Below are 144,179 nucleotides of genomic sequence, written 5' to 3' on the forward strand. Positions count from 1 at the left end.
ATTGGTAACATTGTTATTGCATCACTACTCTGTGGTCTTTTCTCCTTATGCTCTGGGACACTGTCTTTCCTCTTTTCCTTTTTCTTTGCCCATCTGCTTTCCCATTTGTCTAAGCACCTCCACACTTGTGCACTCTGCAGCAATTCTCTAAGGTGCGTTTTCATGCCTGCTGACCTCATGTGTTCAAAGTCTGTGGTCCCGAAATCCAATCTATAGCTCCTTCTCAAGTGTTTTGTCTTGTCTATCTCAACCCCGTTTTTGTCAGCTATCTCTTGCAACCTTCTATGTACCTTGTTCACTTCTCTCGTAATCCTGGGACATAGATACCCCAGCTCCTCTTCCGAGTAGGACTCTAACCTATTCAAACCCATAGTCCCTTCCACCAATTCTTCTGCTTCCATGTTCAACCTGACCCTATTCAGATAGTCCTCTCCCTTCCCACTGGCTGAGCTTTGTGTGGAATTCAGACTGTTGAACCACTGTGTCAGCTGTTGCGCATTCAACCCCATCAGTGTAGCATTCACATCGACTGCCATTGATGGTTGCGGCAACTTTTCAGTGTTCGATGATAGCGGTATCATCAGTGGGGGACTCGACCTCACCACTGTAGACTGAGCACATATGGGACTAAACTCCATCAAGGACCCAGATCCAGTTGGCTGAGCCGCTATCGGAGTTGTCTCTGGAGTGTTTTCTATGCACCTCCTTTCCGTCCCATTCTGCACCACTAATCCTTGACCGCTCATACCCAAGTTAGGCTGGGTGTACAAAGGTACCGGCGGACCTACAGTAATGGGTAGGGATATCGCATCTGGGTTCTGTCCATTCCCCATATTCTGAGGCATGTTCATTCCCACACTATGGGTCATCATTGCTGGCATACCCGCCTGACTCCCCGTCATCTGAGCATGTGCGGTTCCCCCCTGCATCTGCTTTTGAGGCATCAAAAGCTGGGTTGACTCAGCTTGTGCCAATGTTGGGTTGCGACCATTCTGTACTCCCATTACGGTTGGATCTAGAATCATTCCTGTACTGTTGTCACTGCTGTAGTACCTTGGGACCTGCGGCTGATAATTTTCTGCTGGTTTCAATATAGGCACATCTGGGTATATTCTCCTAACCTGCGGTATCTGCGGGGTGAACAGTAAACTCGGGTCCTTAGATCCCGATAGCGTTTCTGAATTCGGAGTTTCATTATTCTGTACCGGTGCCGGAGGGGCAGAACTGGTACTTGGACCCTGTTCTCTATCCACATAAGGTGGTGGACGGTCGTTCAGCAATTGCATGATGAACTCCTCATCATCTGACTCGTCTTCTCTATCTTTGGAACACCTCCTGTTTGTCTTACAGGTAGCTTTCTTGCCTGTCGCCTCTTCTTCCTTAGCAATTGCGGGAAACAATTTTATCCCCTGCAATATATCTGACCTCCACACCTTCTGTGCATTATCCCACCTAGCGTCCGCTAGTGTCTTTTCTACCTTTCTTATCCTAGTCTCGAACTTCTTTTGCTGTTGCTGTCTAGCCATTAGTTCCCAAATCGCTAGAGCCTCAAACTGTGCTGGCCTTGGAGGTACCTTCATGTCGTACATCGCGAATCTCAAATTCTCTAGGATCCTTATATTGAATGTCCCGTGGATCGGAAACGCTACGCTCCCATGTTTCTCTGTCAGCTTGTGCCATTGCTTTAGCCAAAGGCACGGAGCTACCCCCTTTTCCTCCATTACAATGTAAGCTGGTGTACCTTCGGGTGGCGTCTCCTCTCCTACGCTCGCTTTAATGTAAGACTCCCCCTTCATCGCACTCTTTAATGCTTTGAAAAATTTCATTTTCTCGTCTTTTATTTCACAAAGTTTGTAATCAATAAGTGACTTTAATTCCCGGAATACTCTTCGCTTGCCTTTCCCCTTCCAATCGAGCCCCACGGACTGCGTCCAATCCGTGTGCGACCCGTCTCTGCACCCAACCTATCCCAGCGCGGCTCCTAGTGACGTCACACTCACACACACTGCGGCTGACAAAGCCTCGCGGTTTGTCCTCCTTCACTCAGCTCCTCTCGTAACAACTTCTAGCGTGTATCGCGAGCAACCAAATGATAATAAAACAGATCTGTCGGTTTACTACAGGAAGGGTAACACAATCGCTTCAGGACCTTAGGGATTTTTCACTAGCCTCTGCAGTTATTCCATCTTTCTCGGTCCCCACTTTCGCAAGCAAATCTGACCCGCAGACTCTGCTCTCAACTTGTCAATGATCTATTCTAGTGCACTTAGAATTTGTCAAAGCCCGAAGTCATTCATTCGTTTAAAAGCGCTTGTACAGACTGACTTTACTAATCAACTCAGCTATCCACATAAAATATAGTTCTGTTCTTTGCAGCAGGCATATTAACCTTCTACACTACTTTATGGCCAGTCAAAGCTACCTCTAAACAATGCTTTCATCTCTCGCCCTAGCAGGAACATTAATCACAAGAGGTATCTTGACATTTTAATTGCTTCCTGTAGGCTAGACGCACAAGAAACTTTTCAGCAGGTGCTTTTAAATCGTAAGATTCATAAGTTATTGCTAAACACGGCACCCCCCTGAGGTCAGTGCCCCCTATTCCACGTCAGCACCCGGTGCAGCAGCACCGCCCTAAAGCCGGTCGTGGTTACTAATGAGGTCTTCCACCTCACGAGACAGAAAAGAGAACAGGAAATGCTTGAAAAGTGTCCCTTCCTCTCAGGAAATATGCTAAAAGGGTCATTTCACTCAGCATTCCTTCTGTTCCTTCTGTCTCTCATGAGAAAGGGACAGAGGACATCCGGCTTCTGAAAGGCAGGGGTCAGCCAGGAATCTTGCCTGATTGGTGCTCCTTCCTGGATTGGGTGCATTGTGTGGCATTCACTTGGTTTTCTCCCGGTGAGCTTTACTTGGTGACTTTGAGGAGCCGGGCTTCTTCCAGGTTACCTTCTGATGCCTTCTGCTTGTATGGGACCCCGGGGTGAGCATGCATGAGCCATCCAGTGCAGCTGCACTTTGAGATGCTGATGGAGGAAGAGTATTCAGCAGTGGGCTGCAGTTAAGTCCACATAGTGGATTATGTTTTTTTTCTGGTGATATTCACTATCCCTGAGGACTATGGGGAAACATTCTTGCAAGAGGAGGCACGTGGAGTCGTCCTCTTTTCCAAGGAATCTGTAGCCTTCCATCCTTCTAAAAAGACAGCAAAGAAGCAGAAGGATGATAAGATCAGGAGTCTTATTTGGAAGACTTTACTAGAATTGAATATGATTAAAGTTCCTGCAATACTTGTACTAGGGAAGATTTATGTTAATGTTTCTTCCCTTTCAGAAGAAGAGTTTAATCATAAGGGGGAGGATCAGAAGAAGAATTATATTGGGAAGAAGTTACTCCCTGAACTTCTGGCTCATGTCAAGAAGAACATGGTGTTTCAAACAGAAGAGACCCCTGAGCCTTCTATTTCTGGTAGTGGTTTATTACACAGTTCAAGCAGTCTACTCAATTGGGGTTTTCTTTTCATTCATACATCATGGGGGATCTGCACAGAGAATGGAGAGACTCTGACAGTATTATTCTGCCATGCTTTATAACCAAGCTGTATCCTATCTCTGATATGCAGAATGTTTGCCTGATTCCATCCACATTGACTCATCTGTAGCCAGTTTGGCAGGGTGTACTTAGCTTAGGAATCTATTATTCAGGACCGAGCAAATAAGAAGAGTGATTCCACTCTGTAGAAAGTGTATTCAGGTGCCCATCCAACTCTTAGGACTGTCATTTATGGTATCTATGTGTTGCAGTCCTTGATTTCTGATTTCAAGCAGCTCTTTAAAGCAGTAGAGGATGGAACAGAATGACCTGCCTTGCTGGAGGGTATTGAGAGTGTTGGACTTTTTTGCTTATGCAGGGTCATCCCCAATCTTTTTGCCTCCTGCCTCCTATTTTATCTGACCTGTTGCTGTTGGTTTTTGAACTCTGAGCACTTTACCACTGCTAACCAGTGCTAACGTGCATATACTCTCTGTGTAAAATTGTATGTAATTGGCTTATCCATGATTGGCATATTTTATTTACTATTAAGTCCCTAGTAAAGTGCACTAGAGGTGCCAGGGCCTGTAAATGAAATACTACTAGTGGGCCTGCAGCACTGGTTGTGCCACCCACATAAGTAGCTCTGTAATCATGTCTCAGACCTGCCATTGCAGTGTCTGTGTGTGCAGTTTTAACTGTAAATTCGACTTGGCAAATGTACCCACTTGCCAGGCTTAAACCTTCCCTTTTCATACATGCCAGACACCCCTAAGGTAGGCCCTAGGTAGCCCCAAGGGCAGGGTGCAGTGTATGGTTAAGGTAGGACATATAGGCGGTCATTCTGACCCTGGCGGTCAAAGACCGCCAGGGCGGAGGACCGCGGGAGCATCGCCGACAGGCCGGCGGTGCTCCAATGGGGATTCCGACCGCGGCGGAAAAGCCGCGGTCGGACCGGCACCACTGGCGGGCTCCCGCCAGTGTACCGCCGCCCCATTGAATCCTCCAAGGCGGTGCAGCTTGCTGCGCCGCCGAGGGGATTCCGACCCCCCCTACCGCCATCCAGATCCCGGCGGTCCGACCGCCGGGATCCGGATGGCGGTAGGGGGGGTTGCGGGGCCCCTGGGGGCCCCTGCAGTGCCCATGCCATTGGCATGGGCATTGCAGGGGCCCCCGTAAGAGGGCCCCTACATGTATTTCACTGTCTGCTGCGCAGACAGTGAAATACGCGACGGGTGCAACTGCACCCGTCGCACAGCTTCCACTCCGCCGGCTCGATTCCGAGCCGGCTTCATCGTGGAAGCCTCTTTGAAGGCGACCGCCCGCCAGCCCAGCGGGAAAGTCAGAATTACCGCCGCGGTCTTTCGACCGCGGAACGGTAACCTGACGGCGGGACTTTGGCGGGCGGCCTCCGCCGCCCGCCAAGGTCAGAATGAGGGCCATAGTGATGTGTTTTATATGTCCTGACAGTGAAATAGTACTAAATCATTTTTTCACTGTTGCAAGGCCTGTCCCTCTCATAGGTTAACATGGGGGCTACCTTTAAATCTAATTAAAGAGTAGATTCCCTTTGGAAGTGGATGGACATGTGGAGTTCGGGGTCTCTGAGCTCACAATTTAAAAATACATCTTTTAGTGAAGTTGATTTAAAGATTGTGTTTGAAAATGCCACTTTTAGAAAGTGAGCATTTTCTTGCTTATACCATTTCTGTGACTTTGCCTGTTTGTGTATTTAGTGTCTGGATCACTTTAACGGTTGGGCTGGTTGGTTGCACCTCACACTTGACAGTGACACAAAGGGAGCTGGGGTGTAGTCTGCATTTCCTGATGGGCCATCTGTGCTAAGAGGTTGGGGAGGAGTGGTCACTTACACCTGAAAGGGCTGTGCCTGCCCTCACACAATGCAGTCTCCAACCCCCTGGTGAGTGTCTGGGGCCTGGCCTGGGCAAGGCAGGAGTTCACATTCAAAAGAGACTTTACTTTGAAGTAGGCCTACTTCAAAGGAGAAATTGGGTATAAGAAGGGCACCCAAAACCACAGACTTTAGAACACTTCTGGAAACAAGAGGAACCTCTGCCAGGAGGAGAGCTGAAGAGCTGAGGAAGAAGAACTGCCCTGCCTGTGACTGTGCTTTGTGGAGCTATCCTGCAGTCTGCCAGAGTAAGAGGGCAAAGACTGGACTTTGTGTGCCTTCCATCTTATGAAGAAATCTCCAAGGGCTTAATGTAGAGCTTGCCTCCTGTTGTTTGAAGTCTCAGGGACAGCAAAGAGTTCTCTCTGCCAGCACCTGGAGTCTCTGGAGAGACCCCTGCTCTGAAAAGTGGTGCCCTATCCAGTCCCTAGGCCCTTGAAAGGGAAGCTGGTGGAAATTCAAGAAAATCGACTTCAGACCGACGCCACTGCTGAATCCGGTTACGCTGCCTGCACCCGACTCCGTGATCTTCGCTGGAACGCGACGACCTTTGCAGGCCCGACATCGCTCCAGCCCCGCTGAAGTCCACGACTCCGTGGAAGTCACTGCACTACGTCGTGACCGACGCCACTCGAAGTGCAGAGGATTCAACGTTTCGCACAGACACCGTGATCCCCGACTTCGCGCATCGGCTCATTTTCATTTCTTCACCAAGGTACTGTACCTGGGGGTCTACGTGACTCCGTGTCCGGCACCTCTGGTGTGAGATTGTTGGGAACGACTCCGTCACAACGCTGTGTTAACACCTCATCGAAGCATTTTGTGTTTCTAAGCGCTATTTTTTAATTTAATCTTTAAAAATTCATACCTTGACTTGTGTATGTTGGATTGTTGGCATTTTGGTCTTGTTTTGTTTAGATACATATTTCCGATTTTTTTAAACCTGCGTTGTGTCATTTTCCAGTGTTTTCATTAAGTTACTGTGTGTGTTGGTACAAATACTTTAACCTAGCACTCTGAAGTTAAGCCTACTGCTCTCCCAAGCTAGCAAGCGGGTAAGTAGGGGTTAGCTGAGGGTTATTCTCTTTTACCCTGGCTAGAGTGAGGGTCCTTGCTTGAACAGGGGGTAACCTGACTGTCAACCAAAGACCCAATTGCTAACATTGGTGATAAGCTGTTGGGATTTGGACTTGACATACAGTGATTAAGTGTACACTACTGTTTTGAGTTCAGACCACTACTTAACCACATACTACTTGTCTTGTGATTCTGCTTTTTGTTCTCTGATGTCCTCCTGGAAATATTGCTAATATTTTTGGACTCTGGTTTTTGATTGTGAAGCCTCTGCAGAGTGGAAGTCAATTTCTGGCACCTATTTATGTGTAAAAAGTGGCAGCTTAAAGCATTCTGCATGGAAAGGGGACTGGCTGTGAACAAGAAATCCAGAAGGGAGCATCTTGAGTCAGCCCTGTTTCAGTATGAGTTGAAACATTGTCAGGCAACACCACCAAATGAGTCTGAGGAGGAGAACTACTCTGATGAGGAGGACTACTCTGAGGATGAGGGCAGTGGCCCTGAGGAGGGAACAGAAAAAGATGATTGGCTCCTAGCTCGAATCCAGAGCCTGGAAGAGCTAGATGCAGAGCTTGAGAGGGCTGAGGAGAAGAGAGCCTTAGCCCTGGAAAAAGAAAGGTTGGCAGCTCAAGAGCTGAGCTGTGAAGAGCTGAAACTGGAAGCCATGAGGGCTGAGTCCAGTTCAGATGGTGGCAGCAAATATTATATCCAGTGCTGCTGAAGAAGTGCACATGCCCAGAGACATGGTGCCCTACTTGAAGGAGGGAGTTGACACACATCAGGAGGTTCAGGGGGATGAGGTAGCTCCAGTGATGCGCAGAGTTCCTGAGGTGGATTTGGGAACTGGCATGGGGAGTCATATTCCTACTGGTGGGAAGGACACTCTACTGACTCTAGGTGAGAGTGACAGGGAGAGGGGTTCCCCCGCAGGTAGAAGTCCTGGTTATGGAGTGACAAGACATCCCAGAATGGTGTGGGTTGAGTGTCAGGGACAGTCAGGTACTGTCTCACCAGTCTCAGGAGGGTGATGTGAGGTACTTTTTCAAGGCTGAGTCACTGGATGTTTGGGTGAAGGATATTTTGGTTAATTCATGCGAGGGGCTGTGTGATGTAGTTGCTGGAGAGCATATGTCTAGTCCTTATTTTTCAGAGCTACACGGAGCTTACAATGGAGACAGACATCTGGGTGAGTACTAGAGAGTCTGAAGAGGCATTTGGGGGTGCTCCTGAGAGGAGTGGTCTAGGTATTTCCCAACCAGGTGCTCTCAGGTGAAGTAGGGAAGGATTGTAGTGTCCCAGGTAGGTCCCAGTGCAGTGGGATTGGTGAGGGACCCCATGTCCAGTCTCAGAGGAGAGGGAATGGGGATGGGCTGAGGCCCAAAGTGTCCGAGATCCGGTCCCAGATCCTGGTGGGTTCCATGAGGGAACACCAGGAGGGGATCCTAGCCTGTACCGTAGGGCCATCTGTTGAGGGAGACCCCACAGTGTCAGGAGAACGTGGGGGGCAGCTGTAGCCAGGGTCCCACCAGTTCTGGTGTGTGGCAGTACCACTCCTAGTGAGGGGATGCAGAAGTCCAGACAGAGGGTTGAGAGGATGTTGCGGACCCCAGTGGAAAACCTGGAGGGTCAGGGGTCGCTCTGAGAGCAGAGCCCCCCAGGAATGACCTTGGTGAGACCATTTCTGGGTTGGGTGGAATCCAGACTGTCAGATGGGCAGAGGTCAGGATACCTGCGCCAGCCAGTCTCTTGTGTGGCCCTTGGGGACCGTATGCCCCTTGAGGGGGGTAAGTGTGCCCCCCTGGAAGTCCTGGTGTGCCAGGCAATGGTTAAACTGCAGGGGTGACTCTGGGTTGAATGATCAGGTTCCGGGGGTAAACTCTGATCTGATGGGGGGTAAGTGTGCTCCCAATGAAGTCCTGGTGCGCCAGGCAGTGGTTAAACCACAGGGTGGTGACTCTGGGTTGGATGACCAGGTTCAGAGGGTAAACTCTGACCTGGTGGGGGGTAGGTATGCCCCCCAGGAAGTCCTGGGTTGCCAGGCAGTGGTCCAGTCTGAGGGTACAGACCCTGGACTGGAGGATCAGGTGCAGGAGGTAAACCCTGACCTGAAGGGAGGGGCGGTTTGCCCAATCACCTCCCCTGGTGTGATTTCAAGGGGTACTCTCCCTGAGGGGGGGTGCAGAACCCTGAGAGTCGGGCAGGGGAGAGAGAGACTCACCCCTAACCCCAGTGCAATCTATGGGTACAGACCCTGGATTGGAAGGCCAGGTTCAGGGTATCCCCCCTGACCCGGAGGAAGGGGCTACTGCTAAGAGTGCCCCTACCATGTTGTCTTCTGGGGGGGCACTCCTAGTTGGGGGGTGCAGGACCCCAGAAGGGAGGGAAGGGAGAGGGAAGCCTCACCCCTGGCCCTGGTCCAACCTGAAGGTACAGACCCCAGGTTGGAGCATCAGTTGAGGTTAACATCCCTGCACTGATGAAAGAATTGTGCAGGACTGCTTCTACAAGCACCCTGACAATTTTAGACTCCGGGGGTGCTGCTCCTGCAGGGAGGGTACAGAGCCGCAGAGGGGAGGACCAGGGTCTGGTTGTCATCCCTGACCTGGTGGAAGAGAGAGTGGTCAAAGGGTGCCAGGCACTTGGGGCTAACGCTGCCCACTCTCTACAGTCCCAGTGGTTGGAGAGGCCTGAGGTTGGGCTCTCATCCCTGACAGTTGTCAGGGGTCACTGTGGCTGGCTGTCCTGGTGGACAGAGTTGCCCCTGGGGGGGGGACGAGAGTCACACCCCGGGGGTGGAGTGGAACACCACTGTGTTGGCCCTGGTGGTACTATCTGCCCATTGGGATACATCTGTGAGCTAAGTAAAGTTAGGTACTGCACAGATAGTATCTGCAGATCTGGAGAAGGGTTCCCCATGGGTTAGCTTAGTGGGCCCTGAGAGTATGGCTAGAGGGATCCAACTGGAGTCAGGAAGGCGTAGAACTGGAACATGCCCCTGCTGTTGTGGGCAGGGTCCTTGTTGTATCGCCCCAATCAGGGAAGTACATCAAGGTATTGATTGTTCTCCCCTGGCTTTAGGCTGGTAGGGGGTCGTGTTGGACTTTTTTGCTTATGCAGGGTCATCCCCAATCTTTTTGCCTCCTGCCTCCTATTTTATCTGACCTGTTGCTGTTGGTTTTTGAACTCTGAGCACTTTACCACTGCTAACCAGTGCTAAAGTGCATATTATCTCTGTGTAAAACTGTATGTAATTGGCTTATCCATGATTGGCATATTTTGTTTACTAGTAAGTCCCTAGTAAAGTGCACTAGAGGTGCAAGAGCCGGTAAATCAAATGCTACTAGAGGACCTGCAGCACTGGTTGTGCCACCCACATAAGTAGCTCTGTAATCATGTCTCAGACCTGCCATTGTAGTGTCTGTGTGTGCAGTTTTCACTGTAAATTCGACTTAGCAAGTGTACCCACTTGCCAGGCCTAAACCTTCCCTTTTCTTACATGTCAGACACCCCTAAGGTAGGCCCTAGTTAGCCCCAAGGGCAGGGTGCAGTGTATGGTTAAGGTAGGTCATATAGTGATGTGTTTTATATGTCCTGACAGTGAAATATTACTAAATTTGTTTTTCAATGTTGCAAGGCCTGTCCCTCTCATAGGTTAACATGAGGGCTACCTTTAAATCTGACTAAAGAGTAGATTCCCTTTGGGAGCGGATGGACATCTGGAGTTTGGTGTCTCTGAGCTCACAATTGATAATTACATCTTTTAGCAAAGTTGATTTAAAGATTGTGTGTTTGAAAATGCCACTTTTAGAAAGTGAGCATTTTCTTGCTTATACCATTTCTGTGACTTTGCCTGTTTGTGGATTCCCTGTCTGGGTCAGTTTGACAGTTTGGCTGGTTGCACCTCACACTAGACAGTGACACAAAGGGAGCTGGGTTGTAGTCTGCATTTCCTGATGAGCCATCTGTGCTAGGAGGGAGGGGAGGAGTGGTCACTTACACCTGAAAGGGCTGTACCTGTCTTCACACAATGCAGTCTCCGACCCCCTGGTGAGTGTCTGGGGCCTGGTCTGGGCAAGACAGGATTTCACATTCAAAAGAGACTTTACTTTGAAGTAGGCCTACTTCAAAGGAGAAATTGGGTATAAGAAGGGCACCCAAAACCACAGACTTTAGAACACTTCTGGAAACAAGAGGAACATCTGCCAGGAGGAGAGCTGAAGAGCTGAGGAAGAATAGCTGCCCTGCCTGTGACTGTGTTTTATGGAGCTATCCTGCAGTTGCTGCTTCTGCCAGAGTAAGAGGGCAAAGACTGGACTTTGTGTGCCTTCCATCTTGTGAGGAAATCTCCAAGGGCTTGATGTAGAGCTTGCCTCCTGTTGTTTGAAGTCTTAGGGATAGCAAATACTTCTCTCTGCCAGCACCTGGAGTCTCTGGAGAGACCCCTGCTCTGACAAGTGGTGCCCTATCCAGTCCCTGGGCCCTTGAAAGGGAAGCAGGTGGAAATTCAAGGAAATCTGTTCAGACGACTTCAGACCGACGCCACTGCTGAATCTGGTTATGCTGCCTGCACCTGACTCCGTGATCTCTGCTGGAACGCGCGACCTTCGCAGGCCCGACATCGCTGCAGCCCCGCTCAAGTCCGCGACTCCGTGGAAGTTGCCGCACTACGTCGTGACCGATACCGCTCAAAGCGCACAGATTCAACGTTTCACCCAGACGCTGCAATCCCCGACTTCGCGCATCGGATCGTTTTAATTTCTTCACCAAGGTACTGTACCTGGGGGTCTACGTGACTCCGTGTCCGGCGCCGCTGGTGTCGGATTGTTGGGAACGACTCCGTCACAATGCCGTGTTAACACCTCCTTTGAAGCATTTTGTGTTTCTAAGCAGTATTTTTTAATTTAATCTTTAAAAATTCATCACTTGACTTGTGTATGTTGGATTTTTGTCGTTTTGGTCTTGTTTTGTTTAGATAAACATTTCCTATTTTTCTAAACCTGTGTTATGTCATTTTGTAGTGTTTCTATTAAGTTACTGTGTGTGTTGGTACAAATACTTTACACCTAGCACTCTGAAGTTAAGCCTACTGCTCTTCCAAGCTACCAAGGGGGTAAGCAGGGGTTAGCTGAGGGTGATTCTCTTTTTCCCTGACTAGAGTGAGGGTCCTTGCTTGAACAGGGGGTAACCTGACTGTCAACCAAAGACCCAATTTCTAACAGAGAGGCAAACCATATGTTTAAGATTTCTTTTGACATAGTTCATGCCACGGCTCTGTCTGCTGGAGACTCTATTGTGGCTCATTGTAACTTAGGCGGTCATTCTGACCGCGGTGGGCGGCGGTCGCTGCCCGCCATGCGGTTACCACCGAATGACCGCTCCGCGGTCAGGAGACCGCGGCGGCCATTCTGGCTTTCACGCTGGGCCGGCGGGCGACCGCCAAAAGCCCGCCCGCCGGCCCAGCGGGAAAGCCCCTGCAACAAGGATGCCGGCTCCGAATGGAGCCAGCGGAGTTGCAGGGGTGCGACGGGTGCAGTGGCACCCGTCGCGATTTTCACTGTCTGCTAATCAGACAGTGAAAATCTTTGTGGGGCCCTGTTAGGGGGCCCCTGCACTGCCCATGCCAGTGGCATGGGCAGTGCAGGGGCCCCCAGGGGCCCCACGACACCCGTTCCCGCCATCCTGTTCCTGGCGGTAAGAACCACCAGAAACAGGGTGGCGGGAAGGGGGTCGGAATCCCCATGGCGGCGCTGCAAGCAGCACCGCCATGGCGGATTCCCTGGGCCAGGGGAAAACCGGCGGGAAACCGCTGGTTCCCCTTTTCTGACCGCGGCTTTACCGCTGCGGTCAGAATAGCCCAGGAAGCACCGCCAGCCTGTTGGCGGTGCTTCCGCGGTCCCCGGCCCTGGTGGTCATGGACCACCAGGGTCGGAATGACCCCCTTAGTTCTCAAGGACTGGTGAATGGATACGCCCCAGGAAGCCTCCACACTATGGGCCTGATTCTAACTTTGGAGGACGGTGTTAAACCGTCCCAAAAGTGGCGGATATACCACCTACCGTATTACGAGTCCATTATATCCTATGGAACTCGTAATACGGTAGGTGGTATATCTGCCACTTTTGGGACGGTTTAACACCGTCCTCCAAAGTTAGAATCAGGCCCCCTGTCTGCCATTTGAGGACACCCACCTGTTTGGAGCATTCTCTTAAGCAGTCATCTTTTTCAGCTCCTGCTGAGAGCTTTTCAGATATTCAGCCTTCTCGTCACTAGCATTAAGGCCCTCAGAGGAAGTTTTGATTCCAGAGTGCACCAGTGAAGAAATCTAAGTCCCCTAAAAAGCAGTGGTCCTGACTATTACAGGCTTGGCAGTCCCTGTGTGGTTGGAGAAAGGCTGTGTGTTGTTTCTGGGAGTCTGGCAAAAATCTATTCAGAATTTGGGGACAGTTCTAAATCAAATGCGGGAGCATGAGTTCCCCTCAATTGGGACAAGTTTCAACTCTAACCTGTGTAGTATTGAAGTTTTGTTGGGGCACATTTCAGGACAGACTTGAAAAGTCTTTCTTCCTGATTCCTGTGCCATGACTCTAAGGGGTCTACTGTCTCAAGCTCTCCAGAGTCAGTCCCTGACAGTAAGGCATTGGCTAAGAATTCAGTAGCACATGGCAACCTCAGTTTTTATAGTGCCCTAGGCCAGATGGCACCTTTCCCCGCTTTGGAGTCATCATCATGCCTTCTGGAACCTCTCCTCTGTAGAGTTAATGAAGCGGATCCCAGTAACTACAAAAATCAAGGAGGTTCTGCCCAGGTGGCTTGTCCCGGATTCCTTGTACACGGGATGGAACTCCAGCCAAACCCACTAAGGGTATTAATTACGGATGCACTCGCTTTTGGATGAGGATACACCCTGGAAGCTGCTTTCACTCAGACACATTGGTCCCTTCAGGGGACTAAGATGAACTCCAATTAGAGAGAGCTGATGGCAGCGTGAGGGTACACATTCATTTTCAGGTGGTTCTTTAGGGGCAGCAGGTGTTGGTCAGAACGAACAATATGGTTACAATATCAAATAGAAATACCCAAGGGGGGCACCAGGTAGAAATCACTGAGCTTGGTCGTACATCAACTGATGTTTTGGGTAGGCAACATCTCCTCTCCATTTCAGTGCTTCACATAAAGGATGTGGACAATGTAGTGGTGGACTCACTCAGCCAGATGTTCCCATTGTCTCAGGAATTGTCAGTTTTATTTAGCCAGGTCAGGGCCTTTTTGTAAATCCCACTCTCTTTTTCTTACGTTTGGTTCCTCTAATAGAGGTGAAAAGGCATCAGTAAATTCCATTAGCAGGTGGATCATACGGGCTATTTTCCTTGCTTATTCGGCCTCTAGGGGGGTATCCCAACTCCCGGTGGGATTCAGGGATGTTCTACTAGAAGGCTTTCCTCCTATTGAGCTAAGGCAAAAGGGGTGTCCATTGCTGAGGTATGCCAGGTCTCTACATGGGCAAATAAGCTTGTGTGGCATTATCAACTTCAGAATGTATTGCATGCACATTAACATTTTTGGCTTGGGGTCTTGGATTCAGCTCTGTCCTAGATTTCTGTTACTTTGTTGTTCATTAAAACCTGTGTAGATTTTGGTAGCATTTCTTGTTTTAATGTGTTTTCTTTGTAATTATGATCTGAAGGTCTTGGGGAGGACACCTCTGGTACTCCTCATTAGAAATTAATGGGCCTGGGACATAAAGGGCATGGAGGTAATGCTTCAATTACTTACTGTTAAACCTGACAGCCTTAGGGTGGTCACCCCTAACTTTTTGCCTGCCTTCCTCCACTTTTTAGATACTGTTTTTGCTGGTTTTTAGACTCTGCAGACTTTACCACTGCTAACCAGTGCTAAAGTGCATATGCTCTCTCCCTTTAAACATGGTAACATTGGATCATACCCAATTGGACTATTTAATTTACTTATAAGTCCCTAGTAGAGTGCACTATATGTTCCCAGGACCTTTAAATGAAATGCTACTCGTGGGCTTGCAGCACTGGTTGTGCCACCCACTTAAGTAGCCCCTTAACCTTGTCTCAGGTCTGCCACTACAAGGCCTGTGTGTGCAGTTTTACTGCCAATTGGACTTGGCAGTTAAAAGTTCTTGCCGAGCCTAAAACTCCCCTTTTTCTACTTTTAAGTCACCCCTACGGTGTGCCCTGGGTAACCCCTAGGGCAGGGTGCTGTGTAGGCAAAAGGCAGGACATGTACCTATGTAGTTTACATGTCCTGGCAGTGTAAAACTCCTAAATTCGTTTTTACAATGCTGTGAGGCCTGCTCCCTTCATAGGCTAACATTGGGACTTCCCTCATACCTTGTTTGAGTGGTAGCTGCTGATCTGAAAGTAGTAGGATGGTCAGATTTAGTATGGCCAGAATGGTGATACAAAATCCTGCTGACTGATGAAGTTGGATTTAATATTATTATTTTAGAAATGCCACTTTTAGAAAGTGAGCATTTCTCTGCACTTAAATCCTTCTGTCCTTTACAATCTACATCTGGCTGGGTTTAGTTGACAGCTTTCTTGTGCATTCTCTCAGACACACCCCAAACACAGGATACTCAGCCTCACTTGCATACATCTGCATTTTGAATGTGCCTTCCTGGGCTGAGAGGGTGGAGGGCCTGACACGTACATGGCTCCAGACCTTTCTACTTTGTCTATAACTTTTGTACATTGTTCTTATATATCGTATTTGTAATCATGGACCGGGATAGATTAGCAGCTGACATCTTCGGCAACTTAGAGCAGACAGGGACCTTACCCAAATCACACTCATCTGGTGCCCAACATAACAAACTGGGGCTTCGAGACAAATTCTTCAGATTAGAAAAATTGAAGAAACAGGAGGTGTCGAAATGGTGGGATGGGGCCACCTTAAAACAATATGTTAAACTGAATAGAATACCAAGGGGACTAAGATCACATATTTTCCCGACGTTTGATGATCTTGATCCAGACCTCTTGGACAGTTGGGAGCGTGAACTGGTCTCAAGCTCACTCAGACTAATGAATATACTGATAGAAAACTCTGAGAGGAAAGTGACTAGACTTCAAACAGAAATCTTGGAACTAGAAACAGAAATTAAGAATATGGGTCTGGAGGAACCAACTGCAAAAAACTTCAAAATTCTTAATGAAATCATAGAACAACATCAAAACGAGATCACACAGAGAAAAGCTCATAAACTTAGACGTGATGAGTTGGACTACAAAAATGGCAGAATCTTTACGTTTTCACGTAAATACGATCATTTAATTACAAGAAACGAACCCCCACATACTTTTGATATGGGCTCTTCATCCTCATTGAATAGTATCTCCACCAACAATAGTGACATAAGTGCTTCCTCAAGCGCTTCCAGACAGGATAGGGCAGCACAACAAGGTACTCCCTCTTTTTTAACAGAGGTCCAGAGGATAAGACAGGGACAATGGGAGACAAGTCGACGTACAGTAGATCCAGGAAAACCAGGAGGGGTGGGAGAAGCAGAACACACAGATGGAAAGAAAGGAATGAAAACAAGATCTTGGAACAAACCAAAATAGACATTTCTGACAGTGGGTCTATTAACATTATCAATCTCTCCAAACTGGAACTCACTAGTCACGATATTTCACTTCTCAGTAAAGGTCTGGGGTTCTGCCCCGGTGATTTTGGAGATTTTCAGAGAACTAAAATTGATTTTTTTAAATTCATTAGACGCCTGAAAATAAAGAAACATTTTATGAACCAACCTAACACTAGTGATTCTGATATCTTTCTTAATGCTCACGATGGGGAACATCCTTTGTCCATCAAGGACATCCAGGATACAGCCACTTTACTGTCAATTGCTGACTGCGAGCAAGATCCGACTACTATATCACATATCCTATCAGATCTTGATATTCCATCTGACACACTCCCTAGTGGTTTAAGAAATAAATCAAGCTGGATACCAACTCTGGTGAGAGATAACTGTATTGATACTTTCTTTAAAGTAGTCTGGCGTGATCTTAATAGACTGGAACTGAAAAACGCTACTCAACAGCATGTTTGGCATCAGAACTTGAGCCAAGCAGAAAGCATTATTTTGAAACAACTACGTACTAATGGGGATATCACCATAAAAGAAGCAGACAAGGGAGGTAACATTGTGATTATGAATACGGCAGATTACGATCAGGAGTTATATAGACAACTAGGTGATGTTGCCTGTTATGAAAAGATCTCTTCAGATCCTATCCCTGCACTCACGAATAAAATCAACAAATTCTTGCATGAATGTTTGGGACGTTCACTTTTGAAAAAAGAAGAATTTTTGTACCTTCGTGTGCACAGACCCAGAAACCCTTGTATTTACATTTTACCTAAAATACATAAGAATCCTACCTCCCCACCGGGTAGACCTATTGTTTCAGGCATAGGTGGGCCTACTGAGAGACTTTCTGAATATGTTGACATTTTCCTACAGCCATTTGTTGGGAACTTACCATCTTATATTAAGGATACTAAACATATTCTTAGCATATTAACTGACATTACTTGGGAACCAGGTATGATACTTGTTACACTAGATGTTACCTCCTTATACACTAGTATTAACCATGAACAAGGAAAGGAGGCCCTACGTCACTTCCTTTACAGGAGACCAGCTAACCTTTATGGCCATACCAATATGCTGATTGATATGGTGGATGTGATTCTGAATAACAATGTTTTCTTGTTTAAAAATGACTGGTATTGCCAAAGACAAGGGGTTGCTATGGGTTCTAAATTTTCACCATCTTATGCTAATCTTTTTATGGGTCTGTTCGAACACAACAAAATCTGGAGCAGTGAGGGAGGAGAATGGATTTCGGACATACTCTATTGGGGCAGATATATTGACGATTGTTTGATGATTTGGACTGGTGATTTACAGAAACTTAATGGATTTATAAACTATCTTAACATCAATGATTTTAATATCCATTTCACCTCAGAACATAGTGTGACAAACATTGCTTTCCTTGATGTGGAACTTATTATTTGCAACAACAAAATAGAGAGTCGACTGTACAGGAAAAGTACTTCCTGCAATTCTATTTTACATGCAAAGAGTGCGCATCCCACTCATCAAATCAATTCGATCCCATATGGTGAGATGGTGAGGGCCAGACGTAATTGTAGCCTTGATACAGACTTTGTACCATGCGTTGATGATATGAGCATTAGATTTAAGACACGGGGTTATTCGGCAAATGTTATTAACAAGGCTCGGACTAGGGTCATGCGACTTAAAAGATCAGATACATTGGTTCATAAAGCCAGACCTAGAGATAATGCCATTCGCTGTGTGGTCAACTACACGAAAACAGCTACTCTATTACGACAATGTATGAACAGATATTGGTATATCCTAACAGCTGATTCTAACTTGGCAAAGATACTCTCAAATACTCCAATCTTTACCTTTAGAAGAGGGAGAACTCTAAAGAACATTCTATGTACTAATTTTGACAATAGACAGACACATGACAACTGGCTTACGGTCCGCAGTAAGGGTTTCTTTAAATGTGGACACTGTGGCATGTGTAAATGGGCCAAATCGGGTATTTCTACATATATGAGCTCTACTGGGCTGCAGTTTAACATAAATCACAATATCACATGTGATAGTAAATTTGTCATCTACATGATCTTATGTGACTGTGGTTTGTACTATATTGGAAGCACTATCAGACCACTCAAAACTAGGGTAAGTGAGCATTTCAGAGCCCTGAGACAGGGGGATGACAGATACCCCATAGTAAACCATATGCGATACTGTCCAAAACGTATAAACTCGGTTGGATTTGAGTTCTTTGGATTTGACCTGGTTAATAGAGATCCTAGAGGGGGCAATAGAGAGCTAGCCCTCAGGAAAAAAGAATGCTACTGGATCCTCAAACTCAGAGGGGTTGAGGATGGTCTGAATACCAACTTTGAGATGGAGTATTACTTGGGAGATTGAGTTACATGTTGGTAACCGTTCTTAAATGTATGAAGTTTGACTCTCTATACAAATTCTGACTAATTAACTGCATTAACACAACTGATGGTAACTAATCACAATGTAAAAGTTGAATTTCTCATTACTCAGTCCCCTTTTTACTGTGACCAAAGTTGCTATATGTATTAGATCTGGTTCTCTGACTAGGGATCTAGTCATTTCTCTAATATTACTTTGGTTGTTGTGCTATTTCCTATGAAATTTTATATCCCATCACTCAGTTAAGTGATTATGATATCATTGCAGGTTTGGTTGTCTCTATAGACATTACATGTCGTTCTGTCACTTGAATTGTGAAAATATAATTTTTGCTTAACTACCACTGTCACAAACGCAACTTTATTATACTCAAAGGGTGGTATTTCCATCATATTATATATACTTTATCATCACGTATAAGCACACCAAAAAAACATGGGTTATAAACTATCAGACTAAGGCCCTCATTCTGACCTTGGCGGGCGGCGGAGGCCGCCCGCCAAAGTCCCGCCGTCAGGTTACCGTTCCGCGGTCGAAAGACCGCGGCGGTAATTCTGACTTTCCCGCTGGGCTGGCGGGCGGTCGCCTTCAGACCGCCAGCCAGCCCAGCGGGAAAGAGGCTTCCACGATGAAGCCGGCTCGGAATCGAGCCGGCGGAGTGGAAGCTGTGCGACGGGTGCAGTTGCACCCGTCGCGTATTTCACTGTCTGCGCAGCAGACAGTGAAATACATGTAGGGGCCCTCTTACGGGGGCCCCTGCAATGCCCATGCCAGTGGCATGGGCACTGCAGGGGCCCCCAGGGGCCCCGCGACCCCCCCTACCGCCATCCGGATCTCGGCGGTCCGACCGCCGGGATCTGGATGGCGGTAGGGGGGGTCGGAATCCCCGCGGCGGTGCAGCAAGCTGCGCCGCCGCGGAGGATTCAATGGGGCCGCGGTACACTGGCGGGACCCCGCCAGTGGTGCCGGTCCGACCGCGGCTTTTCCGCCGCGGTCGGAATCCCCATTGGAGCACCGCCGGCCTGTCGGCGGTGCTCCCGCGGTCCTCCGCCCTGGCGGTCAAAGACCGCCAGGGTCAGAATGACCACCTAAGTGGTTATAATATTCACACAGATGGCATGATCTACAATCGTGACACGCCTCATTTACTCTGTCTTTTCTATTCTCAATTTTATTTATTTTTTCTCTCGCTAATCCTTGGCTATATATTTATTTGCAATCGGGCTAGTGGAGTTGGTCAATGATGGGTTTTTTCACGGTCGTTTGATGTTTTATTATTATCATGCTGGACTCGGTTCACTATTACTATCTAGCCCATTTCCCTGTGGATGGCTCTTGGGGATTTCCGTTTATGAGGGGCCTGACATCCCATAGTTAAGGCTCGCATTTTGAATATACTCCTCTTTGCAACCTACATTATTATCCCTCTAAGATGGCGCCCACAGTCCTTAATCCAGTCCTCTTTCCATGGGTGTGACTTACGCGTACGCGCTGATGGTTTAAATAACATTTTCTCCAGCCGGTAGTTTCCGACGTTGAATCCTAGACTGGGAACGCCGCGTGACGATCGGTCCGCGTTCTCTCCCACTACTAATATTTGCAGCATCAGTTAGGTGAGTGAGCGTGTGTGCAAACCGGGTTTTAACTTTTCTTCTTGATTCTACTCTGACATATTATTTAGTTCCCTCGGGAAAGATTGAATTACCTTTTGTCACTTACCATACGCTCGATTTACTTTATCATAGATAAGGAATTGTGATCACTTCAATCACACTTCGATGAGGTTGGACTAATATATGGTTTTGAAGGTCAGTGGAGGCTTACTGTCCTAAGCTTTACTTTACTGGGTGTTTTTCTTTTTGAATACGGATATTTAGTGATAGTTTTAATTATAGTTGTTGCTCTTTTGTTATTCCCGTAGACACTGCAGCTTTTCGCGCAAAGACTTTCCCTATTCAATGTATTTTATTATAAGCTAAGGTATGTCCTAACGAACTTGTTGACTTACCAGGGGCTTTCTCCCCCTCTTCCCCTTTCTGTTTATGTTTTTCTGCGGATTATCGTGACACTCCTTTCGACTCTCCTTATCACGTTGACACTCTGTACGGTTTGGTGCCGGTATTTGCCAACTTTATAGAGACGTGCACATCGGGTGTTGCATTGACCTTGGGCACTTTATAGCTGAATTTTGATATTTTAGTGGAGGGCTCTATTGCCCAAACTGACTTGGGCTTCCTCTATAATACATGTTGGCTTCTCATCTGTGTATGAGACTTTGAATTATTTCAATCTGATTGTAATTTTTTGGGCACAGAAGTCACATTTGACATGTTCGCCTATGCTCACCAATGTCACGTTTGGAAATTGGTCGTGTTCTGCTCTGACATATTCTGATTGACATACTTAATGTATAGTCATTGCTTTCATTTATTTTCAGCCCTGACGAAGTCCTTATGAGAACAAATTTTCTCGCAGGATGAAACACGTGTTGGCTGTGTTTGCTGCATGAACAGTTGCTGTACTTCTACATATTATGTATTTTCAATATGTTCAAGATTTGCTGCTTCAAGTATATAGGCTTTGATTGCCATATAAACTGTAAATACAAGAAGGACTATTGAACGGACTTGTTTTTCATATGTAACAACTGGCATTGTTCAAATGAAGATTATACACAATACCATGGATTCATGAGTGCCCTGACTTCTTTTCTCTAGCATTGCGAGTTTCCTTGGAAACATTGGAGGATTTGGGAAGATCCTTCTGCCAGGAGCACCGTGCCGCATACTAGTAGCAATGTTACTTTGGGACACACTGTGAGCGCCCTGATCCTATGACTTTCTTCCTAAGTTCTTTTGCTTATGTCAAAGGACTGTAGCCTGGCCTCACACAAAGGACTGCAACACTCCCTAATGGGACCTGGCAGACAGGATCGAACTGGAAAGGGACCTTGTGCACTTCTAAGCCACTCTTTGAAGTCTCCCCCACTTCAAATGCACATTTGGGTATTTAAAAAGGGCCTCTGCCACTACCAACTCACATACTCCCTGGAGAAGAAACCTGAACCAGAACCTACATCCTGCCAAGAAGAACTGCCTGGCTGCCCAAAGAACTCAGCTGTCTGATTTCTGTGAAGGACTGCTGCCTTGTTGTTGACCTGTTGCCTTGCTGCTCTCTGGCTGTGGTAAAGAAGTGCTCTCCAAGGGCTTGGATAGAACTTGCCTCCTGTTCCCTGAAGTCTCAGGACCAAAAAGACTTCATCTCTACAAGAAGGACTCCTTGTGCGGCGAAATTGGACGCACCACCTGCCAGAAACGATGCACAGCCTGCACCGCAGTGAAAACTTCACCGCACACCGAACCGGAACAACGTAGCCTGATTTTGCATCCAGAAGATCAATGCAGCGCCAGCGTAGCAACCAGAAATTCGATGCACGGCCCACCAGATTGACACACAGCTGAGCCAGAACGACGCAGTCCGACTTCCAGAGAGGAATCGACACAGCACCTGCCGTGCGGTAGAAAATTTGACGCAACGCCCACAGAATCGACGCAGCCCCTTTGACTTCGTCCTGCCAGCACAGGATATCCACGCATTGTCCCCAGGGCTTCCAGAAACCCTGCAACCCAAAGAGGATCCAAGATCGAGCACCGGAAATCGACACACAGCCGTCCCTGCATGAAAACTAAACAACGCATCGATGTGTGCGGCCTGAGAAATCGACCGACACCCCTTTGTTTCCACCTTTCTCTTCCTCTGCGGTTCTTTGCGGGGATTTTGCACACAAACCAGGTACTTTCTGCTTGAAAGAGACTTTGATTGCTTTTAAAAGACTTAAGGCACTTTATATCACTTTTACAGTGATATCTCATCATATACTTATTGCATTTTAATCGTTTTTACCTGCATTTATCCAGATAAATATTATAAATATTTCTAAACACTGTGTGGTGTATTTTTGTGATGCTATACTGTGTTGTTGTATGATTTATTCCACAAATACTTTACACATTGCCTTCTAAGTTAAGCCTGACTGCTCAGTGGCAAGCTACCAGAGGTTGGGAACAGGATAATGTGGATTGTGTGTGACTTACGCTGAGTAGAGTGAGGGTCCTTGCTTGGACAGGGGGCAAACTGACTGCCAACCAAAGACCCCATTTCTAACACTTACCAGTAATTTTCATTACTCCTAGCCCTGTTTGTCTCCATCCCATTCTTTACATCCTTCCCTTGCTCCCGGAATTCAAGATCTTCAGGAATTTTGGTGGGAGCTTGGTATTCCAGGAGATATCATATACAAAAAAAGGGGGCAGAGAGTGCATAAAGGTCCAGCATAAGTGCTCCAAATAACTCTAACATGACAAAAGGGAGTATGCAGTTCCTTTTTGCATACCCCTTTTTGTTACTTTAGTCCAGGAGGTCTGTTGTGTAAAGTGTACCCTTATAGGATATTTCCTGTGAGGGAAGGATGCTTTTTCAAGCATTCTTTGTTCTCTTTTCTGTCTCATGAGGTGAAACACCTTATTAGTAATGAATGAGAGAGGGACAAACCGGACTAGGATTAATGAAGATTACTGGTAAGTAATTGAAACATTTACAAACCACCAGGCTAAAGGCCAAGTGGTTCATCCATGTCACCTGAACCTAAAGATGGCAATACAGGAGCATATTACACATATTACTTGTTATGTATTTTTTTTATAATACATGATGTATTAAGTGGATTTATTACGCTTTTGAAAGATTTACAGCATCATCTGTTTTTGATTCATTCTTTTTCTGAGACTGCAGATATGTCATTCAATGTTTTGAGAAAAGTATGTTTTTGTTGGGAATGAGACTTAAAATATGTTTTATGGAACAATGAGTATTATTCTAAATCAAATTTTACATTCATGGCAAATTGTAGGCAAAGTGAAAACATGCATTCCCAAATGTGCATTTCTTTTGCAGCACATTGATACTGTAGGAGTAGGGTTAAGTAGACACATTTGAAGAAATAAAATAATGTGCAGTGTGGGACAGGGTAACCTTTTGTAAGAGGATATGCACTTAGAATGTTTATTTTCACACACTGGGAAGAATTCAATGGGAGATGCTTCCCTCAAGGGTCGTTCGGAAAGGTGAACTTTTCAGATGTTTTAATTAATGGTCAAAAAGTAGCACTGTCATTGTGAAAGCTGTAGAGCTATACATAATAAAGTACTAGATTTTAACTTAATTAAAAAAAAATGGCATTCACTGAATAAACACTACCATTTTCAAACTAAAAAGCTGTGAAATTCACCAGTTATACATAATTGACATAAGAACTTGCACCTCTGTAGATTTGAGGTGCCATCAGTGATGTGTTATTTAAAGTCATAAGCAATGCATCAAAGCCAGATCTTTACTCAAAAACTGTGTTTTTGTGATTTTCGTGATTTGGCCCAAATCCATTCAGCATTTTTTTAGAAAATAAGGTTAAAAAGTTAGTGATATTTTGAAAGTTGGTCTCCAGAAATTCTTTGATCGGCCACTTTAAAGGGGACTAGTCAACCCTGATTGGTTGGTCACAGCCTCAACAAAATGTTATTGAATCCATTACAATACAGAGGGGCATGGTTTCTAGTCCTGAAAATGAATTTAAAAATATTTATGAGGGGGCATGGTTAGCACACCCTCACCCCAAAGGACATGTGGAGGGATCCCTGAGTGACATCCTTTGATTGGCTGGCCACAACATTGATTGCATGCTGTGGTAGTCATTGCAGGAACCTGAGACATGGTCTCTATTAAGTACATCATAGTGAAAGACTGTTTTTGAAGGTCACAAAAAAAACATGATAACAGATTTTTGTCACAATATAAATAATTTGTTTGTGGCATCATAATAATTTTAGGAATTTTGGTGTAATCAAAGGTGATTTTCCCCTATTTGAAATGACAATACTGTGATGGGATTTCAAGATTAGAAGTTCGTGACTCTGCCTCTTCCCTCCCCACAGTGCTCTCATGAACATCTAGGCCCTGATTTAAGAGGGCCTAGCTCCACTTTAGTGCCACCTTAGCGTAATTTTTTTTACGCTAAGTTGGCCTTTACCCCACACCATATTTACAAAGTGGTGTAAACATTTGCACTACATTATGCCTACGCCAGGCATAATGTATGCAACGGGGGCGTTCCCCCGTTGGGGGCGGTGGTGAAAAAGTGGCGTGAAGAAATCTAAGAGATTTCTTTGCATTATTTTTTTTCGACACTTTTAACGCCTATAAGGAGGCACACCATTGTTTACATTGGGCCTCAATGGGCTTTGCACGATTAGCATAAAAAAAAATTACGCTAATCATGCAAAGCTCCATACTAGCGTCACAAATTTTGATGCTAGTTCCGTAACTACTGCCATGGTGCACTGTATCTTAGATATGGCGCACACATGGTGATGTTAGGGGGCGCTATAGGGCACAAGAAAAGTGGCACTGCACTGGGTGGAGCACCACTTTTCTTAAATCTGGCCCCTAAAGCGTTAACATTCTATATTTCTGACAAAAGTGTGGCACACCTGAAATCATCTTGTTTAGTCAAAAGTGTAAAACTTAAAGCATGGCATCAAGTAAACCACACAGTTATTTTAAATTAAAATGTTAGAGATCGGGATGTTTATTACATCAACTGACAGGCTGTTAATTTTGTTGGAAGTATGTTTTACTCAGTATGTCAGACTTTTTCTCACAAGGCTGGCTATCCATGTTGTGGCAAGCCAATCATGCCCTTTGTGGTCAGTGTGTGCTCATGCTGCCCACTTATATTTTTTAATTCATTTCCAGGATGCAGGGTACATTAACGTGAGTCCTGTATTGGCTGCCACAACATAGTGTTCAGATTTTGACCAACCAATCATGACTGACTGGTCCCCTTTAAAGTAGCCAATCAGAGCTCACCTGGACACCTCTGGATATCTCTATTTTTTAAACCTTAATTTTTCAAAAACTGCTGAGGAGATTTACACCAAATTAGCATTAAAAGCATACTTTCTGAATACAGATTAAGTTTTCTACCAAATTTGGCATGATTCTTTCCGCTTTTTATCTGTATCATTGCCTAAATATTCCTATGGAAATGGCTTGTGGAAAAAGCATTTTGGGGCCCTGGTTTTTGCACCCCCTGCTTGATAGATTGCCCTGAAACTTTCCAGTAAAGAGCTGAGCTGTCAAACTAAAACAAAGTAATTAGTGAAACAAGAAACCCTCTTCCTATGGAAATTATGACCTAACTACAACTACACAGAGGTGACTGACTCTGTGTAAAATATATATATAGCTCAAAGTTCCTTTTTACATAATGTAATTAATAAAATAATGGATTGAAGCAACTTTCTGAAGTCTCAGGTCATGCATATTTCAGTATCTTGGTCCCAATGAAGCCATCTTGGAACATATATCACAGAGTGTCAGTCATCTCTGGGTAACTATAGTTAGGACCGGGTTTCAGAAGGAAATTGATTTTTTTATGTAGCTAATAACTTTGGGGCGGATTAATAAATCTTCACAAAAAATTATGTATCCACCTCCATTTCTTCCTGGAATGTTTAGTGGGATCTGTCAAGTGGCAGCTGAGAAAAAGAAAGGGGGGTCCCAAAGCACATTTCCCCCATGCAATTTCCCAAAGTCTTAGGAAAAGCCATTCAATAGTTTCTGAAACTTACATTAAAAAATATATGTATATATAGCAACACAGTACCTTCACTATACTACCACATAGTACTGCAGTACCGCAAGCTCAAAACACACGATTTGTATAAAATGTTGTTGGCACCATTTTGTCACTCCAGGACTCCCTGTGTCATCCGAAAAAAAAGAATAAGGGGACAGCGTAGAGGTTCCCCGACCTCCTGGGCCATGTAAGCCGGGGATCAAATAAAAAAAATGTTTGCTTTTGCAGTGCTGCGGTACTTTAATGCCCAGCGTGGATCCCCCCTTGAAATTTCATGAACATACAGCGGTACCGCAGTGCAACAGATAAAAAGAAAATAGTGGAAGCTTAGTGTGCTGCAAGACTGCAGGTTGACCCAAAAACGGGGAGGTGGGGTACCTGTGGTGGGTGGACACACACTGTGCCCCAGGCCAGGCCCTGTTCCCAACCTCCTGCTGCACATGGCCATGCATTGGTTACCCACAGGGCTTGGGTGCAGGCCCTTTGCCCAACCTCATGCTGAACACAGACTGTGCAGTGCGAGGTTGGTATAGTAAGTTTAGATAATAAAATATTACTTTACCTTAAAAGAAGAAACTAGACATTTACTGAAACAAACAAAGATTAAAGCAACGTTATAGTTAGGTGAAAATGTCAGTTAAAATGTAACTTTTTAAACTAAAAAAACACTGAAATCCATCAGTAATACTTAATTGAAGGAACTATAACCTGCACCTTCACCATGCACTGCTTATGATCTCTCATATTACAACACTCATGAAATGTTCTATAACATCATTGATAACATCACTATCTACATCTGCACATGGGGGGCGGGGTATATTTTTTCAGTTAACTATAACTGGTACATTTCAGTGTGTTTTTTAGTTTAAGATGTCATGTTTTTCCTGACATTTTTACCTCACTATAATGTCACTTTAAACTTTAATTTTTTTAGTGAATATATGTAAGGCTCTGTGTCCTTCCATGGGTGACCATGGGCAAATGCTGTGCAATTGCTGTCCTGCAAAAGTGGCTATGGTACCCCCTGGAGATTTTACCCCACTGGTTAGGCAGGAGTGCCAGCCATGCATGTAGCATCCACAGTACCCTCCTGAGAACACTTTCTGGACCTGAGGAAGAATCGAAGAGGGCTAGACCTACTCTCTTCGAACTAAGACGAGCCCAGAAGACTGAACCTGCTCTCTCTCATACCAAAGACAAATAAGTTAATTCAGTTGCAACTGCACCTGCCATGGATGCTGGTGCTGGAGTGAGTCTTGACCCTCAAGTGTTCACTCCCAGGTACTGGACCCTTGGCTGGTGCCAAAGTGTACTCCTTCTTAAATATCTTGAAGCCTGGGACTTATAAACATTTTGGCTTCAAGAACCACCAGAGGATCAGGATCAACCTGCCAAGCCAATCCAATTAATGTGCGCTGCTTCTGGAGCAATAATTCAGTTTGCTCCTTCCTGCTCAGAGTTTTTCCAGAGCAGCAAATTTGATTCAGCATGGCCTCATGGAGAAGGTATCTGGCCTCATGGAGCGCTCTTGGACTACAGCCTGCAGCCTTGCCCTGCTGGAAGAATCCGAGATCCAAAAAAGTGATGAAATCCGAACATAGAAATCTTCACCAAGAGAAAGCACCAAAAGTATCTGGTGAGGAACCCTTCACTGGGCACGAATTCAAATTTCTCCCGTTCTGAAATTTCTCATCAAAAGTCAACAATTTCACTGAGACCTCCCCCAAAGGCTAACTGATGATGTGCAGCCTTCTTCGCCCAAAGCCTGCTGCCATGCCCCGCTGAGGGTATTTGACTTTCATTCCAGAGGTAAAACTTCCAACTGGGTGGAGCCTGGTTCTGTATCTAACCTGTACTCCATCATGGTCAGGCTTAACCTGAACCTAGTTGCCCGTCTAGTACAACTAGATGACTGTTTTGGTGCTGTCTTGAACCTTAAACTTAAAAAATGTAAATCTTGGGTTCCCCTTATTTGGTGTTTTGGTGTCATTTCATTCAGGAAAAGTTACTCTATTTTCATAAATTAGATTGGGATTGCTCTTGTGCTGTGTTTTTACCTTATTGCTATTTAGTACTGTATAAATAGTTTACACTTTGTCTCTATGTTTACCCTGTCAGCTCTGCGCCACAGCTAGCAGGGTGCTGACCTGGTAGTTTTGGCACAGATGTTAATTTAGTGATTTTAGTGACTCACCCTAACAAGAATTGTGGTAATTATTTGAGGGAGGCACTTAACCCTTCAACTAATACCCCAATTTCTTACAGGCTATACATTTCATCCCACGACAGACACTACGCCCACATCATCCTGCCTTTTCCCCTGCAAGACATTTTTCATATTCTTCACAATTGACTACAAGAGATAAAGTATGCCTGATATTATTTGGCAAAAGTATGCTTGATACTGGCTGAAAGTGTCCTGATTTGCCCAGATCTACATGAACTTCATATAACTTACACTGGGTTTGCATGTCTAAATACAAGCCTCATCCGTTATTATGATGGGTCATTGCCACTTCTTGAAAGCTGGTTGTGACAAGAGGAGGGGACGGGGACTGCTTCAAGCCACTCCAGCATCTGTAAAAATGTTGTAGTTCAGTATCGATTAAGTGCAAATGGTTGTCAAAGACCAAGACACTGCTGTGGCAAGTCATCTTTCTTATCATAGACATGCATCTACTTCTCTGGAACAGGGGTCTGTCACACATTTTTAACTGATCTCCCTGGTAAAATCCAATTAGAAATGTAGATTAAAAAGGCTGGAAAATATACTGAAGCCGGTAGAGCGACACAAAAAAGGTCAAGGCTCAGGAAATAAAAAGATATACTTTAGCTAAAGTGCACAAAACTGGATACAATTAAGACCTGTCATAAAACTCACATCCAGTTTGTGCAAATGGAAATATTCGTAACTAATAAGTGTTGCGTTTTTGTGGAATTTCGATATAAGGCCTGTTGTAAGGAACACTGCTTATGGTCATTTTGCCCACAGAAACATTTCACTAAATTAGTTTGTTTCCTTTCTCACAGAAATTTCTGTGAGCTAGCTTTTACCATTAGCCTACCTTGAATGCCTGATCAAGATGAATTATTAAATAAATACCTATATTGAAGTGCTCTAATGCAAAAGCTTCCAATTGGAACATATGTCTTCTTCCGGATTCATGCTCTTTTCTCCTTGTATGTTCTGAAGCCCACTTGAAGTTGTAAGAAACGTTACAAACGTTGGCCCAAATTTAAGAAAAGTTAGTGCCACCTTTGCGCCATTTTTTCCTACACAAAAGCAGCGCTAATCCAGCGCCAAATTTAGATAATGTCGCTAGAGCAGTCCAGTGACAAATTTCCTGACTTTGCTTAATTTTTTAGGTGCGCCTCCTCACCTTGACACCATATTGGTGGCATCACCAACTACATATCATCAAAATATACCTGATATACTCATTGTTTTCACCTTTCCTTTGTGTAGTGCATAGTGCAGCACACATTGAAATAGAACATCACCATCATTGACAGATCATGTGTAGGAATGAACACCTCACAGCACACCAACAATCATACCAGTAAATCCTTATTTCTCTAACATGATACAAGGGTGCCAACAGAGGACTGTGGCAGCTGAACTACTGCCAGTGCACTGGTAAAGGCCAGAAATGCACAATAATGAGACATGGGACTTTGCAAGGCCAAGCTCGGGGAATCACATGCAACACACAGGGCTCAACACCTGTCTCATGGCACACATCACACAAAATAGGTACACATTACGCAAACATCACTTTTCTGCAGGTCTAAAGTAATGGGACTAAGGGACAAAAATAGACATCATCAGACATATTCTGCACTGTCAGACCAGATATTAATCAACAATCACCAGGTCCCTGAGGCACAACCCATGACTGGAAAATGCACCACCACACACCAGCACAACCATGCATTCAAACAGGAACACACTAGATGCAGGACTCAATCACCACTCTACTGAAAACAAATATGTACCATGGCACATAGCAATTAACAAATATGCATTTCTGACACATTTTCTCACATTCCATTGCAGCGGACCAAGGTTACGGCATCCAGCAATGGTGAGCGGGCTTACAATGAAGCACACAAAAGGGCCAGGAATGTGGTGGAGAGGACATTTGGCCTGCTGAAATCCAGGTTCAGGTGCCTAAGTCTAGCAGCAGGAAGCCTGTTATATGCACCACCCCTTGTGTGCAAATTAATACTTGTCTGTGCAATTTTGCACAGCATCTGTGTATGCATCTATATTTCCTAGGATGAACAGGTATTTGTCCCCAGCGAGGTGGATGAGGACAATGATGCACAACAGGAGGATGGGGAATAACCAAACACTGCTGAGTCAGTCAGTGTTCCAGGCTTTCGTGCTGTCTATTTGCGTATGGACAAAAGAGAACAATTTACATATGAAAATGTGTATGTGTCACATATTTACTTACAAACCCATTATGAACAGTACATATGTTTCTAAATAGAGAAACATAGTAAACGCAGATATGAGTACACAGTCTTGAGACAATGAGCTACATATATCCATGCTGGCATAGAGAATTGGTAGTTGTCACATACCTAAACACACTGCTTTAGTGTGCATTACTTATCATCCATGAGAAATATGTTTTCCACACAAACATGTCACATATATACCAACAATGACACGTCAGCACGCCATTTCCAAATTTTGTATGCATGGGGAATTATACGTTACACATTTTGCATTGCATCATGAAGTCTGGCCCTTAGAACACAGCAGAGTGTGACACACACTTGCACTTACATTGTCATGGGTTACCAGATCATAACCCAGCCTTAGTCACCAGCATCCATTGCTAAACATTTGTCAAGGGTATCATATGCATGAACATGTTTTGCACATGGCCCATCCTATCTTATGATGTGTTGTGAAACGAACAGTGGGAATTCTGACATAACAATGTGGTAGACCTACAATATGAGTTCCATCACGTATCTACGGTACAATCATTGTACACATGTGTAAACATGTATGTGGAAAAGAGTCTTCATACACATGCACATATGAAAACAGTATCAGTCCTCCCATGCATCACACACACCGAAAAACATATGGAAACACATTCCTATGTTACTGGTACACAGTGAAATACTCATGCATACATATGTTGCCCTGCCATACAAACAACAAAGATGCAAATCTGGGTGCCCTGTCAGCCTTCCCTCTAAAATACACGCATGCGCGACATGAGTAAAAAAAATGAGGCATACAGTAGTTCTACATACATCGCAAATACCAAAAATGACTCCTCGCACTTTCACATCTAATCTAAATATTCATGCCTTGTCAGACTTCATACAAAAATTCACATAAGGCAGTCATGTGTAAAAAACATTACACATCCGGTAGTCCTTCAAACATGGAAAATACCAACAATCATGTCTCTCACCTGTGGGTCTAAACTGAATCATTATGCCTTGTCAACCTTCATACAAAATTTCACGCCTGGCCATCATGTGTCAAAAATAAATGACGCATATCAGAAAACGTGACACATAAACTCAGAAAGTGATGTAATAGGACTTCCTTGGTGCACGCAAGGAAAGTGAACTTACTTTCACTTTTACTTTACAGTCTCAAAGTCTGTGCTTGGGAGAGGTTGTGTGGTACTTGTGCTGGTGTGAGGAGTGGTAGACTTTGAATCTTTTGCGCGGTGTGCTGTCTGTTTTTTTTACATATAGCTTTTTTTGTCATTTTTTTGTAAATTTGTGTCCTGTTATTGTGTCAGAATTGTCGGGTGTCTGTCTTGGGGTAGTTAAGTTTGTAAGGGAAGTTGGGGTTAGTTGGGTAATAGTATTTTGCTTATTTTTTGGGGGTATGTAGGGTGCAGTGGAGGGAAATTGAAACATGTCAGGGAAGGGAAGGGTGCACAGAATCACTGGAGATAAATTGGGACGGTTCATTTGGTTGGTGGGCCACTACCTCCCTAACATGGTGGCTATGGGTGGATGTGTGATTATGGGGTACCCAACAGAGTCATGGAAGCTGTGCTGGGCCAAGGAGCTGTACTAACTCAGATGCATCTTCTCGGTCGAGTGCATGGGCCACCAGTTGAAGCACCAGTGGGCAGACCTCATCGCCCGTGAAAGGGATCTCCTGGATCACCTGGTTATTCGGTTCGGCTAAACTGTTGGTAAGTACCCCTTATACCTAGCTACATCCTTATTTGCATTTGCTTGACAGTAGGACATAAGGATTACTTCAGCATGTCATGAAGAAGGTGAGGACAGCAAGTTCTGTGTCTCAGCCAACCTGCATTCATGAGAGGTCAGCAAGGCACTGGTTGCTGACAATTTGCACATTCCTTTATTTGTACCTTGTGTATTGCATATACATATTAAAGTGTTGAAAACAAACACACACATGTGTAATGGTGCAAGGGTTCATGTTTCCCAAGGCACAACTGTCCATGTCCATCATGGGCTTGACAACTGTGGAAATCTGCAAAGTAATGTTTAAGTGAAGACAAACATGACACCGGAGTATAGATAGTCATGGATGTGTGCGTTCCTTGAGTCATGTATGTGCAGAGTGACACAACAAGGACACAAATGTAAGAAGGACTTAGCGGCTCCTACTGCAACATTAGTGTCATAGGTTTTTGAAGGTAATGTGGCTCATAGAGGCAAGTATTGCCACACAATATGACAAAAGTTGCGCAATGCAAGCATTGTGGCACTGTTAAACCCTGGTGCCACATAATGCCTGATCCAGGCATGATAAATGCAAGGTGTGTGTTACGGGGGTAGAAGGCACACAAAAACCATAGCAGTTACATCTACTAGATTCCACTGTGCCATTTTTGGAGTTACCTTGAATGTGTGCCTAAGGCAGGTTGGTAAAATGACACTCCCATTGTTTTCAATGTGCCTAATTTCACTTAGCAGGTTTGGCGCCTTCATGTATTGTGCAAAGCATGCAAAGTGCAACCATAATATCATAGTTTACAAAGTTGCTGTTTAACATGCACCATGGTGCGCCGTAAATACCATATGTAAATACAGCACACACATGGTGGAGTTATGTGGCGGTATGGAGCGGCAGAAAAAGTGGAGCATCTGAGTTGATGCTTCGTTTTCACATAGATTTACAACAAAATACTAAGCATTTTACAATTGACAGTGTCCTGTCCCCGAGAATTTGTTACATTTGTATTTGAGACATGTACGTATGGGTGAATCCCATATCTGTACATGTTTTTCGGGGCTAACAATTTCTGTCTAAATGACATGATATGGATGCCAGCTGCTCATTCCTAAACCTAAGTTATCTAAGTTATCTCGGTCAATCAGCTAAACGAGTGGAATGTGTCACAGTTGTCCATGCTTTTCTTCGTACAACAATCACAAAGCTATGTTTTCCTGTCATGTCTTGCAGGTGGACCTCCAACCTGCAACATTGGCGAGCTTTCACAATTTAAAGAATCCAGATGCAGCAAGTAAGTGTTACCTTGTATGTCAAATGTGTAGATCAAAGTTGTGTGAGAGAGTATGATGTGCGCAATGCCATGTTAAAATGGCATGTGTGTCAATTAAGACACCATTATCTATTGTTGGGTATCAACATCATGTTTGATGTTATATTGAAGATGAGGAATAAGAAAAAATATTGCACAGGTGCCAAAGTGTGCTGCATTGGATTTGTGACTCTTTGGAAAAGCTAAATATGAACAGAAACATAGTGATGTCAGTCAAGATTTGTGTCACAGGTGCTGGATTTTCAGAAATGTAAGGATGTTGGCGACATATTTGTCACTGCACATGTTACTGCACTGTGTGCTACAGGTTGCACAAAGTTATTCTGGACATGGTACAAGTTATGTCCACATGTCAAGGTCTCCAAGGGGCTTTTCAATGAGACACTTGCACCACTGGTGCTTCACTACTCTTCAGAAATGAAGTGATGCACAGGCCACTCAAGGAGCTTTTTGAGAAGGCCAACAGTTAGTTGAGTTCACATTGAGATTTCAGCTTTTCTTCTAATGATTGTGGTCCATGTCTATGGATTGTAGTAACAAAGATGTGTGCAGATGAACCTACATGATCTACCCATCATGATGAGTGCGAGCGAGCATGGTCACATCACGTGTGTATGAGATATGCATAGTGAGTGTTTACCTGGCACGTATATGAGATGTTTCAAGCTTGTGCACAGATAGTGTGAAACAGCGGATAGCCGTTATCCCTGTGACATGAACAATATATCATAGATGCTTGGGTGGCAGATTGGTATAGGCTTTGGGCTTGACGTTGTTTTGTGAGGTCTGGTGAACTACATGTGTCATCTGAAGATGCTGTTTCCATTGTATGCTTGGTCTTCATCTACCCAGCGCAGTTTCTGATGACATGTTCCCCTCAAGTTTTAGCAGCCTCAATGACTCCAGCAGAGAAGTGTGCCTTTGAGAAGAGGGCTGAGAGATTATGGCACATCTGTGTTACAGATGTGAGAAATCATTGGGGTCATGGCAGGCATTTCCTCAAGGAGGACCTGCCAGACATCCTGCTACAAGCACAAAAACGATTGGAACCTCAACACAGAGGATCAGGGGTGGGTCTGTAGATTCCGTCCCTTCAACATCAATGGCCCCTACCACAACAGCATCCCAGCCACAGCCACCACCAGCTTTCCTCTTCCCAGTTACTTCCCTTCCCCTAATTTTTATTGTAAATAGTTTTAGTAGGTTTAGGATAGGTAGTCATAGGTAAGCTAGCATAGAGTAGGTTAGTTTTAGGCCATAGTTGGTATAGCTAGGGGGGTGGGAATTAGGAATCTTTTTTTGTTCTTGGTGGGTGTTGGGGAGTTATATATAGGGGTTTATGTTAAAAATAAAATAATAATAACGTTTTGTTAGTTCATGTTGTCCTTCTCGTCTATTGTCACTTAAGGGGGCTATCGGGCAAATGTTTATTGTGTGGCATTACATGTATAGGATAGGTTTAGATAAGGATAGTTATCTGTAGGGATAAGTTAGGATTAGTTATTATGGGTTAAGTTAGGTTAGGTTAGGTTAGGTTAGGTTAGTGGAGGTCAGTGGGTAGCTTGGGCTTTTTGTTGGGTAGTGATTTTTAGTACCAATAAATCTTGTTAGTTTTCGACAATATGGTGTCCCTGATGATTGACAAATGCCTTTGGTTGTGCATTCAGTATTGATTTACCTGTGTGACTATGTGTATCCCCATGACCAAGGACCTGTCTGATTGGCAGTGGTATGGCATCAGCTACTCAATACGCTATTCAGGGCAGTTCCTGACACTCTGATTGTGGATGGAAACAAATTCTAAGACAGGAAATCAAGCAACATCTATTGTTTGTGATAAGTTATGTAACATTCATTGTTGGAGAGTTTCTAACATTGCCCTCCACCTCACATACCCCCACAGTCTTACATATGCCTATTTTGTTGGTCATATCAATGTTGTACAGGTACAATCATCAGGGATACTTCCAGACACTTGTGTTCTGAACCACACATGTCATATGTAGACTTTCATGATACCTGTTTAATACATGCTTGGAAGACTCAGAAATGTTGTTATAGTACACAATTCTATCAGTCACCTTAATCATGTTTGGATCTATGTGTGTGGCTTTCTGTGTGACAGAAAGCCAGACATGTCCTTTTGTTCTGTAGTCATGTCCTAGCTTCATACAATGCATGCATTTGAAACAGTTGATGGATCACTGAAAAAGCAGAGCATATGTAATTATGGCAATTTATTTACATGTGCGAGTTTTGTTTCAGATGATGTACAATGTATAGTTCACTAACCCCATGAGAGATCCCAAGCCATTGAATGTCCAATCCGAATCCAAGGGTGAGGGACATGTCATGAGACATGTGTAGGAAATGTGAGTATCAATGAGGAGGCGTCCAAATTGACAATAGGTAGGAATTGAGACTATGGCAGTCCAGGCATGATGAGTCAACTGTGGTAGAGTGAAGAGGACACATTGGCAGCTGTCACTACACTGGTATGACCTTAAGAACAGAACTAAAGAGATACTGTCCATGTGGCACAGACTCTAGCTACCAGGTGTTTTTTCTGGTGAATGTTGTTCCTTCCACATTGTCATCCTTGTTAGAAATGGGGTCTCTGGTTGGCAGTCAGTTTGCACTGTGTCCAAGTAGGGACCCTCACTCTAGTCAGGGCAATGGAAATACACACTTAGATAACCCCTCCTCACCCCCTTGATAGCTTGGCACAAGCAGTCAGACTTATCTCAAAGGCAATATGTGAAGTATTTGTACCAACACACATAGTAACACAGTGAAAACACTACAAAATGGGCACCACACCAGTCTAGAAAATAGCCAATATTCATCTAAATCAAACAAGAACAAAACGACAAAAATCCAACATACACAAGTCAAGTTATGCATTTTTAAAGTAAAAAGGGTCTTACTCCATAGAAAACAATGGAAATGTTGTTTTTACACAAAGTACCTGGTTTGCATCAATAATAAAGCTGCATGGGCGAGTGTGCTTCAGAAAAGTCAGTGATGCGTTGATTCCTTACTCGCAAGTGAGGCTGTGTGTTGTTTTCTTTCCGGTTGGGTAGGCGATGTGTTGTTTTTCTGTCCCGCAAGAGAGCAATGTGTCTATTCCGGCAAAGGGCACCTCGGATCCGCACAGGTCCACAATGACTTTGACGCCCAGCGACAATGTGTGAGAAATCCAGCCGCACAGTAATGGAAAACCATGCTGTGTGGGGTTTGCGTTGTTTTCAGCTGCTGCAAGCGGGTGTTGCATCGTTTCTCCAGCTGAGATGCAGGTGACGCGTTGAAATTAGCCGCGAGGTGGGTCACGCGTAATTTTTACAGCCGTGTTGCAGTAGTGTGTCAAAAGTTTCCCCATATGGCTCCCTGTGTGTGGATTTCAGTACTTGTTCTAGCAGCTTCACCTTTCAAAGGCCCAAGTACTGCATAGGGCACTACTCGGCAGGACAGGACTCTCATCAGAGAGTCCAAGTGCTGGCAGAGGAAGTCTTTGATGGCCCTGAGTCTTCAAAATAGGAGGCAAGCTCTGTCCAAGCCATTGGAGACACCTCACAAGAAGGAATATACCACAAAGTGGAGTCTTTGTCCCCTTTCACAGGCAGAAACAGTAAATGCAGGATAGCTCAACAAAGCACAGTCACAGGCAGGGGCAGCACTTCTCCTCAGCTCTTCAGCTCTTCTCCTGGCAGTGGTTCCTCTTGAATCCTTGTAGTAATCTGAAAATCTGGGGTTTTGGGTCCACTACTTATACCCCTTTCTGCCTTTGAAGTAGGCAAACTTCAAAGGAAAGCCTCTGTTGTTCACAAGATTCTGCCTTGCGCAGGCCTGGCTCCAGACTCACACCAGTGGGTTGGAGATTGCATTTTGTGAGGGCAGGCAAAGCCCATTCAGGTGTAAGTGACCACTCCTCCCTTCACTCTAGCCCAGATGGCCCATCAGGATCTGCAAACTACACCCAGCTCCCTTTGTGTCACTGGCTAGAGTGGATTCACAAACAGCCCAACTGTCAGTCTACCCCAGACAGGGAATACACAAGCAGGCAGAGTCACAGAATGGTTTAAGCAAGAAAGTGCCAACTTTCTAAAATTGGCATTGCCAAACAGACAATTTAAAAAGCAAAATGTGTATTTTTAAAATCTGAGTTCAGTGACCCCAAACTTAAATCTCTATCTACTCTCAAAGGGAAACTGCACCATGTTAACCTATGAGAGAGATAGGCCTTGTAACAGTGAAAAACGAATTTGGCAGTGTTCCACTGTTAGGACATGTAAAACACATCAGTACATGCCCCACCTTTAACATACACTGCACCCAGCCCATGGGGCTACCTACGGTCTATCTTAAGGGTTCCCTTACATGTATAAAAAGGGAAGGTTTGAGCCTGGCAAGTGGGTACACTTGCCAGGTCGAATTGGCAGTTGAAAACTGCACACACAGACACTGCAGTGGCAGGTCTGAGCAATGTTTACAGGGCTACTCATGTGGGTGGCACTATCAGTGCTGCAGGCCCACTAGTAACATTTGATTTACAGGCCATGGGCACCTCTAGTGCAATTTACTAGGCACTTACTAGTAAATCAAATATGCCAATCATGGAAAAGCCAGTTACACATGTAATTTACACAGGAAGCACTTGCACGTTAGCACTGGTCAGCAGCAGTAATGTGCCCTGAGTATCAAAAACAGCACAAACAGAGTCCAGCACACAGTCAAAACATGGCGAGCAGAGGCAAAAAAGACAGGGGAGACCACGCCAAGGATGCCGGGGCTAACAATCCTCTGATGTGTGTGGTGTCTCCTGTGCCATGGGTGTTGCTGTTGTTGAAGTTGAGGGGGACACACACATCAGGAGCTAGAGATGGTGAATCAAAAGTCCCGGCAGCTGCCATTTGTGGAAAAGCGAAAGGCATCATTGCAGCAAGGAGGAAGTGCTGGTTTCACAACACAGCAGCTACATCACGGTGGTAGGCAGCCATGTTTTCAAGGGAGGGGGCAGATTCTGCTACAGGGACTCCAGGACAATTTGAATAGTCCCCAGCCTGTTGTCGATCATGCTGCTGCCACTTTGGGAGGGCAATTGTTCCAGCCTCTGCCTCAGGACAGCAGCTATGTCTGCCAGGGACTGCTGGAGTCCAAGTAGCGATGAGTGGGTGCCCCTGATGGCAGAAATGTTGTCCTTATTTGGACTGAGGCACCTCTGCACTCCCTCTAGTCTGACCGCCATGGTCTTCATCCCACCCACACCTGCTGTGCCAGCTCACGCTGAACTCCTACCGCTATCTTCGGAAAGGTAATGTCTGGGTCCTCGGAGTCCAGGACTGTGGCTGGATTGGTCGGTGCTGCGTGTTGGTTGTTGTGTGGTTTATGTGGAGAGTCTGCAATGCTGCGTGCTCTCCTTGTGATTAGAGATGGTGTCTGGAAGGAACCCAGGACATCCTGGAAAGCATCAGGATTGGTGGTCGGCAGCTGGTCATCCAGATCATCTGAAAAACCCAGGACAGGCAGGTCCACAGGAGGTAAGGCTTCATCCTCTGCGATGGGATAGTGAAAGGTCAATCTTGGACTGTAGGGGCTGTTGAGATGAGTCATCATTTACTTGCTGCTGGTGGCTTAGTGACATAGCACTGACCCACACATCAAGGCACACATTTATGGACCCCTAGTGGCTCACTGTGTCACCTGAGCATCATTTTTATGGAGTCACCACTGGCGCAATCTGCCAGTCCTCATTTCCCAGTGTGTTACCTCCACCTTGATTGACTTATCATGATCTTCTGCATATGTACCCCTTTCATTGATAAGAACGTGTTATGTATGCATGCCATGGGTGTTGTTAGGGATTTGTGCGCACACCACAAATGGAGAAGTACAGAATAAATTGCATTTGGTTTTAAAAATATTTGAGTAAGTAACTGACCTCTCTGCCACCCTACGTGTGTTGTTAGAGTGATGGAAGGGTGTGTGCTGTCCACATGCATCCTCCTTGCCACTTTGAGTCATGTGTCCAGCATCCTACACCACCCATTGTGAGATTCAACCATCTTGTGTGCATGTTTGGAAACAGGAATTTCTCCATTCCTGCAAAACAACACTCATCTGTGCATCACAGGTTTCCTTGTTGCAGAGGTGCAAGATGACTTTATTTCTAGACTGAGTGTTGTTTTGCTGGAAGGTAGACCTTCCTGTTTGCACACATACACAAGAGGTGGTTCATTGTTACATTGTGTGGTGCAGGATTCTGAACACACAACTCAAAGTGGCTCGGGGGATGCATGGGGAAAGCCCACCCACTTCCATCACTCTGAAAACACAAATGGGGTGGCATGAGGACCTTACACATTTTGAAGCTTGTTGATGTGTGGATACATCATGTTTGGATACCACATCAGCAGTGGCATTGTGGTCATAGTACTAAGAACTGACATTGTTGTAATCCTATTGTGGACTATTTTTAATGTTGCAATCATCAACATCAATCATTGTAAGTCACAGGCAGCATTCCTGTTAGTTGAATTTGAGGCATGTGTACCTTCCTGCGCATGTGCATTAGGACCAGCAAGAGGTACACCCCTACACCATGCAGTTTGTGTGGCAAAGTTGGTATTGTCCGTTATATGTTTTGCCATTACCAAGGTTAATAGAGAGATGCATTGACTATCTGTGACAACTACACATCCCTGCACATTTGAAATTTTGCTGCACAGCAATCTGAGATGTTGCACTGCATCTTTCTTCATAAATGGGTAAATATGTGCCACAATATCCAGACAAAGACATTGTAGTGCTCTCCCAATGTATATTTGTTTTACCTTACACTCCAGTGGAGGATAGTAGTAACATGCCAAGGTAAGGCACTGTGCATACCTTATTCTGTGCTAAATCTCATGTGCCCCTCTCACGCCTGACACTGCATGTAGTAGGCATTCCATGTGTATAGATGTGATCTTCCCATGCAACACATTTGACCCACCCAGCCTCTGATGCCTTTAAAAATATTGCACATCTGTATTTGATTCAGTGTAGTCCAGGAGCTCAAGGCTGGTGTGGGAGTGACAAGTGTGCAGGTGACAAGTTTGTATTTCCAAAGAATGTAGTTGTGCATCATACATAGGGCAAACTTTCTGTGTATTCGGTGCATTGATCCAAATCACCATTTTCCTTTCAGCCGCCTTGCACCAGTTAACAACACCATGGAAGAACCTTATTTACATTACTAGCCACCACGGTGTACACTTCCACAGTAGCCTCATGAGTTTTGTCGCTATAGTAGTGATTCACTGCATTGGCACCTTAAATGCTTGCACTAGTGCAGCAAAGCACAGGGAGGTCATTGCTTACAATGCTTGCCTCACTTTCACATCTGCCTTTGGCAGGTCTCACAAATAAGGTTAACAGATAGCACAGTGCAATCTTTATGGAATGTCTTCCCCATTTGTTCTCCCCTCCCTGTGTTAAAAATATGTCCTTGCATACATCATATCTGGCACAGGCATATTGTGGTGCATGGATGTACAAAGTGGATCTATGCATGCATTGTGTGACTTTGTTAATGTGGCACAAGGGGAATGGGCGGCTTGAGTTCACATTGGCATCAATCAGTATGATGCTAATGTTGCAATATAGCCTTGTAAAAATGGGCCCCTAGTGAGAGAGTGAGACCACTTGTAGTCGATGTTATGCATGAAGGTGTCCCTTTGTGCACGACACCAACCATTCCCTCTACACAGGCAATCTTGCTACATGGTGACATGGAAGCTACTTGTATAGCAGCACAGATGATGATCACAGACACACCCCATATCTTGTGTATGATCATTTTTGTGCCCATTCCCAATGGTGCATAGAGGCATTTTGCAGTTCTAATTGGCCCACCCTGTGCAACAAGCGTAGTACATGTTGCCCAATGAGTGTTACTCATGGGCAGGTGGTTAAGTTGCATCAGCAAAGAGATTGATGTGAGGGTTGGGAAATGGCATGTGCATATAGGGACTCCGGTAACCAGCACCTCCGGGATGACTTCTGCCACCATCACCTCCAGGTCCTTCAGGTCCTCCTGGGGTGCCGGACTTCCACCTCCAGTCTGCAGTGCTGCCTTTTGGTTTCTGGCCAATTTCTCTTTAGTTCCGCGCTTGCACTCGTGCCATCGCCCCTTCTTACAATCGGTGACAGTCCTTTTAATCTCTACCACACTGTTGGCTTTATTGACAATTGACTGCCATATGGCCTGTTTCCTACCTATTGGCAATTTAGAGGTGACAAAGAGCTGGTGTTGGTGCTCCGTCACCTCTCTGACCTTTCTTTTCCACTTCTCCTGTGATTTTGTTTGTTCATCCTGGCTTCTGCTGGGCTGATTGGGGTCTATCTGAGGTCTCTTCTGACCTGCATTGTCCATCATTTTTTTTTTTTACACTTCTGATGCAAAAATGGTGCTAGCACGATTAGCGTAAAAAAATGTGCTGCTAATCATGCTAATGCCACTTTTGCAGCATTAGCGTAATTTTTCTTTACAATGTGTCTCAATGGTTAGCGTCACTTTTTTTACACTAACCGTTCCTTAATGCCATGGTGCATCGTTTTCTAAGTACGGCGCACGGATGGCACAAAGAAATATCGTTATGCAGCGTTAATTTTTTTGGCGCACAACTGCGCTAGAGTAGTTGTGCTTCATTTTTCTTAAATCTGGGCCGTTGTGCGTTTTTAAAGTGTTCATTTTTTGCCATTATTAATTTGTATGTGTTAATTTATACGTATATTACATTTATTGTTTCTCTAAACGTATTATATAGCCTGAGAAGGAAGACAATGATAACACATAGTATCATTCTCAAATGTAAAATTAAATACACAATTATTATTTAATTTATTTCTATTAATTATGAACACGCATTTACTATATAAAAGCTTTTGATTAATATTGCTGCTGAATTTGCTCGCCCAGTGGCCAATATTACTGCCTTACCGGGACAGAATTACAGTACTGTTAGATTATGGAAAGTATCACAGTAAAACAACTCTGAGCCTAAAGTGCTTGTTACCGAGATCCCCGTGTCGCAGGTTTGAATCCTGCTGCTTCTACATAGTCTTGTCCTTCTGATGTTGGATGTTTATTCCATTTGGTTGGGAAACAGTTTTAACTATTGCCTTTTGTTTACTGTGCCATGAGATTACTACAGCGAGATACAGTTCTTGGCACTTCAAAATTCAGAGAAATTACACTGCAAGACAGACGAGACGGTTCACGGTCAGGCAGTAGAACAAACTAGAATATGTAGAATCCATAAAATATAACGAGTACATGCATACATAAATGAATAAAATAACTAATTCAGGGGCCCAAAATAGGAGCACACCAACGTCTTGATTACACCTCAGGCCGATTTCTGTCGTCACCATACTGTTTCTGTCTCTCTATTTCACTTTGGGGTATTTTAATCACAACTTTCTCCCTTTGTCATTGTTTTCTTATCTCGCCCTTTTCCCTTTTTTCTCCCTTTTCTGCCTTTCTCTCTTGGTTAAAGTCTGACAATGCCGAAATGATTCCTGGCTCCCGGAAATGAATGCTGGTGCGCACCACCTGTAGCCAGCTGCACAAATTAGGCCCGGGCACTGAGATCCCCGGCCTCACTGCTGTGCTATGCCCGCTTCTGAGGAGCTAGCGGGCATGCTGGTGTAGCAGCTGGCACTGTGGTGGAAAATGAATGAGGTTTACCTCGCTCGCTCTGGGCGATCTGGAGAAAAATTATATAGACTTTTGTATTTTGTAAGTTTGCGCCGCATTTGCGTCAAAAAACGACGCAAATGCGGCGCGAAAAAAGTATAAATACGGGCCTGCTGGAGGATAAACGCTTCCATCCTATTCTCTCACCATTCTAATTTCGGATTTTGTTTGCTAATGTCTAAAAATATGTATTTAATGTTTTTGTCAATTTAAGTACATTGTATTAATGCACATTTTATGAATCAAAAACGCAAAACTGGCACATAAAATGGTTCCATCATTCAATGTATTCACACGTCTTCAGGAGATGCCATCAGAACATGATGCAATAACTTCAATTTTTTACACTCTTAGGCCATCATTATGAGTTGGGGCATACAAACTTTGCGTAATTTCTTTTTGCATAATTTTGAGTAATTTTAGGAAAAAATATGGAAAATGGAAATCTTGCATTTAGTGCTTATTTTGAGTGCAACATCCGTTCTTGTGCTGCATTTTACACGAAAAATGTAGTGCAAAAACACAACTGCCACGAACAACAACCGCTCGACTTCTGGTTGTCCGTATTGTTTCTGTAATAAGATTTTTGCAGAAACGATCTCTAACTACCCAATCTGGTGTGATGGGGCAACTTCAGGACTTTCACGTAACAGATGTTATGAAAATGCTGGAGGTTTTGTGAGACTATGCCGGAATAATTAAATTTTCATACAGGTTTAATTGCGAGTTGAGTGTAAATCCAAAATAAGCCACTATTGGGAGTCAATGATCAAACCAAGAAGATGAGCTTTGCAAGAAAATCCACACCGCTGGAACGTTTCCTGGATGCATTTATACAGTAAACACAGGCAAAATGAATGTGAGGGGAAAGTGCTCTTAATAAGGAAATATTATGTTGAAAATAGTGTGTTTACAATGATTTCTGCAGTTGTTTCTCAATGTGAAGATCAAAACTTTAATGGTCCAGTAATACTGCATGAGGTTAGTACTGTGTCCTGATGTTCATTCATCTGTCATTATTTATATGTTTTTTCACAGTGAAGTAGAACAATGGTGGAAAAGGTTCACGTGATGAAAGGCATCCCTCACTGCTGGTGAAAGAACTTTCCACGCTTGGGGCCAGTGGTTCCTAAACGTTTTTAGAACTGCAAACTTTCTCAACTCACCTAGCTTTCATTAGCATGAGGTGGGGGGGGGATTATTTTTTTCCCCTTCGCTGCTAAACCTTTTTGCCAGAGAAAGGCGCTTTTTTTACTGTTTGGGGTAGTTTGCACTCAGGCCCCCATAACCTTTTGTCCACATAAGATATCCTACCCAACTTTCCATCCTTTTGTTTCAACAGCCTGGGAATTCTAAAGGTAACCAGGGTTTGTGGATTCCCCTGGCGGGGAACGAGAAATTACTCAAAGTACAGCTAAATTAGTTTTTTGGGGGGATGAATGGGAAAAAAATGCTGCCCAAGAAAGCGTCTGTTTTTTCCCTGCAAATCGCATCAACAAAGGGTTTGCAGTGATAAACTCACCATCTTCTCAGCTTTAAGGAACAGGCAGACTTGAATCAGAAAACTACATTTTTTTTTACACAGTTTTAGTATTTTACTGGGGCATAGCCCATTTTTCTTATTTTTTGTGCTTTCAACCTCCTTCCAGTTAGGGGTAGAAATTGGTGTGAAACCAATGGTGGATCCCGGAAAGTTATAGACTTCCTAAAGATAGACAAGATTCTGAGTTCAGGAAGGAGCCACTTGCATTTGTGTAGATACTTCAAGGTTTTCCCAAAGAATGTAACAGTTAAAATAAAAGAAAACATGAAATTGAGTTGAAAAAAAACAGCCATTCATGTCTACGTTTTCATTTGTAACTTTTAACTATGGTAGATTTGAAAAAGCAATATACCGTTACATTTGCTGGACCTTTCTGGTTGAGGGGATACATAGGGCTTGTAGATTCACGAAGAACCATAGGTACCCAGAGCCAGTAACTGAGTTGAAACTTGCAATGTTTTTTCATTGTGTACCACATCTACAGAAATTAATTTGGTAAAATATAAAGAGTGAAAAATAGTATCAAGGAAACGTATGCGTTTCTGAATTGGGCACAAGACATGGAGTTTAGAAGCAGTGGTTATTTGCAAATCACTAATTTGGGGTTACCCATACTAGCATGTGAATTAGAAGGCATTTCTCAAAATGACTTCTCGCTTACACAATGTTACATTTGGAAGGTGCAAATGCAGAGAAAGACAATTGGTAATAACACTTGTTCTGCCATTCTTTATTCTCCAAAGTCTCACAATAAAAATGATACCTCACTTGTGTGGTCAGGCCTAGAGCCTGCTGCAGAAAACAGCCCAAAACACAACCTGGATACATAAAATGTTCCCAAGCAAAACTGACCTGTTTTTTGAAAAGTGGATAGCTGTGGTTTTTGGGCCCTACGTAAGCTAGAACCTAGGGAAACCTGGTAAACCTGTATATGTCTGAAAACTAGACACCTAGGAGAATCTAGGATGGGGTGACTTGTGTGGCTCTCACCAGATTGTTTTACCTAGAATCCATTGCAAACCTCAAACTTTTACTAAAAAACACATTCTCCATACATTTCTGTACAGGAATTGTCTGGAATCTGCATGGTGCCACAAACTTCCTTCTACCCAGCATTCTCCAAATGAAAATAATACCTCACTTATGTGGTTAGGCTTAGTGCCCGTGGCATGAAACAGTCCAAAATGCAACATGGAAACATCAAATTTTCTACACAAAACTGACCCTTTTTTGCAAAGTGGGTAGATGCAGTTTGTGAGCTCTACTTTAGCGGGTACCTAGGGAAACCTAGCAAACCTGTACATTTTTTAAAACTAAACACCCAGGGAAATCCAGGATGGGGTGACTTGTGTCTCTCTCACCAGGTTCTGTTACCCAGAATCTCGTCCAAACGTAAAAAAAATGTCTAAAGAAAAATGCCTTGACCTCACATCGGTGATGGAAAGTTCTGAAATCTGAGTGGAGCCACAAATTTCCTAATACCCAGCATTTTCCCAGGTCTCCCGATAAAAATGCTATCTCACTTGTGCAGGTGAGCCAAATGCCTGTGACAAGGAAGGGCCCAAAATATATTGTTGACACATCAAAATGATCTATCACAAAACAACCTATTTTTGCAGGGGCAGCACCTGCGTTTTTGGGCCCAGGCTCGGCAGCCATCAAGGGAAACAACCAAACCTAGACATTTCTGAAAACTAGATACCCGGGAGAGTCTAGAGAGGTGTGGATTGTTTGGATCCGTCAATGTTTTATCGAAAAGCCCAAGCAAACCTAAATATAGCTAAAACAAATCACATTTTCCTCACATTTCTGTGTGGGATCACTGTGCCGGCACAGATTTCCTACTACCCAGCATTCCCCTCAATCTCCAATAAAAATGATACGTCACTTGTGTAAGTGGGCCAAGTGCCTGCGACAGGGAAGGGCCAAAAATTTGCAGAGATTGAGGGGGAACCAAAACGGGTCCAAAAGGGCAGTTTTTTTTATATACATGTTTTTAGGCTGACTCTGCTTTAGGCACACTGGGGAGCAGATTGGAAAAAATAGTCCCCAGAAAGACTGTGCCTATTTATTATGTGGGATGACGACAGGGTGATGAATAACAATAAAAATCCCTGGTGCCTAGTGGGCTTTCTGCCCCCCAGAGGGCATATTGGTGACTATTGCCCCCATATGCCCCCCAGGGAGGGCAGAAAGACTGTGCTGATGTTTGGGGGGGAAGGTGTGGGGGTACTGCAATGTCCATTCTGGGCAGTCCCCACTACTAGATGAACAAAAGAGATCCCTGGTGCCTACTAGGCTTCCTAACTACTGAGGGGGGGGCAGATTAGGGGCTATTACCCCTATCTGCCCCCCAGGGGGGCAGAAAGGCTGTGCTGATTTTTTGTGGGGGAGGTTGGGCATTCCAATGTCCATTCTGGGCATCCCCAGCCCTAGATGAGTAAATCCCTGGTGCCTAGTGGGCTTTCTGTTGGGATGTGGGGGAGCAGAAAAACTGCTTTTGGCAGGGGTGGGGGGATTACAATGCTCATTTAGGGATGCCCGCACTCCCAGATTCATATAAAATACAAACCCCTGGTTCCTAGTAGGCTTTCAGTCCACCCCAATTCCCCCCGAGGTAGCAGAAAGACTGAATATGCCCAAATTTATCATGGGGAGGAAAAGCACTTGCCCAAGGGGCCACCAACTCTTCCTGGTGTTTAGTGTGTGGATCCCTTCTTGGGGACCACCCTCCTGTGGCGATACCCAATCAAGGATTTACTAGGGAGGCTTACCATTGGAAGGGGAGATTCTCTCCTTTACAATAGTACTTCTCTCATCTGCCTCAGTGCTTGGGGCTGAGTTAGCCCCCTGAGCACAAAGGCACTCAAAGTGAAATGAACCGATTGGCTCATTTCAATTTCGGTTTCAGTGAAATGAAGTCAGGGCACCACGCACGCTGGTCGTCATTTCACTGAAACAAAAGAAACAGCCTCAAGAGAGGGGGAAGCTTTTCCTCATCTCCTAAGGCTGTATCTTTCAAAAGAGAATCCCTCTGGTGCCTGCACCAGAGGTATTTCCTGTGCCATGTGCCTGGATGGCTGGGAACTGTCCAACACACAGGAGCACCATGGCGTCAGATGGCTCCCAGCCATTCGACACACAGAACGGGTTAATGTAGTAACAGTAATTCTTTGGAAACATCAAAACTTTGACCACACCCTTTGATATCGGACTGTTGCCAAGATGTTGATCTACACATAAGAATTGCAAATTGTGATTTGCACTTGATGTCGGAGGTGAAACACATTTTGGAGTAGGGTTCTGGCCTTTGGCATCCGTTCACTAAAACCAAAGGGCCTCTGAAAAATCTTGGAGTTGATACCGGCAATTTTAGTGGATTTGAGAACACTCTTCTGCAGCAGAGTATGAGGAGTATGAGGCAAGGCCTCATATCCATTTTTGTGTTCCCTCAGTGGTGCATTTTGGAATATATATATATATATATATATATATATATATATATATATATATATATACACACACACACACACACACATATATATATATATATAACCAGTCTAACCCAGATGCATGTGAGCTTACATACAAAATTAACCATATTGAGTTATTGACTGAGCCTTTATAGATTAACTTAATGAAAGAATAAGGAAGGAGGAGGAGGTTTTATACAGCACAACACACTGTCAAAGGGATTTGGATAATTTTACATGGTGGTATGGTTATGTATGATCACTTATAGTGAGTACATTTTCTGTTGAAATGGCTTTGTGAAGTAAAAAAACATTTGCATCAAATACTGGATGATTCACCAGGAGTATTGCTTGGGAATACATGCAATGGTTTGGGGACATTGTTCAGTACTTTTGCAATTGTGCAGAAACAGGGCAAATCAATTTAAATATTACTTACACATAGAGCAGGACTTTAGCGGCCCATCAAAAATCAGCTCACAACCCAACAGTAGATCTAGATCCACAGTTTGGGAAACGCTGACCTAGACAGATGCTCCCTGGCAACATTGTCTTACAAAATGTATTTTTAATAAACCTCTTTTGGCCAAAAGGCACCTAGATACACTACAGAGGCATCCAGACACTGTGGCAAATGTTCCAGCACAATATGTAAAAACATTTGTGCTAGGAGATCCCAATCAGAGTCATTCACAGCAAATCGGAGTCATTCACAGCAATACTTTCACCAAGTACCAATGAAAAAATGCATAGCTCATTAAAAATAACAAATACATTAATATGGTATGACGTTTAGTGAAATATGGCTAAGTTCCCTTGCCCCAAAATGGCAATTTTAAAGTTTCATAGTATTAGTACAATTGAAAACTACTCATTGCTTTAATGGCTATATACTTGTTTTCCGCTGCATATCTGCATTAAGATAAATTATTTAGTAGCTCCATATTCTAAAAACATGTTTTTAACAATATTAAGGTCCTTATTTATTATGACAAACGTATGTCATTATAGGCAGCATTAAAGAAATTAGTGCCCATAATTTAGATGCTTAATGATAATATGGAAGCAGAGTGACTACTATGTTTCTTGATACCTGGCTAAAGATGCAGTGCAGCAAACACTGCCAAGGAAAATAAGTGTTAAATCGTATTAATAAAGCAAAAGTTATTTTAGGGGAGAACATACTCATTTGCTAGGCTGGAAACTGATATTATATTTTACCTTCCTACTGAAAACTTGTTAGTAGTAAAGAGAAAATGCACATTTAAAGAGAGACAACCTTTGAAGGAAATGTTAACAGATTCCATTATAAAGGTTGTAAGAAATTGTATTACTGGTTGAAGAGGGGTGAAACCATACTGAAACAGTCCTTTATCAAGGTGAAGCCCCAAGCAAACCCCAAATTAATCTGTGCTCAACCCCCTGGGTACTCGGCACAGAGTAGTCAGGATTAACTTAGAGGCAACATTTGAAGTATTGGTCCAACACGTCAAACAGTAATAACGTGAAAGCACAACACAAGAAAAATTCCACACCAGATTAGAAAACACCTTTTAAGAAATAAAACCAGGCCAAAATGAAAAAAATCCAATCATAAGAACCGGAGATACACAATTTTAAAGATTTCAGTTAAAATAGTGCTGAAAAGTACAAAGTGTATACTGTGGTCACCTGGTCGCGCTGGACAGGGAAAAAGTCATAAATTCAAGCCAACCATGATGGAGCGTGGGCTGGCTACAGGACCCTCTAAGGCCCACTGAACAACAGTACCTTAAATCCTGGTTGTGGAGCATTGCAAGGTCCCACATTGAGGCTGCATTGAGCAACTGAGGTGATGTGAGGTCTGGGTTGGAGATGTGTTGCTCAGCATCAGTTTGATGTAGCTGCAAGGCTGCAATGTGAGGTCCTGCATTGTCATTGAGGAGGCTGTTAACGAAAGGGGCTTGCAATGTGAAGACCTTTGAGGTGCATAGGTTTTTCTGCCTGCACTCACCTGCCTCCAGTCTAACTACACGGTGTATGCAATTCTTTTTGTGAAGGCAGGACACAGCCTGTTCAGGTCTAGGAAGGGCTGTGCCCTGCTCTGACCCCCTCCTCTTGCCAGTGATGGCCCATCCAGGTACTTCTGTTGTTGTCTAAGAGGAATGCACAAAAAACAGCTACCAACAACACATTGTCATGTGACCAGAGACAGACTGAAAGCATTAAACGGCTAAGGTAGAAAGTGGCATTTTCAAAATGGTAACTCAAAATATGACTTTTCCACAAAATAAGATGTCAATTACAATAATAATTCCAAACACACCAAACATTTAGTGTTTGTCTGCTTCCATTTGGAAGATATCCTTATTAAATGTAATAAGTTAATTCCAGTGTTATCCTATGGGAGAGGTAGGTAGGCCTTGCAATAGTCAAAATGTTTTTTGAAATACATTTCACTCTGTCCTGTTGGCTGTCTGGGGCCTACTCTTAGAGTGACTTGTATTTAAAAAAAGGCAACTTTGGGCCTGGCAAAAGGTTTATTTTGCCAGGTTGAAATGGCAGTGTAAAACTGCACACACAGTCTGCAATGACAGGCCTAAGGCATGTTTAAAGAGCTACTTAAGTGGGTGGCACTATAAGGTCTGCAGGCCTACTAGCAACATTTCATTTACAGGTCCTGGGTATATGTACTACCATTCTACTAGGGACTTACAAGTAAATTAACTATGCAAATTGGGGATAAACCAATATTACCATGTTTTAGGGGGTGAACACACACACTTTAATACTGGTTAGCAGTCCCAAGGACATCAAAAAGGAGATCAGAAAAATAGGGAGGAGTAAGGTAAAATGTTTCAGGGAAGACCACCCTCAGGCTGACAGGTTTAAAGAAGTTCAGGTAGCAGTCATGATCCCTACAAGACCAATCAGATGTATGAGACAGTATTCAAGTGTCTTTTGGCACCATTTCCTCTTACTCTTTGCCTCTCCCTAGCAAAGCTAATAAACATCTACCATTTCAGCTCTGTCTTAATAGCCTTTCCCCTGTGGCCATGTATCTGGTTTCTTTATAAAATGCTTTGAGAAATGAGCACATCTGATGCTGAGGCTTTCTAAAAAGAGCACTTTATTGAAAGGAAGTAGAGTTCATAATACATTACAACCTTTAGCTGTAGCCACACTTCCACAATTGTTCCATATGATGTCCATGCTTTAAACACTAAGCAATTCCCGACCCCTAAACAATGCCCACCCTTAAGTCTCTGAAGTCCATTCACCTTCCTTGATGGCGACACATAACTTATAAACCTATCTTAACCTGCTATTCCTTATTCCTGAATCACTGTCACCATCATTCTCAGCCTGTCTGCTTCAGGCGCAGCCTGGCATCCCTGCGTTTCACTTTTCCTAACAGTCTCACCTCCCACCACCTTACCTTGAGCTCCATCCTTCTGTACATTTACAGTGAGAAAGTATCCATACGCTTTAATATGATCCATAACCTGCTCCCAAAGGCCCTATTTATGTGTTGCAAGGTGGATGGTGGGCTCTTTTTTGTGCTAAGGGAATGATTTATTCCCCCATCAAATGTGTAAACAGGTGATGACATGCTGGTCCAATGTCAGACACCTTTGGCATCATCCCTCCCACTTCCCTAATGTGTGAGCATAGAGGGGTGTTTTTCTTCACTCCATGCATTACCCATTTTGAATAATGGTCACCCCTAATGCTAAGGCATTGTATGAAGGGCTGCCTTGTGCAAAAGAATAAGAGTCCACAATATATTCAAACTTTGACTTTAGCTACACCACTAAATAACCTTAAACAATGTAATAACAATCAATAAAGTTTCTTCTCCATGCCCTTAAGCAGTTGCCATTATTCACCATCAAAACTCTCTTCATCATCTTAAGTAGTTTTTGTTTTATCAACGGGCACCAAATTGTTTGGTCTCAGGTAAATTAAAATCATGTCTGGACTTGGCCTGTCAGCACTCACTCATAAAGCATAGGTGGCAACTGTCCTCAATGTACACCCTCCAGTCCCATTCCTGGCTATCATCAATTGCTCCTTAACAAGTCCCAACTGCTGTTCATATGTCTGTATTCTAGCATGCACACCAGCCCACTTCACAATAGAATCTCCATCTATCCATATTTCTTTCTTGCACATATCTTTCTTGCCTAACTCTAAAAAACAAAAAAGTACATTAGTGGTCATCTATTCCATACCCTTAAAGCTTGCTCAAGTTCCACCTACCCAGGCTGCTCGATCTATCTTTCTAATCACCTTATCCAATGCAGCACCAATTCAGTACTTGGCCAGAACACACATACTGGCATGTGTGCACTTTTATAGCTTCTAACACTTGTCTCACAGTAGATCCATCTTTACATGTAAACACACCACCAGGTATTCATCTCATGACCTCAAATTACTGCCTACATCAGTGATTCTTAACCTGTGGTCTGGGGACACCTGAGGGAATGCAACACCTATTGAGGGGGTCCGTGACTGCTTTGAAATTGAAATAATATTAACAGCTTATTAAAAAGCATACAAATAAAGAAACAAATGTAGAATTTAAAATTGTAAAATGTTCTGTAAATGTGAATTTAAAATTGGCCTAATTAGATTGATTTGTTGGGGCAGTGTAAGTGCATCAAACAGAGCACAGTATAGACAATGAGTTCCCTCAACTGAATTTAGAAAATCTCCAACATTCCCATTAAAAATCATGATTTTTTATTTATTGCTATAATATTTGGTTGTGAATTGAATAACATATTTCATCATTTGTGTATTTGTCTGATGAACAATTGTTTCCGTATTTTTGTGCATTTTTTGTGATTGAAATCATCGAAATTGCTTAGGCTGGTGTCCCCAGATTTAAATATTGAATCAGTGGCAGATCCATGCATTCCCATTAAGAGTTAATGGGGGGTCCCTCGATTCCAGTGGAGGTCTACAGACGTAAAAAGGCTTAGAATCACTGGTCTACATGGTGCCACTGGACACACCTCCAAGTGGTGTTGTCATTAATGATGTAATGTCAGATGTTATAGTGATACTATCAATGATGTCATAGAACATTTCATGAGTGACGTAATATGTGAGGAATATAGCAGTGCATGGCAATGGTGCCATAGGGCAAAAGTTATAGTTACTTGAGATAACTATAACAGGTGGATTTTGGTGGTTTGTTAGTGTTATATTTTAACTGATACGTTCACCTGACTATAATGCCCCTTTAACGTTTGTTCTTTTTTCGGTGAATTTCTAAGGTTTTAAAAAAATCTAAAGTAAGATGTTATTTCAACTATAACAGCTTGTTAACTTTTGTTTTTCTGTGAGTTTCCAAGTTGTTTTAATGTGAAGTAAGAACACTGTACAGCCCCTCCCCACAAATGCCCCAACCCCCTCTGTGCACAATACATGGGGTTAGGCAGGGGGCCATCGCCAGTGGGTCCTGAACCCCTCACAGGTGCACAATCCACCACAGGTGCCCAGCCCCCCCTTTTTAAACAATATACCAATAAAAGGGAGGGCTAATGCCTTTATCAGGAGCTGAGCACATCAGCATACATGAGGCAAACCTTTTGGCGTTGCTAAAAGTCACCAATAATTATGTATTTCTATTAATACACACATTAAAATGTTTAATAGATACTTTTTGCAGGAGGGCCTGTCCAGCAAGATGGCAAGTTGAAAGTAGTTTAACAGAGCTCCGATTCAGCCCCAATAATCCTGCACTTGACGCTGGTGAAGACACCTTTTGGGGGGTGTTTGAGCTGCCTACTTTAGGCTCAGTGCCAGGACTGGATTTGGAAGAGGCCTCCCTGGGCTCCTTAAGATGGCAGCCATCGAGACAGCGGCAGGATGTGGATGAAGTAGCCCATCTCCTGCGTTCCCAGTGAGGTGTTGTTAGCCCACAGCGAAGGCTACTCCTGCACCAAAGTCCCACCCGCTTGAAGCTCTTTGCTGTATCATGCCTAGGCAGGTACCAGGCAAGCAAAGCATACGGAAGGCCCTGACTCCTGGCACGCCACAGAAGAAAAGCCTGCAGTTAAATGAGGTGTGTTTTTTATTTTTTTAAACCAACAAGCCTTTACTCACATTTGGAAGGGGGCAGCACGGAGAGGCAGCACCCTAACTTTTTACAATCAGGAGTCTGGGAGCCAAACTGTGAGGTACCAGAAGCTACTTCACAGATCCCCAGGGGTGCTCAGATGGCCCAGCGAGTATGGGAGGAGGCTTGGGCCAAAGTTAATGGGCAACAACCAACAGACCTGCTGAGTCACAAACGTGCGGGGTCAATGACAGGAAAGACTTGGTGGAAGCGGCTGATATGAAGTGCTAAATTGCATGGATGAGAGCTGAAACACTTGCAACCATAGCATGGTTCCCACCCATCGGAGAATGGGGGCCAAACTTGAAGAAACTTTGCCCTTCTGGCCCACACACTGCCCGAGCTTTGCACAGCTAATCTCTGAGGCCCGGGGGGAGTGCGAACAAAAACATGCTGCAGGTCAGTTCAAGTTGTAACTGTGCTGCGAAGAGGAATCGGTGTTCCTATGAGCTCAGCTGTGAGGGAAAACATATCTAGAGTGCTGTTGGGATGCATACCAACAAGGAATGACATTATATGCTGGCACATGAGACTTTCAAGACTGTTGGAGTTTCAAACAGGGAAGCCTAGTAGTGATTTACTTGCCCTAATCCCAAACATTGTCCTGAGTGAAGGCCTGAAAGATGCCGCAGACTGGTAGTGCAGTGAACATCTGGAACACTCAACTGTATTCATCCTAGGCACTAAGGGGGTCATTCTGACTTTGGCGGGCGGCGGAGGCCGCCCGCCAAAGTACCGCCATCAGAATACCGCTGCGCGGTCAAAAGACCGCCGCAGTAATTCTGAGTTTCCCGCTGGGCGGGCGGGAGACCGCCAGAAGGCCGCCAGCCCCCCCGCGGGAAACCCCCTTCCACGAGGATGCCGGCTCCGAATGGAGTGGAAAGGGTGCGACGGGTGCAGTTGGTGGGGCCCTGTTAGGGGGCCCCTGCAGTGCCCATGCCATTGGCATGGGCACTGCAGGGGCCCCCAGGGGCCCCACGACACCCGTTACCGCCAACCAGGTTCTGGCGGTCAAAACCGCCAGAACCAGGCTGGCGGTAAGGGGGTCGGTATCCCCATGGCGGCGCTGCCTGCAGCGCCGCCATGGAGTATTCCTCAGGCCAGGGGAAAACCGGCGGGAAACCGCCGGTTTCCCTTTTCTGACTGCGGCTTTACCGCCGCGGTCAGAATTGGCCTGGATGCACCGCCAGCCTGTTGGCGGTGCATCCGCGGTCCCCGGCCCTGGCGGTCCATGACCGCCAGGGTCGGAATGACCCCCTATGTGTGGGAGTGTTGTTGAACTGAGCTGCAGGTTTCCCACTGCATGTGGGTCAATAGAACACATAGGAGTCATGTTCCTCGCTCTCTGTCTGCCCTTCTCTGTCTTATCTTGCCATACGCTATGGAACACCCTGGTCCAGTAGATTATGATCTCTGCACTGCCTTGAATTGCTCTCCCAAGATCGTGAAGGATAACAAACCGAAACTGCCCTGCCAGGGGAAAATTGACAGATACACCAAGGTGGTGTACCCCCCTCAGGTGCCCCAGAGGCCTACCTGTTACCAGGCAATGCAGCCTTGCTGATGGCTATCCAGACATCTAGGACATCCTTAAAAGATAAAATTGGAGTGTGGTTGGAGGTCTCCCTATTGAGACAGGATTTATGAAGTGTAGCAGAATGAGTGGCGGCTGCAGAGGACAGGATGTCTGAGCTATAAGACAAATCACCTACCCTGGGGATGTACCTGGCAGAGGTAAAAAACAAAACACAAAAGACTTGATGTGGAGAGTTGAGTATGCTGAAAACCGGGTGAGGCAAAATAATCTAATTCTCATAGGATTTCCAGGAGGACTCGAGGGCTATAATATGGTTGACTTCCTGGGACAGTTGTTCCACTCCACCTTCACAGCGGAAAACATCTCCACAGGCTTTGTTAATGAGAAGGCACATAGGACCCTTGCAGCCAGGCCGCTGCCCAGCTCCCCTCCATGCTCGATAATAGCTTACTTCCTGAATTACCAGGACAGAGATGTAATCCTCAGAGAAGCAAGACAGAAGGGGGAGATCAGATATGACAATTCTAACATCATGGTATCCCCTCATTGCTCCTAGGAGGTGCAAAAGCAAAGGAGAACATTTGATACAGTAAAGGTCAAATTACTTGTCTGAAAATACAAAGCATGGTGCTTTTCCCTGCCAAACGGTACACAAACGGACGCCTGGCTATGGATTGACAAATGCCCCTAACTCTGGCCCCTCTTGAATTGAGAGCGTGAGGCAGCTGGCTTATAAAGATTGGGGCTAGACCTAAACTCTGGATCTCGACCAGGAAAAAGAGAAAGAATGGGACCGAGAGAGGATGGGGAAGTCACATTGAAAGTGCAGCCAGTGGACCAAGGGAGATGAGAGGGCAATGGAATGGGAGGAGGAGGAGGCACCAAGGTGGGGAAGCCAGCCCTCTTGCGCTGAGGAGGATGACCAAGAGGCCTGTCGAGAGACAAAGTATGGTCTGGGCCCGGGCTCGGACACTGTAACTGATCTGGAATGGCTGCACGGAGAGACTGATGATCCTCTAGACTCTGGAAGATGTGGGGCTCTGATAGGGCCCCTCGGGGGCAAACTGGCATGGGAAAATGGATCTGGCAGCAAGGTTAAGAGAGGATCAGTGACCCAATACTTTTGTAGACTCTGCCACGATGTGGTGTTGCTACACGAAACACATTTGGGAAAGTCTCACTGCTCATTTCTGGGTATTGGTGCCTATACCACCTGGGTGCATGGAGGCTTCACATCTAACTCTAGAGGCATGGCAACCCTAATATTCAAGACCCTACCTTTTCAGGTCACCCACAAATGGTTAGATCCTCACCGCACATATGTTGCGATCCAGGAAATATGGCGAAGGACTGCTGTCACTATAGTGAGTGTATATGCAACCCTACAACTTCAAGCACACTTGTTGGACAAGCTGGCAGCCATTGTTAAGGAAGCCTCATCCTTGATGCACATAATATACAGGGATTTTAATGATGTCCTACACCCGGCAATGGACCTCTCTGGACAGGTGGTGGCCAGGTCCTGTGATAACCCGTTGGCGCGCTTCACTTCCATGATGGGACTAACTGACCTATGGTGGCAACATAATCAAAATGTGAGAGACTATTCGTTCTTTTCGGGGGTCCTTGTTTTTTTTCCTCAACTTGATTATGTCTTTGCTCCTGCAGGTGATGTCGGTGAGATAACAAAGGCAGAATACCTAGTGAGAGTCCCATCAGACCACTCCTCACTTTGGGTGTCCCTAGGGCAGAGGAAACAAATAGGTCCCCTAAGATGGAAGTTAAATGCCTGAGACCTAAAAGACCTGGATGTTGCACAGGAACTAAAAATTGACACCGAACTCTACTTTTCAGAAAATGTGGGTTCAGTGGAATCTGCCAGAATGCTTTGGGAGGCACATAAAGTAGTTATATGGAACCGCGCACAGATTATCCTCACACACAAAAGAAGAGGGAGGTGGAATGTATTGAGGAACTAGAGGATAGCATTTGCACTCTCAAGTTGGCCTGCCAAGACACTCCAGCCCTAGATAAACTCCAACAGTTAGCAGCACTTCGAGCCTAATACAGGGATTTAGCCCAGGGGGAGATTCGAAAAACACAGCTGGCAATCCAAAATTGTTTATATGATGTTGGTGATAATGCAGGAGAAAACTCTGCGTGTGTAAGTAGGAGGGAAGCAGAGACGCATGTGGTTGGGTCTATCGAAATGTACTTGGAAGAGTCCTGTCTGACTGAATTCAAATATCTGCAGCTTTTGCTAGATTTTACAAAGAGTTTTATGCAGCACGTGTGCTGCCAGGCACCACATAAATCTGAGATTTTCTTTATGCAATAGATACCTCAGTTCTGCCCTCTGAGGAACATATGGACCTTGAGAGAGATGTGGACCTTGAGGAAGTACAGGCAGCCATCTTCAGGTTTATACCCGGAAAGACACCTGGGCTAAATGCCCTCTGGGCGAAATTCTTTAAACTATATGTGGGCATCACCACCTCAACATGTTTCAAGAGAGGAGAGATGAGGGGGCGCTGCCACCAGACCTCAAGTGTGCAACTATAACAGCAATTTATAAAGTGGGAAAACCTAAGACCTGCTGTGATTCCTATCACCTGATCTCACTCCTTAATGTAGAGGCTAAGGTACTGGTCACAATTCTGGCAACCAAATTGACTACAGTCATAACGTCACTGATCCATGGAGACCAGTCAGGCTTTATTCCTGGCAGATCCACCCAGCTTAACCTTAACGGCTCCATAACTGAGTAGCAGGAACTCATGACAGACCAGATTCACATCTCTTTCTCTCGCTGGATGCAGAGAAAGCTTCCTGCGCTGTCCAGTCATCTTATTTACAACAAACACTGGCAAAGTTTGGATTTGGTCCGATATATCGACAGTGGGTGGCACTGCTGTACCAGGCCTCATTGGCTGCAGTATCTGTGAAAATTGGGTCCTCTCAGACACATTACGGATTGCAAGAGAGACACGCATGAGTGTTCGTTGTTGACCCTCCTCTTTATGCTCACACTAGAACCCCTGGCATGCATCATCCAGACCCATTTAGATATCAGGGACTTACGCATCTCAGAATTAAACCCACATGACATCCTCCTTTATGTCACAGAGCCTCAGGATATCCCAGCAATCTTTGAGACTATAGACCGGTGTGGCAGATACTCAGGGTACAAAATAAATTGGGATAAATTGGTGTTATGGATACCCTGACACTGCTTCCTTCCCGGGCTGACTTTGGGTGGAAGCAGTGAAGTTTTAGTATCTGGACTTTAAGGCCCGTATTTATACTCCGTTTGCGCCGAATTTGCGTCTTTTTTTTCGACGCAAATTCGGCGCAAAACGAACGCCATATTTATACTTTGGCGTTAGACGCGTCTAGCGCCAAAGTATGGGCAAATAGCGTCATTTTTTTGCGTGAACGCCTTCCTTGCGTTAATGAGATGCAAGGAAGGCGTTCCCGTCTAAAAAAATTACGGCGACGCAAATGCGTCGTATTTATACTCCCGGGCAAAAATCACGCCCGGGAGGTGGCGGGTCAAAAAACCCCGCATTTGCGCCACTATTTAACGCCTGGGTCAGGGTAGGCGTTAAGGGGCCTGTGGGCTCAAAATGAGCCCACAGGTGCCCTCCCCTGCCCCCAGGGACCCCCCCTGCCACCCCTGCCCACCCCAGGAGGACACCCAAGGATGGAGGGACCCACCCCAGGGACATTCAGGTAAGTTCAGGTAAGTATAATTTTGTATATTTTTTTATTTTTTTTGGGTGGCATAGGGGGGCCTTATTTGTGCCCCCCTACATGCCACTATGCCCAATGACCATGCCCAGGGGACACAAGTCCCCTGGGCATGGCCATTGGGCAAGGGGGCATGACTCCTGTCTTTACTAAGACAGGAGTCATGAAATGGCATCTGGGCGTCGTAAAAAAATGGCGCAAATCGGGTTGAGGCGATTCTTTTGCCTCAACCTGACTTGCCCCATTTTAAGACGCCCTAACGTCATTTTTTCCCAACGCCGGCGCTGCCTGGTCTACGTGGTTTTTTTCCACACACACCAGGCAGCGCCGGTCTGCATGCGCCGGCTAACGCCATTCCATAAATACGGCGCCCGCATGGCGCTTCAGAATGGCGTTAGACGGCGCTAAATTTTTTGACGCTAAACTGCGTTAGCGCAGTTTAGCGTCAAAAAGTATAAATATGGGCCTAAGTATCTGGCCATTTAAGTCACACCTGTGTCTTGCTGCTATCCTCAGGAGGGTCTTCACAGCCTTTCAGGACAACACGGAGCGCTGCCGTCGACTTCCCCTGAAGATACTAAGAAGAGCAGTTCTATTTAAAATTATCACTCTCCCCAAACTGTTGTGCTGTGTCCAAAATACCTACTACATGGTTCTGGAGGAACTATTTAATAAAACAGGCAGAGAAGTATGGCTGCTCCTGTGAGAAGGGGTCCATAACAGAATGGCCCTGCGAATGCTTCAGCGAAACTCCTACAATAGGTGAGTATCATTACCGGATATTTTTGCTTACTATTGGGCAGCACACTTGATACCCATTAACAACTAACTTTACACCACGCAAAACCACCCCACATATATGTTTGAAAGAGCATGTTTTCAGCCGAGCTTCCCCTTCCAATTTTTATATGGGAGCACTGTCTGGAGTTGGCTGCTACCAGCAATGCAGGTGTCTCTCGGGGTATGGCATAGGGTATCGAAGTTGCTAGGATGGGACTCAAGCGTCACCAAGAAAACACCTCTATGGAAACGGGATACAATGAAGGAAATGAGGAAGTTACGTGAATTTGGTCAGTGGGATCTCGTTGGCATTTGAAAGGTGGGGAATGTTTTGGAGGGTGTGGCCCTCATGTCTTTCACTTTACTGCAAAGAGAGTATGGTCTTCACCCCAGTCAATACTTGAAATTTGCTCCGCTCCAAAATCCCTGGATGGTGGAGGGGCTGAATGAGGTGGACATACCATTAAAAATGCCCGCTCGAGGGACGGCTGCTCCTGGAGCAACCTGGCACTAAGGCAGTGTCCTATACTTATGAAAGCATTAAGAACAATGTTTTTATAACTTGGGTGTGCAGAGAGAGAGCGGGGAGAGCTAACTTGGAGAACTGGATGATACTGATTGGGTGGAAGCCCTAATGCACCCCAAAAGGTAGGGGTTAAGTCCTGGCTGTTATTAGTGCAGTTTAAGGTATATTATGACAGAGATAGACTGCATTTGATGGGGACAGTGGTGTTCCCAGAATGCTTGCGGTGAAGGGGTGCCAGAGGAGACTTCCTTCACATACTCTCGAGTTGCCACATCATTCAGACATACTGGTTGGCCATCCTTAAAGAACTCCAGCAGATCCTGGCAGTGGATATCCCACTTGACCTGAAGTATATTCTGTTGGGAATACCCACCGAAATTGATATCCCACAGGCAAAGCTCTTATTTTGCAATTTGGGTCTGATAGTTGCCAAACAAAATGTGGCCAGATACTGGGGTGTGCTGGATACTCCCATGTTTTGAGAGTGGGGGGATGGATTGTATTTGGATAATGCAGCAGAAGGTAATTTATAGGAGGAGGGGCTGCCCCCGGAAGTTCAAAAATGTATGGGGCCCCTGGATGCGCTAATATAATTTGAGGGGGTGGCGGTGAGGAAGCTGTCAGCCAGGGACAGGGTAATGATGAGGTTGGGAAAGGAGGGTCTGGTCTGGGAGGGTCCTCGAGTTGAGAGTCATATGGAGAGCTGTTCGTCCTGATACCATGGAGTACTCTGTCCCCGGACCCACCTCCTCTGTTTCTCCCCCCCCCCCACTCTTTCCATTTTGCCTATCTCTCCCCCACTGTGTCGCTGATTTGCTGATGGGACCGAACATACCTGACTCACATCTAACAATGTACATTGTAATCGTACTGGTGTGCTTTCTCTGTGTTGTTGTGTTTTTTGGGGTTGTCATGGTTGCTTTCTCACAAAAACCTCAATGAATATATTTATAAAAAATGATACTTTTTCTCACTAACTATTTTCTATAAATCCTTTTGTTAAACAACCATAAGCATGCCTTGGAGTCTTTTTCACACTTTTCAAGCCACAAAATACAGTCATAGAAACAACCATAGGGGGTCTCTGCATACAGCTCCAGCTTGGAGTGTGATGAAGCAGAAAATGAAGATTTTGATTTACTAACGCTTAAACGTAGTGCTGAAATAATCATGTGTGATATTAACCAAATTAATAAAGATTGTACGGGGACAAAATGTGCCCTCAGAGTAGTTTGCCATCATTTATACGCGTGCTTTATATAATGTGGTGTATTAGAATTGCACTAATCCGACATAACCATAAACGCGTGCTACGATTTGCTTGTTTGAAATGTTTTAGCTTAGCATTACTTTAGCGGAGGCTTTGGCCTAGTTGCCTGGTCTCACGGTTTAGATGCTCGTGTTTTTCCACTGTGCTAATAAACGTGTATTTCTGCTTGAAGCTGTACTTTTCCACAGAAACTGTTCACATGCTTATCTTAAAGTTGGTGCCAGCCTGGCATATTTTCTTTTAATTCAAGGTCGACTTGCAGGTGCGGACAATGGAGGCTCTGAGAGTAAGCTATTGGGAAAACAATGTTGCAAATTACGTACCCATCTCCAAGGATAATGTATGCTTAAGTAAAAGCTTGAGAACTGTTGTGTTTGATTGGTCAATTTGAAGCTAACCTATGAACCCACCAATGGAGACCCTACAGGACTTGAACTGTTGTCTATAAAACCCAGGTGCACGAGAAGAAGGGAGCCATTACCAGCTCGATACCCGCCATTTTGCAGACTTCGTAGCTATTATGGCCCACTTTGCTGCGACGCCATTTTGAGAGACTTTGATGCTTTCTCTAATCGAGAGAAAGAGGCTTTTAATGATTCTTGCCCTAGAGACTGTAACTTTGATCCGATCCCTTTACATGAAGTAATAGTTTTACCTTGCTGCCGTGAGGCAATTGCCCCGTTCACCCCTGCCCCTTTGTTCCGTCCCATGCTGATCGAGAAACGGTACCCATGATGACCGAAGAACGGTACCTGTGAGACGAAGACTTCCTTATATGCTGATCGTAATTGGTAAATATGAAAGAAAATTGTAAAATTGCATTGTGTTTCTTTTAGGTAACCAACTGCTGATTTTGGTAAGAGCCCTAGTTAGGAGTTTTCTAAATTAATGTTGCTAAATTGTTTTTGCATGAAGTCCCACATGCCGATGCTAATTTGAGGTTAGACGAGGTTCCCATCTGTCGCACGATGCAATTTGAGATCTTGTTATGCTGACCAAATGTATGCCATTAGTTCATTACAGATTATTGTATTAGTGATCTGCATTGCAATTATCGAATGCCTTGTGATTCAAATGCTCCATAGATTACATTTGTTTCGACGTTATGGACAGCTATTAATGTTCATATATGTTTATCATTTGGTGTTGAGAAACATTTACATTGTGCTAGCTTTGTTAATATAGGGAAATAAATTCACTAACTTTGCATTAAACTGGTGTGGTTATTTCTGACTGAAAGGTCAGGGTTCGCCGAAATGTATTCTGGATTGATTGTAAAGTGTTATGTTGTTCAAGGTGTTGCTTATGTTCGATATTGATTATTGACTTGATGCGACTGATCGATATAAGAGTACAGAGAGTTCCCACTAAGTCAAAAGATTCATCGGCCTAAAGAGCGTCCCAAACAGGTAAAATTATTAGTACGGACCGCTCTATCAGTAGATGGTAGCAGAGGACGGTTTCGTCTTTTGGGACCCTGTACTCCTAAAGTACATGGTGTCGAATTAACGGTTACGCATTTTGTGGCCCATTCAAGAGATTGAATTAGATTTTTCTTGGATAAAACAGATTGACAAGATGATGATGGGCTAGGTCCACCGCGACTTTCCCGGGATCTCGGAGCTTGCGAATGGAAAGAACGGAGGTGTGGAATCAGCGTTGGCGGTACTAGTGATGGTATGAGTGGAGTTAGGGTTTTGCGCTTGCACAGCTTATTGCCGCAGGGTGTGTGAAAAGGTTGCGAGGATTTTCTTTTAAGGATAGCGGAGGTGCGACTCCGAGTGTAGAAGTAGTGAAGTCGTCGAACTTCATAGAAATAACGGAGGTGCGGCTCCGAGTGTGAGAGTAGGGAAGTCGTCGAACTTCATGTGCGTGTGGCGCTTTGTGCATAAAAAGGTCCACGTGGTTGTTGTTGTTGAGACGGGCCCTGCGAGGTCAAGAGACTCCGGAGTATGTTGATCTATGTTGTGGTCTGGGCGGTTTAGTAGGTTGATCGGGCGTGGTCAACAAGTCGGGTACGTGTGTTAAGAAGTGAAAGAAACTTCGACTTCGGGCTTTGACAAGATTCTAAGTGCACTAGAACAGATCATTGACAAGTTGAGAGTAGGTCTGCGGGTCAGATTTGCTTGCGAATGTGGGGACTGAGAAAGACCGAATAGCGGCCGAGGCTGGTGAAAGAGATCGAATAGTGGTCACGGTTGGTGAAAAGTCCCTAAGGTCCTGAAGCGACTGTGTTACCCTTCCTGTAGTAAACCGACAGATCTGTTTTATTTTTGGTAGCTCGCAATTTATGCAAAAAGTTGTTACGAGAGGAGGTGAGTGAAAGGGGACTGGCCGCGAGGCTTTGTCAGCCGCAGTGTGTGTGACTGTGACGTCACTAAGAGCCGCGCTGGGATAGGTTGGTTGAAGAGAAGGGTCGCGCACGGATTGGACGCAGTCCGTGGGACTCGGTTGGAAGGGGAAAGGCAGGTGAAGAGTATTCCGGGAATTAAAGTCACCTATTGATTACAAATTTTGTGCAATTAAAGTTACCTATTGGTTAAAGTTTTGTGGAATTGAAGTCAAATATAGGTCATAAACTTTGTGAAATAAAAGACGAGAAAATGAAATTCTTTAAAGCATTCAGGAGCGCGATGAAGGGGGAGTCTTACGTTAAAGCGAACGTAGGAGAAGAGACGCCGCCCGAGGGTACACCAGCTTACATTGTGATGGAAGAAAAGGGCGTAGCTCCGTGTCTTTGGCTAAAGCAATGGCACAAGTTGACAGAGAAACATGGGAGCGTAGCGTTTCCGATATACGGGACATTCAATATAAAGATTTTAGAAAATTTGAGATTCACGATGTACGACCTGAAAGTGCCTCCAAGGCCAGCACAGTTTGAGGCTCTAGCAATTTGGGAACTGATGGCCAGACAACAACAGCAAAAGAAGTTCGAGACCAGAATGAGGAAGGTAGAAAAGACATTAGCGGACGCTAGATGGGATAATGCACAGAAGGTGTGGAGGTCAGATGTATTGCAGGGGATAAAATTGTTCCCCGCAATTACTAAGGAAGGAGAAGAGACAGGTAAGAAAGCAACCTGTAAGACAGACAGAAAGTGTTCCAAGGATAGAGAGGACGAGGAAAAGTTGAGAAGAGAAGAGGAGTTAGAGGATGAGGAGTTGATAATGCAATTGCTGAACGACCGTCCACCGCCTTATGCTGAGAATGGACAAGGACCAAGTACCAGTTCTGCCCCTCCAGCACCGATACAGAGCAATGAAACCCAGAGTTCAGGAGCATCATCGGGATCTAAGGACCCGAGTCTGCTGCTTACCCCGCAGATACCGCAGGTTAGGAGAATATATCCAGATGTGCCCGTGTTGAAACCAGCAGAAAATTATCAGCCGCAGATGCCAGGGTACTACAACAGTGACAACAGTGCAGGAATGATTCTAGATCCAACAGTAAGGGGAGTACAGAATGGTTACAACCCAACAATGGCACAAGCTGACTCAACTCAGTTTATGATGCCTCAAAAGCAGATGCAGGGAGGAAACGCACACGTTCAAATGACGGGGAGCCAGATGGGCATGCCAGCAATGATGACCCATGGTGTGGGAATGAACATGCCACAGAACATGGGGAACGGACAGAACCCAGACGCGATATCGTTACCCATAACTGTAGGTCCAGTGGTACCTCTGTATAGTCAGCCTAATACGGGTCTGAACAGTCAGGGATCAATGCTGCAAAATGGGACAGAGAGAAGGTGTATAGAAAACACTCCAGGGATAACTCCGATACCGGCTCAGCCAACTGGGTCTGGATCCTTGATGGAGTTTAGTCCCATATGTGCTCAGTCAAAACTGGTGAGGTCGAGCCCCCCGCTGATAATACCTCTCACATCGAACACTGAAAAGCTGCCGCAGCCATCGATGGCAGTTGATGTGAACGCTACCTTGATGGGGGTGAATGCGCAACAGTTGACCCAGTGGTTCAACAGTCTGAATTCCACACAAAGTCCAGCTAGTGGGAAAGGAGAAGATTATATGAATAGGGTCAGGTTGAACATGGAAGCACAAGAATTGGTGGAAGGGACTATGGGTGTGAACAGGTTAGAGTCCTACACGGAAGAAGAGCTGAGGTACCTATGTCCCAGGATCACGAAGGAAGTGAACAAGATACATAAGAGCTTGCAGGAAGCAGCTGACAGAAACGGGGTTGACATAGACAAAATGAAGCACTTGAGCAGGAGCTACAGGTTAGATTTTGGGACCACAGATTTTGAACACATGAGGTCAGCAGGTATGAAGACCCACCTTAGAGAATTGTTGCAGAGTGCACAAGTGTGGAGGTGCTTGGACAAGTGGGAAAGCAGGTGGGTAAAGAGGAAGGATAAGAGGAGGGACAGTGTTACAGAGCACAATGAGAAAAGACCGCAGAGTGGTGATACAGTAACAATGTTACCAATGAGGGAAACAGCAGGAGGAAAATTAGCACATGTACCATGGCACAGAAGCGACATTCAGTCCTTTACGGACGATTTTCCCAAACTAAGAGAGAAACCGATCGAATGGTATCAACAGACTGATAGGTTTGTGAAGCTTGCCAAATGTCTCTGGGAAGACCTGAACACTCTATTCGAGATTGTGGTTCCGGCAGATTTGTGGGAGGATTGCAAAAGAGCTGTAGGTTGGCCGACAAGTGAACCAGAGAGACATAGGGAAACGGGCGCACCATCACCTATGGTGACGAGCTTGTACTATAAGGTGATTGAGCATTTGAAAACAAAAGTACCCGCGAAGAATGTGGATTGGCAGAAGATCGACCGAACTGCCCAAGAGACTAAAGAATCGATTCATAGTTACTATGAGAGGTTGTTGAAGGCGTTCAAGAATTACAGTGGCACGGAAACAATTGAGGCTAAGGACATGCTCCATTTTGTGTTCAGATTTGTGGAAGGGCTGAGGCCAGAGATAAGTCAGATGATAAAATCGCATTTGATCTGCTGGCAGTCGAAACCGATTGATGAAGTCTTGACTTATGCGAAATACTGTAGCGACGAAATTGAGGTGAAACAGAAAAAGCTGAAAGAGAAGGTGATGATGATGCAGCTTAAGGCGGCTCAGACAGGCTTGCAAGGGTTGCCAGGGATGCAAGGGTTCCAACAGCAGGTACCGCAACAGCAGCCGCAGTTGCAGGGAAACATGGTGTTTCAGCAACAGCAGCCGCAGTTGCAAGGAAACATGGCGTTTCAGCCACAGGGCAGAGGCAGAGGTAGAGGAGGTTTTGTGAATAATGGTCCGGATTTGAACACTGTTGTGACGGGTGTGCAGGCAATGAAGAAGGTGATGCCGTGTCATGCGTGCGGAAACGTAGGTCATTGGAAACGCGAGTGCCCGATGGTAGTGCAGGAAGGTGTAAGTGCAGGTGTAGGTGTTGGTCAGCAAAACAATGATGTCAATGCATTTCAGACAATGAGAGGACCGAAAATGAGAGGTCCAAACCCAAATTTTCAGACCATAAATCAATTGCAGGGATTACAACCTATGCAGCCGCAGCAGATGCAGATGCCTCGTGTGCAGATGACGCAAATGCAGCCGATGCAACAGCAGTTACCTATGGTACCTAATCAGCAAATGCAAATACCCTTGGCACCAATGAGTCAGCAGCAAGTGATGGTTCCTCCACAGGTAACGGGTCAGGTAATGAGTACAAATGGCACCGTACAACAGTTCCCCTTACACAGTGAGAGTGGAATAAACAATGTATGGGAGAGCGAAAGTTCAGGAGAAGAAGGAGATTGTGTGCTTGCGGCATCCTTGGAAGTTGATCAAAGGGGTCCGTACGTAGAGGGAAGAGTAATGGGGCATCGTGTCTCATTCTTGGTTGACACGGGCGCCACACGTTCAACAGTTAAGAGCAGTGAAGTTCCAAATTTGCCTCTCTCAGGGAGGACAGTTCAAGTGGTGGGAGTAGCAAACAGACATCTGACGAACCCGATAACAGATCCGGTTCCAGTCAGCATCGGTAACTATCAACGGGTGCATCAGTTTGTGGTATGTGACTCAAGCCCGATAGCACTGTTAGGGAGGGACCTACTGTGTAAATTGGGTTGTTCGATCATGTGTTCAAACGAAGGAATAACAATCCAGACGAGCAGTTATGGGGAAGAAGAGGACAGTGTAGAGGGGGATGAGATGGAAACGGTCGATGAAGAGTATCCTCTGATTTGCCTTTTTCCAATGATAACCGAAGAAGATATTCCAGCAGAATTACGGGAAACAGTCGGAAAAGAAGTGTGGGACATGACAGGGAAAGAGGTAGGACTGATGAAAGGAGTGGAACCAGTAAAAGTGATGGTAAAACCCAATGCGATCTTTCCCCAGACCCCACAATACCACATGCCACAAGACACCCTCATGAAAGTTGCCCAACTCATTGATGAATTTGTAAAGCAGGGGGTACTGAAAGAAGTGCTAAGTAGTCCATGTAATTCTCCAATAATGGGACTAATAAAGCCAAGTGGAAAGGTCCGACTCGTGCAGGATTTGAGGAAAATAAATGACATCATAGTCAAGTGCTGCCCTGTCGTACCGAATCCAGCTGTGATAATGTTTCAAGTTCCTTGCGATGCTGAATGGTTCTCAGTCATCGACTTGTCACAGGCATTCTTTTCTGTGCCTCTTCACGAGGACAGCCAGTTCCTCTTTTGTTTCAAATTCCTAGACAGAGTGTATAGTTGGTGTCGAATTCCTCAAGGGTTTTCTGAGTCACCGTCAATCTTCAATCAGATTCTAAAGAAAGATCTGGAAGCACTAGAACTGCCATTCGAGTCAACCCTAGTACAGTACATTGATGACTTACTGGTTGCATCAAAGACAGAAAGCAACTGCACAGCCGATACCATTGCTCTGTTGAACCATTTGGGAAGGAATGGACATAAGGTGTCTCCTTCCAAATTACAGTTCTGTCAGAAGAAAGTGAAATACTTGGGTCACCAAATAGAAAAAGGGTCACGGAGAATAATGAAGGAAAGAGTCACGAGTATACTCCAGATGAGTCCACCAAAGACAAGGAAGGAGGTGAGGAAGTTTTTGGGAATGGTGGGATACTGTCGCCAGTGGATACCCAACTTTTCGTCTCTAGCGAAGCCCCTACTGAAATTGACCCAAAAGGATGCTTTGGATGAAATTGAGCTGAAAGGAGACGAGATGGATGCTTTTGTTGAACTGAAAGAATGCATGTGCAGGGCTCCAGCTTTAGGTATGCCTGACTACACGAAGCCTTTCACATTGTTTTGCCATGAACGTGATGCATGTTCCTTGTCTGTCTTGACCCAAGCCCATGGGGGCGTAAACAGACCGGTAGCGTATTTTTCAGCTACTTTAGATCCGGTTGCAGCAGCACTCCCAGGGTGTTTGCGCGCCGTAGCAGCAGTTGGTATCAGCCTCACTCAGAGTGAAGGAATAGTGATGGGACACCCAGTAACAGTCATGGTCCCTCACTCAGTTGAGATACTTTTGACCCGCTCCCGAACGCAACACATGACTGGAGCAAGACTAACAAGGTATGAAACGATAATTCTGGGCTCACCGAATGTGCAGCTGAAAAGGTGCACTACGTTGAATCCAGCTACCCTGCTTCCTGGAGAAAATGCTGAAATTGAGAACGCTGAAGACGTCGAGCATGACTGCCTTCAGGTGACTGAATTTTGCACAAAACCTCGACCGGACATCAAGGATACCAAGCTTGATGAAAATGACCAAATTCTTTTTGTTGATGGTTCATGTCTAAGAGATGGGATGGGGATTTTGAAGGCAGGATATGCTGTATGTACTGTAACAGGGGTCTTGGAAGCGGGATGGCTTCAAGGAATCTATTCTGCACAAGTAGCAGAACTTGTTGCCCTTACAAGAGCATGTCAACTGTCTGCATTGATGAAAGTCACCATTTACACTGATAGCCAGTACGGGTTTGGGATTGTGCATGACTTTGGACAACTATGGTCACAGAGAGGTTTCCTGACTTCTTCAGGATCCCCAGTGAAGAACGGGGAGAGAATAAGGGAATTGTTACATGCCATTCAAGTACCAGCTGAAGTTGCAGTGGTAAAGTGCAGTGCTCACACGAAAGGACAGGACTATGGCCCTCATTCTGACCTTGGCGGTCTTTTCGCAAGACCGCCGAGTTACCGCCGCGGTGAAGACCGCCGACCGCGGCGGTATGCCGCTGTGCGCATTCTGACCGCTGGGAGCGTACCGCCGGAAAACCGCCAGCAGCCACACTGGCGGTCGGCGGGAAAGTGGAGACTGGTCAACCTCCACCGCCACGCCAGCAGAACACCGCCCACAGAATTACGACCCACATTTCTGTGTGGCGGTCTTCTGTTGGCGGTCTTCTGTTGGCGGTCACCTCCCCATGGCTCCTGTCACCTCCCGGAGGACCAACGGTAAGTTGATCGTCCGTGAGGGGAGGGGGTGGGGGGGTGTTGTGTGATGTGTGCGTGCATGGGGGTGTGCGTGGGAGTGTGTAGAGGGGGTGTGTGAGTGCGTGCATGCGGGCGGGGATTGCTGCTGTGCCTATGGGCAATGTGTGTAGTTCGGCGGGTGCGCATGTCGGCATGTATGTGTGCGGGTATGTGTCCCCGTTGTGTATGTGTGTGTGTAGGGGGTGTGTATATGTGCATGTAGGGGGTGTGTGCATGTCGGGGTGCGTGTATGTGCATGTCGGGGTGGGGGTGGGGAGGGGGTTCGTACCACCTCTGGGGGGTGGCAGGGGGGTGGAGGGTGTGGGGGGAGGACTCGGGGGGGGCAGTGGGGGGTGGGGGAGACCCCTATCAGTGCCAGGGAAGGAATTCCCTGGCCCCGATAGTGCCTACCGCCATGTTTCGCATGGCGGTTCCCGACCGCCAGAAACCGCGGCGGTAAGCAGGGTCATGATACCGTTGGCGGTCTTGGGTCGACCGCCGGACCGGAGTGCGCAGACTCCAGCCCGTCGGTCATGACCGCCGTGGCTGTCGGAGTGGGGAAGTGGCGGTCGGTCGCGGCGGTGACCGCCGCGGTCAGAATGCCATTTTTAATACCGCCGGTCTGTTCGCGGTCCGACCGCCGTCTCTCCGCCGACTGCCAAGGTCAGAATGAGGGCCTATGTGTCTCTGGGAAATGCATATGCGGATCAAGTCGCAAGATTTTGTGCCTTGAACTGTATATTACTGAGAGACGATTGGAATACGATAAATGAACCAGAACTCGAACCAGCTGAAGCATTTGCCTTAATGGTTGTAGATACAATAGAGGAGCTGAAAGCATTACAGAATAATGTCGGGGAGGATGAAAGAGATTCCTGGGTCAAATCACAATGCATAAAGAGGCAAGACGAGTTATGGGTTTCACATGAGGGAAAATTTGTTTTGCCAAATAGTCTCTTATCACAGCTTGCGCGGTTCTATCATGGGCAAGCTCACCTAGGGAGAGATGCCATGATAAGATTGTTCAAAACTGATTGGTTTAACCCCAGATTTCGTCAAGCTGCAGAAGCAGTTTGCCATCGATGTGTCACTTGCCAGCAGATGAACCCAGGAAAGGGAACAGTTGTGAGCGCGAGTCACATTGGTAGGGCAAGCGGTCCTTTTAGCCGAATGCAGATGGACTTCATTGAGATGCCTGTGCATGGGGGTCTGAAATATGTGTTGGTGATTGTGTGCATTTTTAGTCACTGGATTGAGGCATATCCCACACGTAGAAATGACAGCCTTACAGTTGCCAAGCTATTGTTGAGGGAGTTGATACCACGTTTCGGATTCCCGATCTCTTTAGAATCAGATAGGGGAAGTCACTTCAACAATGAGGTAGTGAAGTTACTTTGCGAAGCACTGAACATTGAGCAAAAGCTGCACTGTAGCTATCGCCCTGAAGCATCAGGACTGGTGGAGCAGATGAATGGTACGCTGAAATCGAGAATGGCAAAAATATGTGCATCGACAAATTTGAAATGGCCTGACGCATTGCCCTTAGTGCTAATGTCAATGAGAAACACTCCTGATAGGAAGACTGGATTGTCTCCGCATGAAATACTCATGGGCAGGGCTATGAGACTTCCTGCAGTTCCCGCAAACATGCTTTTGAATATTACAGATGATATGGTGTTAGACTACTGCAAAGGACTGGCTGACGTGGTTCGCTCTTTCTCTCACCAGGTGGAAGCGACCACCTTGCCACCGATCCAAGGTCCAGGACACGCACTGAAAGCAGGTGACTGGGTCGTGGTAAAGAAGCACGTGAGAAAATCGTGTCTGGAACCCCGTTGGAAAGGCCCTTTCCAAGTGATCCTGACGACAACTACCGCTGTGAAGTGTGCGGGGGTTCCCAACTGGATTCACGCCAGTCACACAAAGAAGGTGTTGTGTCCCACAGATGAGGAAGTTGAAGCGCTGAAAGTACCAGTGCCTGATAAAGCAGTGCCGAGTGCTGAGACAGAACAAAAGCGAACTGAAAGCGAACAGGCAGAAGCCGGAGAAAAGGAGATATTCTCCGACAACGAAGACACCAACTCACTTGGGAAAGACCAAGGAGAAAGTTCAGACAGTGACGAAGAAGCTGCAGGTGACAAAGAACCTGAAGCAGCTGAGGGTAGCAAAAAGCCTGAAGCAGCTGAAGGTGACAAGGAGCCTGAAGCAGCTGAAAGCGATACAGAGCCTGAAGAAAATAACGGTGACGAAGGGCTCGAGAAAAGTGAAAAAGCAGGAGAGCCTGATCAGAGGAAGGCTTTCCCAGAAGCAGACGATACAGAGAAAGAAAAGGAGAACGTGGTTGATTCCCCGGAAGGAGGGAACGAGGCAGAACAGAACGAAAAGGTTCAAGATTCTACAGAAAAGGTTGCAGGTCCATCAAATGGACATGGTGCAAAGAGAAGACTAAGTATCTCACCAATAAAAGAGAAGGGTAAAGAAAGTTTGAACGAAGGAGGAAGGCCGAAAGTGAAAGAGAAAAGAAAAGAAGTGACTGTTGTGGATCAATCGTCAAGTGAAGAAAAGGACTTGACAAAAGAGGAAAGTACCAGCGAGGCAGAATCGAAAAGAGAAGCAAAATTGAAAAGAAAAAGAATACCAAACAGGAGGTATTCCGGTCCTGAATGGGCCTATGCAGTCAATGATGATTGGACTGACGAGTTTGTATCTCTAAGCATCGAGAACGAAGAAGAAGAAGAGATACCAATAGAAAAGAAAAGTTTCATAGACTCTGTCGATTGAAAGAGTAAATGACATTGCTTGCTACAATATAACGTGAAAGAAACAACCAGCTGAGACATTGCTAAACCGGATGAGACACTTGCTAAACCGATAAAGACCGAGTTATTGCCGAATTGAGACAAATGCTGCTAACCGATAAGTGACTGGCCTTTTGAAGAAGACGGTGTGAACATTGTGCTCGTTCAGCTTTGTGACTGAATTGCTAAATAGTTTCATTTATAAGTGCTTCTAGCTCTCTGATTCTATACAGATCATGGCGCCAAACAATAGAAAGAAGTTTTGTAAATATGTGTGTATAGGCTTGGTAATTACATGTGTAATAATAATATTGGCAATTGTGTTCGGAATGCATGGAAGGGGTGAGAATGAGACTATTACTGCTTCTACTATTGCTCCTGTCACTGTCACTGAACTAACCCCATTGAAAAGACTAGCAATGGATGAGAGGCTCTTGCACGATAAGAAAGAGCTTTCGTATAACGTTTTCTATCGCTTGCTAACAGAGTATGTTGAGACTATGGATGCGAAGGATTGTTATGTGTGTACACAGATACCGACATCAGTAAAGGAAGGGGTGACTTATCATCACATGCCCCTTACATATGGGATTACGTGTAGTATAGTAATGTCTAGGTTTTATGGCCAAACTAACATACAGTATTTTTACTCGAATTATGATGTTACCTTTGCTTACGTTCCTATAATAGCGCAGCTAAGCGAAACTGCAAGATATTGGGATTACAAAATTATGAGGGACTTTTTCGAGCCAATGCAACCTTTTGAGACGGCTCATGCTCATAGGGAGAACCTTACTTGTTCAGTCTCTGCTGTAGAAATAAGCTTTTAGATCGCACAGATGATAGAAGGGCTCAAATGAAGGCGAAATTAGAAAAGGAGCTGCAGAAGAGGACTTCAGTAGATAATTATGATTTTGCTGCTATAAAGACACAAGGGAAAATAGCTTTAGATGCTTGGCATGTAGGGAAGTTTTGTATATATCGAGGTGAATCATATTATGACAATATTTTTGTAGGAGCGAGTGAATGCAAACATACGTTCATTTTTAAGGCCAAATGGACATTCATGTTGGATGGACTTGACCCTGTCATTCCAGGTGTATATTATATTTGTGGGCATAATGCTTATTATCGTCTTCCCAAGGGATGGTGGGGGAGATGTTATTTGGGTATAGTGTTCCCAAAGGTTTATCAACTGGATGACGTATCGATGATTCAAAAGACATCTGGATCCCATCATATCCAGAAAAGAGAGACCGCAGCTGCTGTGGTAGGTGATATATTTGGAGCCATGATTCCTTCATTAGGAGTTGTGCTGAATTCCATCAAGATACGAAAGTTGTCTACTATAGTGGATAACATGCTGACAAAGTTTTCAGGTGCTATAATCCTGATAGATGCTGAGCTTGCAGCGGAAAGAGCTATGACTCTTCAAAATAGGCTTGCTTTAGACATTCTTTTAGCAAAAGATGGAGGCGTTTGCAAAATGATTGGTGCACGTCACTGTTGCACCTATATACCTGATAATAGTGTGAAGATTAAAACTATGCTTGCTAATCTAACAAAAGAAAGTGCAGATTTGAAAGAACTGAAAGAACCAGGAGTGTGGGAGAAGGTTGGAAAGGGAATAGCTTCAGTGGGACATTGGCTTGGGGGAATTTGGAATGGAATATTACTGAAAATAATAGAAGGAATATTAATAGTAATAATTTGTGTATTTGGAATTTGGGGAATAAAAAGGGGAATAATAATGATTATGGAAAGAATTAAAAGAAGAAAGGAGGAGAAAATAATGAAAAGAATGGCAGAAGAATACAAAGCGCAAACTAGGGGTACTAAAAGGAAAAGGGAACTGACAGAATTTTAATGGAATAAAATTTGTGGGCGTGGTTTGGTGTGATGACTAGTAGTCATCAGAGGAGGGATTGATGAAGCAGAAAATGAAGATTTTGATTTACTAACGCTTAAACGTAGTGCTGAAATAATCATGTGTGATATTAACCAAATTAATAAAGATTGTACGGGGACAAAATGTGCCCTCAGAGTAGTTTGCCATCATTTATACGCGTGCTTTATATAACGTGGTGTATTAGAATTGCACTAATCCGACATAACCATAAACGCGTGCTACGATTTGCTTGTTTGAAATGTTTTAGCTTAGCATTACTTTAGCGGAGGCTTTGGCCTAGTTGCCTGGTCTCACGGTTTAGATGCTCGTGTTTTTCCACTGTGCTAATAAACGTGTATTTCTGCTTGAAGCTGTACTTTTCCACAGAAACTGTTCACATGCTTATCTTAAAGTTGGTGCCAGCCTGGCATATTTTCTTTTAATTCAAGGTCGACTTGCAGGTGCGGACAATGGAGGCTCTGAGAGTAAGCTATTGGGAAAACAATGTTGCAAATTACGTACCCATCTCCAAGGATAATGTATGCTTAAGTAAAAGCTTGAGAACTGTCGTGTTTGATTGGTCAATTTGAAGCTAACCTATGAACCCACCAATGGAGACCCTACAGGACTTGAACTGTTGTCTATAAAACCCAGGTGCACGAGAAGAAGGGAGCCATTACCAGCTCGATACCCGCCATTTTGCAGACTTCGTAGCTATTATGGCCCACTTTGCTGCGACGCCATTTTGAGAGACTTTGATGCTTTCTCTAATCGAGAGAAAGAGGCTTTTAATGATTCTTGCCCTAGAGACTGTAACTTTGATCCGATCCCTTTACATGAAGTAATAGTTTTACCTTGCTGCCGTGAGGCAATTGCCCCGTTCACCCCTGCCCCTTTGTTCCGTCCCATGCTGATCGAGAAACGGTACCCATGATGACCGAAGAACGGTACCTGTGAGACGAAGACTTCCTTATATGCTGATCGTAATTGGTAAATATGAAAGAAAATTGTAAAATTGCATTGTGTTTCTTTTAGGTAACCAACTGCTGATTTTGGTAAGAGCCCTAGTTAGGAGTTTTCTAAATTAATGTTGCTAAATTGTTTTTGCATGAAGTCCCACATGCCGATGCTAATTTGAGGTTAGACGAGGTTCCCATCTGTCGCACGATGCAATTTGAGATCTTGTTATGCTGACCAAATGTATGCCATTAGTTCATTACAGATTATTGTATTAGTGATCTGCATTGCAATTATCGAATGCCTTGTGATTCAAATGCTCCATAGATTACATTTGTTTCGACGTTATGGACAGCTATTAATGTTCATATATGTTTATCATTTGGTGTTGAGAAACATTTACATTGTGCTAGCTTTGTTAATATAGGGAAATAAATTCACTAACTTTGCATTAAACTGGTGTGGTTATTTCTGACTGAAAGGTCAGGGTTCGCCGAAATGTATTCTGGATTGATTGTAAAGTGTTATGTTGTTCAAGGTGTTGCTTATGTTCGATATTGATTATTGACTTGATGCGACTGATCGATATAAGAGTACAGAGAGTTCCCACTAAGTCAAAAGATTCATCGGCCTAAAGAGCGTCCCAAACAGGTAAAATTATTAGTACGGACCGCTCTATCAAGTGCTTTAACAATTATGGTAAGCTCACCAGTGATCATGGATTCAGTGACCCAGGAGACTAACTGTGACCCTGCCAGCTACTAAGCTAGCACCAATTCAGGGTGCCGGGGGGAGCCAGTCATTATTGCACCTGGGTGTCCTAGTGCCACCCACGCTCCCACAACATGTCCCCGACGATGGGTTCCCTTCAGCCACAGAGCCACTGGATGCTCTCGATGTGAGCTCCATATCCCCAACTACAAATTAACAGATCTGCCACAGGCTAGACAGATCGATAGATAGATAGATAGATAGATAGATAGATAGATAGATAGATAGATAGATAGATAGATAGATAGATAGATAGATTTTAACCCTTAATTTCTCAAACTTTACTGAATGGATTTACACCAAATCACAAAAAGTACGTTTCTGGATCATAGTATACTTTCGGCTAAATTTGGTGTAAATTAGTTAAGCCATTTTTTCAGTATCATTCATTTTGCTATGGAAAATTGCATTGGAAAATACATTTTGGGACCACGTTTTCTTGGCCTCTGCTTGACGGACCACCCAGTAACTTTCAAGGAAGGAACTGAGGTTGAAGACACTTTTTAAATAAAAAATTGTTTTGTGATGATTCGTTAAACAGTGCCAAAATTATTAGCAAACCAAACAGTCTATTTTCTGTGGACATGCGGTCCTAACAATAACTACCCAGTGGCGACTTAGTCATACCTTTCATACCTTAAGCAAGTTCACATGGATGCTGTACACACTATTTCAGACTCCATACCATTATCTCCAAAAAGAAATATGAATACATTTTCAAAACTATTCTTTTACATTTCTGAACATCTATTCATTTTTTGTTTTATGAGCCACAGAAAAGGGAAAACCTCAAATCTAATGGTTTTTATTTTAAGTGATGTGCACGGAAGTACTTTCGGTGTAATAATTAACTTTTTATCAAATATCTTTTTATGTAGTCTAAATGCATTCCATCAAAGGGACTAAATTCGCCTCATAAAGAAACAATAGAACAATCTAATGTGTTAACGAGTAGAACTCATGCAATTACATTCTGCAAAACCATTTTAGGGAAGCAGATACCAAGGGACGTTGAAAGCATACTGATCATGTACTTATGATTTTACAGCATTTGGGTCATTTGCTAAGTTTAATCTTGAAAATTCTGCATTAAAAAGACAAGAACAGTTCTTTTGGTATGTGCATTTTAGAATGTCATTCCCAGTCATCAAAAAGCCTGGTGCAGAAGTTCATGCACCTTTTGACTTCTGGTAAAGTCACAGGGTTGAGGCATTCAGGGACGAATCTTCGGATGGGGGGGGGGCGGTTTGTATAGGGTGGGGCACCCCCTAATAATTTCCTAGTCAGGTGTTTGCCTGACAATGACATTCCGATCAGCCAGGAAAATAGTTGCCAGTAAATCAGGCCGCAGACATCATGCAAACATAGGATAAAGTCGGCTTACATTTTAAAAAGTGTATTTCTTTAGCATGCAGAAGCGTTTCACATTGGTACTTGATAATATATCACTGCATTAAAAAGCATTTATTGAAGTGATCGTTTTAAAATATTAATTGAGAAATATTAATTGGTCCCGGCGCCCTTATGACGAGGCCACTTGTAAAATCAGAGGCAAGTCAGTTGTCATGTGTAATCAGTATGTGGCCTAGATTCTTATAACAAATGGAGCAACATTATAGCGGTCTAAATCAAATACAAGGTTTTTATAGAGTACACTTTGTGATCTCACAGATTTGAAAGTACTCGCATTTGATAATGAAAAAAACGATATCAAATATTTGCGTAGGATAACACAATTTGTTCAAGTGGGGAAGCCAGGATTGATCCCAGGTTTTCTGGTTTCAAGTTGTACAATTCCACTACTAGATTTATATCTTTCTCTCACCTATTAACCATCTAATGGTACTGTTTTGTTGTTAATGCTTGGCACATGAAGTTAGAACGTACGGACATACCAATGCTACGTGAAAACTCACCTAGTTTGGGTTCGAGTGTCCAAGAGAACCTCAAAGATGGGCCAGAGCCAGGCACGTGGCTTGAGCTTTCAGTGGTTCGTCCACCACTTAGACTGGGCCGGGGATGATACAGTGCCCTATGAAGATGTGTGTGATTTGCAGGCAGGGCCGAGGGCATGGATCTAACAGCCTGACCGTCACTCACTCCACGTCAGTGTGCCGCCAGGAGGGGACTAAGTGGGTCAGGTCCTGCCAGGTTTACATGCATCAGTAATTAAAAAACCGTCTTTGAAATGGATCCCTGTTGAGTCCTAAAGATATGTCTAATATGGGCAAAAACAATACTTGAAATCCCAACAACGACTGTAGTGAGCCTTGAGGCAATCCATAACAATGATGCAAGCAGTGTTAGTTTCATTTAAACTTCATCTTGCATACCCAGGGTGTTTGTTTCTTTCCCACATGTTGCATTTCTGTAGTTTATTCATGTAACATTTGTCCCTTTTACATGAACCATGTCAATTCTAGGCATCTGGGCGCATTATGGTTGTGTGTGAGTGTTCATGTAAGGGCACAAGTGAGAGCTGAAGTGAGAGTCTGGAGGTAGTGTAACTTTCTCACAGTGCCTGTGGGTGTTGCATACACATGTTCAGATTTCAAGCACATACAATGCTTGGCGTTTCTGCAGAGTGCACAGAATGGTGGTCATATGTTTGTCAGTTGCATTTGTGATTTTATGGCAAAGCATGTGAAGGAGGTACACAGCTCAAAATATTGACAGTCCTAAAGGAAAAAAACATGGACTGCTGACATCTGAATTGATGGGTGTCAGTGGCGTAGCGTGGGTTGTCAGCACCCGGGGCAAGGCAAGTAATTTGCGCCCCCTAACCCGTGGATTTTAGCACTCGCGAGTGCGAGCGCGCCCCCCCCAGATGTTGCGCCCGGTGCGGCCGGCCCCCCCTGCACCCCCCACGCTACGCCACTGATGGGTGTTGTATGTGTGTGGGGATGAAGTCAGGAAATAGACAGAACTATGTGTAGAACGAGGAAGCGTCAAGAGGGTGTGAAGAGGAAAATTATGTTGCAGGAAATGTGCAGATGATTTCAGAAAGATGTGGGAAGAAAAAGGAAGCAAGTGTGTAACAGACTGACAGATGGCAGAAGGAAGTGGTGTGAAGGGAAATAGTAGTGATTGAGACACTCTGAAGACCACCCCTTGTTTCACAGGTCCTAATGATTTGTACTCCAGTCTTGAATGTTCAGAATAGTAACGTTTTCAATTTAAATATTTAAACAAAATCATTGCTGTTACTCATTTATTTGATGCTGCTAAAAGCATTGGCAAAGCCAATTTGTCTTGTACGTTTTTAGGGTGTATGTCTGTTGTTGTGTTACATTTCGGGATGCAATAACATACAACTCAGAGAGAGGCACACAAATACTGGTCATGTAGCATGCTTTGTAAAGAACAGGATTTTAATTTACCACTCTCTTGACTCCCCACTTTCTTCATCCCACTTAAATCACTGACCACCTGGGATAGTGACCATAGCGATCTGATCAATGCAATGTGTTGTAGCTTCATGTCCCTCCCAGGCCATATGTATGTGTGCAGACACTTGGGACATAATGCTCAGCAACTGATGTTGGCTCTATAATTACGACTTCCCCCACTGCAGCTTCAATTCTCCACCATCTGAATCCTCTAGTTCAAGTGAGAAGCCCAAGACATAAGATCTGCATTACAGTGATTTTATCTGGCATGATTGGGACCTAGCAAAAGCCAGATTTGTTCACTTTCAACAGATTAAAGTTGGATCTTCAAAGCCCAGAGCACTGCACCACCTATTCCCCTTAAGCACCGTCTTGACTGTGATCCATCTCTCTCAGCAACGTGACAGTCAGAAAATAGCAGAGGAAGCAGGTACACTTTATTGACAGGTCATTAGCATCCCAAAGATTAGTTTTTATAGTGCTTCATGTTGTGTCACTCTGAAGTGTTGTAATAATTAATGTTCTTATAAATCAGGGCACATGGTAAACACAATTGTTGGAGTCACCGTTGCATGTGTGTGACCTTAGAACTGGAATGTGCATGTCAACAACATGTTCTATATCATTCTGAGATGGCTCACCTCTATTCTATTTGATATATGCTTCCCTTACAGCCAGCAGTGGCCATGTCACAGTGTTATATCGAAGACAAAATAATTTTGCATTTCTTAACGGGCCACATCACAATTTCGGCCCATTAAGAAATGCAAAACTCACTTTTCAAATGTACAAAAGGGCTCTACGGCATCGCAAACTTCGATAGAAATCATATTTTGCAGTTACCAAAATAGAAAATTGCAAATAGGGCTGTCCTATTTGCAATTCCCAACACGCATGTACATAGCATTTCCTAAATGTGAAATGGGCATTTAAGAAATGCTATTACCATTGAATTCAATTCGATGGAAACCAGGTGCAATTTAAAAAAAGGCACGCAAAGTGCAGGTTTTGCAGTGCCATGGAACGTGCACTCACCCCAAGGGCACAGGACTGCTTTCCACGAGCACCATTTTTTTTCCAATAGATTTACAGGGGGGTCTTAGGCCCATGGGTTCGAATAGATTTGTATTTCCAAATTTGCGATTTCCTAATAACCTTTGCGACTCAATAGGATTTGCTATTAGGAAATCTCAAATTTCACACATTCCATTTTACATTTCCTAAATAGAGAAATGCAAAATGGAAGTTTCATACATATGGACCTAAGTCTGACACCGTAAGATTTGAAATTATTTGGGAAAGCTAAGCATGTGCACAAGGAAATCAACTACAAATGTAGCAAGATCAAGTTAATTTACAAACATCCATTCACATATACAGCGTTCTGAGTACACAGGCACACTCACAGGACATATCCATACATATACATACATAATCACACCACAGGCACATACACCACATAAGCAAAGTTACCTTCTATCCACCCATGCACACAAACTAACAATCACACATTCTTGCTCAAGTATCCATCAATCCAAAGACCTTTTCCTCTCACATGCAATCTCTATCCACATTCTTCCTTCATCTGCACATCCATCTGTCAAGTAATCTGCAAAGCATAAATTTAGCCTCCTACTCATTCAACTGTCCACCAACTAACACAATCATCCATTTCTCCATCCATTCAGTCATGTATCAATACAGCCATTCATCCCTCCACACATAACATGACGACTTATATGTACTTGTAAACAAACATTCAACACTTGGGGCATCTTGGTTCTGAAATAACAGATGTTTTGTAAGCAATCATTCATAGTTAAATGTTTTACCTGTTCAACAATCCATGCACCTACTATTCCACACCACCATACTGAAACACACAGATCAAACAGGCAAGGGTATGTGCTGTAAAGAGTGCTATACATGTTTATTTGAGAGAGGAGGCTTTACAAATACTACCTGATTTTTACCTGTTCTGTGACATCAGGAAGCTTGTCTGTTGGTACAGTGTCAGGTGGCAGTAACCTCCACTCCTGTTACCATGAGGTACCCGTTCCCTCAAAGATGTAAGCTTGTACTCCTACCCATGCTGTACATGTTCCATGAAGACTGGAAACCTGCTTGTCAACTGATGCATAGGAAGTATCCGTATTGGGAGATAGGAAAACATGCACTTCTAAGGTCTGGTGGTGCCTTTTCTGTTAGTGATAATGCACTGCACATGGTGTGCTGTACCTCTTCTGTGAGGGAGAAAAGCTTGTACTGTCATGTTTCAGAAGCATTTATCACACATGCTGAAATCTGCCTGTCTGTAGATGCCATGTGGTAGGGTTTGGCTGTGGGTTCTAGCTATTATTTGCCTGTCTTTTTTCAGACCTGCAGGTGGTTGCCAAATTTCTCACAGGAAAATCCCCAACATTTCTGTGTATGCTGAGGTTATGGAAGGACCAGGAGATGACACTTAAATAGCAGTTTGTGTAAAACTTTCTGAAGCAGATTTTCATACATTTGCATCATGCAAACAATGCAAAACTGTTAAAATTATTTTGGACTTGGGATGCTTTGCATTACTTGTTTTAAAGGGTTCTTCCATGGGGGATCCACGAGCATTCCCATGCAAGCACTCATAGTTGCTGATGCAAGCCCTATCTATTATCGATTGTAGACAGAACCTAAGGACAAAAAATAATGCCTCTTTGAAGATGGTGAAAAAAAGGAGAATGCTTTTAATTCTTCTACCTTTTCCCTCAATAGCACTATACAATACACATCCAAAGAAGCAAAAGTTTTGAAGTTAGTGTAAGCATAGTATTTGTCACTGGAAGGGTTACCTTCAAGTACAAAACCTATGCCAGACATGATGCAGACACCTTTGCACATGGTACAAAAGTGTGTGTGTGGCACTAGGTAGCCTGATTGTGCACCAAGCCACACCCACACAAAACCCTACAACAAGATCACACATTAAACATAGTTGCTGTCACCGTCATATGCACAGTACAGCTCAGTCATGCAATAGTCTAAATGTTTGCTCCTTCAGTGGAACACACTTTTATATTACACGGCGAATGGTATACTATCATGAGTAAACATATCTACTAGATTCAATATACTATATCCACAAACATTTAGAATGGCATCAAAACCACATAACAAGGTAAGGTAACAGAAAATTGATCATCAAGCTGAGCAATTGTACAACCAAGCGGAATGGAAAAAATTGCATTGTCCTTCAGCACACAAATCAACATACATAATCTTTATATCTTTATATTTGTGAAACCATTTTGATACATTCTATTAAAAGGCAGAACAAAATATGGATCACTGATTGCTTCCTGTGTAGATCACCATACTGTACGTGGATTTTATGGTCCAGTTTGTTTGAAGCTTATTTTGCTGGAGTTCAGGCACCCTACACCATTACACACTGCTATGTACTCTGGAGCATTTTGAACTAATTTTTAGTTTTCATCTAGCCCACTCTTACTGACTCCTCTCTTTCAAGCATGCTCTGCTGTTGTGATTGGGCTACTAAAAGGTCACATTCACTACCTGTCCTAAGCCTAGTTTGTTGATGTTAGATATAGGCTTATCTTAGCCTGCTCTCCTGGGCCTCTTTGCCTTACATCGCTGTTAAGAAGAACTAGACTAGAGTGGACAGCATAGACCAGACTATCTCACTGAGGCCCTGCAGTGGCTGGCCTTACTTTTCCAAATAACTGAACACTGATACCCCTAACTCTGTCTATTAAAACCATCCAGTGGCCACAGCCCACCCTATGTGTTTTTTAGTTGGGTACACTTTGTGGCTTGTTTGGAAATTTCTGATTCACACCCCCTACACATTATTTACTAATCTACGCTCTTTGAGGCATTGTCCCCACTTAATTGCATAGCAGCCCCCTATCTGCTGCTGAAGGGTTAGTGGAAGAACAGCTAGAAGGGACAACAAAAAAGTAAGCATGGGTCATAAAACCCTGCTTAAATTTGCTTCCTGCTGCCTTTGAGGCTCATTACGCTAGTGGAAGCAAGAAATGTGGCAGGGGTACCAAAGGAATAGCATCTGCTACTCCATACTATCACTAATCGGATCCCATGTTCATTCCATCTGATTACCTTGTGCAAATGCAGCGGTCATATCTGAAGAACCTAAACCAGAAACTGTAATGTTCCTGAGAGGACACTAACCCAGATTTATCCCTGGACTATGTTGCTCTTGCATCACACTGGGTGATGCAAGGGCAAAACAATACTTAAGTCAGATTTACTACGCCTTGCAAGGCCATCTTCCTGTACAAAAACAATACTGCTTGCAACACAGGCAACCTTGCACGATCATGCAAGGGTGCCTGCACTGGCGTTAGGCTGCACTGAGTGAGCAAACGCAGAAAGAGAGCAGGAGTGCACTATGTGTTAGTAAATAAGACACATTCCTGTTATCTCCATTTGACACAAAGCAGTGCAGCAGGTTGTCTTGCTGCTTTGGCCTGCCTTAAATAATTATAAATCTGGCCCATGATGTTTGCCCTTATATAGAGATAATGGAACATGGGAATGGGGTTTGTGGAAGAACTTCCCAGCACCTGGCTCAAATGACAGCGACTTGGTTTCTGCTCCCTTGAGAAATGTAATTTCTTCAAATGGCTGCTCTTTAGAAGACAATGCATGTATTTGAGCTGAGCCACATATATACGTAAGGCTCTCAATAAAATGATTCTTGAAATCCTTCAGCAATGTGTGTGACTACTTTCCTGGTATTGAAAATACTGTATTTCATGTTTAAAACAGTGGAATTGTTTCTGAACTGTAGGTTGTACCCTATAATAATACAGGTAACCAATTACTTCACGGACAATGGTTTAACTGCTGGGCTAGTTGAAGTTATTCTAAATTAGTGGGTTTGTAATACTCTGTCACTATGCGTTCTCAGTCCTGTCAGCATTAACTCACAGTAATTCATCAGGGGAACACTAATGTAAAATATTGATAATGTTCACTTCCCTCCCATTTTTGACAGAACTGATGTTGCTGCTTCTTAAGTTGAATCTCAAGATGAGTTTTATTTTTTGTTTTAGTACATCCTGAAGTTGCTTTCAATGGCCTATGTATTATATGCTGCCACCTATTGCTGGCTCCACAATTAAATCAGTTACTAGCTCTCCAGTAGCAATCTCAAAATCACATACCTTCTTGAAAATGCCTCCTCATTTAATGTTCCATGAATTTAATAAAACATGCATGTCCCTGTCTTATTATAAACAGCATAGACAAAAGTATTTAGCAAAACAGGTGAAATCCATTTATTTTTTATTTGCCTGCAGAATGAAATTGAGCTACGAAATAGGCTAAATCCATTTATTTTTTATTTGCCTGCAGAATGAAATTGAACTACGAAATAGGTTAAGTCCACTCAATGGAAGAACCTGAGAAACAAGCAGGTTCAAGGTGCTTTGTGCAGTTTACATACTTTGTGTGGTTTGTGTGGCTATCTCTTGCAAATGAAGTCCAAGGAGAACAACACAAGCTGCGGTAACTACCCGGGAACTAAGCCGTTTGTTCCATTCTCCCTGGGTTCCATTTCACTATGGAGAGATTTCAATCAATCAATCAATCAGAGATTTGTAGAGCGTGGCTAATCACCCATAGGGTCTCAAGGTGCTGTTTGTGGGTGTGCTGCTCAGTCGAAGAGCCAGGTCTTGAGGTCCTTCCTGAACTGCTTCAAGATGTGGTCTGCCTGAGCTTCAGAGGTGGCATGTTCCATGTTCGGGCTGCTAGGTAGGAGAAGTATCTTCCTCCTGCTGTGCTTTTCCAGATCTTGGGGATGGCTGCAAGGGTGAGCTGGGAAGAACAGAGATGTCTGTTGGGTACGTAGAATGCAAGGTATGCCAGTCCTATGTTGTGTAGTGCCTTGTAGGTGTGGATCAGGAGTTTGTATGTGGTGCGCTTGTTGACTGGGAGCCAGTGTAGGTCTCTGAGGTGGGAGGAGATGTGGCTGTGTTGGGGGATGTCCAGGATGAGTCTGGCTGCTGCATTCTGGATTCTTTGTTGTCTTGATTGAAGTTTCTGGGTGATGCCAGCATAGAGTGCGTTGCCGTAGTCCAGTTTGCTAGTGACGAGTGCTTGGGTGACTGTCTTCCTCGTGTCGGAGGGAATCCACCTGAAAATCTTTGGCAGAAGTTGGAGAGTGTGGAAGCATGGCGAAGAGACAGCGTTGACTTGGCGGGTCATGGATGTAGAGGAGTGCAGGATGATGCCCAGGTTGCGTGCATGGTCCCTGGGGGCAGGGGCGTTTCCCAGCGCAGTGGGCCACCAGGAATTGTTCCAGGCAGAAGGGGTGGAGCTGATTACGAGGTTCTTTGTCTTGTCCGAGTTGAGTTTGGGGCAGCTGGCTTCCATCCATGTGGCAACTGCTCTCATCCCGTTGTGGAAATTTCTCTTGCCCTTTGCAGAGTCCTCGAACAGGGAGAAGATCAGTTGGGTATCGTCAGCGCAGGAAACTATGTTTAGCCTGTGTTGTTTGATGATCTTAGCAAGCGGGTCATGTAGATGTTCAGAAGTGTTGGGCTGAGTGAAGATCCTTGGGGTACTCCGCAGTATGTGTCTTTAGGTTCTGATAGGAGACCAACATAAACTGCATAAACCGGTCAAAATTGTCAGATGCTGTTAACCTGTTTTTTAATTCAGTGGTAGTGTGGACACAGTGTACCCCTAAAATCTTATACTCTGAAAGACAGCGCAATTGCAAGCCCATGGGTCGGTGGATCTGAGATGGTGGTAAACCTCAATTTCATAAGGCGATGTGTCCCGAGATAAGGTAGAAAATCAGCATATCAAAAATAGAATGAGAAAGGATTTGCTCAATTAGTGAGTTCTGTGGTGGAATTAGAAGATTTAGAAGGTATACTACAAATATTCAAAAGAGTATAATATAGGAATAGTTAAATGCTGATGCAGTACATGTTAGCTAAATACATAAATTAATTGCCATAAAGGCTCTCAGTAATAGGTCAATACAGAATAATAGGCAAAATGAAAAACAAAGTCCCAAATAAGCAGCAAAATCATTAAGAAATCAAACATCCCTAGTAGCACCAAAATGTCATCTTGCTCTCCCCCAACTTTGAGGGTTTATATAGGAAGTCTTCTCATAGAATAGAATGAAAACTGTAGATTCATCATTATGTTGGCAAAAAAATACATTTTAAAGAACTCAGAATACTGGATTTAAGAGCATCAGAGGCTTTCCACCTAAACACTAACCCACTACAGGAATATTTATTTAACCCCTTCTGAGCTAATGTCATCCAGGGGTTTCAGAACAAACCAGTTACATATCCACTGCAAACTATTGTGATTGTATGCAATACTGTGAGCAGGAGGAAGAAGCTTGAAGAAATTATAGTTACTAGGTTCCTGTCATTGAAAATAAACATGACTTACTTGCCTTCAGGCAGCAGAAATAATTAACATAAAATGCAATAGCATCTTATCAGTGTACACATGTGAGTCTGAGTGTACATTACCCTGTGCATTGTTAAAAATTAACATTTATGATTAATACATAAAAGCTCTGACAGCAGGAAGAAGGGAAATTTGTGGTATTTCATTGCAATTTGTCACCCAGCACTAATAACGAAGTGTACAGGCACTGAGGCACTCTCCTATATTTACACAACGTGGTTCTCAATGGCTTTAACTGAAACATAAATACTGCGTGACGCTCCACAAAGAAATTAGTAATCAACATTCGTATCAGTCAACTTATGTGTATGGGTATAGATTTACAAATTCTGGAGTTTGCAAAAATTGCAGTACTTTAAAAGTCCTGTTTAGGCTAACAAAAAGTAATTTTCACACAAACCGTATACATTGTATAATTCTGGGCACAAAAATAGCTTGCATGAGTGCAATTGCATTTTGCCTCTTCTTTTCTCCACAGGGAAAATAATTTGCCTATTGAGAAATCCCTTCCCCTACTCCCACACCAACTTTGCAGATATACCCTTCCAAATCCTCACCGTAGAAACAGATTTAGGGCCTGATTACGACTTTGGCTGATGAGATACTCCTTCACAAACATGTTGCTTATCCCATCTACCGTATTACAAATTCCATTATATCATATGGAAATTGTAAAACAGCGGGTGGGAAATTCGTCATGTTTGTGATGGAGTATCCCATACGTCAAGGTCCTAAGCAGGCCTTTAATCCTGACTGTGACCATTTCCAGATATCAATTGGGTGAAAACATGTTTGTGGATACTCACAAACAAAAAGGCATGTAAGTGTGCACAAACGTTGCAGGTCACCCCACAATCACTTCAAACCCTTGTGAACAGATTTACTCTCACATACCAAAACACAATACCGGAGTTCTATTCATACGACTAAATCAATTATACATGGATCTTCACATTTTGTGCTTTCTCAAACTGAAAATAAATCATACAAATTACATGTGTAAGTGGAACCCAAGGATGCACACAGCTTTGTGAATAGGACCCAAGCAAATTGACAACAGATACAAAAATACAGGAGTCTGTGGTTTGCTGTACTATGCTGTAAATGCTGCAAAACCTTAGACTCAAGTTGCTTTCTAACTCATTTTTTTCTCTCTCTTTGTTCTACAATTACTGCACCATTATATGTGCTGCTCTCTCAAATTAAACTGGTAATCAGCCTAGAATGTAGCCTCCACATCCACTTGTCCTAAGTACATATGTCCATAACTTGATTTACATACTTTTTAGAATGAGAATCTAGAAGAAGAAGAAGAATCCATCAACACATGATGTGCATCATCACCCTCTCTTCTTTCATGTTCTCACTTTTCAATTCCTGTTCTGAAAATCCTGTATTTTGGCCTTAACAGTTGTTTACACACTTGTAAGCACACATGGCTTGTCAAGCAATGGTCATCTGCGGGACCATTGGTTCGAACGGGAAAACAGACTTTCCTCCACTTTTTTCAGGATCACATTCAAACCTCAATTTTCAACTTTAGAGTATGTTTCATTTTCACCCTCCTGCTCACTCCGAAAGCTCCCAACTGCATGGGACAACTACCAGGACACAAACGCAGTTTTAATATTGCCAGACAGGCTCAACCATTCTCTTCAGGTTAAGGCTCCAGCACAAATCTAGTTCCCACATACCTAATGCTTCTTCTTCAAAGATGCATTTTTGCTCTTTATTTTTCCATGGACTTCCGGAAACCAGCAGATTTGAGTCTGGAAAATCACCCAAAGCCTATGTTCAGGATCCAGGACCTCAATGCCCAGACAAAATATAGACTTCTTCTCCATCATCTTGTCTTCTTCAAATCTAGTAATATTCTAATGACCAAGTGGTGGGGAACCCATGATATAGTTGTAGACCATCAGTGGCATGTGGAGGACCCAGAACCTATCTTTTCTAAAGTTCCTGTGCTGGGGCTTTCCCATTTAAATCATTTCGCACAGCACTATTCCAAGTGTTTTCTAAATTGGCAGAAGGTCAGCTCAGCTGATCAAGCCGCTTGCCCATGGGCTAGTCGATGAAGATGAAGTAACACCCTATTCCCAATATTTAAAAACCTACCCAAACTGGCCCTGTTCTTGTGTATCACCCAAGGTGAGAGGGTCTGGCCTTACCGGAAAAAAGTCAGCTTAAAAGGCAGATCCATACTAAATATCTGTTTTCTAATGAACAAGAAACCTCCAGTGTTCCTGTCTGTTCATTGTGTGGCCATTTGATATCAACTTCTCTCCCTTCCCTCACATTTCTCAGAAAATTATAAGTCATTGTTCCTGTATTTACCGCTATCCTTTATTCCTGCCAGGAATTCCTCAAAAGGCATCTGTATCAAATGGCTCTTTCCTCTCAAGGAAGCCCTGATGAGCATGATTCACACCAAATCCAGGTCTGCTCTGGACTAGGGAAATCTAATTATAGTCACTATCGGAGGAGACAGACTAGTAGAATTTGTTTATTGAATCACTATGGCTCAGCAGAGATAAACAACATTTCTATAAATAATTTATGCTAAAACTCTGAGTTCACCAATGAACTGAAAATACAATAAACTTGAATCTTCTGTTGTACTTCTTCACCAAATATCAGAAGCAGGCATTCTATAGATTAAGCAGACCTTCGCAAATAGAATGACTGCTTCAGTCTGTACAGGATGCAGCCCCTTTGAAATCTGACACATACCAGCTTCTCGTTCACTAGGCGCCCAAGAGATTTTGAGATTCAAGGCATATTTTATAGTTGACATAATTGTTGAAAAAAGTGTTTTAAATGGTTCATTTTGCTGTGTGCTTGCTACAGCTTGTCCTACCCTACAGCAGTCGAAGGCTCCTATGTGCCATGTTCTAAGATATCACTTGGGTGGCAAGGACACAATGACACCACAACGTTACTTGTTCATTTTTCACACATTTTTACTGAGGTTACTATGGGTTTTCCTAATGGTCAAAAAAGCTAAGTGGCTTGGTAAATATTTGTCATCTTTCAGGAGTAAAAGCACTTGCACTGGGAGGTATTTACCAGGCACCCAGTCACTATGTCAATATGCCTACTAATTAAGTAAAAAAACGAGGAACATCACAAAAAGACACACTTTCCTGCAGAGGCCACCTTTTCTGGTATCACCATTGCTCTTGTTAATGTTATCTACAAATAATAAGAATAATCTACATTAGCAGTCTGTTATTATCAACTTTTGATCAACACTCTAATGTTTAAATATTAGGATTCTGCAGCTTTGTTTTTCATTTGTAACAACAGCTTATAAAAGCCCTACTGTGACTCGAAAATCTGTGTGGGATATCTGCTCAGAAGACAAGTCAGTTGACATGATTTCACATATAAAACCCTACAACATGAGCTTAACTACATGACTGTGTGTATTCATGTTGTTGAAATGGAGGCTACAGTTTATTTTCATCAACAGTTCTCCATGCTTAGCATTGGCAGCCATCTTTGGCAGGTCTACTGCATGACTACTATTGTATCCAAAATCTAGGTACCATTATGAGAAAGATATCCAAGGATTTTGCAGACGGACATCTGTCAGCACAACAGCCGGGCAAGCAGAGTTTTTTCTCTGAGACAGAAATGTGAGTGGCAACTACTTCAGATATTTTTGCATATTTGTCACCTTTTCACCATTTAAGTAGTGATCATAGGGGGTCTCCTATTTACTCTAAATGTGAAACATGTAATGCCTTAAAATTAAATCTATCCAATAATCCTTTCTGCTCCTCCTTTCCACAGACCACTTGCACAGTTAATGAGTGACATTTAGGGGGTCATTCTGACCCTGGCGGTCATGGACCGCCAGGGCCAACGACCGCTGGAACACCGCCAACAGGCTGGCGGTGCTCCCATTGGCATTCTGACCGCGGCGGTACAGCCGCGGTCAGATACGGGAAACCAGCGGTGTCCCGCCGGTTTCCCGCTGCCCAAGGGAATCCTCCATGGCGGCGCTGGATTCCGACCCCCTTACCGCCAGCCTGGCTCTGGCGGTTTCAACCGCCAGAACCTGGCTGGCGGTAACGGGTGTCGCGGGGCCCCCTAACAGGGCCCCACCAAGATTTTCAGTGTCTGCCAAGCAGACACTGAAAATCGCGACGGGTGCAACTGCACCCGTCGCACCCCTTCCACTCCGCCGGCTCCATTCGGAGCCGGCATCCTCATGGAAGGGGGTTTCCCACTGGGCTGGCGGGCGGCCTTCTGGCGGTCGCCCGCCAGCCCAGCGGGAAACTCAGAATAACCGTGGCGGTCTTTTCACCGCCCAGCGGTATTCTGGCGGTTCCCACTTGGCGGGCGGCTCCTGCCTCCCGCCAAGCTCAGAATGACCCCCTTAGTTTTCATTTTAGATCCTTTTCAATGAAGACTGTAATATTTGGAGATATAATTTAAATGTTTGTATTTGCTCTATTGTATAGTATTTAGGTCAGCATTTATGATATTTGACAGGGTAAAAGGTGTTCTGGCCACCTTTGATGTGGATAGTCAACAAATCCTATAAAACTGTAAAGACCTCTGATTTGCTAATATGTTAATTATTTTTACATGAATATGAGACGCAGCTGTGACTAATACTCTGTTTTACTTTCTGTATGTAAGGACAGTCTGTATGTATTGCTTTTGACTTGTTATTGTTTACCCTATACAGTAATCGTATTACCTACCTATCTAATATTTGGACTTTCACATGACTTAGCTCAAAATGATTCAGTACAAGAGCCCTTTGGTGCGCTTTGCAACAGGGGTGGAGCACAAATTTGCATTGTCATACCCTACGTAAAACAGATGTGTGGCTAAACATTGGATTGCACACCTTTCATTTGGTATTCCAGTTGGTCATCCTTTTTTGCCTTGCACTGTTAATAGTGCTCTCAGTCTCAAAAATCGATTTTTATGAGAGCCACACATTCAGTAGCAGGACTCAATGTGGCTTATAATATCAATAATGCACTCAGTCTCTAAAATCGAAATGTGTGAGAGCCACGCTTTCTGTAGTAGAACTTGATGGCTTTTTGCACTAAATATTGAGTTGTAAATATCAGAAGACAGATATAGCGGAAAAAATATTGTGATACAAAAATATTGTGCTGATGTAATACCGTTTGCGGGCATTTTGTTTGTCAGGTATGTAATATTGCGGTTTAGAATATTGTTCTAAATATCATTTTCAATAAAACAGTTATAAATAATATTAGTTTTTTAAATAAGTTAGTAACCCCTCCGAAGTCCAGAGCTCTCCCTACTGTTGCGCTGTCTGGAATGCTATTAATAGATAACTCATTTAAGTTCTACAATTTATCTACTGTTGCATAAACCCACAATGGATCGTATAGCTATTATTCCCAGACTCCAATACATTTTCTAATATTAGTTAAATATACTTTTCTTAATATTTCTTTATAATTTTAATTTATAGAATTTGTTTATATTTTTATTTGATTTACATTTTTTATAATACTTTTTGTAAATATGCTTTTATTTTATTCATTTGGTATATATATATATATATATATATATATATATATATATATATATTCATATATCTATCTATATATATATATTTATATAATGTGCTCTTCATAGCATTACAGTGGTAAATTTAAAGAATTAAACCAACAAATTAACTTAATGTAAAATATATTTTTAATTATATGTGTTGCATCAAATCTCCCCTCCAAATTTCTGCAGGAATTCACAGCATGGAAATCAGAAGACTCATAGCAGTCCTTCAACACAGTGAATCATTCCTTTCTTTTCTGACATCACAAGTGCAGGTATGGCTAATGCGTTTCAGCAACAGCCTTTCACAGGACCAATGTATGTTTATATAAGTATATAGTATTAAATATTAGTGAGATGTATAAGTTTTAATTCTTTAAACTATATATATTGAGAAATTATGGCCCATATTTATACTTTTTTTTGCGCCGCTTTTTGACGCAAAATCGGCGCAAATGTACAAAATACAATTGTATTTTGTAAGTTTGCGCCGATTTTTTCGTCAAATAGCGGCGCAAATGCGGCGCAAAAAAAGTATAAATATGGGCCATAATTTCTCTTTTTTTATGTTTTTAACAATAGTAGTGTGATATTGGTGTCAATAGTTTTGTATTTACCATTATAAGGATAGGAAATCTATATTTTAGTAAACAATATTTTTGACATGATATCTCTCTTACACAATATTGTTAATTCTGATATTATGTTACTGATCCCCATATTAGTCAAAATTGCAAATCCAGGGCTGCAGTTCGAAATCCCAGCATTGTTTAATAAGAATGCAATACTCATGTGGTTGGCCAAATGAGAATATGGATGTGTGGCACGTGTAAGTACTTTAAAAATCTGATTGTGCTAGCAATAATGTTAATCTTGAGATCCTAACTTTTAGGAGACAGCACAAATAAATCCAAAACTATTCACCTTCCAGACCAAATATGGTTTATCCCCTTTAGACAGGACCACTGGAATTATGCAATTTTGTAGCCACAGAGTTTTCCATTAAATTATGCATTTACTGTATTTACAATATAATGCGTAGTCTGTCAAAAAGGTTTCTATTTCAGACGGCTCAAATATGACTAAAAAGGCTGCAAAAGATGTTGCTGCACAGTGGAAGGGTCTTTGCAAGGGCTGACTGGTCCCCTTTAAGTTGCTTATTGCTTTATTTGGGTGCTAAACTGCTATCAGTGCCCAGGCAGTGTTAACCTGTGTATAAAATCACAAAAAAAGTAATAAGGGGCCTGATGTACAACGCGATAATGGGGTCGCAAATGGCAATTTTCGCCTTTTGCAACCCCAAAATGGCCTTTCCTAATGTACCATCACTATTTTGCGAGCTGGCATACAAATATTGACTCGCAAAATAGTGATTGTGACTCGCAATTAGGAAGGAGCATTCCAAGGGAATCCCTTCCTAATTGTGAGTTGGAGCGGCATGTATGATTGGTTTGTGACCGCAATTGCGGTCACAAAACAATCACAGTTAACACCAATTTCTAATTGATGTTAACCAATTTGCAAACCCATTCCCTTTGTGAATGGAAGCAAAAATATTTTTGCAGAGCACATAGTGGTCCCATGGACCACTGCCTACTCTGATAAAATGAAAAGAAAACACTTTTTTTTGTTTTAAATGCCTCCCGTTTTCCTTTAAAGAAAACAGGCTGCATTGACAAAAAATGCTTTATTTAAAAAGCAACCACAGACACAGTGGTCTGCTGTCCCCAGCAGGCCACCATCCCAGTGAGTGCGTCCATTCCCAATGGGGCTGTAAATTGCAACTTACCTCATGAATATTGATGAGGTAGGTAATTTGCAACTCCATTGAGAGTTGCAAACAGTGTACCTAACACTGTTGTACATTTTGTTTTGCAACTCGCAATTTGCGATTCCCAAACGGATCGCAAATTGTGAGTCGCAAAACAAAAGGTCGTACATCTGGCCCACTGTCACAAAAAGTGCTGCATTACACTGCATAACAAGCCCTTTCTTGCCATATAATTTAGTCATCCCAGATGCAAAAAAAATTTTGCCCTGCCACATAGTTCCAGTGGCACTGGATAAATCTCTAAGCACGCTCTCATCTGGGGGAACAATGAGTGATGCGGACAATTGATGCCATCAAGTATAAGAGCATTCTTGTTGTATTTAATGATTACATGGGGCTTGAGGATTTGCTTGTGTGGCACAGGAAAGCACTTTAAAAATCTGATTGTGCTAACATTAATATTAATCTTGAGATTGAAAAGGCTGTTCCTTATCCTTAAGTTAAAGATGTCCTACATCTTCAGACCACCAACCCAAACATCACAATTCACGATTAATTCCCGTAAAACAAAAGTATTAGATAATCCTTAACACTGTACATTAAACCACAATTAAAGTCAAATTGAAGTGAGCATTTATAAGGATGTGCACAATTGTATATTCTCTGGCTAAGGTGTTACAGTGATTTCTTATCCAAAATAGTCCAATAAGTTGAAGTGAGATTGTTTCTATTTTCCAGACAGTATTACATGAGGTCGAGCGTCCTCTCAATTGACTCCAATACCCATATTACGAGTTTGTTTGCACTCAATTAGCACAACTTTTCAATTTTTTAAACATATTCAGAAAAATCATTTCTTTTAGGGCATAATGCACCTAACCCAATTAGAACGAAAAGACACCAGAACGGCGATCATCTGCTTTAGTTTCAATCGTCATGAACCTCCGCTATCGTCCACTGATTGCCTTTTTTCTTTCGATTTATCGTGATCGATATTCAGGTCAAACCATCCGAAGAGACGAAACCCATGGACACCCTTAGGGATGCCCGTACGTCAGTTATATTATTGCGTGGAAAATCGTCTACTAAATTCAGCTAATTAGAGAAAGATGACCCTTTAGGGGCCTTAAAGATAAAGTATTGATGAAAGAGACAAGCGTCATGACGTCATTACAGTTCTCTTTGCTGACCCCTTTTTATTTTGCTACATTGACCTCAGATCAAAGAGTGCCACTGTCACCTATGTTTAGCAGCAAATACAGAACCCTCACTTTGCCAGTTGCATTTCCTTCACAGCCTGTTGTCTTTTTAAACGAACAGGTCACCTTTAAAATCACCCGGCTTACTTTAAAATGCTGTGCTATTTGACAGCCAGACTGAGTAAATGTAGTCCCTTCGGGCATTTTATTCCAGATTAGATGCCCTACTCTCTATTCTGTCTTCCCCGGGCGAACATTAAAGGAGACGAACACTTACCCACAATGGCTCCCAAGGTGTGGCGCGCTTCGTAACTAGGTCAACAACTCATTTCCAAGTGGCAGCCCTTCAGGAAAGTCTTCATATCCTTCTAGTTGTGTCATCCCCTCATAACAGATACTTAACGTTTCAGCACAGCTAAATTGGGGAGCTATGATGTATAAATACCGATATTCAATCGTTTAAGACATGCAAGTATATTAAAGGACTGAATATATCAAAAGAAAAGTTGAATCCCCCCAAAATACATTCAAAATTATCAGTGTAATCTCTAATTTTAGTCTCCAATTTCTGAATAAATTAGTAGGATGTCTAAGTGTGTCGTATTTAGGAGCCTGAAACATTATTTCTTGGAGAGGTGTTCTTTTATTTTTCAAAGGAAAGTGACAGAACAAATACAGTTAAAAAAACCATACAGAATACTAACCAGGTAACATTTGTTAAAAAAGCAAAATAATGAATGTTATGCTTGCATATGGATTTAAAGTGTTAGCTATTCTTATGCTATATGTACGGCTATTCTTGGGCCAGGCGGTATAAAGATTTATTGTACAGATATTAAAATCCATTACAATTAAAAAACAGAAACAGTCAATCATATAATACGCAGTTAAAAATCCGTCATCATTGCCAGTGAGTGTAGAGGTAAAATAAAATGTGACTAGTAAATATATAATTAATTCATCTCTATGCTGCAGTTTACATATAAAACAGCAAATAAAATCAACTCCCTTGCAGTCTTGACACCCACCTGATAACAGAGCCCAGCCCTTAAAATCTTAGTGCGCTTAATGAACAACAACTAGGAAACCCACCAACCGGGAATAAAAAACCCCAAGGTGCTGAAGTAAAAACTCAACTAATACACAAGAATAGCTCAAATCTAACAGAGCAGGGGGTTGTTAAACTTTGCTCACAGTGCCCTGAAGAAATTTAGCTAACACGGCCCTGATAAATTTAATCAGTGGAACATTCAGCATTGTATTACTAGGATCCAAGGACGCTATGACAGTCTGTCGACAAGAGTGGACCCCCAGCTCGTTCCACTTATTCCGCATAAGGGTTCTACGCTCCTGTAGCAGTGATGGACACAAACAAACCACATGCTCCAGGGATTCTTCCACAGTACCGCATCTCCTGCACGGTACATCCTCCCCTGGAGCTAAGCTCCATATAGGACGATGGTTCAGAAAAACTAATCGCCCATCCTTAGGGCCATGAGTTACTCTTTCAGATGGATACCATAAGTGCAGGGAAAATAACTAACTGGGGTACCAGGTCGAAATGAATTAATAACCAACCAGGCATGTTTGCACTTAGTGAGAAGAACTCGGTCAGGATGATAGGACAAGTCATGAATACTCTTCTTTATACCCTGTTTAGATGAAGATTGCGAATGGTTAGCAGCCCAAAGATCACCGACCTTCAGTAGCTGTAGACAGTCAGTCAAAAAACAACAATGGAACCTTTCACCTCTTTCACGCTGATTTGAAGTCATAACACTGATTCCAGACTTCCCTCCGTACCCCGGTGCAGTTTATGTCAAAGTTTCAAAAAAGCACCAGCACCTTCTGCTTGCTGTTCGGAAAGGCCAAACTCCAACCATACCTGCGAAGGTGATGCAGATTGAGGAAGGTGAAATACCGTCTTATAAACCCTAGTAACTAGCCAATTATGCACATTTTAACCAATGTCCAGCATTACTCTGGGGCTGTAAGACAGTCCAGGGATGGTCTTAACTGTCATAACTTTCAATAATGGGAGCAGGCCCTGTCCCCTCATAGATCTAGATAGCTTGAAAAGGCAACTTGCCAAGCTGCCACTTTGACCTTAATCCTTTTCCAATAAATAATAAAGCTACCTCTGGCATCGATATGGTCTCCCAGATATTTATAAGGCATGTCTGAAGTTAATCTACTAGTCTTATAAAACCAGCTGGCCCCCTGTTGCCTTTTCCTGCTAAAAGAAACCACTTTGGTTTAAAGCAAATTTACCTCCAAGTGGTTTGTGGCTGTATACAAGGCCAACTGGTTGAGTGACCGCTGGAGACCGACCCTTGTGTAACTAAATATTGCCAAGTCATCGGCGTAAAGGAGATGACTAAGCCAAAAGCCCACAATTTTTGGGGAATGTGAATTAACAGCGTCCAGAAAAGATGACAAATTGGCAATATATGGGTTAAAGAGCAGGGGAGCGAGAACACAGCTTTCCTTCACTCCGCGAAAAGTTGGAATTTTCCTGAAGACAGAACAACCGTCTCCTAGCTTAATATGAACCCATGTGGCAATGTGTAATTCGATAATGGCTCCCAGGAACACCAGGGGGATTCCCCAATTCTGAAGTTTCACCCATAGAGCATTCCTGAGGACCCGATCGAAAGCAGCCTTAAAGTCAAAGAAACAGCAGTGCAATATTGAGCCGATGAGTAAGCCTTGTCCATCAGAATGGACAAGGCTAATAGGTTTGTGCACATACCTGATGAAGCTGAAAACCCCGTTTAGTTAATGGAGATGAGGGCCTTCGAATCAACCCAGGAACGGATTTCTACCAGAAGAAGACTAGCATAAAGCTTAGCCTCATTATCAAGGAGGGTTATCAGGCTAAAATTGGCTGGATCAGACCTTACACCATTTTTATAGACTGGATGAATAATGGCTCTGCGCCATGACTCAGGAATCCTTGAGGACAGGACACAGTAATCAAAAAGGTTTACCAAGCGGTCGACCCAGAAGGAAGTATCTTGTTCAAAAAGTGCCATCGGGATACCGTTAGGGCCTGGTGCACCATCCTGTTTTCTCTTACTAATAATGCAATGTAAGTGGAGAGGAGAAAAGGTCATAGCCTCCAAGGAGGGAAGCAAAGGGCCTATCGACTGGATCTCCAAATTGGCCAGGATTACACTAGAGGAATTGACCTCCGCCTCTGGCTTGATTAATTTAAAAGCATTTAGTGAAAAGTCCTTAATCAGAAAAGCAGCCCATTCACCTTCTAGAATATTGGCAGAACAGTTAGATTGTTAATAAGGCTCCAGAACGTCCTTGAGTTAGAGTCTTTGCTTGTACTAAGAAGCCCCACCCAGAACACGTTTGAACGTCTCTGTTTTTCTGCAAAGGCTGCTTTCCTATACAATTTCTGAGAGTCCCTATAGCTAATAGCCAACTCCTCGGAGACTGGGTACTTCCTAAATGCCCTGGCTGCTTTATTTCAGGCTTTCTTTAATTCCTGAGTTTCCCTTGTAACAACAGGGAATGAAAGGGGGACGGGATTACAGACTGAACATTGGAACCTCGTCAATATGAGAAGAAAAAGTTTGTCCCATTGCTCAACTGGGGACACTAGGCTGACCCTGTCAGATTCAAACAAATTAACACACTCAGCCATAACTGCAATACCAGAGGAAAAAACCCATTTAATGCATTCTAGCGACTCATAACCGACACCAAGTCCCATTGACCGAATTTCAGCATGACAATGAAGAGTCGATTTTATGTTTACAATCTGGGGGCGAGGATCACTCTCCCTCTGAGGTGAAATCTGAAAGCTTTCAATAAAGGGGAAGAGTTCCACATTACATATGGTATAATCGAGATAAGACTGAGTTTGCACGTCGGACCTGTCCAGCCCGGGGGAAGGTCTTGTTGCAGTCAGCCATTCAGGACCTTAAAGCCCATAATGTTCAGATACATTACCACATGTTCCCCTAGGGCGCTGTATGAACAGCCCATGGGTCTAGTCTCATCCGGGACTAACTGATGACTGCAAAGGTCAGGCCCTTCTAGTGCTTGGGATAAGTCCTGTAAGATTTGTGTTAAAATCCCTCGTGAACAAAAAGTCAGCTCTGGGATATGCACCTACTAAGACACCCAGAATCTGAATCAAACGTAATTTCCCTCCTTTATCCTTTGACCCAGGTGCTATATAAACATTGATCACAATTAGCGTTAGCCGTGAGCACCAATCACAGATCATAATCCCCTTGACCCAATTCTCTTCAGTCCAATTTGCGCAGTATGCCCTTTTAGTTTGACAGCAACTTAAATTGATTCCCCCCCCCCTTTGCACGACCACTTCTCCTCACTCTATTGGCAGGCTTCCAAAACTCCTGAAACCCCAACAACGGAACAATGTCTTGACAATTTAAAAAGGACATTAAATCAGTGAAATCAACCTTATGAATCAGCCCATTAATATTCCAGGAGCACAGGGCAGACATTCAGACCTTGATACAGGGGAGACCTCTTGCGATTGTCATATAATATGCCCTTGAGAAAGTACAGATGGCAACCAGTCCCAGTTGGCCCCCAGTTGGTTACCAACACCAGATACTGTTACCCTAGTACTACCCTGCGCACCCTTCAAAATTGAAAATGGATGCTACTGAAGGCTGACGTCCTTCGCACTGAAAAGACATTCCAGAGGAGGTAGAATCCAACGGGTCCAGGGCATTGCGGGTTGGCAGCACGGGAACTGACCACCCTGACTCTTATGCTGCGTTCCCAAACGAGAGGAGACTCTTAAGTCCGGGACATGGCATGATAGCGGAAGCTGCAGCTGGCTTCCTTGGGTCTTAGACAACATCCTGGAAGCAGAGGTAGATCTCAACCCCGCAGAAATTAGATAATAAACATGAGGTGCCAACAGTACCACTGCCCACCATGCAAAGGGCGGTAGGGGCAGTCACGGATACTTCTTTCCCTTTTCTTTTAGACCCTGATAGATCTGTGGGGGGGGGGTTCTGTCTCCTTTTACAGAGGTGATGGGTTAAGACTCTTGGACAAGTGCTCTGGGCCGAGTACAGCCATCCTGCGTGCCCATGGTGGCACTCATCGCCAGGATCGCTGTGCTTGCCTTGTGCAACTCCTGTACAGGGTTCCGGGAGCTGTAGGCTCTGCTTTTTGTTCCGTTTGCGGAGCCTTTTTCTTCCCTCTTACTTAAGGGTTGCTGGACTCCATACTTTGCCCCCGAAGAGGATGGAGGAACTTGCCCCGTTGGATCAGCACCTACAGAACAGGTCTTCAGATTAGCAGAACTGGCCTGACTGGGCTTCTCTGAGATCTCAGGTCCATCGTGCTGGCCCTGATTTGAGAACAGTGAACTACTGGGCAAACAAAAATAATCATCCAAGGTTTAACAATTTTTTTTTGGGCAAAACATCCGTTCAAGATCACAAATTCGCAGGGCTTGCCGAAGGCACAGGGCTGGGTGACAACTTCTTAATTTCAGTTAAAACTGTGGTAAGAACCGAAGGGAAAGACAATAAGCTTTGTATGATTGGGGGGCAACAGCAAACAGCTTGGACTACATTGACACTTGATTGCGCTCTATGAATTATCTGATTTAAGTTTTCTAGTTTAAGATTGATACCCGCTACATACACAGCCAGTGTATTCAGCAAATCAACTTGAACGTCCAGCTTGTCAGAGTGGTAGTTCAAAGCCAGGACTGCAGACTGCAAGGTTTGAAGTAGCTGAGACCAAACAGAGGGGGTGATTCTGACCCCGGCGGTCAAGGACCGCCGGGGCCGGGGTCGGCGGTAGCACCGCCAACAGGCTGGCGGTGCTCCGCTGGGCATTCTGACCGCCGCGGTACAGCCGCGGCCAGAAGCAGAAAGCCGGCGGTGTACCGGCGACTTTCCGCTGCCCATGGGAATCCGCCATGGCGGCGCAGCTTGCTGCGCCGCCATGGGGATTCTGACACCCCATACCGCCATCCTGTTCCTGGCGGGTCGCCCGCCAGGAACAGGATGGCGGTATGGGGTGTCGTGGGACCCCTGGGGGCCCCTGCAGTGCCCATGCCAATGGCATGGGCACTGCAGGGGCCCCCGTAAGAGGGCCCCACTTTGTATTTCAGTGTCTGCTTTGCAGACACTGAAATACGCGACGGGTGCCACTGCACCCGTCGCACATCCTCCACTCCACCGGCTCCATTCGGAGCCGGCACGTCATGTGCAAACCAGATTATTCTCATGAATCATGTAAATTCAATAAATTCTTTGGGGCATTTTTGGGAATATTCAACTTCCCAATTCCATATATAAATAAAGTAGTTACCTGATGAATTTTCTTCAATATAATAGCTATTGTTAGTTTTTCAGTAACTGTGTTTTGTTTCTAGAATTTAAATGTGAAACAGGTGTAGGTCTTGCTCAGAGTTATTTTCCCCTGAAGAATCACACCACATGCATGAAATTTGTAAGGAATACATTTATCATTTTAGATAAATATTAATCAGGACATCTCACAATAAGTATCTAACTTTGAGGCAAGTTGCTTATGGGTGAACAAGGTGGCCAGGTGAAGTAGTATGTTTTGAATTGTCTTGGAGGCATAGGGGCACAGATTTCTTTAAGGATTAACACTCGAGGTACAGTATCTTAAATATATTTCTGGACTGGGAGACATTTGAGGAATCTTAGTAGGACTGTTACAGGTTGGTGTGTCTTTAGACTGAAAATGAGGTGCCCCATACCATTTTGCTGTTTGATGTCCTTTGACCTGATATGCAGGTAGGCCAGCAAAGAAGAGCACTGACTATCATTGCATCGTCCCTTTGATGTAAAGCAAACTGAAGGTGAGGTGTCGGCAGAGTTGTGTTATCTTTTTAGTGCAGAAGCAAGATGCCCCTAGAGCAAAGTTTATGTTTTAGAATGAAAATAGCTTCTATTTATTTTCTAAACCGTCATGACCTACCTCTACATTATCTGTCATCCACCAAAAATTAAATCTAACTTAATATGCCATATAATGGACTACATTAAGTTGAATCTTGAAATCTCATATAACACAATTTCTCAAGGGCCATTAATATTGAATAGGGAAAAATAAATGTCCCATATGTGGCCTCCATCACCTTCTCATTCAGCATAATTTGGCCCAATTTCTTATCAAACCTAAACACAATAATAGCTGTGTGTTCTACCTAATCTTGGCTCATATCCCTCATTGAATGTCTACATCCTATAGAGACTGAGCAGTATGATCATTGTCCAGTGATACTCAATAGTAACCTCCATTGATCTCTGCACAGATATGAACAAAGTAGTAAGGCCCATATTTATACTGTTTTGTGCCACATCCACATCATTTTGTGACGCAAAATCGGTGCAAACTTACAAAATATAATTGTATTTTGTAAGTTTGCGCCCCTTTTGCGTCAAAGGTGATGCAAATGCATTGCAAAAAAAAGTATAAATATGGGCCTAAATTCTTATATAATGGTGCTAACCCAGTGTGCCAATCCCACATCTCCCACTAAGCTTAAAACGTGTTGAGTCTAAGCCCAGTAAAATGTTGTTTAACGACTCCTTGCACAAGCACTGCAAATCAACCAGGAACTGTTAAAACCTACAGAAAGACTCAAACTCACTGATAATTCATATTTAACTAATTGTACTAAGAAGAGAATACAAGCTTTCCATTCTACATGCCAAGTGGTTTTATATTCAAAAGCATGTATTGTCTTTGGCTAACCTAAAGCAATCACTATTCAAATATATCCATGAAAACAAATCCCTAGGAAAAAATATCGTCCCACATCTTTTCTAATCAGATGTAATGACTTTTCCTGAGCTTTTCGCTGAGTAAATATGAAAGATCAGGGACAGCATTGTTCCCAATCATATCACATCTCATTTGCTAGTGTACAAAACACTAAAAACTCAGAATATTTCCACCTCAATCTTGGTTGAGGCCTTACAAACAATAATCAAACAGGAGCCCACGTCAGTCATGTGCTGATACCACATGTTGTGTAGAAGTGCTCTGTGTAGAGCATGTGTGATGAGAGTGTTGGGTGTGTAATTAAAGGTGACATGAGAGTCATCCCTATGCAAGTGTGGTGACTTTTTTCGCATAGACTCCATTAAACCAAACTGTTCTCAGGTGGTGGTAGTTTCTCTATCAAACAGAGAATGTATACATACATAAAAATACGCAACCTTTGAACATCTTAGGATGTGTCCAGGATAGGATGGGTGTCTGTAGCTCTCTGGTCATTGGAGTTTAACGGCTTCAACAGTTCAAAATGTTCATGGTGCAGCTCATGTTCTGTGTCCTACTGACGGGTTCGGCCATACGTCGGAAAGGTGGACCCATGCATCTCTCCCTTCCCCCTTCAGGGTTAGTAGGCATGGTAAAGAGTGCTCAGTAGGGTCCTTCAAATTTGGCTTGCTTCTATTTTCTTACAAAGTTCTGAGTGTAAACTTCTTGACCAGGTTGAGTATTTGATATGGTAGCCTGATGGTAGCGCACTTTGAGCTCCGATGTGTGAACTGTTTGGATAACATCTTGGCAATTTTTGTTAGCTACACACACTTGCAATTTGTCCCCTAGTTCTTAAGAGGTAGTCTCAGCACTCCATTTGCTTCGGGTTTTGTGGATGGGTGTCCTCATCAGTCTACCTGTTGCTATCTAGTATGGTGTGATGTGATGATTGCTGCTGGGTGTGTTCCTCAGTGTGAACAAGGCTAAGGGCAAGTTGTGGAGCCACTTCTTGTTTATGCAGATGATCATTTTGTTTTTTGGCAGGCAGTTGAGCCTCTCAACAACACAGTTGATTTGGAGTGGTACACTGAGGCGGGTGTACTTGTGTAATCCCTAATAGGGTACGGATATGGTCAAACATGGAATTAACAAAGTGCTTTACATTGTTTCGCCGGATGACGTCTAGCACCCCCCCCACCTGGGTATTACCTCTCTGACAAAGAACATCACTGCTTCCTTGGCATTGCAGTGCATGCCAGGACAGGCTACGATCCACTTAGAGTATGGGCAGACCATTGCAATCAGGTACTGATAATTAGCACACCGATCAATAGTATCAATGAAGTCGATGTGTAACGCCCTGATAGGCCCCGTTGGTCTTGGTATAGCCAACAACAGAACCTTGAGAGTAGGTTTGGGGAAGTACAGTTGGCAGACAGAGCACTCGCTCAAGCACATTGTGACTATTTCAGAGATGTTGGAGATAAACCAGTTGCTTTGAAGTTCTGCCACCATGTTGTCCTTGTCCGTGTGTGTCGTTAAGTTTAATTGGGGCAAAGCTATTTTGACTAAGCTCCGTGGCATAACAGGCTTCCCTGCTGTTGTGTGTCTCTATATGAGGTTGTGTGCTGTTTGAGTCCAGCCCCTGGCTACCCATCGCTCCTTTTCTTCAGGCAATACAGGTTCTTGCAACTTCCTCAAATACAATCTTGCCGTTTCCATATATCGCTTGTCCTGTGGGGGTTCTGACTCTGAAACCTGTTGAACAAGGAGTTCACGAGTGTCCTCAACAGTAACATATGCTGCCCTTTATGCAATTTGGCCAGCTATTGCATTATCCGGGATACAAAATTCTTGCCTGTGGTTTGGCCAGCACATTTTACCACGGCCACGCACTTAGGCAGGGTCAGTGCATTGATGAGTAGCTCTAGAAGGTCCCGGTGTGTGACAGGTGTGCCGTCTGACTTTAGAAACTCTCGCCTTTTTCACTTGCCTATGCTTCAGTGTACAGTGGTGGTGACATTGGCTGAGTCCGAATAAATTGTTACCTTCTTACCCGAGCTTCGGGTGAGGACTTCAGCAAGAGCATTCACTTCTGCTGCCTGTGCTGAAAGGTGGGAGAGGAGAGTTAACTGCGCGATGGCCTACAGCTTCTCTGAAAGCAGGTGGCTATGGGCCATGGCAACCACCACCCCCATGTGTCTTACTCCAGTCTCTTGATCAATCATGGAGGAGCCATCGATGAACAGTTCCTCACTATCTGGGATGGGTTCTTCCTCTGCCTAGCTAATACCCTTGGAAATGTAGGTCGCACAGTTATGGGTCTCCACCCCCTCCTGAACCTCTTGGACAAGGAAGGTGGCCAGGTTTACTAGGTGCCACCGTACTACCTTAGGTGATGGCCTAGAGAGAATAAACTCATAGCCCAAAACCTGTTGTGTAGTTAGTGTGCTCCTGCTGTTATGGATAACCACAAATAATGAACATTCTGCATGCAGTGTAAGCAGTGCCTCCACCGTGATGAAGGTGCTTTTGTCAACAGCAAAGACTGCTGCTGCTAGCGCCTGTTCGCATGGGAAGAGACTCTGCATGACATCCAGGGGATATTTTTTGTGTTAAAACTGCAGACATGGCTCACCTGTGACTGTAGCTGAATAAGAAGAATTCCTTCCTATAATCTGGCATCCCTAGCATGGGGGAATGTGTGATTTCTGACTTAAGTTTGCAGAAGACATTGTGCTTTTTGATCATCCTGACTAATTCCTTGTGGCCAGCTTTCGTCTTTTTCATGGCCTGGAGTAAGGGGGCAATGAGCATTCTGTAATCGAAGACCCACTGCTGAACGTAGTTGCACAGGCCCAAAAACATCTGCATGCACTTCTGTGTTCTTGGTAGTGGCATAGCCCTGATCAAATCTACGCACTCCAGTAAGATCTGTCATCCGGCTGCTGATATCAGATGACCCAGATAACTAACCTCCTGTTGTACGTACTATATTTTTCCCTTCTCTACCTTGTACAAGTGCAAGTGCAGTCAGGAGAGCTATTGTGTCCTGACGACATAGGTCCTCAGAAGGGCTGCATATCAAGATGTTGTCAGCATACTGTATCAGGGTGCTATCCAATCGGAAGTTGGCAAAGTTACTGAGGGATTCACAGTACCCATGTGGTAGTCTCCGGTACAGAAGTTGATCCCCTCGAAAAGAGAACGCAGTCAGGAATCGACTGTTTGGGTGCAGCTGAATGATGAAGAATGCATTCTTGATGTCTACCACAGAGAAATAGGGGCTTCTCCGTGTATGCTGGTTAGTATGATGGAAGGTTTCGGCACCACTCTGAGTTCCTGGACCACAATGTCATTGAGGGGGTGCAGGTCTTGTACCAAACATTAGGTCCCTCCCTTACTCTTCTCGACAGGGAAGATTGGTGTATGCAGGGGGAGACCCCCACATGGAGGACCTCATGATTAATTAGTGCTTGTATTGTGGTTGCTATGCCTTCATCAGCTTCCTTGGATAGAGGGTACTGAGGCACCCGGGGTAGGATGGCCCTTTCTCACAATTAGATCTTTACCAGCTCAGTGGAATTATTGAGTCTCGAATCATAGGGACCCCTCACCACTAGCTGTGGTGGAACTGCTGAAAAGTTTTGCACCTGCCCTCTGCCGTTTTGTTAGCACTGCCCAGAGTGACGGAGACCCACTTGCCACCTTTACCCTATCCTTCACCTGGTAGGCAAAGACGATCTCAGAGGCTTCTGGACCCTCCCTGAACATCAGTTACCTCAAGTATACTAAATCCAGGTGGGACGAAGATATTCATGCCCACATGGCATCTGCTTGGTCAGTGGCCAGTAAAACCCCATACTGAGACCGCACCTCGCGATGGCCTCTAAGCAAAGCAACGCCTCCTCTTGGGGTTCTGTATCAAGGTGACCCTCCTGGCGGAACACAAATTTGTGGGGCAGTTGGAGCCTATGGCACAGTAGCTCGGCACATTGGAAACAATAGTGAGGACTGCATGACTAAATAGGCCGTCGGGTTGATGAGCTCAATTTTTATCGGACGGTCTGCGCATGTTGGGCAGGATAAATAAATGAGTCTTGTTGAGGTACCCTCAGGGGTTGAGCAGGTCATTGTCCCATCTTCAGAGAAATTAATCTTCATGTTGGCCATTAAGTCTCTCCCTAGAAGATTGGTTGGGGATGAGGGATGATACAGCAGCCATCCCTTCACACAGCTGCCTCCCATGTCTAACTCCAGGGGGTTCGTTAAGGGGACCCTCATGGCCATGCCCGAAAAACCCTGTCTGTCCATGGAGTCTTTTGACAAAGGCATGATCCCTTCTTTTGAGCACAATTTTGTAATACCTATATCTATTAGGAAGTGATAGGGTATGTCATTTACCAGTAGGTTCTTCCTCTGACCTTCGAGTTACTGACAGTACGGGACACGCAAGAATCGGCGAGTGTGCATCATCTACCGGGCACAAGGCTGACCCATGTTAGCCTCATGGCTTTTCTGGTCCTGGGAGCGGGAGGGGGATTGTGACTGGGTTCTGGCCTCTGGAGTGCCCTGTACAACCTCCTCGAATTCTGACACTATGTGATTTGTTATCTCTGAACCTCTGCGGTGGCACCCACATTGGTGCTGCCGCCTTCTGCATCATTGCGATTGCAGCTGCTCTGACCAGGACCTGCTTCCAGCTTGGGGTTTTTGCAGTAATGACCCAGCTCCATCCTAACCACTTCTCGCCCCTTTTCTCTTCCTTTTTGCCTTAACCTGCCTTCTCTCCCACTCTACAACGCACTGCTGTAGGGGACATTCCAGTCGGGATTTTCTTTCCCGTACCTAATGCAGTTCTCTGCTAAAGCCATGTCCTCTGGCTCAAACGACACTCCTCAAGGCCGGGACCAGTGAAATTGGTTTCCCTCCCTAGTCCAGTCCCTCCAGTCTGTCAGCAAGTCGCAGAACGGGTGTGTAAAGAATTCCCCATCATTTCTTGCTGCTGCCTCCCGAGGGGTCAGCCCGCGATTGTCGTGCGCTCGGTCCTGGCAGCACCCACTCTGATTGATGGGCTCCAGAAAACTGAGACTGCTAGTTGTGACTACTAAGAATCTCCCTGTTACTTGCGTGCGCTCCCCAGAACCGGCAGGATTGGGTGTTCTCCATGTCACTGAGGCCCCATTCGCTGACCGCAGTGGACAGTGGTTCAAACTTCGGGGTGCTCTAGTGCTGGACTGGGGTGGTGCAGGGAGTGTTGGGCCTGTTGACCTGTTGGTCCACCATGCCTAGACCTAACACCCTGATGTTCGGTAGGGGCCCCTTGAGCTCCCTCAACTGGCGGGTTAGTGTATCCTAATGCAGGGATTGGAGGCATCAGGACGAATACTTCCATACCTGCATATGGCGAGGAGGTGTGGAGGCCTTGCCTGCTAATGGTGGGTCAATGCTATTGGCCTGTACTTCCTCCAAGATGACCCATAGTTCTAGCAATGCTTCCCTTTTGTCCTTCCTTTGCCCTGTGTATTTTGTTTGTAAGTATGTTTTTGTGTGTTCAATTATATTAGTGCCAAGGATTCCCTCTTTTGGCCAGGGAAACATGTGGGCCTTGGTGTGTGTATGTAACTCGTGGCAGAGCTTGCTAAGCTTTTTGGCCTGAGTGGCGGACTTCCTCTGCATGTGCTCTAAAGGAGACCCCATGTTGGAATTTGGGTAGTCTTTTGGTGAATAATTACTTTTTTTAGAGTTTTTAGGGTATTTTCAAGTTATTCACATTCTAATTTTCTATTTTTAAAGGGTTTTCTTTTCTAAGTTGGCAACTTTTCAGTTTTTTTAGATTTCTCAATTTTACTATGGTGCCGGGAAAATATGTACAAGGGTATTACTGGATGATCTACTCACGTAGTGGGATATATATATATATATATATATATATATATATATATATATATATATATATATATATATACACACACACACACATACAATGGGATTACCAAATCTAACCTTGGTGGACAAGGATATATATACACAGGAATCCAATGAGCTCCATGTTATTCACAGATGTATCAAAATCAACATTTAACAAACAAATGCATGAAGAATCACAATCCTAGGAAAATTCTGCAATTGTTAATTCACAGCAATTTGGAATTTGTCAACAAAATATATGCCTAATTTTGGCATAAAACAACAACATGTGCAAATCAGCAATATCTTTAATTATACATCAAAACACTGGCAAAAAGATAACATTCAACATTTAGGACAAACACAGTCACATTGGTCTACCAGCATCATAATATCAAAACATCGCCATTTCAACTGGCAGGGGAAACCCTGACTAGGCCTAAAAAATCAGAGGAATGACCAGTCCACAATATCTTAGCCATGCCCACTCCTAGTGCACGTTATCCTGTGACCAAGGGATGCTCTGTGCTGCGCGGGACTAGGGGAGCCTGATAATCCTGTGGATACGAGCACAGGAGAACAATTTATGTGGAGAAAAAAAGGACTTACTTCAGTGACCATTGACCTTTCTTGGCAAAATCACAAACTATTCCTAATCTCCTGGATCCCAATCGTTCTAGTGCCCTAACATCCGAACTCCCCCTCTGTCACACCGAGGGGTCCTGCCAACCTCCGCAGGCTACCACCTCGCACTGCCTTTTGGTATTTGCAACGTGCAGTTGTCTTGCTGATCCTGGCCACAGTCAGACGGACCCCCCTCTCTCAGGGACAATTTGTCAAAAAAAGCAGGTCCCACAGACCCCATCCCCTGGGGCCCATTTATTATTAAGTAGAGGGGGCATGCTGCACCACTTCCCGAGCTTTTGCGGTCCTGGGGACTTCATACCCTAGTGATGTATATTTTTTATTAAGGAAAGCTTTAACTAGCCCCAAGACCCCATCTGAAAGAGCTTTTATTTTTTTAAGGGGAGGGTGGCATGCGGTCACACTCTTATTCCCTATGGCCTCTTTTTGATAAGGGAAGTGAGGCATGTGGCTCCTTTTCCTGGGCCTTTACAGCTCCTTGGACCCCATCCGATGGGGACAAAACATAAATTTAGAGGGGAGTGGTCACACTGTCCCCTCCCTGAGCTGCTGTAGGACCCAGGGACCCATCCCTTTAGGAGCCTTTCTTTTTAATTGAGGGAAAGAGGGCAGGAAGCCCCCCTCCCTGAGCCAATATGGGCACAGGATCCCCTCTCCCCAAGGGCCTTCATTTTATATTAAGGTGAGGTGGGTAAGCAGCCTCCCTTCCCGAGCAAATATGGGCCATGGGGACCCCTTCCCCAGGGCCTTCAGTTTTTTTTTTTTTAAGGGCAAGGAAGCATACAGCCCTCTACCCTGAGCCTATCGTGGCCCCGGGGATCCCATCCCATGAGGTCAAAACATATATTTTAAATAAATGTGGAGCGGGTGTGCAGTCTCCTTCCCAAGCGTCCTCCTAAAGCCTTTTTTTATGAAAGAGAGGATGAGCACAGCCTCTCTCCCAAGCAAATAGTGGCCATTCCCTGAGGCCTTTTGTCGATGACCCAAGTGACCACCCAGGGCACCCACACCACACACCATTGAGAGTCATCTTTGTTCCCACACAAAGGAAGCAGCTTTTTTCCTTGTTGCATCAGGCTGGCAGGATCTGAGTTTCCCTGGCTGCATGAGCACGAGCAGGGAAACAAAAAGTGTGCTTCCACCTGGTGGGAGCATTTTCAAAACTCTTGCTGGGTAGGAGGACACTTGCCTTCCCTGTCCATGCTCTTGTGGGCAGGGAACAAATGTGTCCTGGGGTAGGCTCCCTGAACACAGTGTGTGAGCCAGTCCCAAACAATGGGGTTTCTGGGTTCTTTTACGACTCAGGGAGGGGGCCATGTGCCCCCATCCCTTATACTTACATGTTGGCCTTAGGGAGGTAGTCCCCGGGACCCATTAGTGCCTCAGAGGGGGGTGGGGGGCATATGTGCCGCCCCCTATAAGCGTATTTTGGCTTTGGAGCATAGGGTCCCCAGGCCCCATACATGCTCAGGGAGAAGGATAGCATGCCCTCTCCCCTTTTGTTTAAAGTAGTGGCCTCGGGGGTTGGGTTCCAGTAATTGGCCTAGGAAGGGGGCAGCGCAACCCACCTCCCTTATGTTCACATTTCAGCCCCTGGGGATGGGTTCTCAAGGCCTCAATGAGGCTTGGGAAGTTGGGACGGGTGCCCTCTTCCCTTTATTTTTCACAGTGACCCCCAGCTGCCATTTGGTTTTACTAAGCCGAGATCGCAGCTTTTAAAAATATACATATATATTTTAGACACTGTGGGGCCACTCTGGGAGCCACCTGACACAAGGCATAGGTGGGCAGGGTAGGGATATAGTTTATTTTAAAATTAAATTCAGGATAGGGGGCTAAGTCCCAAGTCGTGTAATGATTCCCTGCAACATTTTTCCTCAAGTTGCGGGCAGCCAATCAGAGCATCAGTCCCGGGGGAGAAAAGTGGCCCAAGGTAAAAAAAAAGCCAGCTGGGCCACTCAGAACAGTCTATTTTTTTAATTTGGCTCGATGGACTCTAGAGAAAGTCCCTTGAACCCAACCATCAAGATGTACAAAAAATTTGCATCTTAAAATCCCAAAAACTACTGAACTAAGGGCCATATGTACAAACACTTTTTTCCATATACAAAGAATGGGTAAAAACCTTTGCTATATCTGGTCCTAATTAACACCAAATCACAAAAGCATACTTTCTAGACCAAGATTTAACTTCCTGCCAAATTTGGCGTAATTTAGTTCAGCAGTTTTTGCAGAAGCTCTGTTAAAAAAAGGCCTATGGAAAATGCATCTAGATTTTGTTTTTTGAGACCCCAGCCCCTTTTACTGACCCCCCACAATTATTATTCACTGCTCCTTGAAAGGAGCACTCCAAAATGCCCTGCAAGAGCTTTTGAAACATATTGTCTTCAGCTTGATGGTGCTCCCAGAAGGCAAAGGTGTCAACCAAGCATGTTTTTAATGTTGTTTGGGGACTGCAGGGAGTGTTTCCTGCATCATTGAATCCACAATGCCAGGAAAGCTTTCCATATGTTTTTCCTAGCTGGATCACTATGCTCACTTGTGGTGGGTTTATAGCTGAACTTGCAGCTTGAAAATGTAAAAGAAAGACTCAAAGACATGTTGCTGTTTTTTTTATTATTCTTTAGTTCATTAAATTATTGATCATATCTTAACAAGGACAATACTTATGTTTTATATATGTTTATATCTTGATTCTTTATAAGTTCATTAGTCCCAATTTTAATATATTGGTGTTCTGATTCTTTGACAAAGTCATTAGGTCTGCCTTACTTAAGATAACACCTAGGCCCTGCGCTCAACATGCCCCCACTGACCCATGGCCCGAGTGCAAGAGTGGGAAGGTTGGCCACAAGTGGGGGTTGGGCACAAGGTCTGGCCTGAAAAGGCCATGCATAGCTTTGGGCTTCCTTTACGTGTGGTAATAAAATACTATTTTACATTTTTTGAAAAATCGAAATTCACTGAAAAATCCAAAGGTTAAATGTATGGCAGCATTAAAAACTCTCCCATTTTTCACTTGGAAATGAGGCATAACATATGGAACTGATATTTAACTCATCAGATTCAGCATGGTTTGTATTCTTTCTGGGCATTGTCCTCCTGTCCCAAAATTCCATCAGATTTGACAATAGTAGTGTACTATAATTATCACGCAATTCCGACCCATGAGCAAACGCCTCCTTTGAGCCGAAATAGGACTTCCACCTCCTATGCTATACAGCCAAGTAGAGAACATGCAAAGCTTGCACGTCTTTTTGGCCGGCCCAACACGGCCGGCCCAAAAGAGATGTGCGCTTTGGGTGCACATAGCCCTCCTCGGGCCCCCTCCCTCCCCACAGCCCAGGCCCGCCCCCACCACAAGAAAAATGAAATGATAATAACATTTACGTTATTATCATTTTATTTTTCCTTTTTGGGAAAACCAGTGGGGTGACGCTCCTCCGCCTTAGCGTTGGAGCCGCCCTCGTGGGCTATACATTCATGTAATCCACCAGACGATGTGTGTCATGTACTTATAAAAAGACAGGCAACACACTGTAGATGTCCAAGTAAATGTAAATGCTAAATGAATATCTGTAAAACATCCGTGGTGGCAGTTATGAAAACAAAAGTAGGACAAGCACCAAACCAAATAGGCCATGCTCCTGATTATTATCCAAAGCATACCAACATCAAAGATTATCTGTGTGTCAATAACAACCTTGTCTTGAAATAGTCCGTTAGTCCCACTTCTACCTCTGATAAATACCACTTAACATAGTTCAGCACCTCAGGGAAATTGTTTTACAGTAGAGAATATTGAGGAATGTATTACCCAGAAACACAGGACGGAATTAATGAAGCTTAAATAAATCACTACACTGGATTAGCCTCACATCCATTCACATACCAAATGTGAAAATTCAGAGCGCCACTCTGCACTGCTTAAAATGTTTATCCAGTCCATTGCATTAAACAAACTGTCTTGGCCAGGACCTGGGAATGAGCCGGTCGGTGGCGTAGGCGGCGCAGTGTGCACTATAAAGCTACATTCCATTATCAGCATCAGCTGTTGCTCCCCGGAAATGTCACAGCACTCGTCTGCCGAGCAGCCGGCATCACAATTAGATGTGCATCACTCAGCTGTGTGATTGCTCTTGTGCACTGCGCAATGTCTCAGTTAGGCTGCAGTATCATTAATATGAATTTCCATACCGCAAATAATAGATTTTCCCCTCAATGCTGAATATTGCTATGGAGTAATTAGAAATAAAAATTAGAGGCCTGTGCCAAGAATAACTTGATTATCCCGCTCATTTTGCTAAGCCGTTCAGGAGTCAGGTGGCTTAGGAAATAATGCAAGTTTGCCATGATACAGCTATGTGTAACGCTGCTAAACAGGGAAAATCATTTACCAGAAGCGCAAAGTAACTTCCTCATAACACTGCAGGTTCTAGCTCAACCTGCGAGTTTAGATGTAGACTAAACTTTTTTAATTTTTTTTTTCTTCATATTTTGTCAGTGATGGAAAAGGATGGGGATGTCTAGTCAGATCCCAGATCTGGCAGTTATTAATGAGCCGGACCCTGCATTCTAGCCTACCCCATTGACACGTTTTTCTTGTTTGACGCTCTTCCTGACAGAACAAGCTGGATGGAACCCACCATGTTGATGCCACTGAGGACAGAGAGAGACTCGAAAACTGCTTGAAAGATAAACTGTTATTTTGAGCAGTTTTTTTTTACTTTTCCAAAGTTATTATGAAAGTGATCTGGAATATCAGATGTGTCTGTGCATATGAGTAATCATACCAATAAATATTTATATAGCACTTACAATACGGGTTTACTACGGCCAAAATGAATTCTTTTAAGTATTATTTGGATGACGAAATAGTGAGAAAACACTTAAAGGTGATAAAAATACCTCTTGCAGTTTCAATGTAACTCCATGGTGCTGTTTCATAACTTGCTAACCTCATTAAACTATAACACAAAGAACTATAACGTATAACCTGTAGGTAACACAAGTTCTCTGCAACAAAACAGTAACCAACTGAGCTGTCTACATACAATGCAAATCGGTGACCTGCACTGTATGTGTTGTGCTGCGCCATAGGCACACAAATCCTCTATGCTATTTTACAATGGATCAAAACAGTCACAAAGCTGGGCACAGATTTGTCAAGCAAGTGCCTCAACCATCAGAGTTATCTTACTGCTAAATAACTGTTAGAACTGACATCCTTGTGCGGCCTTCCTCCAAACATTTTGCCTTCACCCCTTCTGTTTTCTGAATTTATTTTTCTAGGGTTCTTTATACTTTACCACGACTAACCTGCTAAAGTGCTTGTGATCTCTCTCTAAAACATGGTGAAATTTGCTTACACCAGATTGGCACACTTCATTTACTTGTAAGTCTCTAGCATATTATATTGCATGCACTACATGTGCACTAGGCCTGTAAATAAATTATTTTAGTGGACCTGCAGCAATCGTTGTGATATCTACTAAGTTGGCATTTTAAAACATGTCTCAGGCCTGCCTTTGCAGCATATAGGGTAGATTTAAAACTTCCATTTTGGCCTGCCAAAATAAACCTTTTGCCACGTCTAAACCCTCCTTTTTAATGCATATATGTCACCCCTTAGGTGACATAGAGGTCCATAGGACAGTGTGCATTGTATTTAAAACATAGGACGTGTCTTTAACTATTTCATGTCCTAGTAGTGAAAAACTCTTAAGTGCGTTTTCACTACTGTAAAGCATATCTTTCCCTTTCCATAACATTGGGTTACCTTATTACATTTAATAAGTGCTGATTAGGAGGAGAGAGGGATGTCAAGTTTTGACTCAACTGCATTGAAATTTTAAATCCTCTTTGACGGTAAAGTCGGATTTTAAGTCAGAATTCTGAAAATGCAATTTTTAGAGAGTTGACTTTTTTATCCTAAACATTTAGGGGGTTATTCTAACTTTGGAGGAGTGTTAATCCGTCCCAAAAGTGAAGGTAAAGTGACGGATATACCACCAGCCGTATTACGAGTTCCATAGGATATAATGGACTCGTAATACGGCTGGTGGTAAATCCGTCACTTTTCCGTCACTTTTGGGACGGATTAACACCTCCTCCAAAGTTAGAATAACCCCCTTAGTGCTTGCTGCAAGTGTCCTGGGTCACATCATTGTGAATGGGTCTACTGTTGGGCTTTGTATTTTCCTCCCAGAGAGTGAGACACAAGGGGACTAGTTGTTGGCAGGATGGGCAGTCCTTCTAGGATAGATGAGGTTGGAGTTGTTCCCTGCCCCACTTACACTTCAAATGCTTGCCTCCAGCACACACACAAAAGAACCTGACAATAGTATTTTGTCCCCCCAGACTTGGCAGGGAAAGGACAGAACTTTCTAGAACCAGATTTGGAATTAGTAAAGGTAATCTTCTCACTTCAAAGGCTGGTACCAGGTATAAATACTGGACCCTCAGAATATTTCCTCAGTACACTCCTTGACCTGTGGAAGACTTGAGAACAGGTTTGGTAGTAAGAAGGGGTGTGTTTAGGGGGTCCTTTGTCCTTTTCTAATACCGAATCGCAGCGGTATTTGTGATTTTTTTACGACCGAAATACAGTTGTGAAACATTTGCATTTTACCACCAACTTCAAGTTGGTGGTAACCCATTCGAAAATGGCTTTATCTTTGAGAACGTTTGTAAAAACATTTTTTAAAAGCAGAAAGTAGTCCTATGGACCACTGTCTGCTCTTGAAAAAAGAAAACGTTTAATTTTGAAACGCCTCCTGTTTTCCTTTAAGAAAAACTGACTGCTTTTTAAACAAATATATTTTGCTTTATTTAAAAACAATCACAGACGTGCTGATCTGCTGACCCCAGCAGGCCACCATCTCTGTGATCTTAGCGATTCCTAATGGGTAGTAAAGCAAGACCTTCTTCATCAATATATTATTAGCTAGGTCTATTTGCCACCCACTGGGTACTCGCACAAAGTGTGAAACACACATTAGAACATGTGTGTTTGTGATTACCAAATAGTGAATCATAAAAAATTGCTATTTGGTAATAGCAAACTAGTCCTTACGTACATCTAGCCCTAAAGATTTATTAGATGTTGTAGAGGAAATTACATCCACTCAGCTTTTATTAGATATTCATAATGGGGGCGAACTTTTCATTAACTCAAAGTCATAATCAAAGCTTAAATTTTTTATTAAACATTTAACTATTTTCCCCGTTTAAAAGTGCCCAAAACTTCCTAGACGTTGTTTACACTTATATTCCATTTAGACACTATCAATCTCAAATTAACAAACCAATGGCTGTTTCAATGCTTACTATATGCCCGTACAATAAGATGCCAGTAAGTAAGAGCTCTGATTGTAGGTGGGAACTCCTACAGGGGTAAACATGAGAGTACCTGGTTCCAATCTCATTAATCATTTCTGGTTTTGAATGTACTTTAGTTGCATGATTAGTTTAAATCTTTGCAAAATAGAAATAGAAATACACAAGGATAAAACCTCTCTAAAACTTATGCTGTTCTAAAACCACAGTAAGCCATTAAATGCTATAGTAAAGTACTACAAAAATATATATCATTAAAATTGCAGTATAAACACGGTTTGACCATTAAAACAGATTCCAAGCTCCAAAGTTTATGATATACTGTATAGATCATATTTTTTTTTCTTTAAATTGGGCAGAAACTTTACCAGCCTAACACTCAAATAGGCATTGGCAGGATTCAATGCCACCATGATGGCCTCTCTGCATGCCTGCAAGTTAAGATTATTAAAAGATCTCTGGAAACAAACTTAAGACATGTATGACAGTTTTTTTTCCAATTTTGAAAAGTCTGTAGGTAGTGTTTATAGGCCGTGTATACCACTTAGGCAGAAAGTAACCGGTAGAGCATAAACTTGTGCTTGATGTACTTCGAATAACTTGAACCCAGGTACACCTGGTGGCTTTTCATATCCTACATGTTTATCACTAACCAGGCGTGACTTTGCTGTGCTACCATGCTTTTATGCTCCAATTTATTTACCCAGTGGGTACTGATGGAGATAGACTTTTTAAACACTGCATGAGCGACCTGGTAATTCCACAGCTCCCTGACGTATCTTTTAGCCACCAGACCGTTCAAGAGACTTAAGGCCTTATGTAGGAACACATTTTCCCATAGGCACAGAATGGGCAAAACTGCTTGCTACATCTGGCCCTTACTTCTTTCATCAACATAATTTCACCCTGGGATGTTATTGATTTCATCAGCTTCACCTTTATGTCCTGGAGGACTGGATCTTGGCTAGAGTCCCATAAATGTGTTGAGGCAGGTATAAAAGCACATTTCAGGGCTTCTCCCAATTTCACCAGATGTAAATTGACAAGATCCATCGTTATTGTAAGATCCAATATATAATTGGTGAATAACAAGGGAACCAAGACCCAGCCTTGTTGAAGCCTAACTGTAGTTATTTTATCCTTGTCCAAGTATCGGAGTATAAGTGTTCTATTGCTCTTTCCAAATTAATTGGGATGGGCCATGATTGCAATTTTCTCCCTAATTGACTTCGAGGGACCTGGTCAAAAGATGCCTTAAAATTGATAAAGCAAATGTAGAATAGTGTCTGCACATGGTGAGCTTGCGTCATAAGCAAAGAGATTGCCAGCAAGTTCGAGACACAGCCTTTTGTGGTCAGAATTCTATCTGATTCATAGGAATTAACCCCTTTTCTTCTAGCTAAGATTTATGGTCTTCCAACAACAGTCCTGCAAAGTATTTTACTTCCACACCTAAATGTGATGTCAGACAATAATTGCTTGGCTGGTTCATCTTCCCTCCCTTAAAACAGGGTATATTCCTGAACCCCTCTAGGAATGTGTGAACTCTTCCCTCTGAAGGACTTCAATGAAGAGAGGAGCTAATCTGTCAGACCAGAACAGGGGAGACATTTTGAAAACTGCTTGCAGAATCCCATTAGGTCCCAGAGCACAGTCAGCTTGCCAATGCCTAATAAGTCTCTGTAGTTGACTGCTATTTACTTCTAACAATGGAAAGGGGCCTGCTTCTGACTCATCCTTATTGCCTCAGTTTTTCTTTTGCACAGGGTATACTTTTTCTGTCTAGCTATGGGTTTTGCATAGCAGTGAACTGGCCTCACGTCCTCCCCCTTAATCATTCCTTGTCTACTCTCTATGCCCTGTTCGTGCGCCACACTGCCAGATGAATTGTTAGATACTTAATCCAGTCTTGTTCACTATTATTCACATTATTTGCCCTTTGCAACCCTCATTCTTTCTGGTTACCATATGCCAGAACTTTACTGAATTCTTACACTTGTTAGCATAAACTAGATTGGCCCAGTCTTCTCCGAACTTGGCCTTATTGTATGCCCAAATCTCCTTTTTAAGTTTTTCCTCCCCAATTTTACAGTTGCTATTAGCTTATTATTATGTGGACTGGCTCGCAGTAGGCGCAGATGTTTCGTTAGCTGCTTTTTGGTGCATTTAATTCCTGAGGGGAATGCTTTCTGTTGTGTTTCTTCCAGAGAGTAACTGGCAGCACTGCCTTTTCATGGGAATTTTGATGTTATATACTCTATGAAATTTTCAGGGTTGCCAATCTTCTACCATCTTCTGTGTTCAAGGCAAAGATTGCCATTCTCTGCTCAATGATAGCTGGCAGGCCTGCTTTGTTCCACTATAGCCTTTTTTAATTTATCATCTACCAATAGTATCTTAGATATCTGAGGGGCCACTATTGTTACAGGTAAGACCAACACCTGTGGATGGTGATCACTTTCTGAACAATGTTCAATTCTATATTGCAGGATATGATCAAATAAAGAAATTGATGCCATTGTGTAAGCCAAATGCGAAACACACTTCTCGGAAGCCCGTGTCCATGATGGGGCAGTGTCATCTCCAAACTTCCATTTAACACTCTCAATCCGGCTATTGTGCAGTAAGTAAGAAAACGTCTGCCTAGTTTATCAAGCTGGAGGTTATCCTGCAGGGCACGCATTGTTACTTGCCCATAGCAGCTTTCCTCATATTGACTTAGTTTATCATCTTGGCTACAGAATAACTGGTATCAAAATCCCCAGTGATCAATATTTATGAATTCGTACACTCCATTTTGATGTTGATTAATTATTTTTTTCTTCCTATTAGGGTTGATATGTGTGTGTGTTGTCCATTAATTATTTTTTCCTACTATTACGGTTGATTGTGTGTGTGTGTGTGTGTGTGTTTGTGTGCGTGCGTGTGTGTGTGTGTGTGTGTGTGTACCCCACCCTGTAATGCTTACTGCCAGGATCCTAGGCTCAGTTTTTACAACTTGTGGGTGAGGGGGTATTCAGGTTTAACCCACAACTTCTGTTTGTTGAGAAACCACCTTTTGGGCACTCTTTTTCTGTAGCCTTTATTGCCAGGCTCATAAATTCCACAAATCCTGAAGTCTGTGCCCAGAATTGTTTGCGAGTACCAGATCAGATCGTGGTCATTTATCTTTTGATTCAGGCCACCCAGAATCCAGGAGCATATTTTTAATACATGTCCTGTTTCGTCTTTCGTTCTTGTGGTCTCTATATTTGAGTGTTCAAGATCCTTGATGCTCACTGCTGCAGGGAGACAGCCACAATCTGTTGGGGCAGACAGCATTGTATTAGTTTATACTGGTTAATCCATAAGTCTGTATTGATATTCAACCTTGTGCTTATACTTCTTGAGCAGTGTGTCATTGCTTATGGGCCTAGCCTACTCCACCTTTGAATACAGATGATGACTTTGGTGGCATTCCCAGATGCAAGTAAGTAAAAGTATGTGGTGGCAGTTAGGTATATGAGACATAATATATGATTATTATGCCACAGATTCTTAACATTGTTTTGTTTTGGTAGACAACGTCAGAATATTCTTTTGATGTGAAGGTTACCAGTATGGGGTCAGTTAGTTGTGCTCCATGTTGTGGAATGAACTCAATAGAGATTATGGGGGTCATTCCGACCCTGGCGGTCCATGACCGCCATGGCCGGGGACCGCGGAAGCACCGCCAACAGGCTGGCGGTGCTTCCTGGGCCATTCTTACCGCGGCGGTAAAGCCGCGGTCAGAAAAGGGCAACTGGCGGTTTCCTGCCGGTTTACCCCTGGCCCAGGGAATCCTCCATGGCGGCGCTGCTTGCAGCGCCGCCATGGGGATTCCGACCCCTTCCCGCCATCCTGTTCCTGGCGGTTTTTACGGCCAGGAACAGGATGGCGGGAACGGGTGTCGTGGGGCCCCTGGGGGCCCCTGCACTGCCCATGCCACTGGCATGGGCAGTGCAGGGGCCCCCTAACAGGGCCCCATAAAGATTTTCAGTGTCTGCTTTGCAGACACTGAAAATCGTGACGGGTGCCACTGCACCCGTCGCACCCGTCGCACCCCTACAACTCCGCCGGCTCCATTCGGAGCCGGCTTCATTGTTGAGGGGGGTTTCCCGCTGGGCCGGCGGGCGGCCTTCTGGCGGTCGCCCGCCGGCCCAGCGGGAAAGCCAGAATGGCCGCCGCGGTCTTTTGACCGCAGTGCGGTCATTCGGCGGTTCCCTCCAGGCGGGCGGTTCCCGCCGCCAGCCGGGGTCAGAATGACCCCCTATATCTTCTGATTTTAGCCAACTAAGAGCAGGTGATTCTGCTATGTTACCACAGTTTAACACATATTGCCTTCCCCTAGATTGGTATTCTTGACACCATATCTGTTTATTTAAAACACGACTACCACTGATTTCAGTTTCCTTTTGCAAGGGTTTTCCTAGCTCCTATGGACCTTTTTCTCCAGAATTGTGGTTTGTGCTTGATTATTAGTCACTTATCGAAGAAATCTCACTCGTGTTCTTGCTGGTTCAAGCATCTTTTGGGAACCCAGACCCACCTGCTTGCTAATTTCTTCCTTACTGGTATCATTAGATCTTGGGAAATCCTCTAGGCCTTCGGCTGTACTATCGTTGATGACGACTGCAGTATATGACTTCCCCCAACAGGTTTGGCAGCAATCCAATTGCTTTTATGCTGTTTTGTTCTTTGTATATGCTGTTGGATGTGTCCTGTTTGTAACCTTCATGCAGATGTGTAGACGCCCACTCTGTTTGTGTTGAATAAGTCACTATTTATGTTCTAGAGTGTTTATCCTTGCCTCCTGTTGTTTGTGGATTTAGAAAAAGTCCTTGATGGTGGTCCTGTAGCTCCTGGTAAATATCACTTGGGCTGCAGTTCTTCAGCTTGTTTCTTCATTTTATCTATTTTTGTGGGTGCTACAGCTTGTTTCTTCATTGTATCTATTTTTGTTGGTGCTATGTTTGTTTTATTTGTTCCCATTATTTTGCCCTTTCCAAGAGACTCTTGGTCTGTCATTGTCCTAAGCAAATTATGTTCCTTCTGACCACCATTTGTTAATGCCATCTCAGTAGGTAGATCCCCCTGTTGATTTCTAATTGAAGACAAACAGGTGTTTTAAAAAAATGTGCATTCAGCTTAGATAAACCTCTGTTTTTGCACTTGCACTGCATCTTCCGATCATGTTTGAAGAGACGGGGATGGTCCATGTTGGGGGCCCCATCAGTTTCTTGAATGAGAGACTGTTCCTCTAGAAAATATGGGGAAGACTTGGCAATGGTTGAGTGTCCGCTCGCTTGTTGCCAATAACAGATGCTTGTGCTTCCTTCATATATATCTTGCTTCATAGGTGATGTTTCTAAGCTGATTAATTCCTGCTAACACTACAAAATCTTTCACACATTGTTTCAGAAAGGCAGTGGATTTGCTGTTCTTCCATAGTGCCATTCTCAGCAGCCGGTTGTTTTTTGACCGAATACATTTGCTGCTGGCCTGCCTTCTGACTATAGACATTGTCTTTATTTCTGACAGCAGGCCTCTTGTGAATTCCAGAAGAGAACTAATTTTGTCTAGTTTCAGTGTGAAAGCACAGTGGGTTAGCTCTCTAGTGTTGTCAGATTGCCCTTATACTACAAGATTATTAAATTGTGTGAGTCTTTTCTCTATTGCCGCAACAAATACTACAAGATTGTACAGCAAATCGACCTTGAACATCCAGGTTTTGGTTCAATATTTCACAATCATAAAATAACAAGCTCAGTACCTTCCGTTAATATATTTTCCTACCATTCCAACTGATTTATATTCATATTTGAATTCCCAAACACACCCCAAAACACACTTGCTTGCCCAGTGATATTGTTTATTCAGCTGGTCCCTTTTGGAGTGAGAAGTCCTGCTTTTAGGTCCCCTGAAGCAGGTAAGCAGGAGGCCAATCACTTGACACTTGGAGAACAGTTCCAGTTGTTGGGTGCCAGCAAGATTAATGAGTCCTTGAGTGCTTATGTCAGGTTCCCTTTTTAAGCAGGACCTGGTAGTCAGAAGTCAAAAGTCAGGACTATTCTCTCTGAGCCTTCTATCACCCAATCCTAACTATTTTCTCAAAATACCCTAACTTCTTTGACAGCACCTCCTTTTTGTCCTACCTTAAAATTACCAAGGGTCTCCTGAATTAGCAAGGCAGTAAAAAGCTCTCACCAGGAAGGCTCCTCTTCAGATTCTTGGCAACTTCCTTCCCTGAAAGGGTCAAAAACGTTTTTCCCTTGTGCTGTGGTTGGGGCCTGACTGTTTAGAAGTTTTGTGAGTATGAATAGGAGAAGCCTTTTGTGGCATCTCTTGGTCAAAAGAGATAGTGGTAAAACTGCCCTTTAATTTGCCACCTGTTTTTTCTACTCCCAGATAGTTAATCCGTGCTAAGGGATCACCATTTAATATACATTGGCATTTCCTGGGCTCAGAGGAAAGCCATTTTCCTCTGAGCAATAGCCGCTAACTCTCACAGCCAAGTTTGTATATTTCAACTTTCAGCAGGAGGTGTGATAAGTGGGAGAACTGTTTTCACCTAGTTGTGGGTAAGATAGACTAAAGTCAATTTTTATAAAAGTTACTTTTCTGCTTACGTTTTCAACAATTTTGATTTTACCATTGAGTCCGTTTTTAGAAACTAAGCCGGAAATAACTTTGAAGCATTTTTCTAGTTCTTTCCTAAAAGAAGATGAAAAATAAAGATTTTTTTAATCTCACTGAGGCCTTTAGGAAAAAACCAAGCCAGGCTTACTGAGTGAAATAGATTATGGCTTTTATTTTACTGTGAGGACACACTAATGCCAATACACAGTGTGACATGTTTTTATGCAATAGCAGCTTGCCCTATTGACCTACAAGGCAAACTTTACGGGTGACTTATGAATATATAAAAATAGGTTTTTATTAAAAGGCAAATGGTTTTCTCTGTCATGTCACTGGAGTGAATTTCAACTGTGGACTAGCCAGAGCACAGTGGTGCTCCCAGCAGAGATATAGTTTGTCACATAAGTGGGTGGTTTAAATATACACTGCAGCCAACATATGATATTTACATTTGTGTGTCATAGGTGATCTTAAACACTGTTTACAAAGGATTTACAGGGAAGTTAAATAGGCCAAATATGGAGTTCCAATGTACAGCACATGTGGCAGAAAGGAAGCATTTAACTGCGGTTTAGCAGTGGTAAGATATACAGTCCTAAAGCCAGCAAAAACAAGGTGCAGAAAAGGGCAAAAAATCTGGGTGACCATACAGAAAAGGCAGATCTGCTACAGAGCCCATCCTGTTCTTGAGCATGGGAAGAGTTAATGGTTATTATATATTATTGCAGTTGATTTGCTGATGCTGTCAGAGGGATGCACTAACCACGTTCATCACTACTAGGACTTTAATGCAGGAACTCTTTTTCTAGGACACTTACAGAGTTGTTGAAATATATCTTTAGCCTGACCTTTTAATTTGTACATGTTAGGTATATATTTAATCCAGGCTTTCCCCTACTGTATGTATCATGAGCCGTCTTACAATGGCTAGTGACCTTCCATTCAAATCCCACCCTGAACTATCACCTGAGTCCATTATTTTACCTTTTTCAAATTTACATTGTTTTAATGCTCCTTCACAACTACGAGTCTTGCAAATGTGCTTATTCAGTAATTTTATGGCTCTTATTGTATTATCTTCCTCCTGCTCCTGCTTCACCTTTGGCTATGTAAAGATGTTTGAAATGTTTCATATACAAGGTGCTGCTGGAACTAGTGGTCCAGGAGATCTTCCAAAACCCCCAGGTAACCTTGAAGAAGTCTAGTGAACAACAAAAAGGCATTTGCATGTTTGTCATACAATATGTAAAGTTAGCATCATTGAACATAAAACTGTACTTTCTTTCCACTAATATGAACTGAAGAACTCCTTTTAATTACGCCTAGTCTTGCCTTTCTCAAGCATCACATGGCACAATACCAAAGCATGTTTGGCAAAACGCTGCCAACTTGGCAAAACATTCATGCACCTCACAAACATACATCTTAGATCTATCCAGATGCTGCCTAGAAAATACTAAGCACAGAGCAGGCATTTGACAATCCACCACCAAGATCAGTGAAAACAAAATCATAAAACGCTATCTAAATGCAATACCTTTTAATTTTAATATTTAAGCCCATAATAAAAAGATTCAATTGATTAGGAACCTACCAATTGAGCAAGTTTGTTTGAAGATGTTTAAGTTCTTTAGGAGTTTTTGAACAATATTTGAAAAAAGACTTTGGGCCTTATTACGACCTTGTCGGAGGGGTTTCCCCCATCACAAATGTGACAGATATCCTGTCCTCTGTATTACGATTTCCATTGAAATAATGGAATCATAATACGGCGGACGGGATAGCAGCCACATTTGTGATGGAGGAAATCCCTCCATCAAGGTCGTAATAAGGCCTTTTGTTTGGTCTACACTATTTTATAGATATGACATTAAATTATAAATAAATAATAAACGAATTACAGGTATGTTTTTCACCTAAGGGTTCTGAATGACATTATAGACAACTCAAGCTGTGCTTGGTGAGAAATCCTTTGGTGAAAAACATCCCTGCAATTCACTGCAATATCGCAGTAAAAACTTGGAACAGCCTCGCCATGCACCTCGGACTTAGTTATGGCTTCATTCCTGGTCTTCACTTTGTTGCATAATTAGTCTACTTTTGGTTCTCTGTAGCTGGTTCCCATCACATTGTCTGGGGTCTCCAGGGATCAGAGTTTACATGTATTCTGCAGTACTCTTTGTAAGCCAGCAACAGACACAGCATAGTCGTAAGGAATGCAAATACAAATATGCTCTTTGCAAGAGCATCTGCTCTAGCAACTTTCATCCTTCTCAGGTGTGCGCGGAGAACATCTCTTTGCTGAATTCCCAAAAAGTGAAATCAGTTTGCTCCTGGCTATTCTCATCATTACCACCACTACATTTGTCAATTACTAGCACAATATATTTTCAAAGGCGTTCTCCATCATAGCAACATCTTTCTTTCAGCCGTTGGTCCCAGCCTACCTTACAATAGAGCTTTCGGATATTTTTGTTGTATCCTTACCCTAACATGGCTGGCTACTGTGTTCCTCACATGCTTGGTTTTATCTTTTCTTTTCTTGAAGATTTGTTTGGATAGTGTGTTTTGTTAGACAACCAAACAGCACACTTTCTATCTGTGAATAGTCTTTGCAGTTTTTCATACTTCACATTCTGTTTTTGTGAGTGTTGTTGAGTTTCATCATCTCATTTTAAGACTATGTAGAGTCATTAGTAGAATCGAAGCAATACCTTTTCCTGTCGTAGTTGAAGTGGTACTTTGTCGCCCACTCCTACTTGCATTATGAAAGAACAAATTGACAAATTGTGTTTCAGGGTCAAGAAAAGGCATAATTTGCAGCATAATGCAGTAATTTGTGTGGCAGACTTATTCTGCTATTGCATATATTAATGCTGCTTGACTAAAGGTTTCACCTCCTTGGTACCAATTTAACACATGACTATAGCAATCAGCAACTAAAAGTTGACCAACATTTGCAAAAGATGTGACACTGTTGACACTGCAGGCCAACAAATGTGGCACATTTTGAGTAACTTTGTATCTGTTTGAGCACCAAACACAATTTTGCTGTTGAAATCTGCAAATCATGCACCAGATGGTGGGTTTTTGCCAAGCATGGGGAAATCTATCTTTCTAACACCACAGCTGCAAAATTCTGAAATTGCATAACTCAAGTGACCCTGTTTACATGTACCATGTGGCACACTCATTCGGGGGGTATCCTGGACGGCTGCCTAAAATAATTTTACCTCAAGCCTATCGTGGTTTCCAGCTTTCCTGTTGCTGTGCCAGCAGTTCATAAATTAGTCATGTAATTGATTGGTCCAGTCCTCTCTTGCCATTCCTTTATTCCGTGTTTTTTCTTTCTTTATCCTTTCTTTCTCATTCCACTGCAGTGACTGATTTCTCCTTTTACCTCTCTAGTTATGTACCTCACTTATGCTGGCTTTATTTGCCTTAGTAATAGACCTCTCAAGATGCACCATGTCAGGCACCAACAACCGCTGCTTTTAGCTTTGCATTCGGTTGTGTGCGACACAGCTCTTACAATGGTTAAAGAAAATTAGAATTCACAGAATACAGAGGAGAATTCAGAACTGGATGAGCTGCCAGGAACAAAGCAAATGCTTTGTATTTAACCCCTTGTCTCCTTGCTTTACTCTCACACCCAATGAAGGAATAAAAGCTCCAAAAATATCTCCAGTAATCTCTGAATCAGAAAAAAACACTCTCATATAGCATGTGCCATATCAACCTTTTGGTAAATTGTAATAAGCGTTCTTTCAACAGATGTAATGTACACCAGCCACAAAAGGGTCTTGTCCATTCAGCATAAAATCCCATACATTCTCAAACCAAAACACATGTCTGTATTCACTCATTCCTACAAACTTATTGTCAATTTCCAATTGCGGTCTATTTATACAAAGCTTCCCTAAAAGTTCCTAACCTAAAGCTAAGCGTCCTTGTGTATCAGGTGTGCTGTGAACTGATTTCTTTCTGGAAACTATACCCTTATCTATCTTGTCTTTCATTGCTTTTCTCCTGTCATCAACTTTATTAATGAACTCTTTGTCTACTTGTGTGAGAAGACATGTTAAATTATTCCAGAGCGCATATGCTGTGCCAAAGGTTAGTGTAGGTTCAAAGAACCCACCTACTATATTTATTCTTAGCCTTTGCAATGCTGTTCAAATGCTGATTATTGGGAACAAAAGAGAAAACTACTTTGAAATTAGAATAAAAATACTCAGGGGCATATTTATACTCCATTTGCGCTGAGTGTGCATCAAAAATGTTGACGCACATTTAGCGCAAAACTTGTACCATATTTATACTATGACGCCCGACCCAGCGGATGTCAAAATTCTTCCGTGTGCGTCATTTTTTGGATGCGGGAATCTGCCTTGCGTTAATGACATGCAAGGTAGGCGTTCCCGCCCCAAAAATTACTTTGAGGCCTGTGCGCCTTATTTATACTCCTGCGTAATTTTGACGCACAGGAGGAGGCGGGCCTTAAAAAACAGCGCCCAGCCTCATGTGCGCCGTTGTTTAACACCTGGGTGAGGGTAGGCGATAAGGGACCTGTGGGCTCACTTCCATGGTCTCTGACCATGGAAGCAGTCCAGAGGTGCCCTTCCCTGCCCCCAGGGACACCCCCTGCCACCCTTGCCCACCCCTGGAGGACACCCATGGATGGGGGGACCCATCCCAGTTAAGTACAGGTAAGTTCAGGTAAGTATTTTTTTTTTTTAAGTGGCATGGAGGGCCGAACTCGTGCACCCCTACATGCCACTGTGCCCAATGGCCATGCCCAGTGGCCAGAAGTCCCCTGTGCATGGCCATTGGGCAAGGGGGCATGACTCCTGTCTTTGCTAAGACAAGAGTAATTTCAGTGGGGGTTGTGTTCCCAAAAATGGTGCAAGTCCGGTTTGAGCCATGATTTTTGACTCAAGCCTGACTTGCACCATTTTTTGACGCACAACCCCCATTTTCCCCTATGCCGGTGCTGCCTGGTTTGAGTCATTTTTTTTTGCTCTTACCAGCCCACAGAGCCAGCTAACGTCAATCCTTAAATATGGCAACTAAGAATGGCGTTAGCCGGCGGTAAATTTTTTGACGCAAACCAGCACCAGCCCTGATTTGCGTAAAAAGTATAAATATGTGCCTCAATGTATTCTTGATAATACAAACCTGTTATTAATAAGCTGCAGCTAATGCCATTAGTTAGTGGTAAGCTGTAATGGGTGATTCCCTCTTGTACTGACGAAGTGATTTGTGTACACAGATAACAGTCACGCACATTCATTATGTCCACACACTGGTAGAGCAAGCTAAAATAAACATTGGAAGACAAATCTCCCTTTGTGTCATCTAAATCAGTGGTTCCCAACCTTTTGACTTTTGTGGACTCCCACTTTATTAATACTGGAACCCGGGAACCCCCACTGAATCATTATTGGAATCCGGGGACCCCCCACTGAATAATTACTGAAAGACGGGGACCTGTTAATATTACTGAATTTTCTATGCAGTCTTGGACCTCCTGAGGAGACTTTGTGGACCCCCAGGGGCCCCGGACTACAGGTTGGGAACCACTGATCTAAATGAAGCAATCCCTCACCCTTATAAAACTTATTCTGCTTGGATGTTGTCATTCTCTGCGCCAAAGTTGTTGTGCTTTGGACATCTCCTTTTATCGAAACAATCAATAAAATACACACAATCATACATACTATAACTAAACCAATGCACACATATTTACATATCCTGCATTTACCCCATCCTGGGTTCATGGCTTCTGTAGAATTCGAAAAAAAGAAAAAGGAAACAATTCAAAGCAAAAAGTGAGAAAAAATCAAATCCAAAGCGGCTTTTCAAGGTCTTTTTGCACTGTCTATACCAATTCTCAATCTTCAAGAAAGATAATCAAGTTTCAACTGAAAGTTTCTCAAAATAGTTCAAATGTTCGTTTTCAATAAAACACAGTTTGATGATCACTTATGGTCACTTCCAGAGTCTTATGTCTTTGTTGATCAATTGGCAGAGTTATTTCAAAATTCAGTTCAAATGTGATTTCAAGTACCAGAATGTTTAACTGAATCCTCACAGTCAAAACAAAAGGCCATAAACTTGCTCTTGCTTTCATTTGTGACAAGATATATCTATTCAGGTGAAGAGTATTTGTGGCTTGGCACTCCTTTCCTTTTTGTTATTCTCACAGCACCACCTTCATCTTCATTTTCATTTGACTGTTCAACTGCTTCTGTTATAGCTGGGAGTTTATCATCAACCAGTCCATATGTGCCTGCAGGCCATTGATCTCCTTTTACAATTCTCTTTCCAGGTGCAACTGGGCTCACAACATTCACTGTGTTTGCAGGATACAGTTGGCTTTGACTTTGCTCTCCTGCATCTTTGTCTGCATTTGGAATGCTTGTGTTTTCCCCATTTTGCACAAGATCTGTGTAAGCCACTTGTTCTGTCCTCACTGCTTGATTAATCTGAATCCCTTCTTCTTTGTCATTCACTCTCAGGGAATCAGACTCTACATTTTCAAGAGGCCCCGGAACTTTGCATGTGTTCCTTGCAGGAATCCAGTTTGGAAGACCAGCACACTTCACAGCTGTTGTTGTCACCAAGATAACTTGATACAGTCCTTTACACCTTGGCTCTAGACATGTCTTCCTTACATGTTTTTTTAATAAGAACCCAATCTCCAGCCTGGAAGCTTTGGCACTGTTCTTGAGTCATTTGTACTGTTGCTGTTTTAACCTGATGAGACAAAGAACGAACCACATAAGCCAGATCTTCACAATAATCCAGCACTAAGGGGGTGATTCTGACCCCGGCGGTCATGGACCGCCGGGGCCAGGGTCGGCGGGAGCACCGCCAACAGGCTGGCGGTGCCCCGCAGGGCATTCTGACCGCGGCGGTTTGGCAGCGGTCAGAACAGGAAAACCGGCGGTCTCCCGCCGGTTTTCCGCTGCCCTATGGAATCCTCCATGGCGGTGCAGCTTGCTGCGCCGCCATGGGGATTCTGACACCCCATACCGCCATCCTGTTCCTGGCGGTTCGCCCGCCAGGAACAGGATGGCGGTATGGGGTGTCGTGGGGCCCCTGGGAGCCCCTGCAGTGCCCATGCCAATGGCATGGGCACTGCAGGGGCCCCCGTAAGAGGGCCCCACAAAGAATTTCAGTGTCTGCCTAGCAGACACTGAAATTCGCGACGGGTGCAACTGCACCCGTCGCACCTTCCCACTCCGCCGGCTCCATTTGGAGCTGGCTTCCTCGTGGGAAGGGGTTTCCCGCTGGGCTGGCGGGCGGCCTTCTGGCGGTCGCCCGCCAGCCCAGCGGGAAACACAGAATCACCGCAGCGGTCTTTAGACCGTGGAGCGGTGTTCTGTCGGGGGAACTCTGGCAGGCGGCCTCCGCCGCCCGCCAGAGTTAGAATGACCCCCTAAGTCTTCTGTTATGTTCACAAGTGCATTTGCAGGTACTGCTGGGAATCTCATTGCACAGCCCATAAGGATCATGTGGGGTGACAGACCTGTCTTCCTGTCAGGGGTGCTACACATGCTCATCAGGACAAATGGCAATGCATCAGGCAATTTCAACGTTGTAGAGGCACAAACATTTGCCAATCGAGCTTTCAGAGTTTCATTCATTTGTTCCACCAATCCACAAGCCTCTAGTCTGTAACTGCAGTGCAATTTTTGCTCAATGTTTATTGCTGCACACAACTTTATGATCTTATTATTAAAATGAGTTCCTCAATCTGAATCCAAAGAAGGTGGGAAGCCAAACCTTGGTATAAGTTCCCTAACTAGCAGTTTAGCTACAGTAAGGCTGTTATTCCTACATGTTGGATAGGCCTCTATCCAATGGGGAAACACGTACACAACAACCAACACATACTTCAATCCATTACAAACAGGCATATCAATAAAATCAAGTTACATTCTGTTAAATGGACTTCCTGATCTGTCTATGTGGCTCACAATAACCACTGGGCGTTTCCCTATATTTATTTGCTGACATGTTACACATGTGTGACATACCGCTTCTGCAAGCAACCTAAAGCTGGGGTTGTACCATGTCTGTCTGAATGTGCAAATCATTGCTTCTCTGCTGAGATGAATCTGACTGTTGGATTGTTTTGCTTATGCAGGGTCATCCCTAATCTTTTTGCTTCCTGCCTCCTATTTATTCTGACCTGTTTCTGTTGGCTTTTGAACTCTGAGCACTTTACCACTACTACCCAGTGCTAAAGTGCATATGCTGTCTGTGTAAATTGTATGGTTAATTGGTTTATCCATTATTGGCATATTTGATTTACTAGTAAGTCCCTAGTAAAGTGTACTAGAGGTGCCCAGGGCCTGTATACCAATTGCTACTAGTGGGCCTGCAGCACTGGTTGTGCCACCCACATAAGTAGCTCTGTAATCATGTCTCAGACCTGCCACTGCAGTGTCTGTCTGTGCAGTTTTAAACTGCCAATTCGACTTGGCAAGTGTACCCACTTGCCAGGCCTAAACCTTCCCTTTTCTTGCATGTAAGTCACCCCCAAGGTAGGCCTTAAGTAGCCCCATGAGCAGGGTGCAGTATAGGTTAAAGGCAGGACATGTACTGATGTGTTTTACATATCCTGCTAGTGAAATACTGCCTAATTTGTTTTTCACTATTGCAAGGCCTATCCCTCCCCATAGGTTAATATAAGGACTGCCTTTAAATATCCTTTAAGTGCAGTTTCCCATTGGGAGCTGATAGAGATCTGTAGTTAGGGGTCTCTGAACTCACAATTTAAAAATACATGTTTTGGTAAAGTTGGTTTTTAGATTGTCAGTTTGAAAATGCCACTTTTAGAAAGTGGGCATTTTCTTGCTTAACCATTATGTGCCTCTGCCTGCCTGTGAAATCCACATCTGGGTCAGGCTGCTTGTGAATTCCCTCTAGACAGTGACACAAAGGGACCTGGGGAGTGTCCTACATATCCTGATGAGTCTCCTGGGCTAAAGTGGGGAGGGAGGAGCTGACACCTGCACTTGAAAGGGTTGTGCCTGTCCTCACACAATGCAGTCTCCCAGCCCCTGGTGTGTGTCTGGGGCCAGGCCTGGTCAAGCCAGGATCTTGTAAACAACAGATTTTTTCCTTTGAAGTTTGCCGACTTCAGATGCAGAAATGGGTATTAGTAATGGACCCAAAACCCCAGACTGGATCAAGAGGAATCTCTGCCAGGGAGAAGAGCTGAAGAGCTAGAAGAGGAGTACTACCACTTGCTGTGTGTGCTTTGCTCGGATGGCCTGCAGTTGCTGCTTCTGACTTAAAGAGGACAAAGACTGGACTTTGCTGTGTATCCTATTTGTGGAGTTTCTCTGAGGGCTTGGACTATGCTTGCTTCCTCTTAAGAAGTCTCAGGGACAGCAAAGGGTTCACTTGCTGTGGGCTCTAACTTGCCAGGTGGTGCCTACTCCAGTTCTGTGCCCTTGGGAGTGAAAGCTGGTGAAAAACTAAGTGCACTAACTTCAGACAATGCCAGACAGATGTCGCTGCCTGACTTCATTAAGCCGCATTCAACTGAAGTCGTGGTCCCTGCTGGATTGTGACACCCCCGACCGAGATCGCAGGCCTGACGGCGCAGTAGCTGCTGACGTCCGGAGACTTGAGAGTCCCGAGTGCAGCATCATCGATGTTCGTGACACCCGACTGTGCTGCTGCGCCTGCAACCCCATGGTGTGACCAGGACCCTGTGAGGTCGCCCCACCGCATCTTGACCCACCGGACATCGACCCCGCTGGAGTGTAAGGAGCCGACACTTCACACCAATTCCGCCTCATCTCCACTGTTTTGCTGCTAGGACCCGATGCTTCACACAGATGCTTCTTCTCCACTGTTCTGCAGCACCGGAACTGACACAGCACTGGATCCAGCGACACCTCGCTTCCCCGACTCCGTGCACTGACTTGTTCCTCACCTTCAAAAGGTACTGTACCTGGGGGTCCGTTCGACTCTGTGACCGGTGCCATTGGCGTCGGACTGTTGGGAACGACTCCGTCACGACGCTGTGATAACACCAAATTGAAGCATTTGTGTTTCTAAGTGCTTTATATTGAAGTTTAATCATTGAAAATTCATAACTTTGCTTGTGTATGTTGGATTTTTGTTGCTTTGGTCTTGTCTGATTTATATAAATATTCTCTATTTTTTTAAACTGGTGTGGAGTCCTTTTGTGGTGTTTTCACCGTGTTACTGTATGTGATTGTAAAAATACTTTACAGATTGCCTCTGAGATAAGTTTGTTTGTGCTAAGCTATCAAGGGGGTGAGCAGGGGTTATCCTAGGTGTGCATCTCCCTACCCTGACTAAAGTGAAGCTCCCTGCTTCGACAGAGTGTAAACTGACTGCCAGCCAGAGGCCCCATTTCTAACACTAACTATGACTTCTTTTAGAACTCCCTGCTCAACAAAGTCTGCAATTACTGAAGCAACTCCTTCAATCACTTCTGGGGTCATGTTATACTGTGGCATTCTGAGAAATACTGCATTTGGTTTTTACAGTCAATTTAATTGGTTTAGCAGTTCGTATGAGTCCAATATCTTTACTGGAGAGATCTCAAACTCTCAACATTACTGTGTCTTGTAATTTATCAGGCAGGTCTTTGACTTTCATGACAGGGAACAATGTAATGAGAGGATACATCTCATCAATTTGACTGGAAACGTCATCATCACTATTTGTTTAAATTGCTATCCCTTCATGAGTACAAGTGATGGAACATTTTTATTTGCATAGTAAGTCTCTTCCTAACAGACTCACAGTACTGGAATTATAAACTATGAATTGGTGAAAATCCTCAAAGGTTCCTATTTTATCTGAATGAACTTAGTAATGGGGTTTACAAAATGCTGGTTTGCTACTCCTACTACACAAACTGTCCTTCCAGAAAGGGGCACGTTAGCCATGACATTCGCATTCACTTACGGACCACACTGATCTACCTCCAGTGAGCCATCCAACACACATTCTTCCTCTTTTGACCTTTCACTCATATACTCTTCACTTATTTCATCATCACTGAAATCTATCAATGGGTATTATGTGATTAACTGATTTACATTTGCATTTGCTCTCTGGTTCGCGTTCTGCTGAGGAACCATTACCTGTTGCTGTGCCATCGGAGCTTGTGGAATTTGCTGTGGGGCCTGAATTTGCTGTTGGGGAAATTGCACTTGTTGCTGGGGAACTTGCATTTGGACTACTCCAGTAGGAACATTCATGTTTTGATTTTGAGGCCTTTGAACTCTTTGATTTTGAAATTGACTGTTGTCCACTATCTGTGCAACACCATCACCTTCCATCAAATTATTTACAATATTAGAGGGACACTCCATTTCCAATGTCCGACGTTGCCGCACACATGACAAGAAAGCATTCTCTTCATGTTTTGAAAATCAGCCACATTAGCATTCGGATCTACTTGAATTCCACGATCTCTACCTCTGAACTGAGGCACTATATTGCCCTATTGTTGTGTTCCCTGCATTCCTCCTGCGTTCCCCATTCCTTGCGATCCCTGCATACCTGCTGCTTGGGCAGATTTGATTTGCATCACTGTTGCCTTCTCCCTTTCTCCCTGCTTGAGCTCAATTTCGTTGCTGCAGCATTTTGCATATTGCAATTCTTCATCGATCGGCTTTCCTTGCCAGCAGATCAATGATTTTGAATCCTGTTGAAAATTTCAGCCTTCAATCCTTGAACAAATCTGAACACAAAATGAATCATATCTCTCGGTTCAATAATTTCTGTGCCACTGTATTGCTTGAATGTCTGTAACAATCTCTCAATTTATACATGAACAGACTCCATTGTCTCCTGAGCTGCCATGTCAATTCTTTGCTAATAAACATTTTTGGGGGAAACCCTAGTCTTAACAAAACTCAATCACCTTGTAGTAGCTTTTCATCACCTCTTCAGGAGGCGCACCTATCACTGCATCACTTAGCGGCTCACACGTTGGCCAATCAACACTGCTTACATTCAACCCACAAATCTGCTGGAACAACAATCTGAAATAAAGTGTTCAAATCTTTGCAAGCTTAACAAACCTCTCTGTTTGCTGGTACCACTCCACTGGCTTCTCCCTCAACTGTCGGTAATCATTTGTAAATGACGGTATGTCACTTCTGTGCCATGGGACATGGACAAAATTATCTTCTGGAATTTCTCTCATTGGCCTCATTTTTACAGCTCCCTCAAACTGCTGTACATCATTTGGAGATGCAGTTGGCCTTTTCTTCTGTTCTATTTACTTTGCCCGTCTGCCTTCCCATTTATCTAATGCTTCCAATGTTTGAATGTTCTGAATCAATTATTAAATATGAATTTTCATTCCAGGTGATCTCATGTTTGCAATGTCTCTCAAATCGAATTCTAATCTGTAACTTCTCTTTAACTGTTTGGATTTTTTCATCTTGATTTCATATTTCTCTTCTAAACCAGATAATTTCTCATAGATCTGTCCTGCTCGAAGTGAAATGTCCTTGCACATGAAGTGCAACTAATTTTCACTGTAAGAATCCAACCTGTCCAATTCTAGTGTTCCATCAATCATTTCATTTAATTCCAATTTTAGTCTAGCCATATTTAATGTCTTTTCTTCCTCTGGGGTGTTGTTCAAATCTGGCCCTTTATTTAAACCGTCTAACCATTCAGTTAATTGTTGTGCTGATAGCCCTTGTAAACTGTTATTACTTCGAGATAGGGGCTGTGGATGAGTACAGCATGTTCTCGTTGCCTGCTCCGGTGCTAATGCAGATGAGCCTGTAAAGCATTGGGGTCATGTCACATCAACGAGTAAACCTACTCTATCACATTAGTTCCAAAAGGAGAATTCATTGCTGATACCGGATTAGGAATCTGTGAACCACTCTCATTATTAACCTGGGCATACAACAGGACACACAGACCTATTGTCACAGGAACTGTCAATGGATCTGGTCCTGACAAATTTGTTTGACTTGGTGGGGACATTAGTCCTTTACCTTCAGCAGTTAGTATTGAACCAAGAGCCTGATTAGACTGATTCAGGACAACACTCTGTGGTGTCGTTACTGGGGAATACATAGGCTGTGTCTGTCTCTGGTTCACAACTTATGCAGGTGTCTGTATATTATGCGTTGACTCAAATTGAGTCATTCCTGAATTCTGAATTGGCTGTGGCATAAATGGAACTGTTGGAACTGTTGGATAAACTGCTGGTACCTGTGCAATACTAGCAGTAGGTATATTTGGAACCATCTGAACCTGGCTTTGTGAAAATGGAGCTGCGGCTAAACCCGGGTCTACATTCTGATTTACTGATTTGACTGCATTATACAGTAGGGGATGATTCTGAAACAACTGAATTATAAAGTCATACTCTGAATCACTTTTGGTGTATGCTACCTTTTTGTTTTCACCTAACTTCTGTCCTGGATCTTCTTAGATTTATTTTTGGTTTTATGTTTAATACTTCCATCACCTTCCTGTGTAAATGCTGGGAATATGTTCACTACATGTAATGTATCTGCTCTCCACATTCTCTGCTTCTCATCCCATCTAGCTTTTGCCAACCTCTTTTCTGCTTTCCTCATTCTCCATTCATATCTCTAAGCCTCTTTCTACCTTGCAACTAATTCCCACATGGCAAGTGCTTCAAATTGTGCAGGTCTAAGAAGGAGTTTCAAATCATGCAACACCCTCCTCAGATTCTCTAGTACTCTCAAGTTAAAAGTTCTGTAACAAGGAAAAGCTAAGGGACCTTCCTTCTTCGTTATTTTACACCATTGATTTACCCAAAGACATGCTGAAACCCCTCTTTCCTCCATTGCTTCAAATGCTGTGTACCCTCTGGTGGAGTAGGCTCACCCTCTCTAATTGGAATAAAAACATCTCCTCTCAACGTACTCCTTAAAGCTTGGAAAAAATGTCATTATTACCCGAATTTAATACACAAACACAAATCCTATGAAACCAGGAAGTAATTTTCATCTCCCAATCCTTCTCACAAGCTGTTCTCAACTTATAGCAGTGCAGTCTTGTCCACCAATCTGTGAGCAGCTTTTTTCACCAACCGACCTACCCCAGCACGGACCAAGTGACGTCACACTCACTTCACTCAGCAGCTGTTACTTCCCTCAGAGCTGTCTCATACACCTCTCACATATATACCCAAATCTAAATATTGTGAGCACCATAACTAAACCTGTCCTCTCACTACGGGGAGGACTCAAATGCTTTGAAAGCTAAATGGAACTTTCAACTTTGGCCTTTCGCACAAACAGCTACTCTTCCGACTATGGCTTTCTCACATGCGCAAGTGAGATTTGACCCACAAATCTGACTCCATTTCATATTGATTCCCTCTGTGCACTCAGAATTCACCTAATAGCAACCAACAACTCATACACTCAAGGAATCTACTGGTATTGTCGACAGCACTCAATCAACCAATACCTCACTGGAGTCAATAAATTAACCAAGTGTCTCCATACACTTGTACAATACTCCGGAGTCTTAGGCCTCGGAGGACCTGCAACCAACAACAACCATGTGAGCAATTTTTGAGCACAAAGCACAGCATTCACTTGGCGTATGCCAATTCTCCAATCTCTTACTTGGAGTATACAAACGTCCTACACTTTTACTTGGAGTACCCAAACTCCCTATTTACTTCATACACTACACTTCACTGCAATTCAGCCCAAAGCATTACAAGTGCAAGCCCTACTCAAAACACATACTGTACACCTCTTACACAACACTGAAATTTCATTAATACTTTGTTGGAGACACTGCTGAGTTGATAGCCTCGGGCAGGAGTCATGATGCTGCAGTCGCCTCCCTCAGAATGTAGGCGCTGCCCGACGTTGTGAGGCAACGTTTGGGGCCAGGAATGCAGTGATTGTGTTCGCCGCACTGCTCCTGATCAGAGCAGCTCAAAGACACAGATGTTGTGCTCTTGGGTCGGCACGCAGTGCTGTCAGGGGTGTAGGGCTAAAACAGCTGTAAACACAGCCAGTTCCTATGTTAACCAGCATAGACGTGCATTTGTAGATAGACAGCGGCAGACACGGCAAACTCAGTTTGCACCTAGCACAGACATGTGCAGTTGTAGACAATCAGCTGCAGACACAACGATCTGAATCAGCCTGCAGCCATTAAGCACCAATTAGTGTAGGTTTTAATGGCAGGGCCTTGTTTAAAGGTCCAGGACTGGGTATGGCACCTCTCACAACACTCTTCAACATAAACATGGCCCCGCTAGCAGCCATCATCAGAGACCACGAAATTAACATTGTGTCATACGCCCATGACACACAACTCATCATATCCCTCAATGAAGACCCAGACAAAGCTAAGAGGAACTTTCACACTGGGATGAAAGTCGTCGCCACCTGGATGAGGGAGAGCTGCCTCAAGCTCAACTAGGGCAAGACCAAGCTCATCATCTTCGAAAATTCCACCTCAGCCTGGTATGACGCCTGGTGACACACATCGCTCAGTGTACCACTTACTCCGACTGACCATGCCCGCAACCTACAAATCATCCTAGTCAATGACCTGACAGGTAAACGCAGTCACCTCTTCCTGCTGGCACATCCTCTGCCAACTCAACAAAATCTTCAAATGGATCCCGGTCGACTGCCGCAAAACAATCACACAAGCCCTAGTCACTAGCAAGCTCGACTACGGCAACGCACTATACACCAGCACCACAACAAAGAGCATCAGGAAACTACAACTCATTCAAAACACCACCACAAGACTCGTCCTGAAACTCCCTCTCCAAGAAAACATCTCCCAAAACCTGAGGGCCCTCCATTGGGCCCAGTAGAGAAGTGAATCAACTTCAAACTACTCACCCACACCTACAAGGCCCTGCACAACATCAGACCGGCCTACCTGAACCATTGCATCTCCTTCCATAACCCTGCCAGACCCCTCCACTCCGCCCAGCAGGTGCTAGCTACCGTCCCACGCATCTGTAAAACCACCGCCGGAGGAAGATCTTTTACATACCTCACGGCCAAGACCTGGAACAACCTGTCCACGCACCTCAGAGAAAGCCCATCTCTCACCGTCTTCAGGAAGAACCTCAAACATGGCTCTTCGAATGAGGCCCAGACCTACGACCAGTGCCTTGAGACCCTCACAGGTGAGTAGTTGCGCTTTACAAAAACGGAAATTACTATCTTTTCTGAACTAGAAATTATACTTAAAGGATGCTTCAAGGTAACCCCAATGTTAACCTTTGGGAGAGGTAGGTCTTGTAGTAGTGAACAATCAATCTAGCAGTTTTTCACTACCTGGACATGTTAAACAAAAAAGTACATGGTCAAATTTTTAAATACACTGCACCCTGCCCTTGGGGGTAAATCAGGGCCTACCTAAGGTGCAAATTATATGTAATAAAAAAGAAGGTTTGGGCCTGGAAAGTGGTTGCACTTGCCAAGTCTAAATGACAGTTTTAACTGCACACACAGGCTCTGTAGTGGCAGGCTTGAGACATGTCTGAAAGGCTATTGTGGTGGGTGGCACAATTAGTGCTGCAGGCACATTAGTAACATTTAATTTACAGGGCCTAGGGACATATAGTGGACTTTGCTAAGGACTTACAAGTAAATTAAATATGCCACTTGTAGAGAAGCCAATGTTACTATGTTTAGAGTACAGAGTACCTGCACTTTAGCACTGGTTAGCTGTGGTAAACTGCCCAGAATCCTGCAAAATAGCAAAATTAAGTCAGAAAAACCAGAGGTCAGAGGGCAAAACGTTAAGGGAAATCACACCAAGGATGTCAGGCCTAACAGAAATCGTTGTAAATCTGAGATCAATTCGAAATTCTGTGACATTGTACACAATATCACTGCTCCATCCTGAAACCAAGGACCCTTTCAGCTGTAAACATAAGTTTACATTCAGAAATCCCTCCAATTTATATCAGAAGCACATGCTAGTACTGCCGTTTAATTGGATGCTACTACTTGGTACAATTACACTGTAGCTAACTAAACCGCATGCAAGCAATGAAGAGTATGTAGGCAGTTAAATGCATGATTTCATTGAGAAGTTAACATCCAGAACGCATGAGCTTATGGCCACTCACTTCGACCCTTTTTCACCCTGGAAATGGTCCTCAATATCCTCCAGCAAAACACTCGAGTAAATCCCACTAAAGGGTGGGAAAGAGAATGGGACACTCACAAACGTGGTAGGGGTGTGGCAGAAGGGTTTTTCCCATGGGCAAAATATTTTATCCGCAGAGAAAAAAAAATGAAAAAAAGGACAATTGCACAGCGGGATACCTTTTCCCAGTGCTGAGTTGTACTCTACATACAAGGCCACATTGGTGAAATATCTACTCATGAAAATGTCATGTGAAATCCTCAAATAAGAAAGGACACATATGGCTAACTATGTAATTGCTGCTTTTCCTCAATGTAGCGTTTTACTGCGAATGTAAGTCAACAATAGAGAAATCTCTATCAGGAAAATGTTACATAAAACTCCTGTGTGAAGTTATGCAAACTACCATCAGCACCCAGAGAACTGATGATGAGACCACCACATAGAAAAACTAAAAACATAGGCCCAGATTTATGTTAAAGTGGCGCAGCGTGGTGCTGAGCTCAAAATAGCAGCATAGCGCTGCACTGCTTTAGAAATGCAGAGGTGCGCAGTATTTAGAGGAATATGGCGCACCCCTGCATTTCCCCCTGAGCTGATGCCGAATCAAGCTGAATAGCGCCAACGCAGGCATCCTTGGTGTGTTTTGATGGGTGTGAGTATGCATGCATGAATGCATGTATGAATGTAGTTGAGAATGCATATATGAATGTAGCTGTGAATGCATGTATGGATATTGTGAATGCGTGCATGGATGTGTGTGAGTGGATGCATGTATGTAAGTGTAGGTGAATGGCTGTATGCGTGGTACGTGTGGGTGTCTTTGTGCATGTATGCAGGAAAGGGGTGCTCTGACTGAAGGAGTGGAGGGGGTCGATGTGGCTGAAGGGGGGTTGAGGGAGGGGAGGTCTAGTGCTTGTTGGGGGGGGGTGGGAAAGTGTCTACCAGTGACAGGGAATTCCTTCCCTGTCACCGGTAGCCCTTCTGGCATGGTTTTCGTGGCAGTGCTACCGCCGCAGAAACCACGTTGGAAGGCCGGCTCTTAATACTGCTGGCGTTCTTCTGTGGACCGTTGGGTCAGAGATGATCATCTCCAGCCCAGCGGTTCCGACCATCATGGTGGTATGAGTGGAGATGTAGCGGGTTGGCAGAGGCCAGACTATTGGTGGTGGGACCGCCACATTTACCCTGGAGGTCAGAAGATTGCCAGGGCAAAATGACCCCCCTATATGATTATTCCTTTGAGTATTGCATTGCTTACACAGCTCATTTTAGGAGCAAGAAAGGATGGCTACCATGAAGCATAAAACAGAAGTTTCTGCATTACGTGCAGGAAGAACCATTTACATGTCAGCTGGTCTGGCAGCTGGTGCAGGATTGCTTTTCCCAATGCCGAAGAGGTGTGGCACCAGCTGCTCATGCCTTTTCCTATGATAACTCATTTTTGTGGAATGCGGAAAAGCCATATTAGAGCAATTTCGGAAGTATCAAGTAAGACACCTACAGCCTATTTGTACACGAAAAAATTAATTGTGTGCATAAGTGGGATGGTTTCAACAAACTGGATTGCATTGCTTTTTTAACCCTGTACCATATTTTCACAAGTCAGTCATTGAAGTGTTTTCAACAGCATTCACAGACGGTGACCACACTCTCTCCATGCTCCATTTAAACTATTAAACTATGGAACTATGGATAAGCATGTCTTAGCTGAGTCCAGTGTTTTTGAAATTTTAGTGACAATTAAAATTCACCCAAACTGATCAGTTGACTAGTTTTGTAAGAGCTTTGAAGTACAGGCTTTATGGAATCATACAGACTTTTCTGACCATGGGCCGAATTGTAGGTTATATCCCTCGGTCAAGCAAGGTAATCCGGGCCCTGTGTTCACTGTACATTAGTGGAAGTAACGTAGCAGCTGGGAGCAGACGGGAAAGCCTAAGATCCGATTTCTCACATG

This window comes from Pleurodeles waltl, chromosome 3_1 (genome assembly GCF_031143425.1).
Source record: "Pleurodeles waltl isolate 20211129_DDA chromosome 3_1, aPleWal1.hap1.20221129, whole genome shotgun sequence".
NCBI classification, from domain to species: Eukaryota; Metazoa; Chordata; class Amphibia; order Caudata; family Salamandridae; genus Pleurodeles; species Pleurodeles waltl.